This window comes from Cervus canadensis, chromosome 30 (assembly GCF_019320065.1).
Source record: "Cervus canadensis isolate Bull #8, Minnesota chromosome 30, ASM1932006v1, whole genome shotgun sequence".
NCBI lineage: Eukaryota > Metazoa > Chordata > Mammalia > Artiodactyla > Cervidae > Cervus > Cervus canadensis.
This window is the reverse complement of record NC_057415.1, coordinates 23,104,676-23,248,854: the sequence shown is the minus strand read 5'-3', so window position 1 is coordinate 23,248,854 and position 144,179 is coordinate 23,104,676. Positions and strand designations below refer to the sequence as shown.

General features: G+C 40.3%; 2 protein-coding genes across 2 annotated transcripts; both read right to left on the bottom strand.

Moving 5' to 3' along the window:
• Nucleotides 1-34,662: 34,662 nt before the first annotated feature.
• CAVIN4 (caveolae associated protein 4) lies at nucleotides 34,663-44,579 on the bottom strand. The gene is made up of 2 exons (XM_043453199.1): nucleotides 43,808-44,579; nucleotides 34,663-37,024 (listed from the first exon to the last, which is right to left on the bottom strand). The coding sequence occupies exons 1-2, from the start codon at nucleotides 44,213-44,215 to the stop codon at nucleotides 36,347-36,349; spliced, it is 1,086 nt and encodes a 361-aa protein (XP_043309134.1). The 5' UTR covers nucleotides 44,216-44,579; the 3' UTR covers nucleotides 34,663-36,346.
• A 151-nt stretch (nucleotides 44,580-44,730) lies between these two features.
• Nucleotides 44,731-137,635, bottom strand: TMEFF1 (transmembrane protein with EGF like and two follistatin like domains 1). Its single transcript, XM_043453198.1, has 10 exons — nucleotides 137,067-137,635; nucleotides 111,191-111,300; nucleotides 100,282-100,411; nucleotides 95,597-95,623; nucleotides 93,366-93,462; nucleotides 75,707-75,855; nucleotides 73,889-73,954; nucleotides 59,929-60,052; nucleotides 49,793-49,951; nucleotides 44,731-45,845 (listed from the first exon to the last, which is right to left on the bottom strand). Exons 1-10 carry the CDS (start codon nucleotides 137,257-137,259, stop codon nucleotides 45,761-45,763), a joined length of 1,140 nt encoding a protein of 379 aa, XP_043309133.1. The 5' UTR covers nucleotides 137,260-137,635; the 3' UTR covers nucleotides 44,731-45,760.
• Between the last annotated feature and the right edge of the window lie 6,544 nt (nucleotides 137,636-144,179).

Here is a 144,179-nt window from a genome sequence, read left to right as displayed (position 1 = left end):
GATAGGAGCTTGCCTCGTGGCTCAGACAGTAAAAAAATCTTCCTGCAATGCAGGAGACCCAGGTTTGATGCCTCCCAGGGGTCTGGAAGACCCCCTGGAGAAGGAAATGGCAACCCACTCTAGTATTCTTGCCTGGGAAATCCCATGGACAGAGGACCCTGACAGGGTACAGTCTATGGGTTTGCAAGAATCAGACACGACTCAGCAACTATACCACCACCACCATCTAGTACACAATCTTCATGAGAATGTTGAAATCAGGACTTTAACAGTATGGTATTTGAAAACGCCACTGCATCAATCTAGAGGACAAAGCTCTGTAAAATTTGTATTTTTCTGGATTTTATACATAAGATGAGTTCAAAAGATTTGTCAAGCTGAAAGCATGAGAAGCTAAGAGTAGTTTGGGGAATGAATGGTACTTTTAAGTCATTAAGTAGATAGATGATCAGTGCCAACAAACATCAAGGGTGCTTGTGCCCACTTACTAGCAGATGAAACCTCCTTGAAAGAAAAGATATTTTCAAAAACTCAGACTAAATGGGATAAAGTTCTTTTATCTGAACTAAATATGTTACTTGGCTTTGAAAATCTCATTTTAACTGCTTATATTACTGTTTGCCTTCAAACTTTGACCTGTGGTGTTGGAGAAGACTCTTAAGAGTCCCCAATTGGACTTCAAGGAGATCAAAACAGTCAATCCTAAAGGAAACCAACCCTGAATATTCATTGGAAGGACTGATGCTAAAGCTGAAGTTCCAATACTTTGACCACTTGATGCAAAGAGCCGACTCGTTAGAAAAGACCCTGATGCTGGGAAAGATTGAAGGCAGAAGAAGGAAACAACAGAGGATGAGACGGTTGGATGGCATCACTGATGCAATGCACATGAGTTTGAGCAAGCTCTGGGAGATGGTGAAAGACAGGGAAGCCTGCTGCAGTCCATGAGGTCGCAGAGTCGGGCACGACTCAGCAACTGAACAACATTACTGTTTACCACCTATAAAAATACGACCTAGAACAAGAGGAAAAAACTTGTATACATTCTTTCATAATAACCTGTGCTCTTGAGTATTATTGAAATAGGCATTATATAATTATTAAACTATCAGATTATTGCCCGAGGCTGATTAATTTCAGGAGGACAGCAGACAAGCCACAAATGAAGCCACGGCCATCTTCAGGAAGGCTGTTTAGGGATGTTGGGTTTCATGACTTTGACCTCGCCCCTCACCCCAGCTGGTGGCAAGGGAGACAAAGCTAGATAGAGAAAATAGCCCTACTGATAGCAGAAATAATGCCTTTACACATGAAGAAAAACCTATTATTAGGTCATGGCTGACATTTAACAGGTAATTCCCTGAAATGAGTTACCATTTCATACCCTGTAATTTGATGTGATTCTCCTCTTAATAGCACTCTGAACAGATGCACATTCCCCATTTACATTCAAAATCACAGTACATTCTCTTTCCACCAGCATGGCTCTTCCGAAGGACAAGTCATAACGATAATGCATGCAGTCAAGGGGAGCGTACCAGGGAACCACAAGGACCTCTGGCCTCGGCTGCTCATCCCACTGTCACTCTGCCCTCTCTACCTCCACGAGCCCATTTCACCTCCACGTCAGGGCTCCGCCTGCTCTCCTTCCCATTCTAGAGCTGCTATCACTGGAGGTTCCTCAGGGAAACTCTCCCGGGTCTTGCCACACAGGATGCTTTTTCCTAGGTCCTTCCCCTTCCTTCGGATGTGATCTCACAAAGGAAGCCCCAGACGTGTTTTTGAGGCCTTTCTCTTCATCACTCTGGGGAAGCAAGCAGGAGTTAGCCACAGAAACAGACAAGTTACAAACTGATAAGCCTCCTGAGGTCCCCTAGTCAGTGTCCTCTAGGTGGAACCATGCTGGGGACAGAGAAGACAAAGTGTATTTCCAGAAAGAAGAAACACACTACCATTTACTAGCTTATGGTATATCTTTACAAAGTTAAGACCCTAGCTGTCTTTAAAAAAAAGAGGATGTGAAGGTATGGGGAGGAAACTCATTATATATTTATATGAAGTGACCCTCAAAATATATTGTGAAAGCTAGAAGCAGAACAGGCATGTCTGATACACAAAAGGGAGAAATGTCTAGTTCAATGTATTTACTTGTAAATGTCTAAAATAGTGTAGACCAGACAACACAGATTGCCTTTCTGGAAGGGAACTAGGGGGCTACAGTACCGTTGGCAAGACTTCTCTTTTTAGTCCCTTTTAAGTCTTTTGAAGTTCTATTCTTTCCTCTCTGGGGAAAGAACTTACAAGATATGTTCTCACCACTCAATAGACAGACACCTGACAGATGGACAGATTGTGATGGTGAGAATCTGAAGAAATCATCCAATTCTCTGGCAGGAGGAAGGTGACCCTTCTCCCATCTCCCACTGTCATCCTGTCCTCACCTATCCATCCATTAAAGAATTATTGTGAAGGTCAAGTGCATTATTGAACTGTGAGAGAAATACAATAAACTCTGAATAGCTCATTCCCTTCTCTTACCCACTCCTTTACACAGAGCCTTCATCTTATTGAAGAAGGTTCTTAAGAGATGGTTAAGACTCCAGTGATTTTTAAAATTGATTTTTATTATAGTTCCTTTTCAATGCTGCATTAGTTTCGCTGTACAGTAAAGTGAATTAGCTATATGTATACCTATAGCCCTTCTTTTTTGGATTTCCTCCCCATTTAGGTCCCACAGAGCATTGAGTTTCCTGTGCTATACCATAGGTTCTCACAAGATACCTATTTTATACATAGTACTGTATATATGTCAATCACAATCTTCCAATTCATCTCATTCCCCCCTTCCCTCCACACATTCGTATGGACAAATGTGAAACAAATATATCCACACATTTGTTCTCTGTGTCTGTGTCTAAAGATGTGGTACATATATATATATGATGGACTATTATTCAGCTATAAACAGGAACAAAATTATGCTATTTGCAGAAACATGGTTGGACCTAGAGACTATCATACAGAGTGAAGTAAGTCAAAAAGAGAAAAACAAATATATATCACTTAAATGTGGAATCTAGAAAAATGATACAGATGAACTTATTTGCAAAGAAGAAATAGAGACACAGACCTATTGATTGTTAAATTGAGCTTTAAAACAGTTGTAAAAGACTTCGTGGAAGCATACCCTTTCTTCCCATGGCTTTTTACCTTTTTATGAGTACCACCAGCAATACTTAAGCACCTAAAGTTTAAACTTTCTCTAAGGATTCAGTTGAAAGCCTTGCAAGTCTTCTTTTAAAACATAAAAGACAACAATCTCTGCACACAATGTCCCCTTTCCATCCAATATTTTTTTAATAAAATAAGCATCCTCTATCAAAAATAATTTGATTCAAAGGAAAATCAATTGATCCTCAAATTCTGTTGCAGCTTTGAAAACATTCTTCCTGAGTAACCAAATAGCGATCTGCATCATGAGTCCTAATGTGAAAAAAATTAGAACGCAGTTCAGCCATAAAAAAAGTAGCAAGACCCTATAATATCTTATATTTCTGCCAAGGTGGAACTGAGAAAGAATAACAGACCCAATAAAGGTACCACATTAAATTTCGGTCATTTGTACGGTGGCTCACACTAGTTTACAACTATTTGCTCCCAACCCTGCAAGGCAATTACACATCTTTGTTGTTTGCCATGACACCTTCAAGAGAAGCATATCTTGCTTGGCCATGGACTTGACCAGCCAATGAATATCAGCAGAAATGCATTGTGCTCGTTCCAAGCAAGAGCTTCTTGAAGAAGGCTGTTCTTTCTTTTCCATCTCTAACTGAAGAACACCCTATCCTAGATGGGATGCCCCACTAGCCTGGACTCCAAGCCATCTGGAACAGAGTCTCCACCACAGCTGCAGCACCCTACAGCAAGAAGGGAAACCCACAGCCCATCCACAGAGGACATGCAATGAGACAATGCGAAAAAACCTTTGTTTTATTTACACTGAGACTTAGGGGTTGTTTCTTACCACAGGTTAGATGAATCAATGCAACAAACAAATCATAATGATCCCAAGAATGAGAACTAGATTTCTGTGTTCTAGGAAAAAAGGAAAAGAAACTAACATCGTTAGAATATATGCTCCAGACCAACTAGTTGTTCTAGGAGTTTTCATGATACTGTATACCAACTTGATGTCTGAAACAACCACTTGAGTCTCATCTACAAAATGAGAGACTAAGGTCCTATGACCTCTAAGCCAGTTTCCAAACCTGGCATTCTATATGAGTTCTTCACTGGAGGCTTCTCCAAAAATAAGATTCATTACATAACTTATAGTCACCATGTTTTCAGGAAAATGGATATCTGGCCTAGATAATGCCATGGTTTTTTTTTTACAATATGTCTGGTGCTTTAAATGAACCAAGAATTATTTCCGCAGAAGACTGCCTTTCAGTTTGCTAATATTTAAACATTTTATTTCAGAGAAGAAGCCTACTTTTAAGTCCTATTTTTACCTACTTAACATTAACTACCAAAAATCTTGGAATTCTTCCATTTTTAAGAGAAATCTTTAATTAAAAATTTAGCTTCCTCTTACACTGTCATGAATTTCATTTAAGATACCTATAAATGTACCAATATTAATGTGAGTCAACTAATAATTTGGCTTTTTAAAAAGTTATATGTGATAATAGAGATATCATCAAAAGATTTCAAATCATCACAGTCTATTAAAGATCAATGCCATCACCATTAATGACAGATAGGTATTGTTCTGGGAAGGGAAATACATCTGGAGTCTGATAGATGGATTTTAAATAAAGAAGAGTGGAAACTAATCTATCCAGGTTGAAAGAAAGATTTTAAAGGCAGGCAAAGTCAAATGAATATTCTAAAGCAAAATTCTCCTGTGTGTCCTCTGATTTGAAAAGAAAAATACCTGTAGAAAGATAACATTATACATTTTTTGGTGATGTTAATCTTTACCATTTTATTTGACATCTTAACTATATACCTAATGGACAGAACAATAAATCTATAAATTGCAAATCTTTATAATTCCAGGCAAAGAATGATAACATGTTAGAGCAGAATTAGAAATGTGGTATTAGAAAAATTATACAGAGGTTATTTTTAATAAAGTATTTCATTAAAATTCAATGCTATGCAGTTCTAATGAGATGGATGAAACTGGAGCCCATTATACAGAATGAAGTAAGCCAGAAAGATAAAGAGCAATACAGTATACTAACACATATATATGGAATTTAAAAAGATGGTAACGACAACCCTATATGCAAAACAGAAAAAGAGACACAGATGTACAGAACAGACTTTGGGACTCTGTGGGAGAAGGCGAGGGTGGGATGTTCTGAGAGAATAGCATTGAAACAAGTATACTATCAAGGGTGAAACAGATCACCAGCCCAGGTTGGATGCATGAGACAAGTGCTCAGGCCTGGTGCACTGGGAAGACCGAGAGGGGTGGGGTGGGGAGGGAGGCAGGAGGGGGGATCGGGATGGGGAACACATGTAAATCCGTGGCTGATTCATGTCAATGTATGGCAAAAACCACTACAATACTGTAAAGTAATTAGCCTCCAACTAATAAAAATAAATGAAAAAAAAAATTTTTTTTTTAAACTCAAAAAAAAAAAAAACAAATAAAATAAAATTGAATACCCAAACAAAAAAAATAAATAAAATTCAATGCTATGGACAATTGCTTAACATGCACACTTTATCTGCATATAAAATAACAGAGCGAAAAATAAAAAAGGTAAGTTGAATGAGGGAATTATATGTGATATTTTGGTTTATATATATTTTATTATTGCTAAAATAATATTTTTAAACAATTACAAATAAATGCTGCTACTAGTATTTATTATATATACTAATTTTAATGTCCCATGGAAAATTTCAGCAAAGAAGTGAAAATCAGAAAATAAAATGAAAGTCTAGGGCTGAAAAACAAAACAATGTAAATTGACAAGAGATGAACTTAACAGGAGATTACATAAAACAGAAACAAGAGACAATCAGCAGGGTAAAACATCAGAAGAAAACATAGCTGAAGCATGGAGAATCAAAAGGAAAAAATACAGAAATGAACATAAAAGACACAAGGGATATGGTGAAAGTTCCAACAATAAGAGAGGAGAATAAAGCAAAAACAATATTTGACAAAATAGGACTGCCAAAAATTTTCCCCCAAATGGCCAAAACACCAAGAAATACTACAAACTCCAAGAAAAATAATTATAAATAAAACCACCCCTAAACGCATTATGATCAAGCTGCTAAAAAACAAAGACCAAACTGCTGAAAAACAAAGACAAAAAGAAGACCTTCAAAGAGATATATTACCTTTGAAAGGATAACACAAACCACTGGCTGATTTCTCAATAGGAAAAAAAAAAAAAAAGCAAGGAGACAATGGAATGATACCTTAAAATACTAAAAGAAAATACCTCCCAACACACAATTCTATGTCCATCAAAAATATCCTTCAAAGTTTAAGGCAAAATACACTTAACACAAAAACTGAGAAGATTTTGATCAGCACAAATACCCTCGCGGAAAGACAATTCAAGCAAAAGGAAAAAAAAATCTCAGAAAGAAACACCAAGTTACAGAAAAGAATGTAGAACAATGAAAAGGGTAAATATGTCAGTTATTCTAAGTAAAATCAACTACAAAATAATTAATGTCACAGGGAATCTAACATAACACAAAAACAAAAAAAAATATTAAGAAGGTAATTGCTAAACTGACGCATGTGTACTTTGGAATATTATGTAGTATTTTATAAGGTTGAAACATATAAATCTATTTTTTAATAAAAGAAGCATGTGAGAAATGATGTATACTGAATAACACAGTTTATATAATTAAATACCAAAAAAGCAGCCAAGAAAGGAAGAAAAAAGAACATCAACTAGTAGGACAAATAAGCATTAAGATTGTAAGTTTAAATCCAAATCTATCAATAATACATTGAACATGAATAGATTATAAGAAAAGGTGTCAGACTATCAGATTTTTAAAAAGCAACTTAATCCCGAAGAAAAGGAGGCTGAAAGTAAAAGGACAGTAAAAACTATATATGCTATACAAACACTAACCAATAAATAAGTGGTGTGCCTTGACTACTGTAAGGCAAACCCCACCTCCATTAAGACTAAGAAAAATGGCATAAAACAGGAGTTAAAAAGGACATTAACTAAAGCATCTACTGACATTAAAACATAAGTTGATATTATCAACTTTATGCCAATAAATTTGAAATGATAAATAATTCCTACAAAAAAAAACATAACTTAGCAAAAGCATCAGAAACTCTGCATTGTCCTATATCCATTAGAGAAACTGAATATAGCCTGATTTTTTTTCATATAGCAATATATTATATAAACAATTCCTCATGCCATTCCCTTATGTCACTTGTTCCATTATAGAGGACATTAATTATAGCAATTTATTAAGATTGGGGTTTCATTTACACTTTATTAATTCTTACCCATGTGACCTTTAATAAATAACTATAACCTTTTTATGCCATAATTTAAAACAAAAATACCGACCCCAGCAGTGGGATACTTCATTGACTTAGTACAGTGCTGTGGATCTTGGAAATGTTGCTAGGTTTATCAATGAGTATGTCTGATGACTGCATGGCAGCCTATTTTCCAAAAATCCTTATTTATCTACTTTTATACATATTCCTATTTTCTTCAGGATAAAATCCTGAAAATGAAATTGATGGACAAAAAGAGATTCATGATGCATAGGGCCCACTGTCCAGAAAACCTGAATCAGCTTAATTTCCAAAAAACAGTATAAAAATGCTCATTTCCCCACACTCTCATCCACCTGGATATTTTCCTTTTATAGTTTTGCCAGTTTGGCAGGACAAAGTAGCAGATCAGTATTATATTTATTTTGCATTTTATTTACTATTCTTGCCTGGAAAATCCCATGGACTGAGGATCCTGGTAGGCTACAGTCCATGGGGTCGCAAAGAGTTGGAAACGACTGAGTGACTTCACTGACTGATGCATATCGCACACTTATTAGATCTATTGGCACCTGTAATTGTCCTTTCATAAACTGCCTTTTCCTATCTTTCACCAGAGCAGAAGAAAGGGAGGAAAACCAGCAAATCACAAAGTCCTGGTGGTCCAGAGCACCAAGCAAAAATTATACATATTCACTGGCAGAAGCTGTACATAGCTGAATGACATTGCCCCATTATCCAATAGTGTTTTAACATACCAGATGTAAACTGTAATGCTTAGGTCTCAGGAAATTAGACAATTCAATGCCAGGCTGTGGACAGACACCAGCTGCAGTGGGGTCTTTACAATCTCAAGCAAAAAATATGTCACCACGGCAAACTCCCCTGGGGTCTGTTTTACTGAAACCAGAAATTACTTCCATGATTAACAGAGTATGTAGCACTGTTTATATTGAAACACTGACAGTTTAGAAATTGTTGACATTTCCAAAAGAGCCATCTGATAAGAGACTTTTAAATTCTTCTGAGAGGCAGGCCATGGCTTCTTGTCAAATTAAGCTCCTGTTAGATGCCTAGAGAAATTGGGCATGGGGAAGCCCAGAACAAGGCCTATAGGAATACGATATTTCATGAACGGACACTGAGGCACTGACTGAACCAAGGTGTTTCCTAAGTTTTAGACTGTACCTTTCCGGGCGAAAGCTGTGTGTAAAATCGATGCAATATATGAGAAATATAGACATCCCTAATTTTGCTTAATCATGCTTATCAATGTGTGTCAAAAAAGATCAAATGATACCCCATCCAATGAGATACAGTATAATGGGCGATGAGAGCTTGGAAAAGCAAAGTAACAAAAGATGGGCAAAATGGGTAACGTTAAGAGGGAGGCTGACTAGCCTCTATTTTGGCACATGGGACCCTGTTCCTGTCAAAGCATAACTATAAGAATGAAAAGCATGGTTTTTTTTCTCAATTGCCACAGACACAGAGGATTTCTTGATATCAGCACTTCCCAAACTGACTTCTCTTAGAATCTTTACAACCCAAGAGACATTTAACATAGGGAAACACAATTAGGAATATATTTGTAATTATGCTTATTGATATGCGTAAATACACTGCCAAGTCATGTGATACTATGTGTAAGATAGTAACAATTGTGTTATGACATGTTTTATATATTTACATATGAAATATAAATATATGTAAAATGCATTTATGTAGTATATCTTTTGTTATTATATATATATATTTGATCTTCATTATTCTAGGATTTCATAATTGCAATTTTGTCTGTTTGCCAAAATTTATCTGTAACCCCAAAGTCAGTCCTTGTAGCACACTTGCGGTCTCATTCACTGACATTTGAAAAGCAGGGAAAATTTTGTGTTCCCCAATGCCCTCTTTTTCAGCTGAAGTGGAACAAGGCAACATTCCACCTTCTTGTTTCAGCTCTCCTACTTTAACAAGTGTCCTTTTCATGGTTTATTTAGCGCCACATTTCTCACATTCGTATGCTTTTGGTTGGTGGTTTTATACGAGCCCCAAGTATACTGCTGAAGTGCTGTCTAGTGTTCTAGGTGCAAAAAGGCTCCGATGTACCTGAGGGGAAAAATACGTGTGTTACAAGGCTTCATTCAGGCATGAGTTATAATGCTGCTAGCTATGAACTCAGTATTAATAAATCAACAGTGATATTAAAGAAAGTATCTTTAAATAGAAACACACATAAAACGAGGTTGTATATAGACCAGTTGACAAAAGTGCTGTGACCAAAGGCTTTCAGGAACCCAACCCTGTACTTCTTCCCTTAGGAACAATTAGGCAGTATTCACTAATTCAGTGTTTGAAGAAATCTTATAGGAGATACAAGAATAAGTGATATACATAAATGAGTCAAAGAAACTTGAGGAACTTTCATTTTTTTAAGCTAGAGAAACAAGCCTGAATAAGAATCATCTCTGGCGACTTTTATTTATTTATTCAACCCATGAATGAATATTTATTCAATCAGCCATTTATTTACTCAGTCAATGAGTGTATATGGAGTTCTTCTATGTGCTGTGTATAATGTGGTATACAAATAAAAACATTGTGCTGACTTTCTGGAAGTTTGTATTCTAGAAGAGAAGGGCCACCATTCACATCTGTTGTATAACACACAACCCGACTAGGGAATACAGATGTAACCAACAGTCACATTCATGAATGAATGGCCACAAACTTGGATCACTAAGAACATGGTTCTCTTACAGAAAAGACACGCAACTTAGATGAAAGGTGATGGAGACAATATTCCACTTAGAAAACAGGCTTGGGCAAAGATTGTTAACAAGAAGGATCACGACATTCTGTAGAAATGGCAAGAACACTGTGCCTGAAGCAAAAAAAAGAAAAGAAAAATGGCCCAAATAAAGCTAGAGAGACAGGGCGGTAAGCCATCCAAGACCTTAGAAGCCAAGCTAAAAAATGTTGGTTCATTCTGACTGCAATGGGAAACCACTAATGAGAAGTGATTATTTACCTTATAAAGATCACTTTGGCTGCAGTGCAGAGATGGCCGAGGATGGTCAAACTCAGTGTGGAAGAACAGTTAAATCATCATAACCTTCCTGAACTGTCTTTTCCAGCATAATAATAGCCTAACAAATATATAACTATCAGTGTACAGACTGGCCATTACACACAGGAAAAAAAAAAAAATGATGAGACAATCAGCATGGCCACAATCAAGAGTTTTAAATCTCTTATTCTGAAAATTATAAACCATGGAAATAGTGTGACTTCCTTGCTTTTCAATATATGTCTGAATAGCCTTTGATGAATACATAATCCTTTTTACTATGACTTCCCTTATTCTTCAGAAGGTATATTTATATACCATTCAAATGTATACTTCATTCTATTTGTCATTATTCCTCCATTTTCACAGTCTGCTTAAGTTGCCTTTTGAATGTATACTGTAAGTATTCTTATGAGTACAAAGACTTCCCTCCTCAGTGGATCTCAAAACGATTTCTGTAAAGGATGGAGGTGGCAGAGATCACAAGTTAAAGGTAACTTGGAAAATTCATGACTTAAGACGTACATCTCCTGACTGTGGCTGCTCCCCTCCCTTCTTCTTGTATGCAGACTTTTAATGAAATGGTAAAAGCTGTATTTCAAAATAGGAAGTGAGGAAGAAGAGGGGAAGGAGGAGGAGGAGAAGCTAGAACAGAAGAAGGAAGAAGAGGAGTCTCCCACCCATGTGGGTCTGTCTGGTCCTCATTTGATCAATGATTATAAATAGACATTATAAAGATAAGCAAGGAAATTTGAATAAGGACTGTTATTAGATGATAATGGGAACATTTTGTTAGATATGATATGCCATGGTGGTAAGTAAATATATATATTTATATATTAATATATATATACACACATATATATGTAAATATATACTACATAAATATATAATATATATGTAAATATATATTTACATACCACAATATCTATATATACACGTGTGTATGTGCATAGTCACTCAGTTGTATCTGACTCTTTGCTACCTAAAAGTCCTTATCGATTACAGATGTATACTGAAACAATTATGGGTAAAATGTCATCGTGTCTAGGATTTGCTTTAAAATACTACAGAAGGACTTCCCTGGTGGTCCAGTGGTTAAAAATCTGCCTGCCAATGCAGAGGACACAGGTTCAATCCCTGGTCCAGGAAGATCCCACATGCCCTGCAACTACTGAGCTGCAGCTACTGAAGCCCGTGGGCCTAGAGCCCAGCCTCCACAACAAGGGAAGCCGCCACAATGAGAAGCCCGTGGCCGCAACAAAGAGTCGTCCCTGCCCTCTGCAGCTAGAGAAAGGCTGAGTGCAGCGACAAAGACCCAGCGCAGACATAAATAAATGAATAGATTACTCCCGAAAAGGGATAAAGTCAATGAAATGTGACTAACAAAAGATAAATCATTACTGAGGCTGGGTGATGGGATGTAGGGATTCATTATACTTTTCCTTAACTTTGACATATTCTTAAAAATTGAGACAAAGGAGCCATAAGCTAAATTATAGTGGGCTGAGGAGTGACGAGGAAACTTGTCACGAGTACCTTGTGTTTTCTCTACTTCAAAGTCTTCAGCACATTTTCATTAAATATGAAGTCTTGTCTTAACTGGGATTCAGGAAATTGAGAGAATAGATTGTGTTCACAGTAAGGAGGGGGTATTAGGCAGCCTCACTTCTCAGGAGACACTGGTCCAGAACGATAGTGGGTAACCAACTATATAGAACACACACAGGATGCTCTAAGGATGCCCAGACTTCCTGTCCACCTCTGATGCAGGGCAGTTATGGAAGCTGATCATAGATCATCTCCCAAGCAGGTAACAAGAGAAAATATTGGAGTGGGTAGCCTTTCCCTTCTCCAGAAGATCTTCCCAACCCAGGGATTGAACCCACGTCTCCTGTATTGCAGGCAGATTCCTTACCATCTGAGCCTCCAGGGAAGCCTCAACAAGAGGGAAGGACCACAAAAAGGCAAATGAAAGGCATCCAAAATGTTTGCTACATCTCCATTTTACTCTGAACCAGCACTGAGCCAGGTAAATAACATGTTAGGAGGGCAGAGCTGCTGTGGGAAATAAACGATTAGGGAACCATCGATCATGCAGGGAGCTGCAAAGCTCCTAGTGTGACAGCCAACGACCACCGACCAGGGACAGTTATCCTCCTTTTTCATGGCCAATAAGGCTTTCTCAAGTTCAAATGCCACCCTAGTCAGTTTCACCTTCATAGCACTTTCCCTCTGTTCATAACCCAATAGGGAACTGAGCATGGCCGTGAAATAAAGGTAACATTTTCATTTCTTCTTTAGTGTTATTTCCTCTGAGGATATTTCTAAACTATGCAATTATTAAATATTACTTGTTTAATGTGTGGGGAAGCACACAGGATTTTTTAGGAGGTTATACCAACATATAGAATAAATTATGGAAAATATATGCAGTACTGTCAAAACAGAATAGCCCTATGAGCTACATTCTTTAAATCCTCTCCTTCCTTGATTTCCCCTATGGTCACACACTGGGCCTTGTCATCTCTTGAAACAATGGCCATTGATTTCAACCGTAAGGCCCTAGTCTTCTGACCTCATCAGATCCCCCAGTCCTTGGGCCCCTCCCCCTCTTCCCAGTTCCTCAGCCCACTCCCAGCTTCCTGCTTGCCCTATGCAATCACATTCCAAGAACTACTGTTTCCATACTTCTTCCAACTCCTCACATTTCTCTGACTAAATTCTAGCTCTGGACACATTCAACCATCCACCTTCCCTCTGCCTGGACCTGAGCTTCTGAACAAAGCTGAGAAAAACCCAAGGATTCTCTGGAGTTTGCTGAAACAGGTTCCCACTCTCTTCACACCTGCAGGTTCCTCTTAACCTCCTCACTCCCTGCAGATCATCTCGTCGTCAATCACACAGAGAAAGACTATGATGTGGGAACTCCCTCAACTTTCTTTCCCTCCTATTGTGATTAGGAGGATTCTCTCCTGTCTAAACATGATAGCTCCCACCTGTATCTGGATCCCACTTCCCCCTACCCATCATCTTAGGGCCTCCTAGGTGGTAATTCACCGCCCACCCTCACCTTCCATCTCTCCCTCCCCTGCTCACTCCTTCAGGGGTGAACATGTCCAAGCTTAGGCCACCTGATGTGAAGAACTGACTCATTGGAAAAGACCCTGATGCTGGGAAAGATTGAAGGCAGGAGGTGAAGGGGACACCAGAGGATGAGAAGGTTGGGTGGCATCACCGACTCGATAGACATGGATTTCAGCAAGCTCCGGGAGTTGGTGATGGACAGGGAAGCCTGGTGTGCTGCAGTCCATGGGGTTGCAAAGAATCAGACATGACTGAGCAACTGAACTGAAGGCTTCTTCTACCATCAAAAAAAAAAAAAAAAAGTCATCCTCTATCTCCACTTCAGCTCTATCCATCCCATTCTCTATTCTCCCCTTCAAAGAGCTCTCCCGAGAGGTGCAAACATTAACTATTTCTGTCCATCATGACCCACTCATTCCAATCTGGATTCTCCTCCTACCAGTCCCCTGAAATGGCTGTCATGAAGGTCAACAATAATCACCATGTCACTAAATCCAGCTGAAAGGAAGACTCCAGGACATCTTTAGAATAAGTTGAAACTGATCACTTTGTCATGATTGCTAAGGCAAAACTGTAAAATATAGAAAATATATAAACTAAAACTACGGCAAAAATCTAGCAAAAACGAGTCTGCAATCACATTTATAGAGATCAACAAAAATTCAGTAAAGTTTTAAAAACAGATTAAATTCCATAACACAAAAAGCTAGCCAAAGCAAGCCACAGGGGAGAATTGTACTTATTTTCCTCTTTTTCTTAACAATTTTCACATGACAAAAATAATGGATGCTTATTTAATAAGTAAAACAAAACAAAGGTACAAGGAAAACAAACATCCATACCTAGTATTCCACCCCATCCACTGATCCATAATGAAATAATCATCAAGGGAATATTCTTTCATGTTCTTTTCCTAGTCATAAAAACACAGGCAAACAAACAAACACATACGCTCGGGTTTGGCTTGATTAGTAGTTGTTTGGGTAATATGTTGGTATTTTGTTTTGGTGTATATAAAAAATTACAAACAAAATTAAGGAGAAATTGCTTATCATAAACTCCTTATCCCCATGCATGTAGACTCCTACACTAGCAACACTCCCACCAAGATGGTATTACTACTTCTATTACAAATGATGAACCTACATTGATATATCATTATCACCCAGAGTCCAAAGAGTACACTACAGTTTTAATAGTATTATATATTCTATAGGTTTGACAAGTGCATAATAACATCTATTCACCATTGTTGTACAGAATAGTTTTACTACCTTAAAACCCTCTGTGTGGAATCTTTCCAGACAAGAGATCGAACCAGTGTCCCCTGCATTGGCAGGCAGATTCTTATCCACTGTACCACCAGGGAAGTCCTGGACATAACTTTTCAATTCATTTGAGTAAATACAAAGGAGAACTCCTAGGTGTATGTCTGGAGACAATTCTAATTTGAAAAGATATCCGTACCCCAATTGTAATATCTTACTGGTTCTTTCATTAACTAATGAGTTAAATAAAATCTTGATACAACTTCATCTTATATTTGCAAATCTTATATTTGCATTATCATTCTACTTTTTCTAGTTTCTATAAATGTGAGTACAGACTAATTTTTGTTAGATTTTGGTCATAGTTTTAGTTTCTATATTTTCTATATTTTACGGTTTTTCCCTAGCGGTCAGGACACGGTGATCAGTTTCAACTTCCTCTAGAAATGTCCTGGAGTCTTCACTTCAGCTGGATTTTGTGACACGGTGATCACTGGTGACCTTTATGACAGCCATTTCAGGAGACTGGTAGGAGGAGAATCCAGATTGGAATGAGTGGGTCAGGATAGACAGAAATAGTTAAGAGTCCTTCAACACTACAACTACAGTGTTTAAAAAAAAAAACAAAATTGTTGCTGTCAAAATGTTTATGCCCACTTTTTTAAAACACAACACAAAGATATTCTTACACACCCAAGGATAAAACATATATATAAAATATAGAAGACACATATCTTCATTATTAAAAGTGCCTGAAGAAATCAGTGTAGTGATGCATAAATCAACACTAAGAACTCTAGAATGGCAAACAAGTGAAATTTAACACTGAAATATCTTAAATAAAAAGAAATATGACTTATTAAATCATATTTAAGCAAATACAACTTATTAAATTAACTATTAAATATAAATTTCTGGATCTGTAGAAAATATATTTTACTGTTTAAAGGTATCAAAACTAATTAATGTGATTCCGATTCAGCATTGTCAGAATAATTACAAACTCGTAAATAACCCACACCAATCATGCCAATATTTCTTGAATGAAAAGTAAATAGCTACACACCTTTGGTTGGTACCATGAGAAATGAAGTAATTAATATAACTGTGACTTACTATTCCCGCTAGCGGAAAGCATACTAAGCATTACATCATGTATGCCCATATTTGCACTTAGAAAAAATGGAGCACACTTAAATCGGTAACTCTTGAAATGAATTAATACATGTATTTTCAAATTATATGGGTACAACTATAAGTAACCTCAAGACATTTCTTCCCAGAATGTTAGCGTCTTGGAAAGAAAGACAAGTCTTTCCCCAAAAAGGTCAAATCACTCCTCTTTACGAAATGTCAGCTAAATGCTAACCAGATATCAAGGCTTCTAAAAAGTTTACATGCCTCTAGACCAAATGTCTCTCGACTTTCTTAAAGGCCCAGATAGTATACTTTTGGCTTTGCAGACCACATGGTCTGCGTCACAGTACTCAAAGTTGAACAAAATACTGACAATACATCAACAAATGGGTATGGCTGGGTTCCAAGCACATTTATTTACCAAAACCGGCCGAGAACCAGACTCGATGCTAGGGCCACAGTTTGCCGACCACTTGCTCTGGACCTTCCCTCTAGAACTCAGTCAGTGCAAACAAAGCCTGAGGGAAGGGGCATAAATGCTCCCACCTCGCCCACTCCCACGTCCCTATTTCCCCAGATTTGTCCCCTAGAACTGTTCTCTAAATAGCAAAGCAGCCTCGCAAACAAGTAGACAGGAATCTGTCTTGCCTGTTAGAATCTCCCAGTCAGTGAAGAAGTGAAGGTGCAAGGGATATTTCCAGAGAAATCTTCTGTAATGTGTGACTCAACCTCAATTCAAAGACATCCTCTTCGGGCTCAGAGAAAAGCCTTTTACCCTGAAATACGGCTTTCTCAAAGGAAATCAGAGTCTTAGCCTGCCCTCTAGTGGCAAATTGCAGTATTGCCAACGGGGAAGCATGGGACCAAGATGAGGGCAACAAGATAGTTTTTGTTTTAATTTTGCATTCACTTTACTTTGTATGTAACTTTTAATTATTTATTTCTGGCTGCGTTGGGTCTTTGCGGCTGCGCAGGCTTTTCTCTAGTTGCGGTGAGCAGGGGCTACACTCTCGCTGCGGTTGAGCAGGCTTCTCAGCGCGCTGGCTACTCTCGTTGCAGAGCAGACTCTCTGGTGAGCGGGCTTCAGTAGTGGCGGCTCCCAGGCTGGAGAGCACAGACTCAATCATTGTTGCTTATGGGCTTAGTTTGGCTTCCCCGATGGCTCAGACGATAAAGATCCACCTGCCAAGGCAGGAGATCAGGGTTCGATTCCTGGGTCAGGAAGATCCTCTGGAGACGGGAATGGCAACCCACTCCAGTATTCTTGCCTGGAGAATTCCATGAACAGAGGAGCCTAGCAGGCTACAGTCCATGGGGTCACAAAGGGTCGGACACGACTAAGGGACTAACACACACACACACAGGATTAGTTGCTCCACTAGTGGGATCCTCCCAGATCAGGGATTGAGTCCATGTCGCCTGCATTAGCAGCAGATTCTTTACCACTGAGCCGCCAGGGAAGCCCACAACAAGGTACTGAATATAGTTTCCTTTAGCTCAGTTTCTGGAAAACAATTTTTTAAAGAATATATGTATATACATATAGCTGAATCATTGACGTGCTGTAGACTGGAAACTAACACAACATTGTAAATCAACTACAGTCAAGTGATAGCTTTTCCAGCAGTCATATAAGGATGTGAGAATCGGACCATAGAGAAGGCTGAGCACCAAAGAATTGATGCTTTTAAATTGTGGTGCTGGAGAGGACTCTTGAGAGTCCGTTGGACAGCAAGGAGATCAAACCAGTCAATCCTATAGGAAATCAACCCTGAATATTCATTGAAAGGACTGATGTTGAAGCTGAAGCTCCAATACTCTGGCCACCTGATGCAAAGAGCCTACTTATTGGGAAAGACCCTGATGCTGGGAAAGAATGAAAGCAAAAGGAGAAGGGGGCGGCTGAGGATGAGATGGTTAGACAGCCTCACCAACTCAATGGACATGAATTTTGGGCAAACTCTGGGAGATGGTGGAGGACAGAGGAGCCTGGTGTGCTGCAGTCCATGGGTCACAAAGAGTCGGATACGACTTAGTGACTGAACAACAACAAATACGACAAAAAAGACAAGGGGAACAAGGCGACATGCCTGCTTCAGAAGAGCCACTCTACAACACGTGCCAGACACGTGGCTTTACAAGGAGCCAAAAATCCTTTTCCTCAAGGAGCTTACAATCTGTAAGAAAGGAGATAGGCATTATTTTTTTAAATTGCACAAACATACATAAAGACCTTGTTGGATAAGGAACTTCTGTGGCTCCCTGGATGATAGAGAAGCTGCAGGACTGGAAACAGCTGACCTCCCTCTCTAGGGTGCCAGGGGAAGCCAAGGGCAGGAACTCTTTGAACTATGAAATCACCCACAGAGGGCACCGCTCAAAGGGAGGAGTTTCTGGCTGCTGCGTGCCCCTGGTGACAGTACACTCCAGGGGCCGGGCTCAGGATCCCGGGGCTGGAGAAGCCGGGCACACAGCAGGAGCCTGCAGAAAGCCGGGCATCCCTAAGAGGCAGGAAAACACTCTCCTCCTCCAGTGGCTTTCTAGTGCCCTCTACTGGCAAAGTTCAGCATTGTGCCAGCTGGCAAAGGAAAAATACAGGGCCCAGCAGAGCCGGCAACTTACAATAGATTTGAAGCTGAGAGGTCATAAATTGATAACCAGTACACTCTGGTCTCCGTATGGTGACCCTTCTAGAAGAAGAGCAAGCAGACAGGTTAGGAGGTACTTAAGAAGAGAAGATCAGAGAGAATAATATATAAAAAGAAGAAAAAATGATAACCTATATGGTGCTAGACAAAATACACTTGCAAGTCCCTAATGGGCTTCGGGAAAGACGCCAAATATCATGGCTTATGTCCCTGTGCCACTAGACTTCCAGAAGAGCTGTCTCAGAGAGCATGGCTAAGAGAGCGAGGAGGGTGAGCTGTCAGGGGCCCCAGGACAAGGGGCTGGCGGCACCAGCAGAACCGAGGCAATTCTTAGTGTACAAAAAACACAGGTGTCCTACTGCTCCCCAGAGACAGACTCACCAGGTTTAACACATCAGGTCCAATCAAAGCTGCACTCAATCCACGCAACTACTACCCCAGGGGGGCGTGCAAAAGCAGACCTTCGAGTCTCAAAAGTTACTACAGAAAAGCCAGTATAACCTGTGACAAACCATCACTCCCCATTTAAAAAAACTTTTTTAGAACATTTATGTGGCCACGCTGGGTCTTGGTTGCGGCACACAGAATATTTGATCTTTAGGGCAGCTATAGCACACAGGATCCTTAGTCGCAGCATGGGAACCCTCGGTTGCAACATATGGGGTCTAGTTCTCTGACCAGGAATCAAACCCTGGCCTCCTGCACTGGGAGTGTGGAGTCTTAGCCACTGACCACCAGGGAAAAAAGCTTTTAAATGAGTGGTCTTTTTTTCCTTTAACAGTCAGCAAGCCTGGCTTTCTGGTCCTTCACACGCATCTTCAATTTACCCCCTGTGTCAAGATCATCAGCAGGGGCAAGGTCCCCCTACTGATGAGGGAGGTAAAGTGCCAGCTTGTCTGTTAGTGTTTCCAAAACATTAACACTCCAAGTAGGAGAACTTGAGCACCAACTGAGAAGCCAAGGTGGAAGTAAATTTGTCAACAACAAAAATTTACCAAACACGAAAATAAGCAACAGTGTATAATGGCACCCTCTGGGCAATGAGGCTGAGGATGGGCAGTGGGGCAATGATTTTTAAATAAACCCTTCTATGTGGTCTGAGATATATATATTATATATTATTGTATATATTTTATATAAATATATTTTTATATATTTACATATTATGCATAAATGTGTTTATATAATTTATATAAATATAAAATATATATAAATTATATATTTATGTATATTATATTTTTAAAATTTTTTTCATTTATTTTTATTAGCTGGAGGCTAATTACTTTACAATATTGTAGTGGTTTTTGTCATACATTGACATGAATCAGCCATGGATTTACATGTATTCCCCATCCTGATCCCCCCTCCCACCTCCCTCCCTATCCCATCCCTCTGGGTCTTCCCAGTGCACCAGGCCCGAGCACTTGTCTCATGCATCCAGCCTGGGCTGGTGATCTGTTTCACCCTAGATAATATACATGTCTCGATGCTGTTCTCTCGAAACATCCCACCCTTGCCTTCTCCCACAGAGTCCAAAATTCTGTTCTGTACATCTGTGTCTCTTTTTCTGTTTTGCATATAGGGTTATCGTTACCATCTTTCTAAATTCCATATATATGCGTTAGTATGCTGTATTGGTCTTTATCTTTCTGGCTTATCCAGGCCTGAAAGGAAAACAGAGAGAAGCTTTCAAATGGATAAGAGAAAGTTGTTAGATCATTATGACACTGGACTGGAATTTTAATTACTCAAAAAAGATTACCCTTGAGTCTGAAGGTGTCCCACGGACTTCTTACCTGAGAGTGGCTAGAGAAGTTATAGGATACGCCTGAGATAGTAAGTGGGAAAGAACAGCCTCCTCTCCTGGCATCCCTCTGATTCCAACCCTCTCAATACAAGGGCACCCAGAGGGAGAGGGCGTCGGAGAGCTGTCTGCTCCGCAGAACTAGGATTTGGACAAGTCTGCATCTAAGGGTGGCCTTGGTTCCCAAGATAGAGTTGAGCAAGCTCTTTTACTCCCCAAAAGTTTTGGTTGCTTCTTGCAGGTCGATTTTGATAATGTTGCATACAAAATTCTTCTTGTTTTGGAGGTGTCAATCAATATATTGAAATATTTGGAAGCATGAATTAGTCATGAAACAAGACCATCCTGGAGGATTTGCAAAGAACTTGGCTAAAAAGTCTTGAACCTATCATTGTGCCCATAAAGATCCAAAAGGGTACGAGTAAAGTTTGGAAGGGGTCTGGATGGAGGATTTCTTTAGAGAGCCCTGCTGATCCTCTAAGCAGATGCCTACATCTCTGACTTCCAGCTTAAGGGAACCTCCACAAGACCACCCAAAGAGCTTACAGATTGGGATTCCCAATGAACTGCTGTCTGACTCCCACCCGACCCGGGAAATCTGGAGAACAGTGCTGTGTTCCACAGGCGACTGGTTCTTTTCCTTACAACCTTTCAGAGGTCCCTCCTGCAACACCTTTCCTCCAGCAAACCCCTGACTACACACAGCTCTCAGCTTCCGCATCTAACGCTGTGGTGTTTATGTCCTCTGCTGAGGTCTCCTCACCTCTGAGCAAGGCCCTAAAAGAGAGTCCTTTTCCAAGGGACCACCACGCCCCTCCCTACCACAGACCCACTTGGGACAGAGAAAGCTCACTCATTATTGCCCTCTCTTATTATAACTTGTTCATAATCTAATCTGACCCAGAGGGGGAAAAAAAAAGCTGCACTTGCCCCACCCGCAAAGCTTTGAATTAACAGCTTGGTCACCAGACATTAATTACAAGGAGAGAATACTGGTCCTTCGACTGCAAAGGCTCCAAACCACACACACAATATAGAGTTCTGGTTTGCATAAGTGGGGCTGTAAAATATTCCACCATATTACACAACTATATTTCAATTAACAAATTCCCTATTGGTAGATGGTTAGACTGCTACCGACTTATTTTAATAACACAATACTGGGAAAACAAACTGCGGAGTCACGTGCGGCACGAGTCAGGCGCAGAGCCGGGATTCTAACTCACGGGAGAGAAACGCCCTCGTCCAGCAGCCCTCGTCGTCCCATCTGCAGCGCACACGCTTTACCCAGCCGGTGCTTTTTCATGTCCCTCTTTCCAGGTCCCGTAGGCTCCTTCGAGAAGGTCAGGGGTGGCTTCTGGAACAGTTCAGCCCTGGAGGGTACACCCCCCTACAACCCGCCCGGCAGAGCTTGCTTTCACCTGCCTACCGGGAGACGGGGCGGGGCCCCGGGGGCAGGGAACCTATCAGAACCGAGGCCCCGCCCTCTTCACATCACCTGCCCAGCACAGGTGGGGTGGTAGCCTACTCAGAGACTTGTGAGGGCTAAAAAAAGTACTGAAACTTCCTGATGCTTAAAGAGCATAAACAAGTTGAAGCTCTTGTTACTGCCTCCACGTCTGCTCACTTTCCTTCCGGCGTCAATAGTAGTGTGGTTCCACCCCTCCCAAGATTCCTCTTGTGCACTCAATCGTCTTTCCCCTTCTCAAGAACTTCTACCAGTTGTCACTCATGTGGCCTTCCCTTTATACTTTTCTAACTGGACCTTCTCCTTCAGCCCGTCTACCCATCATTTATACATAAATATCCTGTTGTCTTAGCTCCTCACTATTATATCCACCTTTCCTTTGTCACTCCTGTCTATTGAAAACCAAAAAGTCACCATATTCGTCTCTTCTTCATCCCTCCAACCCCACCTACTTCACAGGAATCTGGTTTCTTCTACCCACTCCACTGAAACCGTCCCCAGCAGGGTCTTCCGTGGCAGGTGTGATTAAATCCAATGGCCGTTTCCAGGCTGTGATCCTTGCAGCACCTGGTACACTGGCCTCTGTTCGCTGTAAACCCCTCTGCCCTCTGCTAGCCATACCACTCACACCCATGACAGGTTTTCCCACCTCTCTGATCCCTCTTGAACTGCCAGGAAGGGTTTGTCTTCCTCACCCTCTGCTGGTTCCCGGCTCACTCTAGTCCTCTGTACCTTTCACTTTCCACAACTTTCCATGGGTGAGCTCTTCCACATCACTGTTTTGTTGTGCCAATGACCCCCAAGTCCATACCTCTAGTCCAGACCTTTCTTCTGGGCTTCACGCTCTTGGCTGTCCCAAGGGAACTTCAGACTTACCACCTCCAAAGTTTATCTTTTCCAGAAAACCTGCTTCAACTTTTACACATTTTTTTCTTGTCTTCTTCTGTCACCGGATGGCATCACGTGCTGCCTCAAGCCAGGTATCCGGGCAATGCCTTAGATTCCTCCCACTCCTCCACACCTAGTTTTGAGTCGGGTTCCCTAGGAAACAGGCTCTAAGACTTCTGTGCAAGTGGTCTGGGGGTACGTGGGTACCTGAATAAACAGCACCTGTGAGGGCTGAGGGAGGAAGGATGGGGTGAGGGAATTAGTTCACGGTGGCCTGATGAGCCCTCGACCTGAAATGGCCCTTCAAAACTGTCCCACACGTAGGCAAGGGGCAGCCCCATACCTCCCAGTTAACCAGTCACTGGATATGGTGGACGGCTCTCAGGAGAGGGTGTGACCTTAGGTGAGGTGGCTCTCTTTGCTGAGGGTAATTCCTGTGGAGGGACTAGGCTGAGTGCCATCAGCCATTAAAACTCCCAGCCTCTGGAGGAGCAGGTGTCTAAATCTAAAGAGAGAACCCAGGCATCACACCACAGGACCCATTACATATCTCACGCTTATTAGTCACCGTTTTACCTATTTCTGCATTTTAATTTTCAAATCAGATCCCACCTCCCTCACACGACTCTTTACTATTCAAAAAAGTATTTGAGAGTCTGAACACATCAGGCCCTATGGCGAGGACAAAGTGATGGGGAAAGGAGACACCACTCCAGCTTTCAAGATGCTTACAATCTAGTTGGGAAGTAAATAATCATACATCAGTTCAGTTCAGTCACTCAGTCGTGTCTGACTCTTTGCGACCCCATGGACTGTAGCACGCCAGGCTCCCCTATCCATCACCAACTCCCAGAGCTTACTCAAACTCATGTCCATTGAATTGGTGATGCCATCCAAGCATCTGTCACCCCCTTCTCTCCATCCAACCATCTGTCATCCCCTTCTCCTGCCTTCAATCTTTCCCAGCATCAGGGTCTTTTCAAGTGAGTCAGGTGGCCAAAGTACTGGAGTTTCAGCTTCAGCATCAGTCCTTCCCATGAATATTCAGGACTGATTTCCTTTAGGACGGACTGGTTGCATCTCCTTGCAGTCCAAGGGACTCTCAAGAGTCTTCTCCAACACCACAGTTCAAAAGCATCAATTCTTCTGCGCTCAGCTTTCTTTATCGTCCAACTCTAACATCCATACATGACTACTGGAAAAACCATAGCTTTGACTAGATGGACCTTTGTTGGCAAAGTAATGTCCCTGCTTTTTAATATGCATATATATACTTTAAAACTGTAAGTGTTCTAAAGAAAAGCTAAAAGTACAGAATGCTATGAGATCTTATAACAAGGGAGGCTTGCCCAGCCTGGGAGTGGGGTGGAGGCAGGGAAAGCTTCCCTGAAGAAGTGTCATTTGAGCCAGCATCTGAAAGATGAATGGGCATTACCAGGTTTGTGCTTGGTTGTCGGTACAGGTTGGGTGGGAGGTATGAGGACCAGTATGGAAACTGCCTATGCAAAGGTCCTCAGATAGGTGGAACAAGATGTTGGAGGACCCGAAAGAAGACCAGCGTATCTCAGCATGTCTAGAATTCAGAAACTGAGGGGGAAGAGCAGCAAAAGATGACCTGAAGTGGCAGGAAGGAGCCAGGTTCTACAGAGCCAAGTGGGTCGTTTTCCTTAAAAGTAATGAAAGCCACTGAACAATTATAATCTTTATGTAATATAAATGGTATACCTTAGTCAGGCAGCATATTCAACTATCCCCAACCAATGCAGATAAAATGCATCATATAGATAAAGTAGTTAAAACCTAAATTCTGCTAATCTTAAGTGCTGAAGGCAAAAAAGAAAAAGTTTGTTAATGCAGATACTATCATTACAATAGCCTACTTCTTTACTTCTAATGGCTACTTGTGGTTCCTCTGAAAAATAACACCTAGCTGTTACTGACTGCTTACTAAATACCAATGTTAAGTGCTCTGCATAAATTACCTCACTTAATAAAACACTTTCACAAAGTGGGACAATTTAGAGAGTCAGATACAGAGAATGCAGCACACCCAAGTTCTCACAGTCAGGATGTAAATGGCAGAGCAGGACATGAAGCCAGATGTCCAATTACAAAGCTAAAGCTCTTGACTGCTCCACTAAACACCCCACTGAAGCTTTGGGAAACACCTAACTGCACCTGACTTTGAGTATTTTCCCCACTGCCCTCACCTTCCTCCCACCATGCCTGCTCATGAGCTCAGACCCCTTTTGTAAACGAGGGTTAACTGGACTCCAGGTCAGGTTTGGAACACAAACACTCTTAGATACCACACAACAAACCACAGGTTACCTTCTGAGGGCCACTCCTAGAACCAGAGCACTTTTTCCTAGCGATCCCACCGGATCCTCATTTATTCTCCCTTCACCAGCCCATGACTTTGCTGCCACAATCTTCTGGCAGGTAAATCTACCAGTTTTAACAAATACTTGCTAGAGGAATGCAAGCTTACCAGAATATGAGCACTTGAAAAACGAAGCAAATCTATTACAATCTCCTCTAAAATTTTATGATTGTTTATCATCCTGTTTGTGATTTTTATGTTAAAGCTTGCCCTCTATTTCTAATCAAAAGTGGTTATGTTCCAATTTGCAGGTTTATAAACACTTGTGAGGACTTCCCTGGTGGCTCAGACGGTAAAGTGTCTGTCTACAATGCGGGAGACCAGGTTCGATCCCTGGATTGGGAAGATCCCCTGGAGAAGGAAATGGCAATCCACTCCAGTACTGCCTAGAAAATCCCATGGACAGGGGAGCCTGGTAGGCTACAGTCCATGGGGCTGCAAAGAGTCGGACACGACTGACAGTAAAAAGAAAAAAGACTAAACACTAGTGAAAATATCCACTAGATGTCAGCCTTGAGCTACAACAGGTTTCCTGGGATGCGGCCAAGGACTATTGAGACAGCATGAAAGTGTTGGAAGAATGAAGATTTTTCATTGCAGTCTGAACTAAGGAACTTTAGCTAGCTTTTTGTATGAACACAGTGGTTTGATTTTTCAATGAGTATAAACAGATCAATAAATTACATCATGTCACATGCTCAACAAATTCCAACATGCGCCCCCTTGTTCAAAGTAAAAACGAAAACTCCTTACCACAGCCTATAAACAGTCTTCCATCCTTAGCCACTTTAGCCATACTGTCCCCTGAACACACCTGAAACTCTTTCCCCAGAAATTCTTGCATTAGACTCAGGACCCTGACTGTGGCCACCTTCTCGGAGAGGCCTTCCTGGCCACCCTTTGACCCAGCACCCACCTGGCACCACCCTACCCTCTTACTCTGAACAATTTTTTCTGTAAACTTTTTCCCTGCCTAACATATTATATGTACTTACTGTTAAGTCTCTCTGGAATGTTAGTTTAGCTCTCTTTGAAAGCAGCACCTTTTTGTCTTGTTCACTGCTTTTTCCCCGGGGAAAAGGTACCGGGCTTATAAGAGCTGCTCAATAAATATTAAAGACCTTAGTTCAAAGATATTCAGAAGAGATGTCATACTTCAAAGATTTGCTTGTTTTCATTCAATAATTACTTAGTAAACACATGATACAAAGAAGGCACTGAATTAAGGAGGTGTAATATAAGACGACATTATCTTATTGTTGAGAACTACAGTCTCTTGCCCTTAAAACTCATAAAATCCCAGTAAGAATGCATGCACAGTATTTTAAGAAGCTTTATGAAAAGAACAGTATGAATATGACAATGATGGCTGCACACTGTTAAAAACTATGGAATAACAAACGTATGATGCATGCATTCATCTCTAAGCACTTCATTTACTACTCTGCCTCCAAAGAGAAGACTGACTGTTCAATTCTTAAACCTACTGAACATGTTTCTGCATAGCAGGAGCCTTTCCTTGTGGAAATCCCCTGCATTCCAAATGCATTTATTTTGCTTTGTCCTCAAATGGCAATGGAGACCACCCAGTTACCCTTATTCCTCAACTTGCACTATTTCAAGGTGTTCTGGCTTTGATCTTTAATTTACAGCTGAGAGTTGGTTTTTTGCCCAGAAGACTCATGACTAATTTCGTGATATCCATGTCCATTCTCCCCATTCCTATATCATATACCCCTGGGGTGGGAGGGGGGATGCAATGATCATTGCCTTTTCTGTACAAAATTTTGAGTCAAGAAAATAACCCGCAACAAGCATATGGGGCCCCCATCAAACCATAGGAGTAAATTCAGGCTCCTTTGGTATCTAACCAATTACTCTCTTTCCAGCTCCTTTTCCCTCACAGATGCTGTTACTCTGGAAAGGAAAGATAAAAGAGAAAGAGAGATTTAAGCAGATTATCACTGGAAGATGATGATTTAAGAATATAGGAGAGTAACTTGTAAATCTTAAGTCATTTAACTCTCCAACACAGGTCTGCCTGTAATGTTGCTGAATTTTTTATGTGAGAAAGATGTATGAGCTTCAGGCAGAAACCATTTGGGTGCAGTCTCCCTGTGCATCTACAACCTATGGTCTGATTGAATGTTTTCTTTCTTCTTAAAGAAAATTTAGTTCTATTTCTTAACAACTGACAAGCGTATGAATGTTTCCCTCTGAAATCTCCTCCATTGCTTTGAACTACAACCAAGCACATTCCATGCCTAATTCTGCTTATTTCTTCTCCTTATAGGAACTTTCCAAATAAATGTACTAATATAATTGAAAGGTACTAATATAATTAAAGTGAAAAACTCATTTCAATAGATTTTATTTTACCCTGTAACATACCTACATAACCAGTTTGAGAATTTAAAGTTTATTCAGATAAAAGATGTAAAGAGACCTTGATAATTTGTATTAGCCCATGAGATTATAAGGATAACTTGGCTGCTTTACAATATTCTGTTGTAGGCAAACTATAGCCATTAAGTAATACCTTAACAGACGAACCGCAAGAAACTGAACCAAACCCTCGTACTGCAGTCCTCATTACAGTTCTAAACTTAAGCTAAGAACGATGTTTACTATCCCTCTTATCTTAAAGTGAATTGTATTTCAGAGAGGTTTGGGAACCACTCTTTGAAAAGAGAATTCTTGCCCCTACAAAGATATTTAACTTATATGCAGAGTACATCATGAGAAACGCTGGGCTGGAGGAAGCACAAGCTGGAATCAAGATTGCCAGGAGAAATATCAATAACCTCAGATATGCAGATGACACCACCCTTACGGCAGAAAGTGAAGAAGAACTAAAGAGCCTCTTGATGAAAGTAAAAGAAGACAGTGAAAAACTTGGCTTAAAACTCAACATTATTAAAAAATAAGATCATGGCATCCGGTCCCATCACTTCATGGCAAATAGGTGGGGAAACAGTGGCTAATTTTATTTTTTTGGGCTCCAAAATCACTGCAGATGGTGACTGCAGCCATAAAATTAAAAGACGCTTGCTCCTTGGAAGAAAAGTCATGACCAACCTAGATAGCATATTAAAAAGCAGAGACATTACTTTGCCAACAAAGGTCCATCTAGTCAAAGCTTTGGTTTTTCCAGTGGTCATGTATGGATGTGAGTGTTGGGACTATAAAGAAAGCTGAGCACTGATAAACTTTTGAACTGTGGTGTTGGAGAAGACTCTTGAGAGTCCCTTGGACTGCAAGGAAATCCAACCAGTCCACCCTAAAGGAAATCAGTCCTGAATATTCATTGGAACGACTGATGCTGAAGCTGAAACGCGGATACTTTGGCCACCTGATGTGAAGAACTGACTCATCTGAAAAGACCCTGATGCTGGGAAAGATTGAAGGCGAGAGAAGGTAACGACAGGATGAGATGGCTGGATGGCATCACCGACTCAATGGACCTGAGTTTGAGTAAACCCCAGGAGTTGGTGATGGACAGGGAGGCCTGGTATGCTGCAGTCCATGGGGTCGCAAAGAGACACGACTGAGTGAGTGAACTGAACTGACAAAGATATTAGTAATAATAGAGTGATCAGGAGAAACTTTTTCTTGAAATGAGAACACACGAAGAACTGTTTAGAAGAATGGCTTAACTTACATGTTAGGTAATTTCTGCACCCCTCCCTTTCTTCAATGATCTTTATCCACTGTTTCTTTCAAAGTCAAACTGCCAGAGTTTTCTCATGAAAACCCACAATTTCATTTACCTGTGCTTCATCTAAGTGTGTTTCTCCAGCCCTCTCCTCTGGGCTGGGATCTGTAATCTCCTGCTTGCCTGGCCTCCATGTGGTCTTTACTGAGCATCAGCCCTTCAATTCAATGAGTCCAACATATGCCTTGGAAGCAGTAGCCACCTCCCCTGGGCTAGGTTTAACTCTGCACATTGGGCCTCAACAGCACAAACCAGGCTACAGCTTCAAAGTGGACCCTTTGTGCTGGTGTGGTGGGTTTTCTGGGCCAGAAGTCTCTCTGCCTCCCATCTCCTAGCAACCTGCCCACCCGGTGACTCAGGGTGGGGACCAAAGGCTCCCCAACCCTGCTCCCCTTGGCTGAGTACGTGAGGCTGGCCTGTGGACTTCACTGCCAGCTGATACAACGGACCCTGCTTCTGCACACAAGCCCTGCTCTCCTTACTGCCACAGAGTATGCAGGTCCTCAGGGGACACAGAAGGATCTCTCTCCTGTCTCAGGTCTAAGCCACACTCTCCAACAGAGTTTACCAGATGCTCTACATTCGGGGGATGTATTGGCATCCACCCACCCAGCAACATGGTGACACCTTGCTCCATTTTGCTGGTGATCCTCATATGAACTTTTCCATCAGTCAGAACCTTGGAAGAGAAGAAAAATGGGTTGCATCAAAGCCCATCTTGAATCCCTAATACATTTGTGATGCCATGACTCAGATCAAATGTGTCAGAAGACACCAAGGGATGAGATATGAAACCAAAGCACGCATGGTGAGATGGAGGCTCTTACTGCAAACCATGGCAGCCGAGTAGCTACATGAACCCAAGCAACTGGCCTTGACCAAGGTACCAGGTCCTAGCAGCTTTTACTTAACAATACCAAGCACAGCTTTAGCTAGCATTCTTGGGTGCCAAACAACAACTGAAACTGGAAAAAAGAGAAACAAACCAAAAACCACCATTCTAAGATCAAGGGTAGCTTTTCTTTGGACCACACAATGAGCAGGCAAAAATCTGGCCCTGATCAAAGATACTGATGACAGAGAAGCTCTGACAATGGCCTCAGATCTGAAAGGCAACGTTGCTTCCCAAAGACTTTACAGTCCTGGTGGAGAGGGCAAGCACTTGAAAGAATGACAAAAGGATCATTCCAAATCAGGCCTTCTTCAAGCATGGGTGAGAGACACAATGGCTAGGCCAGGCAGACCTCCGGGGTGGGAGCTTCTGGATTATACACACGGCTCCTCTTTCTCAGGCTATGCCAGGGACGAGCAACAAAGGCGATCAGAGCAGAGAGTACCAGGGGCATCAGGAGAGTGCCTATCTCAGAGCTCCCCAGATGGAATCAGTATTTCCCACCTCAGCAAACAGCGGGACCACTCACCCAAGTCAAAAACCTGGCTATAATTTGCTCCCCATCACAACCCACATCTAAGTGTTATCCCTTTCAGAGCTCTGTTAATGCTTGAGGGCAGATGCTACTCTCACCTGGAAAAATGCAAGGGTCCCAGTAACTGGCCTCTCTGCCCCTGGTGTGTTAACAGAATATCCTTCCACAAGCATCAGTCATGGCACTACCACGGCTTAAAATCTCAATGGCTTTCTATGGCCTCTGACATAAAACCCAAAACACCTTCATACCACCTCTCTAGCAGCATCTTGCCTTGAATTCTGTTATTGAGCTCAATCTCGACTGGCCTTCAAATGCTAAGTGATGCACCATTTTCTCCAGCTTTCCCTGACATGCCCTCCCCAGTTTGTGAGCTTCCTCTATGCTCCCACCATCCTTTCTTAAAGCTGAGGCTCCAATCACACTCTGCAATGATGCTGGATTCCATGTCTATCTTCTTCACCAGGAAAAAGCTCTTGAGGTACAGGGAGTCCATCTCTGGATTCATGATACCAAATGACTGCAGCCATGAAATTTTTTAAAAGATGCTTGTTCCTTGGGAAAAAAAAGCTATGACAAACCTCGACAGTGTATGAAAAAGCAGAGACATCACTTAGCCAACAAAAGTTCATATAGTCAAAGCTATGGTTTTTCCAGTAGTCATGTACAGATGAAGAAGTAGGACCATAAAGAAGGCTGAGCACTGGAGAATTGATGCTTTCAAACTGTGGTGTTAGAGAGGAGTCTTAAAGAGTCCCTTGGACAGCAAGGAGACCAAACCAGTCAATCCTAAAGGAAATCAACCCTGAATATTCATTGAAGCTGAAGTTCCAACACTTTGGCCACCTGATGTGAAGACCCGACTCACTGGAAAAGACCTTCATGCTGGAAAAGACTGAAGGCAGGAGGAGAAGGGGATGACAGAGGATGAGATGGCTGGATGGCATCACTGACTCAATGGATATGCTGCTGCTGCTAAGTCGCTTCAGTCATGTCCGACCCTGTGTGACCCCATGGACAGCAGCCCACCAGGCTCCTCCGTCCCTGGGATTCTCCAGGCAAGAATACTGGAGTGGGTTGCCATTTCCCTCTCCAATGCATGCATGCATGCTAAGTCACTTCAGTCGTGTCTGACTCTGTGCGATCCCATAGACAGCAGCCCACCAGGATCCCCTGTCCATAGGATTCTCCAGGCAAGAATAGTGGAGTGGGTTGCCATTTCCTTCTCCGCAATGGACATGAGTCTGAGCAAACTCAGGGAAATGGTGAAAGATAGGGGAGACTGGTGTGCTGCAGTCCTTGGGGTCGCAAAGAATTGGACACAACTTAGCAACTGAACAATAATGATGGCTAGAACTTAGGAGGCTCCAGACAGGAAATATGCTGTGGACCCAAAGAAGAGCAGAATAGAGCTCCTGCCCCTGAGAAGTACTGTCTAGTCCGGGAGACAGTCACACAAATGAACTAAAACACAGTGATAAGTTGTATGACAGACATATCATCAAAATTCTATATCGACAGCTTCCAACTCTATAGTTTCATCGTTTTATACACAGCCCTAGTCACATTGCTCCAGTACTCTTGCCTGGAAAATCCCACGGATGGAGGAGCCTGGTAGGCTGTGGTCCATGGGGTCGCCAGGAGTTGGACACGACTGAGCGACTTCACTTTCACTTTTCACTTGCATGCATTGGAGAAGGAAATGGCAACCCACTCGTGTTCTTGCCTGGAGAATCTCAGGGATGGGGAAGCCTGGTGGGCTGATGTCTATGGGGTCACACAGAGTCGGACACGACTAAAGTGACTTAGCAGTAGCAGTAGCAGTCACGTTGCTAAATTTTTGTTTGACAGTCTCCTAGAAAACAGTGAGGCTGAGATAAGGGCTGAGAAAGAGGAGGGGCAGGGGAGCAGAGGGGCTAAGGACCGCCCGCGTTCTGTTCACCTTTGAATCCTCTGTGCCTCACACAGAATCTGGCAGATCAAAGGTGCTATGTATATTGGATATATGGAGTAAATAATCATGCCCTTCCTAAGGGGTGGGATGTAACCATGGAAAGCTAAAAGTAGGACATGGATGGACATTATTGCTGAACTTGAAACTCATCTCCCAGGCCGAAAGGGAAATGAACAGCATGAGCAAAAGCATCAAGTGGCAGGGCAGTCTGGGAGAGCCCTTGACAAGCAGTTAATTTGGGGAAGATGCCCAAAGTAAATTCAAAGCCTGAGAATATTCTGCCACTCTTCTGTCCTCTCGGGGATCCTTGGCCATCCTAAGAGACGCACCCGAAAAGCTAGTTAGCCTCCATCTCCTATTGACCCATGAAATTCACTGAAGGACTCGGACTTGCTAAGGACAGCTGTAAATCCTCAGAAATCACACTCAGAAGTGATCACAAGAATGATACACAAAACTCACTCGGGCTTCTTCATTTTCCTCCACTACAGACCAGATTAACCAGCATGCCCCCAATTCCAACAGAACTCAAGAGGAGACCACAGTGGTCATTCCCCCTGGTCTTGACTCAGATAGGCCAGAGCAATTATCTGGGGATTGGGACTTATAATATTTTTAGTAGGGTTCAATAAAAGCTGTAGAAAACATGTCTCATAAGAAAAACAGCCCTAGTAATTTCATGCAAGGGGAATTACAAAGTTCACAGTGATTCTGTGAAATATTTTACATAACAAGGCCTGCTCTTCAGCTAAATCGCAATGAATTTCGGACTGCTCTGAACCAAACCCTTTTAAGTACATGGAAGGCAAAGAATAAAGTCAAAATGAAAATACTGCAGTTTAGTTTGTATTTTAAATTTATGAAAACTTGCTCAAGGGAGCTTACACACACCACAAACACATGCTCAGCAGGCTGAATTATCATGCTTCTCTTACCACTTTTTCTCACTGGGCCTTTTCTACTAAACTCTAAGCTAGACCCAGGCCATGCAGACCCTGAGACAAAAGCCTCTGGATCCATTTCATGCAGAAGACAGAGCTGCACTCCCCTCCTCTCTCCTGTCTGTTCTGTAGAAGAGCCTGAGAGAGGGCTCCAGGCCCCGAGTGTCTATGGATGATGCACTGTTCTCCCCCACGGAAAGAAAAGGGGATACATCCTGCCAATGATTTTCTTTCAATAAACGGTTTAAAATCTAACGAAAATTTCAAAAACACAGAAGAGGACAATAAGCACAAAATCTGGTCTGTGCTGTCTGAAACTTTAAGAAGAGAAAATATTGACTACACTATTCCTTGCATTAAATGAAGATATATGATTTTGCAGTCTATATAATAAACAGACACTCTTTGTGTCAAAAGAACAGGGTAATAGAAAAAATAATGAACATGGAATTGAGGAATGCTCTAAACATGGGAGGACATGTTGAAAGACAGAAGGGACACAGAGGGGAAAATCCTAGTACCAAACAAGCACTGTAAAGTAGGATGAACCAGACTGCCCTGGTGGTCCAGTGGTTAGGAATCTGCCCGCTGATGCAGGGGACATGGGTTCGATTCCTGGTTCTGGGAAGATCACACATGCCATGGAGCAAGCCTGTGCGCCCCAACATGAGCCCACGTGCCTAAAGCCGGTGCTCTGCAGCAGGAGAAGCCACCACAAGAAGACTCACACCCCAACTAGAGAGTGGTAGCCCCCACTTGCCACAACTAGAGAAAGCCCGTCGATCAAGGAAGACCTAGCACAGCCTAAAATAAACTTTAAAAGTTACAGTGAACCTCTGGGAACATGGAAATTGTTCCAAGTCCACCATGATGAAGAGTTGACCAGGTTAAATGTCTTCTACATCAAAATTTCAGATGTCCCTATGTGGGAAACATTCCATTAACATGTACAGCCTGGTTCTATGAGTCACTAAGCAAAAGGACTTGGCAAAAATTACTTGACAGTGGTATCTGCAAAAAACAAAAAAAAAGTTAGTTCAGTTGATATTTACTCTGCATACTGTACTGATGTGCTCAGTCACAGCCAACTCTTTGCGACCCCATGGACTGCAGCCCACCAGGCTCCTCTGTCCATGGAATTTTCCAGGCATGAATAGGAGTGGGTTGCCATTTCCTTCTCCATTACTCTGCATAGTGCCAGAAAAAACATAGCCTATAACTTCTTTACATTCTGCTTAACCTAGAAACATATCTATTGTAAGCAGGGTTACTATATCAAATTCACGCCATATTGTTTGCTTTCATTATCAGCAAAAATATTTACAAATAGGACAATGACATCAAACTTTGTATTAGTATCTTTTTTAATTCAAATTTATTATGGCTTTAAGGAAATATTTGATTAGGCATCCAAGCTTTTGCTAAACCATAACATTTTAAAAATTATTCCTTTTGAGGTATTATTCAAAGCTGTATACACTTTATAAAAACATAATGAGATGAACAATTCATGATTTTATGTATTCATGCACAGTGAAGAGGAAATGATACCGAATCAAACTCCCAAACCCAAATGGCTGGGTAACTCAGTTAAATATTTTAAAGCTGATTTGTGTGTGTGCGTGTACAATTTTTAGTTACTACCAGAGCATCTAAAACTGATCTGAAAGCTGTTGTCCAAAACTCTTCAAATTCCTCAAATTCCATTTATTCTCTTTCTCAAATCAAAAGACTTAAACATACATAATTGAAGAACCAGTATGACCATTTTTCTCTTTAACAATAACATCTACTTCTGGATCAGTCAGATTTACAGCTAACTGACAGGTAGAATCTGGCTTCCTCCCAAAGCAGCCGTGATGAACTCCCTGAACACTGTTTTAGACAGGCGGGCCCTTGAGGTGTTCACTCCAGAAATCAGAAACATATGAGGTCATTTGCAAGCACTGCACAAGGACTGACTTTAGAGAGGCCTCTTGAAGCTACAGCCACAGTTGCAGAGTTCATGATGCTCAAACATGCTGCTCTAGTCCAGCAGAGATCTGTGCAGAAGATAATCAGAGAAGAATTTTCCAGGAAATGTTTTAAGACCCAACTCAAACCCAAGGTCTGAATTTAGTCTCTGATGAAAAAGATGTCTCCCAAACCTTTATTTTTCATTCCTGATTCTGTGAAAAGGAAAACCAACTTTAGTGTCTGTCCCACCTAGGTCCTCACTGCTTGGAGTTCAGGGCTTTTTCAGAAGATGTAATGACTTCCATTCTGTTTCTGAGGAACCAGTGGGGTTTCTTTTCTCTGGAAATGGTTCTGGCTCCCCCCAGAATGTGTAACATTTCATTAATCTTCACAGCAGTCTTCTGGGGTGGGCAGGACAGGTGAACTCTCTTCATTTCACTGACCAGACAATTAGCAGATGACTTGCCAAGTGGCTCGCTATAAGCAAGGCTCTGATGCCAGAAACGAGTGATCGAGTCCAGGACTTCAATGTTTTTATGCAAAGGCACCAAAAAGGGGTGTGACCGCTAACTTACTAACAGATCTCTTGATTTGAACAGATAGATAAAATCCATACATGAGTTATTCCCCTTGTATTAATCTAGACCAAAATCAAGAGTTGACTTGCAAATAAATCATGGCCACAAGTTTGCCCTTCATTTGTTGTAGACTAGCAAACACCTAATTGGCCCTCACTAGGAAACTATTTTTTTTGATGGGCAAGAGAAAGGAACTTAAAAATCCACAGCTGCCATGAGAGTGATCTAAGAGAGAAAGCTGATAGAATCAAATAAGCCCTGGGGGAGGAGAGATTTTAAAAAAAGTTCTCCAGGGGAGGGGAAAAAAAAAAGAATTCCCCAGGAAGTTACAAGGAAATGTATATTAATAACTTACTATCTTGAAGATTTTAAACCTAAGAAATGAAGCAAGCATATCATTGATGTTTTCCTACATGGCATATACATGTAAGTGACTATACTAATTAAACTAAGATTGTGTGATTAAGGAGACTTACGATTATAATATACTGAATTCCTCTTTATAATTACTGCTTTAAATCTAGCAAAAGAGATTCATCATCCTCTACCTTCACCTGGGGTTTAAAAGTAACTTTTAGAGGCTCGGGGGTCGAGATCTCCCCGCCTTCTTGGGGAGGATGCGTGGCACTGGCCTCCTCAGGGTCTGTTTCACTGAGCGCCTCGGGGTAGAGCTCACCGATGCGGCCCGGAGCCTCGCCCCTGGCAGTGATGTCCACCCCCATCTCCCTGACCTCTTCTGGACCCTCAGCCACCGCGCTGTCTTTGGTTTTCCGAAGGCCACGCATCTTAAAAGCTTCCCTTGAGGGAGCAGCATTGGAAATAGATTTCTTAAACCTCTCCCCCGACTGCCTCAGTCTCTCCCCCGACTGCCTCAGTCTCTCCCCCGATTGCCTCAGCCGCTCTCTCCTCTCTGGGGTCACTATTCTAGTCCTAATTCTGTTTACTTTCTTGTCAAAATTCTGCCGTGTCTTCTGCATGTTTTCTTTGGAAAAGGCCTTTTTGATGTTATCAATGCGCTCCTTGCCTGACTTTCTAAGCCTGGCAGACCTGCTCTCTTCAACAAAATATTCTTCATCCGAAGACAGATCAACTGGGGTATCGAAGACTTCGTCCTCCTCCCCTGGACTCTCAATCAAGCTTCTGTCTTTCACGACAGACAGGGAAGTCGGACACTGAACCTCCTCCTGAAGGAGAGAGAAAGCAAGCTTGTTAGTCATGGGTTCTTGGACCTTCCGGTCACACCTTTTCAATCTCCTCCACGGGTTGTTTATCCTCCACCCGCTCCTTAAATGCTGGTGTTTCTCAAGGTTTCTTTTTCTTCATCTCCCAAGCTCACCCTGAGCAACGTTATGCACTGCTCTACCTTCAAATCCAATGGCAAGCAGACTCACAAATCTTCCCTTCACCTCTCCCCTTCCCCTAAGATGAAGACTCATTTCCAACTGGCAGGCAGACTTCTTCACCTAGATGTAACGCAGGCACCTCTAACTTAACTTATCCAAAAATCAAGGCCTAACCATCACCCTTTCCTGGATCTCTCAGCACTAATACCTCCAGGTGTCATCCAGACAGAAACCTCAGAATCACTGTCCCAAATATTCCCTGCTCTCATCCAACATCCAACTGGTCACCAAGCGCTGTCGGTAACACTGCTTAACAACTAATAATTCCTCTGTTCCCTCCTCCTTCCTCCTTGCCTCTACCAGTGTCTTAATTCAAGCTCTGTAATCTCAGGCCTGAATTTATGAAATAGCTTCACCACCATATCACCTAAGTATTTCCTGTGAAATGTTCCTAAAACATAATCTGATCACATCCTTCCTCTACTTTAAAATATTTGGGAGCTCATCAATACTCAAAGGACAAAGAGTTCAAATTCTTTAGTATAATTAGACGGCTCTTAGGTTTGAACTACACCTGCTTTCCCAGCCCTCCAGTCCAGCCACACAAACACTCTGAGCGCCTTCAACACATGCTCTTCTCATCCCTCCACAGCTTCGTATACATGGTTTTTGCTACCTTAATTAAATACCTTTAAATGCTCTTTTCAACTTTGTAAATAAAATCTTTCTTTGAGTCAAACATGCCCAACCTCCCCAAGAGACCAATTCTGTCTCCAATTTATACCCAAACGACACAAAAGTACTTCTTGTTGTTGTTCACTCAATAAGTCGTGTCCGACTCTTTGTGACCCCATGGAATACAGCACGCCAGGCTTCCCTGTACTTCAAGTTTGCTCAGGTTCATATGCATTAAGTCGGTGATGCCATCCAACCATCTTCTACTTAACAATATTTTTCACAATCTGAATTGAACTGGAGCTCTACTCATTTATGTATGTCTCCCTGGGGCCTTCACTAAATAATAGGTTCCATGAAAGCCAAGGTGTATCTTATTTATGATTTATGCCCAGCATCCATCAGAGTGCCTTGCACATAGTAGGTATGCTCAACAAATGACTATTGGAACAAAGAAACACACGCCTTCATTCAACAAATTGTTACTAAGCACCCACAATGTACCAGTCAATATTCTAGGCACGGAGAACCTCCTGTGAGTAAAACAGTAAAAGAAACTATATTCTCAGAAAGAGAAATAAACAAGTTATCTATATATATGTTCGATGGTATAAATGTTAAGATGAAAAATAAAATGGGGAGTGGGGATACACTGGGGAAGATGCTCAGAAAGGTCTAAGAAGGTAACATCCAAGCCTAGACCTAAAGGTGAAGCATATCCCAGGGAGGAAAAGAGAAAGCAAAAGAGGCATCGTGACCGAAGCAGAATGGTCAAGGGTCAACAGAAGGAGAGAGGGTAAGAGAGAGAGCAAGAGGGCCAGCGCACCGAAGGCTCTGTAGCCAAGAATGCTTGTGGCTCTTATTCCGAGTGTGATAGGAAGCCTTCTGAAATGTTCTGCAGAAAACAGTGACATGATTTGACTCATGCTGTGAAAGGGTTACCCTGTTGAAATGAGGCAGTCGAGGGTAATGAGAAGCAGGGAGAGCAGGCAGAGACCACTGAGATCAATCAGGTGAGAGACAGTCAGGGTGTTGGCAGAGGTGGTGGTGAGAAGCGGTCTGATTCCAGATCCACTGTGAAGGTAGGAGTCAATGGGATCTACTGCTAGACTGAGATGTGGAGACGTCAAGGGTGATGATTCTCAAGTCCAGGGCCTGAGCAAATGAAGGACAGATTTGCATTTCACTAAGATTGGGAAGACAGTGGGAGGCAGAGACTGGAGGGAAAGGAGACTGACTAAGATGCTGAACATGCCGACTTTGATGCCCACTATATATCCATGCAGAGATGATGAGTAGGCAGTTGAATATATAAGTCTGGAATTCAGGAGAGGTCTGGACTCGAGATTTATATCTCTAGGAGTCATTAACATAAAGATGAAACTAAAAATCATGACCAGTTGAAAGAGACCACCAAGAGATTGAGTGAGTGAGTCTACACTCCATTACTCAAAACCCCTTGGAACCAACATACCTTTTAAAAATCAGAATATTTCAGATTTGGGAAAATAATATATAATATTCCCAGTGAGATCTTGGGAAGAAAAAAAATACGAACATTCACTCCAGGGTGGCAAAAAGAGTACGAATAGCCCCATGCTACCTGAGGTTGGGTTTTGCCTTCAAATTAGTTCAGGTCAAGTTAGGTCTTGCTGCCAAATAAGTTGCAAAAAATTTATTTTTAGAAATTCTTGAATTTTGGTGTTATAGACAGATAAATGGATTTTGGACCTAAAGATAAGAAGGAAGAGATGAGAAAGAATCAAAATGGAAAAATATCAGCCAGTGAGGCAGGAGGAAACCCAAGAGAGGAGGACACCCCAAGAAGCCCAGGGGAAAGAAGTATTAAGAAGAAAGGGAGGACCACAAATGTGCAAAAGAGAAGAAGAGAGGGAGGGAACAACTATGTCAATGTGTCAAAGGGTAAGGATGAGAACTGGATTGAAGTGGCAGACACTAGTAATCTTGAGAAGGAGCCCAAAAACACAGATGCTAAAGGACCTCAATTCACTATTTACAGGCTGCTTTTAAAACTAAACCAGAAAAGCTTTAAAGATCATGAGATTTCTAACTGAACCCATGAATTTTTTTAAAAGAAACTATGCTCCCAGGCTTCCCTGGGGGTCCAGTGGTTAAGAATTCGCCTTGTAATGCAGGGGACACATTGGTTCAACCTCTGGTCCACAACTAAGTCCATGCATCACAACTACTCAGCCCACGCTCTAAAGCCCACAAGTTGCAAATGCCGAGCCGGAGCCCACGTGACAACTACTGATGCCCATACACACCAGAGCCTGTGCTCCGCAACAAGAAAAGCCACTTTGTAGCATAGTACAGCTACACATTAGTCCCCGCCACTGGCCACAACTAAAAAAAGCCCTGTGTAGCAAGGAAGACCTAACACAGAGAAAAAAATGAATAAATAAATCTAAAATAAAACAAACAAAAAAATGTAACCTTACTTTGAGATCCAGATTAAATCTGTTCAACCAAAAAAATTTACTATGTAAGAAATATATTCATATACATTCCAAAATCTATCAGCCTGATAGTGACGAAGGTTTCCCTGGAACTTTATTTCTTTGGATACTTACTTAAAATTTAATTATTTGGCTATAGGATTGGACAGTCTAGGAGCTTAAAAAAAAAAAAGTCAGGGTGGGTATCTGATAGCTCTCTGATGAATCAGTTAGAAGCTGAAACTTTATTCCTCTCCTTTCCTGACCACCTGCTACCGGGAGCCGCTTCAGCAGCGCTGCGTGTGTGGGTGAGACTGAGGAGGTATTAGGAACAGAGCTGAAGAATCATTACTGTTTGGTGAGAAAAACCTTCACAATCCTACTGTAAAGAAATCAGACCTGGCTCAACTCAGGAATCACAAACCCTTCTTCAACTGCACAACAAACTCTACAAAATCAGGCTTAAAAACAAAACAGAGGTGAAGTCAGAGAAAGCACCTGTCCACTGAATCTATTTGTTGTAACACCCATGCATCGGAGATACCATGAGTTAGCGGTGAATACACTATAATAATAATTGAAAACAATTAGGGTTGAATTATAGTTGATTTCTAAGTATAATTATTATGCATCTTTTCATGTAAAATTCTAGGTAAGAAGATGATTTTTGTAACAAAACAAGTACTATGAATCGGAGTATAGTAGCCGTGATTATGAAAGTAATATAGCTAGAAGAATTCTGAATATTTACAAGTCCGGAACTTATCATTAGGGAAAGGCCTAATACCTCATTTGGGAAGCAAAGGCATGTGGTTAGTAAGCAAAATTGTTAGAAGGTATGATAATCCTCCTTCCTGGCTTTCATGGTGACAAGGTCACCAAGGTGAAAGCATGTTCAAAAAGAAATCATAATTGTATAATACAGAACAGATACTTTTTTTCAAAGCCAATGTCCAGGATTAGGTAAAAGCTCCACTGTACACAACTGTGGGAGATAAAGTACCAATAAAGTCTGCCACCGAAAGATATATCCAGCGAAATCTTTTTAAGGAAAAACCCAAATGGAAAGGTAAGCATGTTACAGCTAAATTACTCAGCTTCAAGTTAATTTTAGTAGAAGGCACAGTCTCAATAAAGACATGTGTGTGTGTGTATATATATACACATGTATTATGTATATATATACATATATTAACTATGAGAATAAATTTTAAGAATTTTGGGAATTCTCTGGTGGTCTAGTGGTTAAGATTTGGCTCTTTCACTGCCGTGGCACAGAGAACTGAGATCCCACAAGCAGAGCAGCCAAAAAAAATTATAAGAATTTTAACTGCTACGAAGAACCATATGAATGCTGTATGTGTGTTCGAACATCTAAGAATCCCCAAATCCATTGGTAGTTGCCTGTATCTTTTCTTCACAAGCACTTCCAATTACATGAGATAGCCACTGCTTATTGATAAAGGGCTGCTTACTCTGCACAACTTAATTTCACAGACTCTTTGTAGCATTATGCCTCTTAGTCGCTTTTTCATACCATCTTTTATTCATTCTAGTAACTGCTAGGGCCCAAAGAAAAGAAAAAAATAGCAAGTTTCAGGGAATAAACAGGTAAATATAGAAACAACTTTTTAAAAAAAGAATTGTATGTCAGCAGACACACAAGAGACAATCAGGACTTTTCAGAAACTCGTTTCATTAAGCCCCTGTAAACCTTGACTGTTACTGGGTCTACTCTTCACACAAAGGTTCTCAGGAGAAATGCTGGACACCAAGAATGTTTCCTGGCATGCCCCATGCAAGTGGAGCGTGAGATACACCCATGACTGTTAATGCCCTTGGAATAGTGAATTCAAGAATGAAGACTATATTCTCGTACTAAATCTAGACCCATCACATACACTGCTAAAGGCTTCTGACAGTAAGATGACAGGTGTGCGCGTGTGTGTGTGTTCCCAAAAAAAGTCTGGAGAAGAACTTTCAGGGACTTGGGGGGTGGGGAGGTGGGAAGAAATGGCAAAGCCCTTCAGATGGCATAGTCCAACCTACCTACCTCTGAAATCAGCAACCTTCTCTTCTCATTCTTTCTCCTAAATAACCAACAGGCTCTTCACAACAAATCCAAAATACCACTTACCATGCCAGTGTAACCTTATCAGTCAACAGTGGGCTACAGAGAACTGACTAAAGTGTAAAGAATCTCCTGGGGCATTAATGGCCCACATCCCTGGTATCTTACAAATACCCGCCCACATAATCCAACTGTGTTCCTATTTCAATTTGTTTTTATTCTTCTAGGCTTTTCCCCTATGCCTATGGGCATCCATCCATTTAAAAAATACAGCACGGTAACACTACATTCACCAGTGAACATCCCTGCACATTCCTGATTTTACGCATCCAGCGAGTTCTTTGACGTGAAATTTTGAGGCCAAAAGGTTTGTGAATTTTTAAGGTTCCTAACACATACTACCAAAACCACCCTCCAGAAATGTACCAATTAATATTCTACTAGCAGAAAATGAAAGTGCTTGTTATTTCCTATTCTTAAACTCAAAATATGTCTCAGTAACTATAAATACTTAAATAAGTGAAAGTGGAATTTTCCTCATTTATTTGGTCTTCTGTGAACTGACTAATGATGACTTTCCAATTTTTCTACCATGAGAGTTCAAGCATTTCCCTTTTGATTTGTAAGAGTTTTAAAACATATAATAGGTTTTAGGCATTTGCCATGGATGCATTCCTATCTCAAAAAACATGAGGGTTAAGTGCAGGGTAAGACAGGAACTTATAAGCTCAATACACAATGTCACATGGAAACTACCATATAAAATCAGCTAAGAGACATTAGAATCAAATACAAGGAATTACTTATGTGACTCCTATGCTTGTACAACTATAAGAAAAAAAAGAACTGTCTGATTGTTCATTAAGAAATACTGTTTTGCTTATAACTGTGACTTACACATTATATACAAAAAATTCAATAGACAAATTAATTTCTGCAAAGTTTACATTTTACTGTTTAGGGCTTTCCAGGCTCTCCAGAGCAAGGGGAAGAACCACATTGAGGGGCTACAGGTCCTCAGTTTCTTTTTTTTTCCCATACAACTAAGAGGTGTTTTAAACTGGAGGCTTCTTAGCTATCTTCTAGTTCTAACTTTCTCAAAGGCTATGAGAGGGCACCATGCTAATATGGCTAATATCCCCAAAGCGGATTACCAATATTAAGTTTCAAAGGCAAGAAATAGACTCAGCTATGATCCACAGTTCATATTACATGGAATGGCTGAGAAGCTCAAAACACTGACAAGATAGTACACCAGTTAACAGAGAAATGGCTTTATCCTGAGATCCCTGCTGATACAGAACTCCACCACACACAGGTATACAACAGTAACCATGTGACACTGGAAACTCGGATAAGATATGCTAGCCATTAAAGGATGCAAAAGATTGCAGTCATCGAGTTAAACACACAGCTTACCTGGAATATGACCACACGGAATTTGTTCTTCTTCATTATTTCTTCTTGCTTAGCTTCAACTTTTTTAACGTGAGTTTGTTGCTTCTCCACCCGGGCCTTCACGTCTTTAATGTGAGCACTGACCTTTCGGGTTTTCTCAAACAACTTGTTAATGACATAGCCCGTGTTGCTGTGAGACTGTGAAAACTTGAGCAGGTCAATCTGGACGGACTTGATGGCATTCTCCATCACCCTGTGTCTCTCCTCTATCCTCTTCTGGCTGGCCTGCACGCTGTCCACAATGGCAGCAACTTTGTCCAGCACGGTCACAATGGTGAGAGCGGCATCTTGGTCTTCATCTTCCGTCACATTCGACAGGCGATTCTGGTGGATTTTATCAGCATTTGAAGCCGACCCATTATGCTCCATTTTAATTATTTCTCAGTGAAAGATGTCTTACCACAATCAATTCTGGCACCGAGAGCAAAAAGTTAGCTTGATAACAGGCAACAGGGTTGCTTAAAGGGTTGGAAGCCCCACCCCTGGAGGCTGGTCAAGTATTTGTAACTACAAATACCCATACATGACTGTTCTGCAATATGAACCCTCCCAAAGCATTGGGTGCTGTTCCAAACATGCTTACTGACTGACTAAAGGGCTCAAATAAGACTGTGTGGGTAGAAGAGGGAAGCTTCTTAAAAAGAAAAGTTCCCTAAAGCCACCATGTTACTGATATTAAGCCTAGAAGCCAAATAACTAAATAAAGCAAACTTTAAGTGATGGGTGAAGCCTTTTGCCTTTAGACAATTTCAAGCATTATTTATAAAAAGCAAATGGGAATTCTGAACAAAAATCTGTTTTTTCCATTAATCTCACATATTAAATGTACTGATATGTCAACATCAAAGAATGCAATAAATAAACACACCAAAACAGAGGCCATATAGTGAAAACATTATATTATAACATGCTTTTCCAAACCAAATATTAAAATTAATATTTTGAACATATTCTTAAATTCTACATGCATACTTCTGAATACCTAAACTACATGTTAAACAGCTGAACACATTCTATTCACACTTCAGATCTTTAAACATCAACAATCTATTAGTATAGCTATTACTACAGAACAAATTTGGATAGAGGTCTGAGATGATTTTTAAGCTCACACAAAGAGCACCAATTGTTAACAATCATTTTTGCATTTTATTCACAAACACTGATACCATTGGTTTATTTATGTTAAAACAAATACTCTCTTTAAAAATGAATGTGTATTAAAGTAGTTTAAATGATAGAGTAGGCTTTATTCCAATCTGTTTGTTGAACAGACTATTTTCACAACATCTAAGTCTACTTTTCAGTGATCCATTTCATCATTGCTACCATATACTTTTAAAAATTAATTCAGAATTATTTTTTCAAAGAGAGAAATGATCAAATTCCAGTCCATACATCTTATAAATATTTTACATCTAACACACACAACTTTATAGTTCATGCGATAGGCAGTGTCTAAAAAATCAGTTAATAAATCTCAAAAACATTGAAATGTCTAAACACAGTGTCTTCTAGATTTTTTTTTTGTAAGAAAAGTAATCTGTAAACATCTTTACCTTTAGTTCATGCTTGGTCATTTGCTGTGGTCATTGTGGAAGAAGTGGGTATGACTTTGTAACCATTTGTGAAGTGGTCCATCTTTGCAAAAATATTACATTCCATGGGTAAAGAACAAGTCTTAGAATTACCATGTGGTACAAATTTGTGAAATCAATTTCTGTATTTAAAAACATAAAACAAAGACTACTAAACAGTCCAAAACTGTTGTAGCTGAATATTCTAAATACGAGCCAACAGTACTACACTAAAAATGTCCAAAAATAAGGCCTCTGAAATAAATATTTCCATTCTTTAAAAAAAGACATAATAAATGTACATCACATGGTCAGTGTACATATAAAAGTCACCAGTTCAAACCATTCTGGATGACGTATCTGAAGTAAAATGACCTAGGTTTTGCTTCTGTCGTCGTCCTCTATTATTTTTAGGGCATTTTCTGTTAAGAAAAAAGGAAAATGTCATTTTGTTTAGGATACTTCAAATGTTTCCAGGTTAATACACATTCCACACATAAAGCCATATTGCATATGACCACATGAAAGGGAAACAGACGCTACTTGACGACAGACCATCGTGTCAGACTGCCGTCCTTCCTACCAAGCTGGGAGGCGACAGGATTAGACACGCCACGCAGGTATGAACACAAACGAAACTCACTCCCAGGGTCTCCCACTGCATGTGCATCCCCAAGAGGAATTGCCACCCTTCTTCTGGCCTGGCAATCACCAAACCACAGTGACTGGTAACATGTAAACGTGTGATAGTAGAAAGGATCCTTGCTTATGTATTTTCTCTGAGCACAACACCACCCTCAAAATGACAAGGACAGCTTAGGTGAAGGGGAAATCAGGGAGAAATGTGCTTATTAACCTCAAATCAGAAAATACAGGAAATGCCTAGTTATTTTAGATGGTAACTCAGAAGAAGTCATTCAACACCCTGTTGGGACAAACCACAAAAGCCAGGACAGAACCGGGGGTAAGAGCCACTTCTGAGCCTGCTCGTACGGTTCTGGGCATGTTTCTCTGCGGTGCTTTAAAGCCTGTCATGCCATGTGCCTGCCCACTGGAATGTAAACGTGACCAGCTCTCACTGTGGACAAAGTGCTACATACTACACAACGCGGAATAAAGGAGGCTGGATGAGCTCCAGTAATTCTGAGTTTAGGCTCTGCTAGAAACTAGCTGTGCAACCCCCCTTTTTCTATAAGCAAAATATTAAGAGTTGGACTAACCTCTAAAATCTCCTCCAGCAAGAACTTTATAATCTAATGGTAAGAAAGTCTTGAGACAATGAGAACTTCTACCCTAAAGTTCCAGGTTTTTACCCATTTTCCAAGAGCACGACTTTGTCTTGATTTAAAGGCCTTGATGGTAACACTTCCAGTTTACATACTGTTTTTCACAAACTTTACCTTACTTATCCTCATAAAAACACTTGGAGGTGCACAGGGCTGGAATCAACTCCATTTGTCACATGGGAAGACTGACTGGGAGGGATGGCAATCTTCAATTGTCACAAACTCACCGTGAAACTAGACAAGTTCCTGAGACCAGGGTTTTTTTTTCATCTACACAATAAGGGGGTTTGGCCAAAGTGATATTCAACATGAAAGAAGATGCCAAGCATAAGAGAAGAACATTTCACTCCTGCAGTCTTCACAAATGTGCCAGTGGGAACATCCCTTTAAAGGAAGATTCCTCACATGTAACAGTCACCACAGGATAAGTGAACAGCTGTCGCAATGGACTGTGTGGGAGAGGCACTCCTTAAAAATGCAGTGCAGGTCAGCCCACGTGCATAATTATAATATCCTCAAGCCAAGGGAGCAAGACATTCTAGGGGTGAAAATGCCATAATAAAAAGGCCTCAGGAAGAGATCTATGATAAATTCAATGAGATGACCCTTCAGACATAGAGACAGAGGGTAGTGAGGACACTGTAACAGTTAAAAATAAATATAAGGCAACGCCTATGTGTCTGTGAAGGCAGCAGATGGACTTGGGATATAAACTGCTGCTGCTGCTAAGTCACTTCAGTCGTGTCCAACTCTGTGCAACCCCATAGACGGTAGCCCACTAGGCTCCCCCGTCCCTGGGATTCTCCAGGCAAGAAACTGGAGTGGGTTGCCATTTCCTTCTCCAATGCATAAAAATGAAAGATGAAAGTGAAATCGCTCAGTCGTGTCCGATTCTTAGCAACCCCATGGACTGCAGCCTACCAAGCTCCTCCGTCCATGGGATTTTCCAGGCAAGAGTACTGGAGTGACGGGATATAAACTAGAGATTACTAACTTGAATTCTCTGATAGCTTAGTTGGTAAAGAATCTGCCTGCAAGGCAGGAGACCAGGTCTAACCCCTGGGTCAGGAAGATTCCCTGGAGAAGGAAATGCCGCACTCCAGTATTCTTGCCTGGAGAATCCCATGGACAGAGGAGCCTGCTGGGCTACAGTCCATGGGGTCACAAGAAACAGACACGACTTAGCGACTAAACCACAACCACCACTAATTTGAAAACTACCTGCAAGGTAATTTTAATTTAGTAGCTGAGGATTATGGCACAGTGAAAATTGAGGCAAAGAGCTGGACAAAAGGCTGGATAGGATTTATAAAAGGGCTTAACCATCTCTCTGCTCTTGGGTGAAGTTTTCCCAACCTAGGGCACCAATTTCCTCACTTCTCTAGAAGGAAGGGGTTGAATACAAAGTAACTTCTTGCTGACTCTAAGGTCCTTCAATCTTTAAGGAACTAAAAATCACTGGGCCTCAAAATCTTCCCTTGCCGTTAACTTATTACCTTATTTCTTTCATTCACCTTCCAAATGATCTTTTATTCCACTCCTGCTTTACTCTAATAACATCCTAAATGGTCTTCCAAAACCTCACATTTTCTCTCCAATAAATTTTTCAGATGACACACAGAACTAACGCTCTGGGAAAATGATTCACACCAAGTCCCGCCCCTGTTGCAAAACCCTGAACTGCTACAAAATCAAGTCTGAATAGCACTCCCACAGGAGGATCATACTTAGCAAATGTATTTCCCAAGATGACTTAACATGGACCCCCCTCCTCTTGGTGGTTCAGCGGCAAGAGGAATGGTTTAGCAATCAGGCAGCACTGAATCCAAATCCAGACCCTTTCACTTACTAGCTGGAGGACCACAGGCAAACTGCTTCACCTCCGAGCCCATGTTAAATAGCCACAGGCAGCCCTGCTGTTACATGATGGGTCTATTTTTTCTATATTCTCTTTCTGCTGTCATTATTTTTTATAACGTTATGTCCCTACTTTAATCTACTGCCCAATTTCATATTCAGTAGTCTTGCCTAAGGGCAGATCATCTGTTCTATAGAATAAAGTCCACTGGCTTTTAGCACTGGTAATTTATGAAAAATATGTTACTGAGAAAAGAGTTTTTCATCATTTCTAGATTCATCATTTTAGCTCCAGATGGCTAAGACCACAGAAGGTCTGGCTTCTCCCCAGACTTCAGATAGAAGAGCCATAAATCCATTATGGCCTGCCAATATCTGCACTTGATATAGTCCAACCCTCAGCCCAGAATAATGCAGAAATGTATAGAGATGTTGTTTATGGGAGTCTGAACCAAACTGAAAGGAGGTAGGAAGAGGTAAGTGAGAAGAAAAGACCTGAGACTCAGAAGCATAAAGATGAACAAGATGAAAACTTAATCTTGTTTGAGTTCTCCAAGGTCCAGTTCAGTTCTGACTTACATATTTCCACTCAGCCTGGAAAACACCTCTTTTTAGGCCAACTGCACTCCAATTATGCCCTCTACTTTGCAGTTCAGTTATGATAAACTCCCAATGGTTTTAGTTAAGAGTATTTTAAAGTTTACTACTTATGACTGTATTCCAGAAAACGAAGTAATGCTAAGACAACATATTAAAAAAAGCAGTTTTCTTTAACTTCTGATTTCTTCCCTTCTTGTATTTACTGTGGATAAAGTATATTCTTAGGGCACAAGACCCAATCAGTTCTGCCGGACCTAGAAAGTTCCTGCCTGGCTCTTCAATGCATGTGCAGACCATCCTGCTACCATCACTGTCCCTGAAGGCAATGCTTAAAGCGGACACACAGTTCTAAGATCTCAAAATTCCTTTATGCCACTAAATACCCTCAGGCTCCCCCTGCCTGAGCCTAGATCTGCCTGTAACCCTGGGAATGAGTTCTTGACCAAATTCTAAAGCGGCATGACGGGGAGAGGTCAGACCTACATGGATACCTTAGAGAACTAATTCTAGGATTTCTTCCTAATATACTGATAGATGCCAAGTCCCCATTATTTTGAGCGCTTCAGGATTCTTCAGTAGCCCCCCACCTCTAATTGAAAGCTGGTATTTTGTAGGCCATTACCTACCTGGTTATGCACATGACAATTGCCACTATAATGGCAATCTGTACAGCTCCAATAATTGCTGCAATAAGTACATGAGTGAGCTTTTGCCTACTTGGCACTACATAGAGAATACTAAAGTCTGTCTTTTCACAGTGCTGTCCAGTGTAACCAGATTCACATCTGAAAAGGGGGAAAAAGAAAAAAAGGACTCCTATGAGATTTATAAATTTCAGTAATTCCAGGTTTTAAAATGAAAACACACAGAAGAAACAGCAAATCAGGCACTCTCCCACCATCTGAAAACACACTGTCATTATTGTATTTCCTTATACTCTTTTGGATACAACTATTTTACAAAGTGCTTCTTATCATTATATCACTTTAATTTAAAAGCTGCTAAGTAGTCTTTCTCACTGCCATTTAAAAATGGATTCACAATATCCCAATCAGCGACTAAAATACAGCAAACTCACCTATTCCTTGCTCTTAGACATATCAGTTATTTTCCATTTTTCGGAATTATGAGTTAGGTGTGGTGGATATTATGATGACTGTGCATTCTACATTTAGTGTTACCCCTTAGGCTAGATACTTGAAGTGGATTATTGAATAAATAGTTTTATAGACATTTACAGTTCTCTGAACATAACACCAAATTATATTCAGGACACTTCTCAGTGTACATAATATAATCATTTAAAGCACAAGGGGAGAGATGAAAATAAGTTATTAATGACAGAAACAGGGCTAAGCAGTCAAGTAAGTATAAATCTTAGAAATTATCTGAATTCCAATTAAGAGTAAATAAAAAGGCAACAACATCAGCTGATGATAATTTGACAGGGAGAAACATTTACTTAACAGAAAACTCACATTTTTTAGTTGACACAAGGACAGAAGTAAAATGTGTAAATTCGCCAGCCTTTGGTTACAAATGATTAATAAAACATTAGAAGTCTAAGGATAGAGTACTTATTAATGTCCCACATTTCATTACAGAGAAATAATTTTTAATAAAAAGACACATAGCAAGGGGCTTCCCTGGTGGCTCAGACAGTGGAAAAAAAAAAAGAATCCGCCTGCTATGCAGGAAACCCAGGTTCAATCCCTGGGTTGGGAAGTTCCCCTGGAGAAGGAACGGCAACCCACTCCAGTATTCTTGCCTGGAGAATCCCATGGACAGAGGAGCCTGGTGGGCTATAGTCCACAGGACTGCAAACAGTCGGATCTGACTAAGCAACTAACACACACATACACATAACAAGATAGAAATCTGAAAGCACAGAAACAGAGGAAGCCAGAGGGATGTGAGTCCACAAATCCTACCCTTGGGGGTCCCAGACACCTGCCAGAGGTTTTCATACTGGTTCTAAGCTTCCTAGCAGACAAAAAATAGCAGTTTGGTAGATACATAGATCATAAACATAACTGAGAGCCCAGAAATACACCTTTACATCTACGGTTAACTGATATTTGGAAAGGGAGCTAAGATAACTTGATGGGAGAAGAACAACAGTCTTTTCAACAAATGGTGCTGGGACAACTGGATATCCACACACAAAAGGATAAGAGTTGGACCTCTTCCTCATAGCATACACAAAAACTAACTCAAATGGATCACAGATCTAAATGCAAGAACTAAAACTATAAAACTCTTGGGCGGGGAGAAAAGTAAATATTCATGACCTTAGATGAGGTGTGATTTCTTCATACACCATCAGAAGCACAAACAATAACAAAGTTAAACTGGGCTAAATCAAAATTAAATCTTTTGTACATAAGGACACTATCAAGAAAGAAAGTAAAAAGATAACCCACAGGAGAAAATTTCTGCAAAGTATGTATCTGATAAGAGATTTGTATCTAAAATATATAAAAAACTATCACAACTCATTAACAAAAAGAGAGAAAAAGTACAAAATAGACAAAAGATCTGAACAGACATTTCTCCAAAAAGATATATAAATGACAAATAAGCACTAATATCTTTAGTTGTCATGGAAATGCAAATCAAAACCACAATAAAATGAAATGTCTAGCATACCCTAGGAATCAGAAAGTCAGAAAATGACAAGTGTTGGCAAGGATTCTGTAGGGAACATAAAAATGACGCAGCCACTTTTAAAAACACTCTGGCAGTTCCTCAAAAAGTTAAATACCGAGTTAGCATTTGGCTGAGCAACTCCGAGGCATTTAACCAGTGGAAATGAAAACACATGTCCACACAAAAACTTGCGAACAATTATTCAAGGGAGCATGATCCATAATAGCCTAAAGTGGAAACAATCTAATTATTTTTCAACTGGTAAGTGGATTAAAAAATGTGGTATTACCCATCTAATGAAATACTGTTCAGCCACAAAAAGGAACAAAATATTGATACACGCCACAACATGAATAAATCGTTTAACAGTATGCTAAGTCAAAGACAGACACAGAAGACCACATACTGTATGAATATAATCTACCGAAATGAAATGTCCAGAATAGATAAATCTACAGAGACAAGGAGTATTAGTGGCTGTCTAAGGCTCAGGAAGATGGGGAGATTTGGGAGTAAAAGGTATAGTTTCCTCAGGGTGATGAAATGTAAAACTGACTGTAGTTGACTGCACAACTCCATGAATATACTAAAAACCACTGAATAAAGGAAAGAAGTGGGACAGGAGATGAGAGGTGAGGGGAAAAGGAAAAGAGATAAAATCACTGATATAAAATACAATCTCCACAAAACGAAATCAAGCCAGTTGCTCAAAAGAATAACAGTAACTGGACAAACACATGTACCAGGATGAGACCAGAGTATTTCTTCACACCATACACAAAAATAAACTAAAATGGACCAAACCTAAATGTAAGACTTGAAAACCATGAAATACCTAGAAGTGAACACAGGTAGAACATGCTTTGACATAAATAATACCAATATTTTTTTTTGATCTGTCTCCCAAGGCAAAAAATTAAAGCAGAACTAAACAAATGGGATCTAATTAAACTTAAAATCTTTTGCACAGCAAAGGAAACCATGGACCAAACAAAAAGACAACCTACTGAAGGAAGAAAATATTTGCAAATGATATTACCAATAAGCAGTTAATATCCAAAATATATAAACAGCTCATATAACTCAATATCAAAAAAACCACCCAAACAAAAAATAGGCAGAAGACCTGAATAGACATTTCTTTTTCAAAGAATACATACAGAGATGGCTAATGAAAAGATGCTCAACATTTTACTAAGATATCTCCTCATAGCTGTCAGAATAGTTATCATCAAAAAGTTCACAAATCACAAATGCTGGCAAGAATGTGGACAAAAGGGAACCCTTGTATACTACTACTGTTGGAATGTAAACTGGTGTAGTCGCTATGGAAACCAGTAAGATTCCTCAAAAAACTGAAAACAGATCTACCAAATGACCCAGAAATTCCACTCCTGGGCATATAGAAAAAACAAAAACACAAACTTGAAAAGATACATACATCCCAATGTTCAGGGCAGCATCATTTACAATAGCTGAGTTACGGAAGAAACCCAAGTGTCCACTAACAGACAAATGGATAAACACACATATACACAATGGAATATTCCTCAGCAATAAAAAATAATGAAATTCTGCCATCTGCAGCAACATAGATGGACCTAGAGAATATTACGCTTAGCAAAATGTCAGACAAATATTGTATACTACCACTTTTTTGTGAAATCTAAAAATCAAAACAAAGAATGTATATAGCAAAAAAGAAACAAATTCACAGACATAGGAAACAAATAGTGGTTACCAGTGGGGAGACAGACGGGAAGAAGAGCGAGATAGGGGTACAGGATTAAGAGAGACCAGCTACTATATATAAAATAGACACACAACAAGTATACTGTACAGAGAATTATAGCCATTATTTTGTAACAACTTTTAGTGGAGTATAATCTATAAAAATACTGAATCACTATGTTGTGTACTTGAAACTAATATTGTAAATCAACTATATTTCATTTTAAAAAAACAAATCAGTTGCTATTTTTATTAAATTTAAGGGAACTTTATCTCATAAGTCCTCATATGAAGAGGGTACTTTCCGGGAATTTCCTTGCAGTCCAGTAGTTAAGACTCGGGGCTTTCGCTGGCCTGAGTTCAACCCCTGGTCAGGAAACTAAGAACTCCACAAGTGACACAGCCTGGCCCCCCATCCCCAGAAAGGGTACTTTCTCATCCAGACAGCATCATCCTCAACAATACAGCTACAATAAATTCAACAATATAATGAAGTCTCATAGGATTTTTTAAAAGAATATACTTCATGGCAGGCTAACAGCCCAAAGTCAAAGCTCAGTGAAATAAAAATAGTTCCACAGGGAGCTATAACAATGTCCTAGATACGCAGTTGACTATTAAGCTTAATTCAAAAATTAAAGATCAGAGTATCAAAAAGAATGTATAGACCATGTTTCACTCATGCAGTTCCCCCTGGACATCATTCCTGCACCTGACTGTTGGGTTATACTCTCCAAATACCTGGAGTATTAAATTCCAGGTTAGCACCACTTCCTCTGCGGCTGATTGAAGGCACATCCAGGCATCTGGTTCTCTCTTGCCTGTTCTTTCATGTCCACACCCTCCATGGTAGTAATCTCATCATGCCCACAGCCTCATGGGCTGACTCATTCACTCATACATTTAACCTACTTACTGAGCACATGTGCCAAGTACTGAGGTGGGCATTTGGGATACATCAGGGAACAAAGATCCCTGGCCTGTTTATCCTCTAGTAGGGGAGGGGGTGTCAATAAACACGATAAGCAAATTAAATGGTTATGTTAGAAGGCAGAATTAAAAGAGAACAAAGAGAAAGAATTAAGGGGTATTATGAGTGCCAGATATGGGCCAGGAAGGGAGCCCTGCAACTTTAAGGAAGATGGTCAAGGCAAGCTTCAGGAAGAGACAAGTGAGTAAAGATGTGAAGGGGGCCAGGGAGTCTGCTGTGTGGACAAGCGTGAGGAGAGCATAACAGGCAAAAGAAGAACCAGTGCAAAGGCCCTGAGCTGTGTGCATGAGTGCACGGTGTGTCCAAGCAAGTGTGGCTGGAACAGGCCAGCCAAAGGGAAGGAGAGGACTGACACAGAGACGTGAAGGGGCCCGCCTGCCAAGGGCTCCTCACTCAGGAGACGGCGGAGCCGCCGGAAGGGCATCAGCGAAGGAAAGACAAGAGCTGACTTTAATTTTAAAGTCTCCCCTGGCTGCTGTGCTGAATATGGACTAGTTAGGATACAATCAGGAAGGCTAATGCATAATGCCGGAGGGGAAAATGGTGCCTGGACTAGGAGTAGCAGTGACGATGCGAAGTAACCAAATGCTGGATCTATTCTGAAACGGAGCTAACAGGACACCTGAAATGACTAAATGTGGAGTATGATAGAGGGACAAGTCAAAGGCATCTCAGAGGTGTTTTGTCTAAACAAAGAAAAGATGGCGTCAGCATCAACTGAGATGGAGAAGGTAGAGGCAGAACAGGTTTAGGAGAGGGAGGGCAGATCCGGAGATCAGCTTAGGTTCTATTGAGCTTAAGGTGTCAGATGCTCGTGTGAAAAAGGGCAGTGGGGGAGAGTCCCAAGTTGAGAGAGTGGCCTGGGGGTCATCAGCATACATCATGCAAAGCCCTGATGCTGGCCAGAGTCACTGAGGAAGAGGACCAGGGCTGGACCCTGGCAGCACGCCAACATTGAGAGACTGGGAAGCAAAAGAGGAGCCAGGCAAGAGGGCTGAAAGAGAAGCAAGCAGCCAATGAGGAAGGAGAAAACGAGGAGAGCGTAATCCCTTAACCAAGTGAAGAAGGTCTGTCATGCAGGAGGTTGGATGCCACTGATCATTCAAAAAGTCATTTGAGACTGAGGAACTGACTGATGAATTTAGCAACAAGAACAGGCTCAGTGAAGCGCTGGGGAGCAAAAGCTCACTGGGGTGAATTCATGAGATAGGAAGTAAGAAACTGCAGACAGACTACAGACTTCCAGTTCTTCTACAAAGGAAAGGACAGAAATGGGACCGTAGCTGGGAGACGTGACAATGAGAAATGCCTTTCAAGATAAAAGAAATAAAAAGTAACTTATAAATGTATAAAAATATATGAATAAAACAATATATGGTAAGAAGAAAAATGGGGAGCACTGCTGGCAGTGATAGTAAAAAGCCTGTGAATGTTCTCCTCATACTCCTTCAGTTTTCTCACTGAACTTGAAAACAAGATCATTAACTGAGAGTGAGGATGAGAGGAGGCGCTGACAGTCTGAAGAGAGGGTGGATGGTAAAAGCAGTCATTTTATCTAGGAGAGGAGGATGAAGGACCGCAGCTATAGAGTGACTGCCGGCAGCATGCAGGGCCCACTGAGTATAAAGGTGCAGAAGACCAGTTAAAGCCTGATGGGTGTAGGTACGCAGCAGGCGGGAGGCTGGAACGAACCAGGATTATAGTTGTGTCAAGTGCATGTATGATGAAGCAAGGGAGGGACTACAAGGATTGACCACAGAATTCAGCTGAGGAAGGAGGCAATGAGGATGTGTACTGAAAAGGTGAGAGATTAATCAACTGGAGGCCCAGTGGGTGGAAGGACTGCTGTAGGAATTAGATGGGATACGTTAAAGACCTCTGCCAACAAAGGCCCATATAGTCAAAGCTATGGTTTCTTCCAGCAGTCATGTACGGATGAGAGTTGGACCATAAAGAAGGCTGAGCGCCAAAGAATTGATGCTTCTGAACTCTGGTGTTGGGGAAGACTCTTGAGATTCCCTTGGACTGCAAGGAGATCAAACCAGTCAGTCCTTAAGGAAATCAATCCTGAATGTTCATTGGAGGGACTGATGCTGAAGCTGATGCTCCAATATGTTGGCCACCTGATGAGAAGAGTTGACTCACTAGAAAAGACCCTGATGCTGGGAAAGACTGAAGGCAGGAGGAGAAGGGGATGACAGAGGATGAGACAGTTGGATGGCATCACCAACTCAATGGACACGAGAGTTTGAGCAAGCTCTGGGAGATGGTGAAGGACAGGGAAGCCTGGCGTGCTACAGTCCATGGGGTTGCAAAGAGTCGGACACGACTAAGCGACTGAACAACAACGCTTGATGGAATGATTCCCAAACACATCTTCAAAGTGCACCTGTCTCATGAATTCCAAAACCACAGATACCCAGGAGCCTACTAGATAAATGGATGCCCCACAGACACTTGAGATCAAGCATTATTAAGCTCAGTACATCACGACCCCCCAACCTCCATTCCCCTCCCCCTATTTCCTTTCCCTCCTCAATTCTGTATCAGCTAGAAACCCAGCAGACTCTCTTGACTCTTCCTTCCCATGACCCTCCACCAATTCCCACATGCCCATCCTCATACCCAACCAGTCACCAAAACCTCTGGAGTCACCACCTATTTTCTCTCTACAACTCAGTCCTCATCTCAGTCCCCCTGTGAGACCTTTACCTGGTCCAGGCTCTCGCTCCTCACTAATAGGCTCCTAACCTTCAGGCTTCTAATCTGTTTTTCACCTAGCTACCTGGATGGCTTTCAGATCTGCCCGTATCTTTCTCATTTAATTCCTTAAATGGTTTCTGTCTTTAAAATAAAGGACATGGGAATTCCCTGGAGGTCCAGTGGTTAGGACTCTGTGCCTCCTGTATGGGCCTGGGTTCCATCTCTGGTTGGGGAACTAAGATCTCACAAGCCATGCAGTGTGGCCAAATTAATTAATTAATTAATTAAAGGACAATCTCCTGGTATGGCACAAATGTCCCCATAAGGCCTGCCCCTCCTCCCACTTAAGGTTGAAGAGCTTTCTTGAAGTGTCAAATCATCTCATGTATATCTATGTATGATAGCATTTTTCATACAGTATTACATTTAAATTATTATTTATCAGTTGCTGCCACCAGACTGTAAGATTTTTTGAAGGTTGGATCTCTGTCATATTTGAACTTGAGACCCCAGGGCCATGTAGGATTTGGTACAAAGTAGGCAGAGTCAGACACAGAGTAGTGACTGAACAACAACAAATGCAATAAATAAACAAAGTAATGGTGATATAATGCTAAAAGATTTTAACCTAATAACAGGACTGTGGCTAAAGGGTGTTCATCCCTGCCTGTTTATTGCTACTAAACAAATACACCGACCAGGAGAAATCCATGTGATGCCAAGGCCTGGTTCTTGTGGACACTGTAGATGCTTAGACAGAAGACAAAGATCAACTGCTTTTTGGAGTTACAATATGCAGAAAAGAGATTCTGTAGCATTTAAGAAACACCTCTGGTCTAAAGAAGAGGAAAAAGCTGGCCACCATCACATGTCATTCAAAAAATATTCACTGTGTAGCTACTGGGAGAGGCCCTATGCCAGGCACTGGGGAGACAATGGTTAGCAAAACAGAGTCCCTAACCTAACAGTGCGTGTAGCCCAATAGTATCAATATTGTCAATTTCAATATCCATTGCTATTTATTAAATACACATTGTGCAACAAGCACTGTGGTAAGTACTTTGCATATATTAACAACACTAGGAAATAAGAACCATTATCATTTTTTTCAATTGGAGGATAACTGCTTTACAATGTTGTGTTGGCCTCTGCCATACGTCAACATGCATCAGCCACAGGTATCCATATGTCCCCTCCCTCCTGAACCCCTCTACCCCTCCTCCCGTCTCCCTTTCCATCCCACCCCTCTAGGCTGTCACAGAGCACTGGGTTGGGCTCCCTGTGTCGCCCAGCAAACTTCCCCTTGCTATCTATTTCACACATGGTAATGTATATGTTTCCATGCTATTCTCTCAATGCATCCCATCCTCACCTTCCCCCACTGTGTCCACAGGTCTGTTTTCTATGTCCGCCTCTCCATTGCTGCCCTGCAAATAGGTTCATGAGGCTTGGACACCAATCTCTCTTATCCCTCCCTTTTAGGTATCTTAAAAGACACCCCACGCTCAGAGGACAACATGATCTGAACATCTATTGAGGTATGTATGTCACTATGAGACAAGCATAAGGAATCCACTATATGATTTTTTGTTCTCCCTTGCATGGCTGTATTATTATTTTTTTTTTTTTAATGTACAGGCAAAGGGGTAGGGTGGGGGGTAAGGCTGGTATTAGCTCCTTCAAAGAAAAGGAAATCATTCAAATAGAAGGAAGCTAAAGCTTAACAAAGAACTCTTAATGACCATTAAAACAGTTCACAGTGTTTTGTTTTATTTTTTAAGTAGGAGGAGAATGAGAGGGAACGGGGTTGGGGAGAAGTCAGGGGAATGGAGTTAAAGAAACAGAGAAACCAGGAAACGTGATGTCACAAGCTTTCTTTTTCTTCTTGAGAGAAAGATTCACTGGTCAAACTGCAGGGGGCAGGAGTGAGCAATCGCCCTGTGTTTGCAAACACTCCCCTGACAACTAGACCAACCTGAGCTGGAAGACAAGCTCCCAGAAGCAGCAGCAAGAAGTGTTATCAGTACAGACACGGAATAGCAAAAGCACCAAGGCCACGAGGGTGAAGGAAATGAAGGAAGGAAATTTATCAGCCAGGAGGCTGGACAAGAACCGAGGTCTCATTACGCCACAAACACAGGGTATCAGGAAATCCGAGATCTAGTTTTGTCTCAGCTCTATTTACATAGCCTCTCTGGAATCACACAGTTGAAGTTGAATCACAACCTTTCTGTCTCCACCCCTCACATTACACCTGATTCTAGTCCCCATCCCCTTATTTTGAGAAATGTATTATAAACTTCATTTGAAACTTGACCATGAAGTTTATTTTAAGAACGTTCTCAGTTCTTAACACACTCTCTAGTCCGTCAAACCACTGTGACAGACTGCCTAAAAATCAAAATAATGTTGGTCTATGGTATAGTTCTACATTAAAAAATACATAGCATAATATTAAACAGGTTAAGCCTATCTCAAAACCCTAATAAACATCTGTGGGGTTTTTTTGCATATTACTTGCCAGCTTTTTCCAAATGATGGTGCTAATGTATTTTTTTTTTAACTCAACTGCAAATAAATACTACCTTTTAGTGATATTTTTAGTCCACATTTCATTGCCTGCTACAGAGCAGTGACCAAAGATGGAAAAAAGGTCTCACCTCTGATCTGGAGGTACTCTTGACTTACCTACAAGAAGCCTTCTGAGTAGAATAAATGAATTCACATTTTCCATGGATGCAGTAACCATTGAGGTTTTCAGGGCAAGGCATGTGGTTTCCAATATAAACATCTTCCCTTTGATCACTAGCATCTTAAAAGAACATAAACCAGGTCAATAAATAATGAAAAGCAAATTGAAAAACATGGACTTTTCAAAGGTTCTAAGATAACAAATAAATTCACCCCTTGCTGGGTAATTTGGGAAGGAAATTTATCAGACAGGAGGCTGGACAAGAACCAAGGTCTCATTATGCCACAAACACAGCAGTAGACTGTTTAGATTCAAAGCATTTAAAAATATTTGCAGGATGTGACCACTGTGAGCGACTGCTGTGTAAAAACAATCAGAAAAAAAAAAAAAAACTCAACACCTTTGCTATAAAAATAAATATTACTTCCAGAAGAAATCTCACCTCCATGACAGAGAGGTGGGGTATGTAGCACTGGCTTTTGGGGAACTGACTTACTCTAGCCATTCACCTTGAGGCTATGAAATTGAGGCCAAAGGACACTGGTAAGGCAGAGAACAAGTGTGAGATTCTGAAATTTTAGGGTGAAAGGTTTACTTTGGCATGAAAACTATCAAGCATATTGATTTTTTCCCAAGTGAAAATAGTTTCTGTTCTTTTTAAATTGCTTTTCTTAGTATATGTTTCTGTAAAAAAAAAAAAAATTCAAATGATACAGAGGACAAATAAAAAAGAAATTTAAAACCACCCCAAATCTCTCTATCCAAAGAGAACCATTGTAAACATGTTAATGAGTATGTGTTTGGACTTAGGTATACTGACTTGAACTGAACTGGGTTGGACTGAAGAAAACAGAAGGGTGGTAAGTAATTCCACTACCAAAAACGGAAGAGTCAGGAAGCAAAGTCAGAAAAGGGCAGGAAAGAAGAAGGCATGGGGATCTAGTCTTCAAAAGCAACGATATTCTTTCATTAATTCATTCTCTAACCCTATGTCTCTTTTTCCCATATACTTGTCGTTTAGTTGCTAAGTCGTGTTAGACTCTTTGTGACCCCACGAACTGCAGCATGCCAGGCTTCCCTGTCCTTTATTAACTCCATACACTTACATATGCACATACTCATTTACATATTCGCACAAGCTAGGATGAATTTTTTTTTTACTTTTTTTATGGCATTTACCTAATACATTAGTCCTCAGCTCTACGAAAACAGAGTTCCCCAATGTTTACAGGCCTGTCCATGTATAGGAAAAACTCCCAAGCTTCCTGCCATTTTATAAAATTCCAGCTTACAGATTCTGTGTATTATTCTGTGAATTACAGAGTCTTACTAATAATAATCTCATGTGACCTTGAGCATACCACCCTCTCTAAGCCTGAGTTCTCACAACTGTATTATGTGAGATAATTAATGCATGTACAGGCCACTAAACCCACCAGCTCTCTATGTAACACATTATGCACCAGCCAAGACTTATCTCCCCCAAATATACACAAAGTGTTAATATAATCTGAATAATTATTAATAGAAACAAACTAAGAAGGAATGCAATAAAAGACTGTGTATATATAGATACCAATAAGGAAGGGAGAACTGGGAACAGGTGTACCAAGTGTGAAAAAACTGAGAACTGAAAATGCAGGTTTTTCTGGAGATAAAAATTTACACATGAAAGGAGAATCTTTTTGACTATTAATCTTAATGATTATTAAGTTCAAAGATAGTGTAACTACAGCCAAGAGGGTATGTCATCCTTAACAAGACCAAATTCATGCCACTTTACCTCAAATTTTATGTATTTACAATGTGCAAATTTATGCACAGAAAGAGAATTAAACTAAGGAGAAATCCAACAGAGAAGATCTCAATTTTAAGGGTATCTCTGCTATTTTGTGTAACCTTAAATCAAATAATTTCTTCTAAGAGAGCTGAATGAGATCAGCAAAGTCTATCAGTAGTATAATAGAGTGGTCTTCCCTGGTGGTCCAGTGTTAAGAATCCACTTGCCAATGCATATGTTCAATCCCTGGTTCAGGAATATTCCACATGCTGAGGTGAGCACCACAACTACTGATGCCTATGCACCCCAGAGCCAGTGCTCCAAAACAAGAGAGGCCACTGCAGTGAGAAGCCAGCTCACCATAACTAGAGAAAGCCCGTGAGGGGAAATGAAGACCAGCGTAGCCAAAAATAAATAAATAATTTTTTTTAATAAACCAAACAAAATGCTGATGATAAAAAAGATGTATAACACAGGACATAATCTTTTATTTTCTAGTAGTCATATTTTCAAAAAGTAAATAAGATAATTTTAATCATATATTTTATTTAACCTAATATATCAAATAAATAGCATTTAAACATATATTCAGATAAATTATGATAGTTTATATTCCTTTTTCTTAAATAGATCTACAAAATCTGGAGAGCACTTCACACAGGACACCTCAATTCCAACTGGTCACATTCCAAATACTCAACAGTCACATGTGGCTAGTAGCCACCATGCTAGATAGCAGAGAATAGGTGGCTTACTCATTTATCATTTATTCATCACCTTCCATATGCCAGGGGCTCTGCTAGGTGCTGGGATAAAAAAACAGCTAAGATATATCCTGTCCTCAAAGGGCTTACAGGGGCTCCTCCAGCTCCCAAACCATAATGACGCTATAGCAAAGAAATCAAGCCTTCTTCTGAGCTGCTACAATCCTGAGCACCCACTTCTGTGCTATAATACTCACAACAATGTCATAACTATTTAGGTATTTAAATTGGTCTCTGTCACGAGACCATGAACTCCCTGAGGATCTAGATGCCTGTATTGTCCATTTCTGTATAATTCCTGACACTTAGAACATAGTAATGTTCTTGCTATGGTTTCAAACCAAGAGTAGTATTCGACCTTTGCAATCAAGCCATGAGGTGACTTGAGGAATGCGACTGTCTCCCATAGTGCTTATCATCCTGCAACTTCTCAAAACATGATATTTTCAGGTTGTGACATACCATGAAATATATAATAATGGGACTATAAAGACTGAGGTTAGGTACCAACCAATAGAAATAAAGTTGCATAAAGTATATAACAAACAGACCACACTGGTCCACAAAACCTCTGGTAATGTACTAACCTACCATAAGAAAGTCCTAAAAACAGCAAAATAATGCAGAGCTGAAAGTGATCAGAGAATTTAGATGCATGATAGCAATAAGAAAATTAGGAATGGGTTATAAGAAATGAATAAAGAGTACAACACCAATAGCATTCACTGAATGATTAATGAAAGAATGTGGTATCAACCTCTAGACAAAGCAAAGCCACATAAAAGTGGACGTGTCTATTAAGACTTTGAAATCTCTGTCACAGAGTCCAAATTCAGCATTTTGCTCAATGCCAACACTATTCATTCCATTACACTTACATACTATTTCTGTGCACATCCATATGCTCAGCTAAGCTACAGAGGGGGAAGGGAAAAGTGGTCACAGACCCTGCCCTCAAGAAGTTTATCATCAACATACACACACAAAAAGCTGAACAACACAAGAGAAGAGGTCCCACATGATAGCATACAATAAAACACCAAAAGAAAGTTTTATAATACTAGGTGCTATGGAAGTTCACGTTCAAATGAGAACTTCACTTTAGGCAGAATAACCCAGGGAAGGACTCATAGAGAAGGTAGCACTCAAGTTAGGTCTCAAAGCATGGACAGATTCAGATAGTCGAACGCTGGAAACCAAAAAACAGGTATAAGACACCTGTTCTCACTCTCAAGAACAAGAGGTAAGTGGACCTAGCAATAACTGTACACTCAGACTGTGCAAGGGTTTAAGTCAAAGTTGGAAAAATAAGTTGAAGTCAGAGCATGGAAAAATTTAAACCTCAGGTGAGAAACATTTTCTTAATCATACGGACAAGGAGGACCCAGTTGGAAAGCAACAGAAGCAAAGCCATGTTTTACATAAGAAGTTAACTGAGAGTGGTTACCTAGGGCTACGGCTGATGGTCAGGGGGGAATGGGGAGTGACACAGATGTGAGGTTTATTTTCAGGGTAATGAAAATGACCTAAAACTAGACTATGATGTGATGCTAGTACAATCCTGCAAATATACTAAAAGAAAAAAAAAAACCACTGAATTACATTATTTAAACAGGTGAACTTAATAGTATGTAAATTATCTCAAAAAGTTATTGAAATTAATTAGAAGACAAAAGGAAGATAGGATGACCAATTAAGAGGTTACTACACAATCCAAACTGTGGCACTGGTTAAGTCTGAGCTCAGCAGTAGGAACAGATAATAGAAACACAGAAAGAAAAAAAAAAATACAGTGTCAACATGCTTTAGAAAGTAAATGAAACCAGAAACTCAGATGTGTAAGGATCTTTGGAGGTCACTGGTCTAACGAAGGAATTTCTTTAGTTACAACCCCATGATCCTGTTTCTACTTAAACACATTCAGAGATAAGGAACTCAATATAGTATCAGTTCAGTTCAGTCACTCAGTCGTGTCCGACTCTTTGCAGCCCCATAGAATGGAGCACGTCAGGCATCCCTGTCCATTACCAACTCCCGGAGTTTACTCAAACTCATGTCCATTGAGTCAGTGATGCCATCCAACCATCTCATCCTCTGTCTTCCCCTTCTCCTCCCACCTTCAATCTTTCCCAGCATCAGGGTATTTTCAAATGAGTCAACTCTTCGCATCAGGTGGCCAAAGGATTGGAGTTTCAGCTTCAGCATCGGTCCTTCCAGTGAATATTCAGGACTGATTTCCTTTAGGATAGACTGGTTGGATCTCCTTGCAGTCCAAGGGACTCTCAAGAGCCTTTCCAAAACCACAGTTCAAAAGCATCAATTCTTCGGCATTCAGCTTTCTATATAGTGCAACTCTCACATCCATACATAACTACTGGAAAAGCCACAGCTTTGACTAGACGGATCTCTGTTGGCAAAGTAACATCTCTGCTTTTTAATATGCTATCTAGATTGAGCAAAACTTCTCTTCCAAGGAGCAAGCGTCTTTTAATTTCATGGCTGCAGTCACCATCTGGAATGATTGTGGAGCCCAAAAAAATAAAGTCTGACACTGTTTCCATTGTTTCCCCATCTATTTGCCATGAAGTGATGGGACCAGACGCCATGATCTTAGTTTTCTGAATGTTGAGTTTTAAGCCAACTTTTCCACTTTCCTCTTTCACTTTCATCAAGAGGCTCTTTAGTTCCTCTTCACTTTCTGCCATAAGGGTGGTGTCATCTGCATATCTGCGGTTACTGATGTTTCTCCCAGCAATCTTGAATCCAGCTTGTGCTTCATCCAGCCCAGCGTTTCTCGTGATGTAGTCTGCATATAAGTTAAATAAGCAGGGTGACAGTATACAGCCTTGACGTACTCCTTTTCCTATATGGAACCAGTCTGTTGTTCCATGTCCGGTTCTAACTGTTGCTTCCTGACATGGGTACAGATTTCTCAAGAGGCAGGTCAGGTGGTCTGGTATTCCCATCTCTTTCAGAATTTTCCACAGTTTGTTGTGACCCACACAGTCACAGGCTTTGGCATAGTCAATAAAGCAGAAATAGATGTTTTACTGGAACTCCCTTGCTTTTTCGATGACCCAGCAGATGTTGGCAATTTGATCTCTGGTTCCTCTGCCTTTTCTAAAACCAGCTTGAACATCTGCAAATTCACGGTTCATGTACTGTTGAAGCCTGGCTTGGAAAATTTTGAGGATTACCTCACTAGCGTGTAAGATGAGTGCGATTGTGCAGGAGTTTGAGCATTCTTTGGCCTTGCCTTTCTTTGGGATTGGAATGAAAACGGACCTTTTCTAGTCCTGTGGCCACTGCTGAGTTTTCCAAATTTGCTGGCATATTGAGTTCAGCACTTTCACAGCATCATCTTTCAAGATCTGAAATAGCTCAACTGGAATTCCATCACCTCCACTAGCTTTGTTCGTAGTGATGCTTCCTAAGGCCCACTTAACTTCACGTTCCAGGATGTCTTGTTCTAGGTGAGTGAACACACCATCGTGGTTATCATGAAGATCTTTTTTGTATAGTTCTTCTGTGTATTCTTGCCACTTCTTCTTAGTATCTTCTGCTTCTGTTAGGTCCATACGATTTCTGTCCTTTATTGTGCCCATCGTGGCATGAAATGTTCCCTTGGTATCTCTAATTTTCTTGAAGAGATCTCTAGTTTTTCCCATTCTATTGTTTCCTCTATTTCTTTGCACTGATGGCTGAGGCAGGCTTTCTTATCTCTCCTTGCTATTCTTTATATTCTTCAATATAATATAGTTAATTCCAATATTATCAAGTTTTCTTTATGTTGAATGAAATCTCTCTTTCATTATCTTTGTGTGGATTTCCCCATGTCTGTTCACCACCTCCCTCACTGCCCACTGATTTTTTTCTTAATGTCAAACTTCCCTAGTTTTACCATTTATATAGTTTGCCAACAACCAACCCACTAACATTTAAGTGTTTAATAGAACAGAACTGTCCTCTTTGCTAAAAAGATGGCTCAATACAGAATTGTGTAAAACAATTTTACTTCAAAAAGAATCAACAAAATGTCGATAAACACATGAAAATATGTTCAACATCATTAATGATTGCATCATGCATCCGTACTCAGTCGTGTTGGACTCTTTGCAACTCCATGGACTGTAGCCTGCCAGGACCCTCTGTCTATGGGATTTTGCAGGCAAGAATACTGGAGTGGGTTGCCATTTCCTACTGCAGGGGATCTTCCCAACCCAGGGATCTAACCCACCTCTCTTGCGTCTCCTGCATTGGTAGGCAGATTCTTTACCACTGTGCCACCTGGGCAGCCATTCATCACTCAGGAAATACAAATCAAAACAAGATAGCACCTTACACCCAAAAGGATGACTACTATCTCCACACCAGAAAATAACAAGTATTGGCAATGGTAAGAAGAAGTGGTAACCTTTGGGCATGGCTGGTGAGAATGTGCAACAGTATGGCCACTAGGCAAAACTGTATGGAGCTTCCTCAGAAAATTAAAAGTAGATATACCATACGATCCATCTGGGTATATACTCCTCCCAAAAATGGAAAGCAAGGTCTCCCAGAGACAGCTATATACCTTTACTCCCGGCAGCACTACTCACAACAGCTAAAACATGGAAGCGACCCAAATGTCCATTAATGCATAAACAAAATGGACGAGTTGTAGGGAATAGTCTACACACTAGGAAACATTCAGCCTTAAAAAGGAAGGAAACTAATTCCAACATATGCTATGACACAAACAAACCTTGAGGACATTATGTTAACTGAAGCCAGTGACAAAAAGACAAATACTGTATAATTTCTACTTGTATGAGTTATGTAGAAGAGTCAAAATTATAGCAACTATCAGCAGAATGGTGGTTATAAGGGCAGAGGGGAGGGGGAAATGAAGAGTTATTGCTTAATGGCTATAGCTCCAGTTTCACAGGATGAAAAGATTTCGAGAGATGGATGCTGTGATGGTGGCACAACATCAAGAATTTATCAAATACCACCAGACCCGTACACTTAAAAAATGGTTAAGATAGCACGTGGTGTTGTTATATATATTTCACAACTTCAAAAACTAAAAGAAAAGCTCTTTATGAGCCTAATGACAGGAGGCTCAGAAGAGAGAATGTAGTAAACTGAGTTCAAATTGAGATCTCCAGTCCTCCAAAAGGTATTTATTAAGCACCTATCATGTCCCAGGCAAGACAGTAGTTCCTGGAAGTTCAGGCAAAGGCAATACAGCTAAATGTAGGTATAAAGACCCACAGGTAGCTGAATATATGAAACTAGTTCTTAGAGAAAGAGTAAAGCTAGAGTGTAAGTGTTCACCAAGGTGGTAGCTGAGAGTAGATTAAATATTATGAAGAAAATTGAAGACAGCATGCAAGAGAACAGAATTCTGGAATAGTTGTCATGAAGAAGAAAGAGCACCAGGACTTAGGGTCAGGAAGTCTGAATTCTGGTCGCTGCTCTGCCATTCCACATGAGCCACAAACTCCCACAGTTTCAGCTTCTTCATCTGCAAAACGATGGTAACATGATTGTGATAAGGATTAAATATCTGACAGCAACTGGCACACAGTAGCATACTTGATTAAAAATTGTTGAAAGGATGAACAGCCTACCGTCACTCATGAGCCACATTAAACATAGTGGGCAGGCAGACTTAGCAATGGTAAGAACATTTAGCACAGCCAGGCTCCTAACAATGCAATTAGGAAAAAGCACCATAATAACATCGATAAAGAATTTACTGACAGCATTTAACGCTCAAAGTAATCCTAGGCAGTAGGTATTACTGCCCCTGCTTCACAGATGTGATCACTGAGGCTCAGAGAAATCAGGCCACACTGTCTTTTAGCATGGAGCAAGTCTGACTTCAGAGCACAAGCTCTTAACCATCACATGACTTCACCAAGCTACCCTGGGAAGTGGGTGGGGAACAGACAAAAGTGGAATGTTCAAGCACTTGCTCTCCAGGCCACGTAAATTAGATAACTTCAAAAAGGAAAGATTAAAAGGCTTTACAGATATAATGAAGCACAGTTTCGGAAACCAGAGCAGAGATATAGCTTTGCACAGCAAGAACTGGGCACCGTCCTGTACAAACAATGCCCTCAGGCAAGTGGTGACAGGCTCCATGAATAACAGCTGCAACTGCGAGTCTCTGAACAATGTGTGCGTGTGTGTGCACGCGCACACACACCATATAAAAAGCTCAGACACCCAGCAGTGCCTTCCACCCTACAGAGGCATTCAGAAACCAATTTGCCACCAGCGGCAGTGTTTTCAAATACAAAGGAGAGTATGGTTCTAAGTGATGATGTGGTAAGATTCCAGATGGCTTATCTGCAAAGCCAAGTTTCACTGACTCTGTCTTGGTCCATCCATGTTCCACCCAAATAAAGCACCAGGAATCGCTGCTAACAACCAGGACATGCACCTAGAAGGGGCTACTGAGGCCACAACAACATCAATACTGCATCAGTAACTCGAGGGCTCTTTATTTTCACAGAGCCAATATACTGAATCCAAAAATTCAATATACTCTTTCCTGTTTCCCCTATACCCCTTCACTCCAAGCTTCATCACTAACACATCCTTCTTTAACCCAAGTCTCCTCAGACCCCAAAAGAGAATCATTTACCTAGGCAGAAACTCCCGCCTACTCCCCAACACCCCCTACCCTCTCTCAAGTCTAGGGAGTAGATATGACCGACCCTAACCCGGCTTCTTTCCTTCCTAGTCTTTCCACTCTGCCCAGTGAAACACCTTTTCTAATGCATGTAAACTCATCCACCTCTTCAGCGGCTCCCTTAGGAAGCACTCCCTTCGTCTCCCTGATGGAACAAAATCACATTGCTCCTACACCCTTCCCTCCTCCCTCCCCTGCTGTGCTCACCACCTGTCACCTCTAGATCGGCATCCCACTCGCATCCCGCAACGACCTCCCTCCCGCAGGGTTCTCTGCCACCCACCTACACCTCCTCACCATCTTCACTGTGATTCTCCTCCACACTCCGCAGCATAGGCTCTCCCCCTCCTCCAGTGACTGCGGCAACTGGCTCAGGCTTACCTTTTGATACGGCAAATTTATCAAGACCATTTTTAAAAGGGCATATCAAATGAGCTGTATTAAAATATATAAACATTAATCACCAAATAATGGAACCAACAATATTGATATCGTGGTGTCTCTGGTATCCTGGATCAGCAGGAGGAGAGACCGAGAGGATGAAATTGAAGGTGGGGTGACGGTTGGGGTGAGGTGATGCTCAGGAATGGAGTGAGAATGTGTTGGCAATTAAAAGGTGTTACGGCGGATTTCAGGCTGTATGAAAATATCCTTGGATAAAAATGGCCACATTAAAATGTCATTTGCCACAAAGGAACTTTCTGGGTAGATGGAAATGTTACAAAGACTGTGATAAGGTATAGTACAGACGGGGTCTATCCATTTGTCAAAACTGACAGCTAACATTTGTGCATTTCCATGTATATAAATTACAGTTCAAAAAATCTGTAAAATAAGAATAATGATAATCCACTGGGTAGAGGTATACAGACAGAACAAGGATGACAGAACGCTGCTCACAGTTGAGTGGTTGAGTATGTAAGGGTTCATTATACTATCCTGTTCGTTCATGTTTGAAATTTTCTGCAATCAAGTTTTTAAAATGTCACATACCCAGCTCCCACACACCTCATGTGTGTGTGTGTGTTTGCATGCACGCACACATGCACACGCACACGCTTAGTCATTCAGTCATGTCTGACTCTTTGCGACCCCATGGACTGCAGCCCGCCAGGCTCCCCTGTCCATGAAGATTCTCCAGGCAAGAATATTAGAGTGGGTTGCCATGCCCTCCTCCGAGGGATCTTGCTAACCCAGGGGATCAAACCCAGGTCTCCCGCATTGCAGGCGGATTCTATACCATCTGAGTCACCAGGTAAGCCAAAGACTGGAGTAGGTAGCCTATCCCTTCTCCAGGGGATCTTCCCGATCCAGGAACTGAACTGGCATCTCCTGCATTGCAGGTGAACTCTTTACCAAAAAAGCTACCAGGGAAGCCCATACAACTCATGCTCAGCCACTATATCCTTTATGACTTCAACATCTACAACAAAGCTTCTAACACTGCAATTTCAATATTTACCACAGGTTTTCCAAGAGCCCAAGAAAAGCACTAACTCACCACCATACTGGACATTCAAATGCTCCATCTTGAAAGCACATTTTTCCAAGAGTTCGACTTTACATTTCTGACATCTTCAAATTCAAGGCTTGTCCTCTAATTTCTTTATGCAGCATTTTAAACTAGCAGTCAGTCTTTCTATTTCAACTTCTGTGCCACTGTACTCTTTGTGATGCTTTTCCTCTGGATCTTTTTTCCTACTTCATCCTAGCCTCCTCTCCTTTATAAATAAGAGTGCTATCCAACAGAACTTTCTGTAGCTCTTGATATGTTCTATATCTGTGCTGGCCAATATGGTAACCATGGGTCACATGGGACTACCAAAGATTTAAAATATGGCTAGTATGACTGAGAAACAAAAACCTTCAATTTTATTTCATTTTAATCAATTTAAATTTAAATAGCCACATGTGGCCAGTGGCTACTGTACTAGACAATGCAGTTCTATAATCTCTCTCACTCATTCTCATGACTTCAGTTACCACCTAGATATCCAAGGACTAACTCGTAAATTTATGCTAAAAACAAAGTCGCCTGGGTGAGTTCCACAAGCAACTCAAACCCCAAAGTAAAATTAATCATCTCTACCATCAACTCCTTTCTTACTTACCCCAAACACCTTTCCCCTCCCAATATTCTTAGAACAATAAACAGAATCCATCATCTAAGTCATTCTAGTTTTAACTCTTTTATCTTCCATATCTTAAGTAAGAATCTATTCCTTTTGAGCCTAATTAACTGATCTCTCTGTCTCTAGCCCAAAGTGCATAATAAGCACAAGTCCTGCCTGGTATAATGCATTCAGCTGGTTAATACTGTAGACTTTCCTTTTCAAATATATTATGATTTCCCCAATGCCTACAAGTGAAGTTTCAATGCCCTAGGATAACAGAGCATTCAAGATTGTACACGTGGGAATTCTCTGGCAGTCCAGTGGTGAAGACTCAGACAAAAAAAAAGGACTGTACACAATCTGGCCCCAAGCTACCTTTCCACACTTGCCTTCCATTTCTGCCTTTTAAACCCCTTCTCTCCAGCCAAAAAGGAATCCTCATCGTTCTCCAATACATTCTATCACAAAGTTTGCATTCACCCTTCTACTGATGCTCTTCTATCCTCCTTAAATATCCTTTGACCTCTGTTCAAATCCTAACCACCCTTCAAGGTTCAGCTCAAATAAGACCTCTTCTATGTGTTTCTTAGATCTTCACCATTCTCCCCACTGTCCTGCATGCATGCTCAGTCATGTCCGATTCTTTGCTACTCCATGGACTGCAGCCTGTCAGGCTCCTCTGTCCATGGAATTTTCCAGGCAAGAATACTGGAGTGAGTTGCTATTTCCTACTCAAGGGGATCTTATTGACCCAGGGATCAAACCTGCACGTCCACCTGCATCACCATTCCCCACCAAATAGTAATTTTTAGTTATAGTAATTTTTTTCCATTTATTTTTATTAGTTGGAGGCTAATTACTTTACAAAATAATAGTAATTTTTATAGTAATTTTTTTCTGAGTTCTCATCCTAACTTTTTCAGAGCACTACATTTATGACAATAACCAACTTTTACTCTGTTAGAAGTAGGTTATGTTAATTTCTTATTGTGTCACAAGCTCTTTAAAGATGGATGTCATGTACTACATATCTTTCTGTCCACCAACAGTTTCTAGTAAAATAACCAGCATAAAATAGGCACTTAATAAATTACATCTACTGATTATGATAAATTCATTTGCATTATAGACAAATTCTTACGTGTAAAGAATGTTCAGTATCTCAAAAATGGCTTAGGCACTAAATTATCCCTGTAAAATTATCAAAGACAGACAAGTATTTTGGGTATACACAATTCCCCAAATTGCCTTGAGCAGGAGCTTCTACCTACTGAAAAAGAACTTTCCTATTCTGGTCATGTACTATCAGTCTAAAGAATAAAACTAACACTGATCTATTATACCTCCTATGGGAATACAAAGAGTTCCTATTTTAAACACAGCACTTTGTATCAACATAGGAAACTGATATTTCAGGGGCTCATGGGATATAACTGATTCAGGTTTAACATGATTCAAGTGACAGAAATAACAAATTATTCAATGATAATAACAGCTACCACTTCGTACACACTTATGAGAATGTCAGATACTATTCACAGCCCTTGACATGCATTATCTCACTTAACCTTTATGACACTCTATGAGATACGGCCTGTTCTTCTCATTTTATGTAGTTTTTAGAAAGTAGGCCTAAAAGGTAGATCACACATCTTTTTAAAAAACTGCCCACTAGTATAACCAAACAAATGGCGCAGAAGATACATGTGTGTAAAAACAAATATACAGAAACCCTGGTCTAGGATCCTAAGATCAAGACCTGCTTCGGTTCACTAGCCTCAGTGAGCCTCAATGTTCTCACTGGTCCTTACCCTTCAGAGTAGTTGCAACAACCAAATGAAATAATGAATATGAAAATGAGCAAGGAAAGTGCACTGGACTTGCAGCCAAGGGAGCTAGAATCCAATCTCTGATCTGACCTCAAAATAAAGGACTTTGTACAAATAAATCCTACAGTTTCTTTGAGCTATATGCATTTTTCTGACAGGCATGGAGCCCCTATGTAAGTGCCAGACATTCTGCTAAGTGTTAGGAATCTCAAAGTGAACATGGCAGAACTCACAGTCCAGAGAGGGATGCAGATGAATAGAACAGACAAATTATACTTAGAGCAGGTTAAGGGCTTGGTCATCAGAGTATGTAAGAGAGGCAGCCAATCTAGGTTTAAGAGTTAAGGGATAGTTCCCAAAAGGAAATAACTTCTAAGGTGGCTGAAAGGATGACTCCTAGGCAAAGAAGAATTCCAGGCAAAGGGAACTAGGTTCAAAGACCCATGCACAGAGGTTAAGTGTTAACAGTAGATTCTAGAGAGGTAAAGAGGATTTTAAAAGCAAAGGTGAGAGATCTTTCTATATAATTTCTTATAAATGCATGTGAATCTACAATTCTCACAATAAAAATTTCAATTATAAAAACACAGACATGACAGTACTCTGTAAACTGAGAAGCACCTTAACTATTTCAGTCAATATTACTACTAAAATTCAACTGCATAATGTATATTGCTACAGAGCAAAGCTGGAAAGGCCATTATAATGGAAATAGAACTACTAAGGACAGTGAGAAACCATATTTCAACAGTTGGCCAAAATTTAGGAAATTGTGATTCAGTACCTTTCACATCTGGTCGATACTGTAGTCCATCATCTTTCTTTCCCAACAAACTAGTGTCATCTGTATCTGTAAGAGAAAATGATTTGAAAATTAAGATATATATGATGTTTAAGTCATACCATGAAACCCCTGAATATTCCAAATACTCCAGGTCCTGTCCAACTCTCTGTCCACTTTTCCTGCTCCACCACTCTCTTGATCTATCTCAGGCCTCAGATATAAATGTGTTCTGCACGATGAAAGTCTAACTTCACTGAAACTTCAGCTAAAACATCATCTCCTTAAAAAGTCTTCCCTGTGAAACCAAAACCTCATAGACCCTGAATAGAAAGGATTAGCCCGTTCTCCAAGGGACAATGGTTTCAAGATTTACCTTCTCCCACCACTGTTTCCTTGGAAATAAATCAGATTAATATAAATGCGGGATATCAACTGTGTTATCAGACAAAATTTATTATAAAAATGACGCCTTACTGGTAAATTATATCAGGACAGGAGGACTACATGAACCATAAACACCTGCTCGGAAACATAAGCTTCAGTTTCCCAGTGCACAGTGGGGAAAGGTACAGTCAGGTATAAATGGGGACCAAGATAAACAACTCCACAGGATTCTAAAAGCATGAATTTCAATTAACAAAATCCTCAAGCTTGACCAACTCTCCTGAATTTGAAATTCCAGGTAGTACCATTCAACCATATACCAGTTCCTCAGAAAAGATATTCTTTCTCAGGAATACTCTTTAACCTATGCTAGAAATGCCACCCCACAAAAGAAAAGCAAACCACACTATTTCTTCCACCTATAAGGGGTCTCTGTCAGTAAACAGTTTCCTCTGCCATGCACACACCTGAGTCTCACCTAGATATCCTCTGAATAGTTTCTTGGGCATTCTTCAGTAGCTTAGACCACAGACATCGCAATCAGTTGTTCAGTATTTCACAAATAGCTTGTTATCAGTTTAAGGCAGCAAACTCTGGCTTGTAACTTTTTCCCCTTAGCTATGTTTTCCCTAAGCTCATGAAAACATAGCCCTTTAATAAATGCAAAAAGGGGGAGGGGAAGTGGTCAGAACAGAGGGCAGTTAGACCTAGTGGCAGCAAAGATGCATAATCCTAGGCCATCAGCAAGTGTCTGGCCCTTGTTTGCTATTGGGAAATCACACATTATGCTAGCCTATATGTGGCTTACTAGGACAAAAGATTGAAAACCTCTGCCTCTAGTGACCAGGTATTTCTAGTAGGAACAGAAGACCAAAACTCATTCTTAGTTGATATCCTGGCTCCTAAACTACGGCAAAAAGCAAGAAAGGGAAAAGAATTTCAAACCGAAAATAATCCTTTTTCCTTACATTCTATAACTTCACGCCAAAATCTCTAACAGTATAAAATATGTAGGGGCAAAAGCTGCAGAGAAAACATGAAAACAAAGTCAACTATTATGCTCTAGAAAAAAAGATGAAAACATGGTAATATCTATAGTTTTACTATAATTAAAATAAACTCGTTTCTAAACAACTATAATCATTACAAATTTGAGACAATTTTTAAGAACTATAAATATAGCTACAAGTTCATCTTAGGATCAGCTTAGTAACAAAATAAACAATGAAGAAGCATTGTTTTGTGTCTTGAGACAGTGAAAACAAATTTTTAAAAAGCTAAGTTAGTAACAGAACAAAGAAGTTCTAAAATATATAGTAATAAAAAATAAAGCATCAGAGATTTTTCATTTTACAAATTCAGAACACTACCAAAATATACAAATAAGACTGCAGACATGTGATCTTAAAGACAGGTCTCTAGAATGAATTATACCTGTGCAATGACCAAGATGCCTTATATCAATTTGTTCTTGTTTTATACAAGACGCTTCTCGAACAAAACAGGGATTGTTATAGGAACTCCCATCAGAAGCACACACAGGATTAAAACTGTATCCACTGCAATCTATATTACACACACACCTGTTGGAAAAAACAAAAATTATTTATATTTTACAACAAAAGTATTTCACAATGCCGCAACAGCAAAACTGAGCAATTTTTTTTAACTTTTTAACATTTTTATTGAAGTATTAGTTGATTTACAAGATTATATTGGTTTCAGGTGTACAATGCTTCAATACTTTCATTACACTTCATTTCAAGCTATTATTTGGCTGTATTTTCTGTGCTGTACAACATATCCTTGCAGCTTATTTATCTTATATAGTAGTTTGTAAGCAATTCTCTTGTTTTTGCTTTCTGTAACAGAAGTCAATACATTATTTTAAGTCACTGATAAAAGTTTAATAAGCAAAGTGAATGCTCAGCCAACAATTTCTTTCAGGTGAGAATCGAGAGATCAGCTCAGTTCAGTCGCTCAGTCGTGTCTGACTCTTTGCGACCCCACAGACCGCAGCACGCCAGGCCTCCCTGTCCATCACCAACTCCCGGAGTCCACCTAAACCCATGTCCATTGAGTCGGTGATGCCATCCAACTGTCTCATCCTCTGTCATCCCCTTCTCCTCCTGCCCTCAATCCAGAGATAATTTCATCCATTATTACTAATGCAATCACTTCTTTAGAATTTTCATATCTAGTGATAATAATCAAGAAATGTCAACAGTATTAGCTAAAAAGCAACACGGGAGAGCAGAAAGCACAGAGAATTATGAGTCAAAAGTCATGAATCTAAATCTTAGACCAACAAATAACCAGATCTGTGTCCACATCCTCCCGCTAAGTCTCAGTTTACTGATCCATAAAACAGAAGTAATAATAATATACCTAACCATATGACCCAGCAATCCCACTCTGGGTATACACACCGAGGAAACCAGATCTGAAAGAGACACGTGCACCCCAATGTTCATCACAGCACTGTTTATAATAGCCAGGACATGGAAGCAACCTAGATGCCCATCAACAGACGAATGGATAAGGAAGCTGTGGTATATATACACCATGGAATATTACTCAGCCATTAAAAAGAATTCATTTGAATCAGTTCTAATGAGATGGATGAAACTGGAGCCCATTATACAGAGTGAAGTAAGCCAGAAAGATAAAACCATACAGTATACTAACACATATATATGGAATTTAGAAAGATGGTAACGATAATCCTATATGCAAAACAGAAAAAGAGACACAGATGTATAGAACAGACTTTGGGACTCTGTGGGAGAAGGCGAGGGTGGGATGTTTCGAGAGAACAGCATCGAAACATGAATATTATCAAGGGTGAAACAGATAACCAGCCCAGGCTGGATGCATGAGACAAGTGCTCGGGGCTGGTGCACTGGGAAGACCCAGAGGGATCGGGTGGAGAGGGAGGTGGGAGGGGGGATCGGGATGGGGAAGACATGTAAATCCATGGCTGATTCATGTCAATGTATGGCAAAAACCACTACAATATTGTAAAGTAAATAGCCTCCAACTAATAAAAATAAATGGAAATATAATATATATATATATATACACCTAACCTTACCAAATAATGGGGAAGATTAAAAAAATAGATATAAAACATGTAAAATAGAAGTCCTTCAAAAGTGTTTCTGACTTACACATCCACCTGTATAACTGAGTGTTCATTGAACACTCACTGCCTTCTAGAGAAGGCCAAGAAAGTACAAGGCATGGTCACTCCTCTCAAGGACAGAAAAATCTAACTGGGAATATAAAACTGAAAACCATAGAGAGACTCTGTTTTCCACCAATATGGTGGACTCGGAACCTGTACTAATCCTTCTAATGAAAATAACAAATATTTTAAAACATTCTCAAATATGCCTGTAAGATGTCAAGAAACAAGGAATATTCAAGACAAAAGTTAAATGAAGACAAGAATAGAAAAAGATGAATTAAGTTCGCCAAAGGGGATTTTCACCTTGAAGGTATTTGCCAAACTAGGTAAATTCAATTATCAAGTTTTTGACTTTGCAGGCCTCTGAGGAAAGAAGACAAAGAATACTGACCTACCTAAGGTGGAGAGTCTGAAGACCCTGGAAAAAAGGCATGAGGGCAGAGGAGAAATGAGTTGCCATATTCCAAGGGGACTGTTTAAAGGGGGAAAAAAATCTTCCCCTGAGCCACAGTACTGAAGAGAGGGTAAAAAAACATCTCCCTGAGAACTACAAGCCAGTCCTCACATGAGTAATTACAACTTAAAATACTACTTGGATGTTCTGAAAAAAATCAAGCCCAGAATTTAAGAGTCAATGACTGGAATGGGCCCTAAGCAACTAACAAAAGTAAAAGCAATCCTCTCTGGAGAAACCCAACTTTATTATCTTAGACCTCAAACATTTTCCAAGATACAGTTCTGAGAAAAACAAACAGATCACACACATGTTCACTCACTCCCACACCCACAACAGACAAGAAAATAAAACACCATGAGCAGAGCAAGCTGATGTGGAAATGAACCAAAAAAAGCTTCTAATAAATAAAGAATGTATTATTAGAAATAAAAAACTCACTGGGCAGATTTAAAAGGAGATTAGATAAACTAAAGGTGAATCCATGAACTGGAAGACAGGTCAGGAGAAAACGCCCAGACCACAGCAGAGTTGAAAAGACAGAACATATTAAAAAAAAAAAGATTAAGAGACATGGAAGACAGTCACAAGATCTAGTAAAAATCTGATTGGAGTTTCAGATGAGTTAAAAGAATAAGGCAGGGATAATATTCTCAGTTTCTCACACTTTCTAAAACTAAAGAAATATACTAATCTAAATATCCAAGAAGCCTAATAAATTCTAAACAGGATTATTAAAAAATAATCTAGATAGTGAAATATCACTGTAGAATTTCTGTAACAAAGCAACAAAATAATATTTTAAAAAGCAGCCAAAAAGAAAAGATTACCTTCAAAGAATCAAGAAGAGAGACAGGTGTCTTCAAAAGTAGTACTGAAGCCAAATTGTTTACTTATAGCCAAAAGACAGTGAAATAATACCTGCAATGTGCTGAGATAAAATAGAGTTTATATAAAAAGAACTATCTTTCATGATTAAATGTAAAATAAAAGTAATCTGGAAGAAGTAAAAATTTAGAGAGTTTGTCACCTGTTGACTGTCAGTAAAGCAATTATAAAAGCAGTAGAAAAATGATCCTACAAGAAAGACCTGATATGAAAACAGAAATGAAGAACAAAAGTATAAATACAAAAGCAATATTAACAAAATACTGACAATATAAAAACAATGACATCAAAGCTCTGTGCTGCTAATTTTTAAAAAAACAGTAAATTAGAATATTAATGATAGCATACAAATTGGAAGGGACTGAGATTACAGTGTTTTAAGAAGAACAGAAATATTGATGAACTTTAGACTGTGATAAATTGAATATACATGTTAAACTTATATGCAAAATATATATAAAAATTAACTTGAAAAAAGATATAGGACTTGGAAGCATATAAGAATATATGTAAAAAAGTGTTCAAACTGTTCAATAATCAAGAAAATGTAAATGAAAACCACGAGACACCATCACATTCACTAAACAGCAAAAATTAAGAGAATAATACAAAATGTTGACAAGGATGAGAAGCAAAGGGAATTCTCACCTTCTGCTGGAGGGAGAACTTACTGGTACAACCACTTTGGAAAACAAGCATTACCAGGAAAGCTAGACTTGCACATGTCCAATAATCCCACTACTGAGTGAGACTCTCGAAAGTCTCTTACACATGTGTACCAGACGACATGCATAAGAATGGTTACAGAGCATTATTCATGAGAACAGAAGACTGCAAACAATCCAAATGTCCATTAACATTAAAATGGACGATAAAAGGATGTGGAACAGTCAAGCAACTGAATTCAATGAAGCAGCTATGAGCATCAACACAAACAAACCTCAGAAACATAATTCTGAGCAAAAGAAGGTACACATAGTATGATTCCACTTATGCAAAATTCAAAATCAAACAAAAGCCAAATAATACTGGGTTGATCAAAAAGTTCATTCACGTTTTTCCGTAACATCTCACAGAAACTTTTTGGCCAATCCAATTTATCGTTAGGAGGGTTATCATGTGATAGAACTATAAAGGAAAAAAAAGGAATCCTTTTCACAAAATGCAGCTGAGCAGGCAGAACAAAGAAACATACAATGGGGGAGGATCATGGGAAGCAGTTCTAAAGTACTGACAGTACCCTGTATCTCCTGGTTTGGGATGTAGGAATCACAATTTATTTCATTTTTGTATGTTAAACTAAATGTGTAAGTTTTCATAAGCTTTTCAATATATGCTCTGTTTCATAATTTAAAAATTAAAAAAAAAAACTTTGAATATTTACTAACAAGTCAAAAATGGCTCTTACAATTTTTAAAGGGATGGGGTACAAAGAATATGTGACAGAGACAGTATGTGGCCCTCAAAATATAAAATATTTACCATCTAGTCCTTTACAGAAAAACACTGCCAACTCCAGGTTTAAGGAATAAAAGTAGGCAAAATTGGGATGGCAATTAAACAGAAATAGTGGCCAACAAAACAAATAATAGAGAAAAGGCTCAGCAACAAAGGCAGGATACCATACCAATCAAGTGAGGAGAAACAAGGGCCTCAGCCGAGGCTCGTGCCAGTCACTAAGCTGTGTCTGACCCTTCGCAGCCCCGTGGACCACAGTCCGTCCAGGATCCTCTGTCCACGGGATTTCCCAGGCAAGAACACTGGAGTGGGCTGCCGTTTCCTTCTCCAGGGGATCTTCCCGACCCAGGGCTCACACTCACACCTCTGCGCTGCAAGCGGGTTCTTTACCACACAGCCACCAGGGAGCCAGCCCATCAGGAACCGGCCTGATCACACGCGGGAAAGGTCCGCTCCACAGTGGATACTAACACCGCATGTAAGACAAGAGCTGTGAGCACAACCACCGCTACTGCTTGCAACAGCACGTGGAAATGAAGTGCCCATCTTAAGGAATGTCCGCTCAGTGAAACCATGAGCAGGGGAGAACAGCATTAGCCCCAAGAGGCCACTAACTATTGATTAGAGTGGTCCCTGGGGTCTGCAGGCTGGCAGCGGCAGCAGAGGGCGGGACGAAGCCCAGGAGTGCACTAACATGGAAAGAAATTGCTTCAGCAAACATGCCAAATTCAAGACACTTAACAACCATTCATTCTGCACCTACTGTGCCGGGATAGTCATATTTGCCTCTTTAATCAGGACAGCAAATTATGAACAGGGAAGTTGAATATGAAAGAAGTTGAAAAGCCTAAGATCACAAACCTAACGAGTGACTGAGAGGGTGTTCTCCCCACTCATCACAGCTGTCACATAAAACAGACATCTCAGCAAGCAAAGCGACAGATGAAAGGAGGTAAGGAGTTATTTTTCACATTTATATCATGAAAAATCTTTTCACTAAATCGGCCCTGCTTTTCTCTAAAACTCACCAGGGACACTCCTGCCTCAGGGCTTCCCCTCTTCCTGAAACACTTTTCCCTCAAACAACCACTTAGTTTAATTCCTCACCATTTTCAAGTTTTGTCTCAGATCTTGAAGGAACAGTAGAAAGTTAAATTACTAAACATCCATTTAAGAAATTAGAAAAAGAGCAATGAATAAACCCAGTGAAAACAAAAAAAAGAAGGGGAACATATGGAGGACATGGATATTAATATTAGATTTATAGATACATCTCAGCAGAAATAGAAAACAAAATTACAACAGAGAAGATCAATAAAGCTAAAAGGTGGTCCTCTGAAAAGACCTTCAGGGAATTCCTTGGTGGTCCAGAGGTTAGAATTCCATGCCTTCACTGTTGAGGGCCTGAGTTCAATCTCTGACCCCACAAGCTATGTGGTTTGACAAAAAAACAAAGACAAAAAGAAGAAAAAAGAAAGAATCAACAATTAACTTTCAAATCAACAAGGCAGGATGAGAAAAAGAAAAAAAAAAGTAAACTAAAAAAGACTACAGATTGTGATTTAAAAGATAATAAAATTTTATTGTGAACAACTTTATGTCGGCAAATTTGAAAACTTAAGTGAAATGAATAACAAAAAATTAACTATTAAAATTTGATGAAACAAGAAACAGAAGCTGAATGGTACTACATTCATTGAAGAAACAAAATCAGTTTTAAAAATATCCATCCAAGACAGTATCAGATCCAGGTGATTTTTTAAAAAAGAATTCATGAACACGTTCATTCCAGTCATTCAATAAGCAGATAATTCTATTCTTACACAAAATCATCCAAAGACCAGAACGAACATTCTCTAATTCATTTTATAAGGCCATATAACGGCAAAAAATAAAAGATTAAAACTCGCTGAATAAAAACGAATAAAAGAAAATCTCATCCTTACAGCAGACAGAATCCCAATAATAAACAGGCACAAAAAGGTATTACAGTCATAAAACAAAAACAGAATGCTATAAATTTTCTTTCAAAGGAGCACCATAAAAAGTATACGAGAAATGATAAACTCAAAAAAGGACTGGAAAATAAAAGTTCAAGAAATCTCTCAGAAAGAACAGCAAAAAAAAAATTTTAATAGAAACTAAGAGAGACAAGAAAATTAAAGGACTAGTCCAGAATGCCCAACATCCAAATGACAGAACTACCAAAATTAGAAAAGAGAGGAAAGGAAGTCATCAAGGAACTAATTGAAGAAAATTTCTCAAATCGGAAGTCAGCAAGTTTCTGGGAACTGTGAAATTTCATTATACCGAGGACCAAAAGGAGGTTCTACATGCTTCGAGAGAGAGAAAACAAACAGTATACAAAGGACCAGAAATCAGAGTGGCTTCAGACTTCAACTGGAAGCCAAAAGACAATATAGCCATGCTTTCACAATTCTGAGGGAACATTCTCTCACACTTAGAAGTATGCACTCACCAAGCTACAAGTCAGGTATTAGGTGTGGGATAAATACACCTTAAACATAAGGTCTCAGATTTCGCTGTGGTACAGTGGATAAGAATCCGCCTGCCAATGGAGGGGACATAGGCTGATTCCTGGTCCGGGAAGAGCCTACCTGCCGCAGAGTAACTAAGCCAGTACCCTGTAGACTACTGAGCCTGCATGTGCAGCTACCGGAGCCTGTGCTCCGCAAGAGAAGCTACCGCGGTGAGAAGCCCACGCACCGCGAGCAGAGCAGACCACGCTCACCACCACAGCTAGAGAAAGTCTGTGCAGAGCAACAAAGCCCCAGTGCAACCAAAAGCGAATAAAACAAATTATCAAAAATAAAAAATAAGGTCCCACCTTGTACCCTTTCTCAAGAAGCTACTGGAAGATATACTAAAATGGGAGAAGGTTAAAAAAAAAAAAGAAAACAACAATATGCTATGGAGGAGAGAGGTAAAGGAATTTCTAGGATGATGCGTAGAGTTTAACAAAAAACGTTCTTTAGTCTGCAGAGCTCCTAAAGCCCTTCTAACTTTGAGAGACAACAGGCTTTTGTGGGCTAATGAGATACTCCGCTCCTTCCTTAATTCTAAGTCATTTTAGCAAACTATGGAACCTTAAAGGAGGTCTTAGGAACCTCCAGATTAGTAGTATCCTGGGCAGAAGTACAAGGAACCTACCTCATTTGCAGCTGGTGTCCTAAAGTGGGGGGCAATTTGCAGGTCTAAGACCTGGGGGGTCTGTGCTGACTCCAAGTAAAGAATAAGAGAACTGAACTGTAGGACACTCAGCTAGGGCAGGAAAACTGGAGAACTGACTGTGGTGGGAAAAGACACAGCACTGGAGGGAGATTGCGAGATGACAGCTATATGAAGAGGGCAACCAGTTCGCACTGAAACCGTTTCCCTCTGTGGACAGTCATACTGCTGGCTGCCATTACCAGGATGCCTACTGCCCTCTTTTCAGCCAGAGGACAGATTGCCCAGTAAGCCTGGCTCAGATTCTTATCTGTACTTGCCGTGATGAAGTTCCTGCAACGGCCTGAATCAAGCGAGCACGCCCATTTAACTGACATAGTCCTGTGAACTGTAGGTCAGCTACAGTGAGACTGGAAGTACAAAATATTGAGCAGTCCATTCTCAGATGACACTTCTGCCAATCATCCGTACTTGGTGACACTAGAATCCTGCCAGACATCTCAACTACGACTCCTACAACATTCCTGATAACTTACTCAGGGTCTGGCCCACCGACTGCCCCAGAAGGGAATCTTATCAACAAGGAAGCCAAAAGCCAGACTCTAACAGATTCTGTTCAACGTGTCTTTTTCTGTAAGCATTCATCTAACAATGAGTGCCAGCTAGGTCGATGCCCCGTACTATGAATTTGGCAATACTCTATCTTGTACCCTAGGTTTTAGGTACTTACCTGAAGTATTCTCTAAACTACAAGTTTCTATTTTAAACACATCTGTATGCAAAATGTACTTTTCACCAAAAAAAAAAAAAAGTCTTAAAGAGTAGAGCAGTATGTTTCATTATAGGGGACTGGAATGCAAAAGTAGGAAGTCAAGAAACATCTGGAGTAACAGGCAAATTTGGCCTTGGAGTACAGAATGAAGCAGGGCAAAGGCTAATAGAGTTTTGCAAGAGAACACACTGATCATACCAAACACCCTCTTCCAACAATACAAGAAAAGACTCTACACATGGACATCACCAGATGGTCAACAATGAAATCAGATCGATTATATTCTTTGCAGCCAAAGACGGAGAAGCTCTACACAGTCAGCACAACAAGACCGGGAGCTGACTGGGGCTCAGATCATGAATTCCTTATTGCCAAATTCAGACATATATCGAAGAAAGTAGGGAAAACCACTAGACCATTCAGGTATGACCTAAATCAAATCCCTTACGATTATACAGTAGAACTGAGAAATAGATTTAAGGGATTAGATCCGATAGACTGAGTGTCTGATGAACAATGGGTGGAGGTTTGTGACACTGTACAGGAGACAGGGAACAAGACCATCCCCAAGAAAAAGAAATGCAAAAAAGCAAAATGGTTGTCTGAGGAGGCCTTACAAATAGCTGTGAAAAGAAGAGAAGCGGAAAAACAAAGGAGAAAAGGAAAGATATACCCATTTGAATGCAGAGTTCCAAAGAATAGCCAGGAGAGATAAGAAAGCCTTCATCAAAGGAAAACAATAGAATGGGAAAGACTAGAGATGTCCTCAAGAAAATTAGAGGTACGAAGGGAACATTTCATGCAAAGATGGGTTCAATAAAGGACAGAAATGGTATGGACCTAACAGAAGCAGAAGATATTAAGAAGAGGTGGCAAGAATGCACAGAAGAACTATACAAAAAAGATCTTCATGACCCAGATAATCACAATGGTGTGATCACTTTCCTAGAGCCAGACATCCTGGAATGTGAAGTCAACTGGGCCTTAGGAAGCATTACTACGAACAAAACAACTGGAGGTGATGGAATTCCAGTTGAGCTATTTCAAATCCTAAAAGATGATGCTGTGAAAGTGCTGCACTCAATATGCCAGCAAATTTGGAAAACTCAGCAGTGGCCGCAGGACTGGAAAAGATCAGTTCTCATTCTAATCCCAAAGGCAATGCCAAAGAATGTTCAAACTACTGCATAACTGCACTCATCTCACACGCTAGTAAAGTAATGCACAAAATTCTCCAAGCCAGGCTTCAACAGTACGTGAACTGTGAACTTCCAGAAGTTCAAGCTGGTTTTAGAAAAGGCAGAGGAACCAGAGATCAAATTGCCAACATCTGCTGGATCATTGAGAAAGCAAGAGAGTTCCAGAAAAACATCTATTTCTGCTTTATTGACTATGCCAAAGCCTGTGACTGTGTGGATCATAACAAACTGTGGAAAATTCTGAAAGAGATGGGAATACCAGACCAGCTGACCTGCCTTTTGAGAAACCTATATGCAGGTCAGGAAGCAACAGTTAGAACTGGACATGGAACAACAGACTGGTTCCAAATAGGAAAAGGAGTATGTCAAGGCTGTATACTGTCACCCTGCTTATTTAACTTATATGCAGAGTACATCATGAGGAACACTGGGCTGGAAGATGCACAAGCTGGAATCAAGATTGCCGGGAGAAATATCAATAACTTCAGATATGCAGATGACACCACACTTATGGCAGAAAGTGAAGAGGAACTAAAGAACCTCTTGATGAAAGTGAAAGAGGAGAGTGAAAAAGTTGGCTTAAAGCTCAACGTTCAGAAAACTAAGATCATGGCATCTGGTCCCATCACTTCATGGCAAATAGATGGAGAGACAGTGGAAACAGTGGCAGACTTTATTTTGGGGGTCTCCAAAATCACTCCAGATGGTGACTGCAGCCATGAAATTAAAAGACACTTGCTCCTTGGAAGAAAAGTTATGACCAACCTAGACTGCATTATTAAAAAGCAGAGATATTACTTTGCCAACAATGGTCCATCTAGTCAAACCTTTAGTTTTTCTAGTAGCCATGTATGGATGTGAGAGTTGGACTATAAAGAAAGATGAGCACCAAAGAACTGATGTTTTTGAACTGTGGTGTTAGAGAAGACTCTTGAGAGTCCCTTGGACTGCAAGGAGATCCAACCAGTGTATCCCAAAGGAAATCAGTCCTGAATATTCATTGGAAGGACAGATGCTAAAGTTGAAACTCCAATTCTTTGGCCACCTGATGCGAAGAACTGACTGACTCATTTGAAAAGACCCTGATGCTGGGAAAGATTGAAGGCGGGAGGAGAAGGGGATGACAGAGGATAAGACAGTAGGATGGCATCACCGACTCAACGGACATGAGTCTGAGTGAACTCCAGGAGTTGGTGATGGACAGGGAGGCCTGGCGTGCTGCGGTCCATGGGGTCGCAAAGAGTCGGACAAGACTGAGTGGCTGAACTAAACTGAAGATCAGTATGTGTAGTGGGCTGCCTTTACTTTATAAAAAGGAAAGAACGAATACGTGTGCATACTTGTTTGTACATGGGAAAAATACCTCTGGAGGATTAAGAAACAGATCACAGTGACTGCGGCTATTGAAGACAACTGGGGAGCTGAGGACTGGGGTGGAAAACAGAACTTACCTGCAAAGCCTTTTAAAGCTTCTGAATTTCTAACACTGAATTTCAAAGGCATGAATGCAGACATACATACATAAATAAATGAATACATTCAATGACTTCTCTGATTTAGTTTGAGGATTTTGGCAAATCACAACTCTGAGTCTTTAATAATAGGGATAATACCTCAAACGCTGGTGACAGAATCAAATAAGCTTTTGTAAAAAGGGCCCTTTGAAATCATCAAATACTATGTACATCTGAAAGATATTATTGAAAAATATCTATCCTGTCTCTTTCTTCCTACTTACTGTACATATAAAGTGTCATTCCTCTGAGATATGGTTAAGTTTTATGATCACTGGCATTTTAAACTAAATCACGTGAAGTTATGTAGATTTCACAAACACCTAACAAAGCCTGCAACAAATTCACCTGCTCCAAGTTCCTCACAATATTACTAGTCCTTCTCACACATGTTAAACCATTACTATGACCCCTTGTGCAGCTCCAAGTGAATAAGAAAGCCCTGTGTGAACTGCCAGGAGTTCAACAAGACCTACAGAGGGAACCTAAGATACCCAACCTCATGGCAAGTTCACCCATTGTAGAAACCAGCAAGACCAAGTCCCTGTCCTCAGGAAACCCACAATCTGTCAGCAGCCCCAACAATGTGAGGGCTGTGTGGAGGTTGTCTGAACACAAGCGTTAGTCATCTATCTCACAGGGACTGCATAAAGAGCAAAGCATGCTGCTAGGAAGAGGGGCTGAAGTCGTGCTTATATCCAAGCTGAAAGGAAGAGTAGGCATTAAACAAACAGACATACAGGGGTGGGACTCTAGGCAGAGAGAACAACAGAGGCAAATTATCAAAGAGCAACAGAGCGTTCAGAAAACTGCAGGAGGCCACGGAGAATACTGTGTTCTACATTTTAACATCTAACCTCTCAAAAGAAACCATTACTGGCAGCTGTACAGAAATACAGGAAGATATTTCTGGATAAAGGAGCCTGTCATTGCTAACATCTGGGTTATACTCAGTACAGAATAATGTTTAATAGTGTTTATTTCCCATTATCAGAGGAAAACAGACAACATACAGTTTTTTTTCCATTATAGTCTAAGGGGCCATGGTAGAAATTTATTAAACCTAAATAGCTTAAAAAGTCTACTATTCTAAATATCCATAGTTAGGCCATGTTAAATGACAAAAATTACTGTCATCTCTGATTAGGAGGAAATCAGAGGTGAGGAGAAGATAATAGTAGGAAAATACTTCTTTGGTTGTTTTTTAAAAAAAAAAAAAAAAACCCCAACTATGTGCAGTTTCCAGAAAGGAGGACATGATAGAGAACAGAGATACAGAGCATCATTCTTTCTCTTTAAATGAGGGGAAAGATGCCACTGCACATTCTGAGGGAGACACGCATCAGCTCCTGACAGTCGCCAACAACTCTCCAAACAGAAAACGGTGGTGTAACGACAAAGACGTCCATCAGGTGAATTACTGACTCCTGCTTCTCGAACTGTCGGTCACACTGCACACCTACCTGACTCTTTCTCTGAGCAACTCTGGGCACTTATGTCCCTCGGGGGAGAAGGGAAACACCATCTCCAAAGTGACTGACATCAAAAATGCAGAAGAGCAGGGACAATTTCCACAAAGCACGTGGCAGACAAAGTTCAAAGGAATAACTGCAGGGTTCTTAGAGCTTGCCTGTATTGATGTCATGCCAGATGATTCTACAAACTCCTCAAATCGTTCACGGCAGGGACTTAAGTCAGGTATATAAAAGGTCTACCTGGCTGAAGGAGTTCTATGATTATTTGGTCCCACTGTACAGACAAACAGTTGAGAACTATCTTAGAGCAATAAGCTCAGCCTTGGACAGATGAGAGATATTGGGTTGGTTTTTTTTTTTTTAAGAGATACTGTTTAGATGAAGAGGGAGTGCAGTTGCTAAGAATATGGAGAAATATAATTTTCTGTAAAGCAGGTACTGTTCCCAAGTTTTAAGACTAAGAAAATCTAGCCACTATATTTCAAAAGTCACAATGGAATACTGAAACCTCTCCATGTGGGCATCAAATTTCTTGGAACCTCAACTATCTAGCTCTAGGTATAAATTCAAAGGGCAAGCATCAGTGAAGACAGACATCACAAACCCACGCAAAAGCCCCCAGGGCCATTAGAGAGTCACACTGTGCTTCAGGAAGAAAGAAAAAAGCCTCTCACAAGCAAAACTAATTTCAATTATAATTAAAATAGCCACTGAGCAGGTAAGAGAGAAAACAATCATACAATATATGAAGTTCATGCACTTCACTGAGAACCTATTAACTCTGATTTTACATTTAGAATTTATTCCTACATTAGATACAGTTCCTGTAAGCACATGGTTTCCTATTTTGGGGAAGCAGAGAAGCAATTAATAAGTTGGAGTCATCTACAGTCAGAATCACTGACTAGGCATACTGACAGCACCCAGAGGCAAGGGAACAACCTGACGTGGGAGAAGAAAAATAATTTTTATAAACAGATGTAGAGCCCCAAACACAAGGCAGAACGGACCCTTAAGTAGGGGTGGGACAACTAGCATTAAGAACATCAGGGGCCTCTGAAAACACCATGGTGTTACACACGTGCATACACAACATGATAGACAAATCCCTTGTCATGAGACCTGGGTTCTGGTTCTGTTCTTAATCACAAGCTACTCAGCCTCTTCTGAGCTCACCTCCGCCTGTAAAATCAGAGTAATAAATCCTCACCTTACCAACCAGACATACTGCCATAAAGAGCTGAACAAAATAATTTAGGTAACAATGTTTGGAAACTGTAACACACTATACAATATATGACTTTAAGAATATGTTAGAATATGTTCTGTATAGTCTGTTTAAGAAGACAATCTATTTAAATCAATTTCCATTTAAATGGATAAATAAAATGCCAGCACCTCTCCTAATAACAGAAAATTAACTTACATGGTATCATTTATCCCCTCCCACAAATGGTCAAGTTTCTTTCCCTATTAGCAAAGAAAAAAAGAGCTTTTAAAGCAAGAGAAAGGTTTTAGCATCTGATAAAGAATACATATATATGTATAACTGACTCACTTTGCTATACACCTGAAACTAACACAACACTGTAAATCAACCATACTTCAATAGAAAAAGAAAGTTTAAAAATAAGAATAAATTAGCCAAGTAAAGGGGAAAAAAAGGATTAGCTGCCCTCTGGAAACCAGATAGATTATATTGATATATAGCATTTCATCTGACAGGAAAGACATTTCAAAATGACAGAAGATAAAAAATACTTGTTCTATTTATTTTAAAAATAATTTTTTAATTTATTTTTTATTTTTGGCTGTGCTGGATCTTCACTGCTGCGTGGGCCTTTCTCCAATTGCGGAGAGCAGGGGCAGCTCTCCAGCTGTGGGGCGCAGGCTTCTCTTGCTGCAGAGCAAGGGCTCGGGGGCTTCAGGGGTTTTGGCTCCCAGGCTCTAGAGTACAGGCTCAATAGTTGGGGTGAATGGGCTTAGTTTCTCCCAAGCATGTGGGATCTTCCCAGATCAGGGATCGAACACATGTCTTCTGCATTGGCAGGCAGACTCCTTACCACTGAATCACCAAGGAAGCCCCCAAAATATTTTTTAAATGAATACCCATAACTAAAAATGTAACATGAAATAAAATATCTATTATAGTTATATTATAGAGCAATATTTTTTAAACTGTAAGTCATAATCACTGTAGGAAATATTAGAGAACATTATTTTTAGCAAAAGTTAAGTATTATAGGATTTTGTTTTACTTAATATCTGTTATTACTATGTATATATGCACTTGCTTTCTAGGTAAAGGCACAAATTACTTCCTTAATGTTCTTCTATTATTGCATCAATTTCCTGGCCTGGTCTTGGCTGCCTGTCCCAATCTATCCAAGGGCTCCCGAGGAGGCTCCTCAGCCTGCCTGCTCCTTTTATTGGTAAGCCCTTCCCTTGTCTACACTCCCTTTCTTTTGCTTAGATCATGTACCTGCAAGGATAGCAGTTACAAGTTCTCAAGTAGACACACACAAAATGAATTTAGTGTGTTTCTATACAACAGACATGCTCTGACTGAGGAGAAACTACACATCATATCAAGAGAAGGTGTACATAGAATGATGTGCATTTTGTACCAATGTCATACTTAAGGCTACCTCTGAGATGTCACAGAATCTGTTCTACTTCCAAGCAAAATTGAAAGAGCATCCCTCTCTTTCAATTAAGGGATGAAAAATGATAGCAAAGAAATGTGTAAAAGAGGACTGAAGAGAGGTACTGTCAACGGAGTAACAAAAGATCAGCAGACCAAGTCGATCAATCACTGACAGCTATTCTGACTCTGAACACGATTTCAGAACAGTACTGAAGAAAAACACAGAAAAGCACTAAATACGTACAAAAAGACACACACGCGTACACATATATACACGCAGGTGTTTCATCATACCATTAGTACAAAAAGAGAGAAAAAGAATATAGCATCTATTACCTGTCCTCTCTGCAAGTCCACATTGCTATCATTTCTCTCATGTTCTACAGGCCAAAATCTACTTTGGGAAACATCTTCTCACAAATCAATCCACTCTGATTAAAACAGATGGACATGTCAACACGCGACTCGGATGCACAAACAGAGCAAACACAGGGTTTGCTGAGCTGTTCAACTTTTTATTGAACTTGTCTTTTGCCAATTCTCACCTACTTTGAAATACATATCAAGTAAATTATCAGACATTTAATTTTACCAAGTGCCAGACAAATAGCTGATTCTGTATCAAAATTCTGTATCAAACACAGGGACCCTGATTTGTAAAAGTCACTCCAGGCACAAATGCTAATTAAACCATATTACCATTGATCAGTAAAAGGCTCAAATATGCATTTAAGGACTGAATAAAACATAGAAATGCACAGTGAAAATACATATGAGTAAGAAAGAAAGTGCAAATCTCTATAAAATAAGTGTTTCAAACTACGCACTAAGGGGAAATTGAGGAAGTGAAGAGGACCCATTTGTGCTACATAAGGCCCTAAAGACAGCATTCAAGTTTTTAGAATCAACTGTGCAAAAAGCAAGCACCACAGGGAAATGAAGGAAGGCTGAGCCTGGGGATAAATAAACAGGAACCTGATGAACAAACATGACTGTGTTGATGAGGTCTATATCATTACTACTCTGCACCCTTTTCAGAGGGAGTGCACAGGAAATTGGATGGACGATACTGTTTAGCAACAAAACCCACCTTGGTGAAAGCTGAACATGAGTGAGAAAACAAAACAAAACGTCAGTCTGTCCAGCTGAGTTTTCCAGAAATAATTTTTACTTATTATATTTACTTACTATCTTTAAAATTTTGAAAGTTTTAGATTTTCTTAATGCATTGAAATACATTTAAAGTTTGTGTATGCTGGGCATACACACCAAGGAAACCAGAATTGAAAGAGACACATGTACCCCAAAGTTCATTGCTGCACTGTTTATAATAGCCAAGACATGGAAGCAACCTAGATGTCTATCAGCAGAGGAATGGATAAGGAAGCTGTGGTACATATACACCATGGAGTACTACTCAGCCATTAAAAAGAATGCATTTGAACCAGTTCTAATGAGGTGGATGAAACTGGAGCCTATTATACAGAGTGAAGTAAGCCAGAAAGAAAAACACCAATACAGTACACTAATGCATATATATGAAATTTAAAAAGATGGTAAAGATAACCCTGTATGCGAGACAGCAAAAGAGACATGGATGTACAGAACAGTCTTTTGGACTCTGTGGGAGAGGGCGAGGGTGGGATGATTTGGGAGAATAGCATTGAAACATGTATATTATCATATGTGAAACGGATCACCAGTCCAGGTTCGATGCATGAGACAGGGTGCTCGGGGCTGGTGCACTGGGATGACCCAGAGGGCTGGGATGGGAGGGAGGCAGGAGGGGGGTTCAGGATGGAGAACACATGTACACCCATGGCTGATTCATGTCAGTGTATGGCAAAACGAATACAATATTGTAAAGTAATTAGCCTCCAATTAAAATAAATAAATTTATATTTTAAAAAAGTTTGTGTATAAAAATGCAAGAAAAACTGTTTACCATGATTCTAGTTGAAAATATAAAAGTAAGGTAATTCAAATAAGAGTAATTCTGATGAATAAAATTAGCACTTGGTATAAAATTTATCAGTTTTATAACAGTATAAAACTATCAGTGAAGAAAGGGAGTGGTAAAATGAAAAAAAAAAATTTACAAATGGATTTCCATTCTAAAACACTTAAACTGACTTAAACAGTTATAGTATCATATCAACCTAAAAGTCAATAGATTAACATTAAACAAAAAATAAAGAAGGCACACACAATATACACCAAAGCAGGTTAAAAGATAGCTTTCTATAAGATAATAATGCTGACAATTAACCTCCAAATAAGTTTATCCCTTTCCCTCAGTCAACTCACCCAACATTTTCCGCATCTTCATCACACTCAGCTTTATATTTGCAGGGTCCACACTTGGAGTGTTTTCTGTGAACTTCTGCCCCTGATCCTTCCTCTTCTGTTTAAAAAGAAAAATTAAATTTTCAACCAAAAGCTGGGATCCTTTCCAGACCTGCTTCATGTTTTCAGCAGCCATTATCCTATTTCTGGGGAAAATGTATGCAAGGCTCTTGAAAACAATCAATTCCAAAAAGCTACTGATGCTTGAGTCCAAAAATGCTGTCAATACAGAGTATAACATATACTGTGGAAAAAAACAAGTATTGGGGCCAGAAAAATAATCCCTTAGCCTAAGTACCATGGAACAGTAAGCCAGGTCTCACTAATTCTTAAAAAGAATTACCATAACATGAAATAAGAGAGGGGAAATAAACATGAGCAATAAATTCAGTCCGTGATTACCCTACTGAAACAGTCTGTGCAGTCCTATTAGCAGTAAGTGATTCAACAAATAAGTTATTCAACACAGCAGAGTCTAACCACTACCTTGTCCTCACATCAGTTTCACACCTGCCTTAAAAACTGTCTCCAAATTTTAAAAAGGAAAGGAGTCTATTTACAAAGTACTTACCCTTTTTTACTTTGCCACCTAGCCCTGCCAATAATACCAAGAATGCTGAAGTATATGGGTCTCCTATGATCCAGCACAAGATGAGTGCATACCACCAGCCCCCAAATCAGCTCATATTTCAGTTAGGGAACCTCGTATCTGTGGGCCTCAGCTACAGTGGATCTGATCATGGTAATCTCAAACTGGGCAGGGAGATGAGTTCTGAAGCCAATTTAGGGATAATGGTTTACTCAGAGGATGTCCCAGTCTGGTTTGGAACAGAGAAGGTGTTAGAAGGAAAGCACACAGACCTAAGTGCCTGTTTGGTACTATTCCTACACTTGCCATTTTGGATATCTACCTACACTTTACCCAAACTCTCATGCATACTCCCAAACAATTCCAGGGAGCATAATCTTAAATTCACACAGCCACTATGAGCTCACTAGAATTTGTGTATTAATCTGAGCAAACCACTTAGCCTAACTCATACTCCCTAAAAAAAAAAAAAAAATTACCAACAACCAACATTCTCAGGGCAAGACATCCAATACTTGTACCATAAAAGCAAATATGTAGACCAACTTCCATTTCTTTCATATAGTAACAATGAGTTTCGTAACTGAGTATCTGACCACAGGGGATAGACTATATGGTCCTTTAAAGTCCTTTCCAGTTCTAAGATCTAGAATTAATGAGCTCATCCTTCACACATGATCACGAAGTTTCTGTTTGAACATGTCCATTTAAATTCTACTGTTAGACAGCTTCTAATCTTTTTTTTTTTTTTTAAAGCTAAAACCATCATCCTTGAATGTCTTCCTCAGGACAGTTCTACTCTCTTAGGTGACCTTTAAACTCCCTTCCAACTCTACAATTTGAGGGTTCTATGAAACATAGGAAGATGGAGCAAGGTTTCAGACTGTGCTAGAAGGATCATAACTGTGATTTTTATTTGCATACATGTGAATTTTACCAGAGATATTTTTTCTTTTAGTGCATCCACAGAGCACCTGAAACATTATTTTGCATTCAGTGGATACTCATTAAGAATTACAGTCTCATTAGACTATGAAATAGTTTAGTCATTCTCAATTCTAATAATTCATCATTTCTCGGGTTTGTGGCTGAGATCAAGCATAGTATCTGTTCTAAATCAATGCTAATAATTCAGAGTAAACTCTGTTATATGCTACTACCAAATACTAGGTTTTTTTAATTTTGTGCCTTGAAAATTCCTTATGAGCAAAAATGTGTAAGCAAAGGACAGAAGAGAGTCACAAATACTCTGATCCGAGCTAAAATCACCTGGGGATGATCTTACGGAGAGGGCCCTTTGGTGTAACTTCAATCATTTCCCCTTTGTCTGACAACAAATCTAAAATGAAAAATAAATGCAGGGGAAAAAAGGGGGAACTGAAGGGTTGGGATGATGGCTGAGGGGTACAGGGTTTCTTTCTGGGGCAACGAAAATGTTCTAAAGTTGGCTGTGGTGATTAATGTACAACTCTGTGAATACACTAAAAGCCACTGAATTATACACTTTCGATGGGCAAATTGTATGGTATGTGAATTTTACCTCAGTAAAGCCATTTTTAAAACGCAAAAGAAGAAAGGCATTTTAAGCGTATTTGAAACTTACCTCCTTCTCCAGATCCAGAGCCATTATCTAAGAAGAAAAATAAAGAATGAGTATGAACACGTTTCCCAGAATCTCATCTTACCAAATAGTAAAATTTCTTATCAAAAATCAAACTGTGATATCCATTCTCAGATAGTCCCTTTTCTCATTTTTTTAGAAATCCAACAATTTATTCTTATATACTTATTTTGTACCTTTCTCCAAATAAAAATTCCTTGGATACATAATCTATACCTCATAATCTTTGTAGCCCATTCAGAAAATACCCAGGTGCTTTGTACAAAGTGAAAATCAATAAATGTTATAAAGTAAATGGCTAAATAAAAATAATTATAATGAACTCACTTAAAAGGTATTAGAAATGTTTAATTTTGCTAAAGCTTTCAAGGAATAATAAATAAACTGCTTTTAATAAAAAGAAAGGAAAAGCTTTGGGTCTTGCTCCAAAAATCTTAATTAAATCTGTGGATAAAGGCCAAAAGATATGAATAAACCTAAGGTTTAGAAGGAAAGAACCTCAAGGTTGAGGTTTTCTTAATACTGATGAAATTAACTTCCTCCAGGAAACCTTACCAAAAGGAAATCTCACCAAGGTGTTAGTGAAAAACTTGTTACTAATCAAATTAAAGAACCTCCCTCAAAGTTACCAGCAAGAAACCAGTGTAAAATGTAATTAATTTAAAATATGTATTTTATAATCCTGAAAGAACCAACATATGGCACAGAGCATGTTGAAAAGAGGGCAAGACTGTAGCATCATCAGCCTGGAGCCGAGATGGCAAGTGGTGAACTTGACACTCTATCCAGCACTTTCTAGGGAGAATTTACCAGAAAATGCATTCCAGTCTGTCAGATAGCTCTCGAGAACAGGGGACATCCTTCACAATATCACTCCCATCCCCCCTCACCCTCAATCTCACAAAGACAATAATCAAAGTCCAAATCATGGTAGAAACAAGAGGGACTGGAAAAAATACACATTTTAGATATCACCCACTTCAACACTATTTCTGCTTTATTGACTATGCCAAAGCCTTTGACTGTGTGGATCACAATAAACTGTGGAAAATTCTGAAAGAGATGGGAATACCAGGCCACCTGACCTGCCTCTTGAGAAATCTGTTCGCAGGTCAAGAAGCAAGAGTTAGAACTGGACATGGAACAACAGACTGGTTCCATATAGGAAAAGGAGTACATCAAGGCTGTATATTGTTACCCTGTTTATTTAACTTATAAGCAGAGTACATCACGAGAAACGCTGGGCTGGAGGAAGCACAAGCTGGAATCAAGATTTCGGGGAGAAATATCAATAACCTCAGATAGCAAATGACATCACCCATATGGCAGAAAGTGAAGAAGAACTAAAGAGCCTCTTGATGAAAGTGAAAGAGGAGAGTGAAAAAGTTGGCTTAAAACTCAACATTCAGAAAACTAAGATCATGGTATCTGGTCCCATCACTTCATGGCAAATAGATGGGGAAACAGTGGAAACAGTGGCTGACTATTTTGAGGGGCTCCAAGATCACTACAGATGGTGATTGCAGCCATAAAATTAAAAGACGCTTACTCCTTGGAAGGAAAGTTATGACCAACCTAGACAGCATATTAAAAAGCAGAGACATTCCTTTGTCAACAAAGGTCCATCTAGTCAAGGCTATGGCTTTTCCAAGTAGTCATGTATGGATGTGTGAGTTGGACTGTAAAGAAGGCTGAGTGCCAAAGAATTGATGCTTTTGAACTGTGGTGTTGGAGAAGACTCTTGAGAGTCTTGGACTGCAAGGAGATCCAACCAGTCCATCCTAAGAGAGATCAGTCCTGAGTGTTCATTGGAAGGACTGATGTTAAAGCTGAAACTCCAATACTTTAGCCACCTGATGCAAAGAGCTGACTCATTTGAAAAGACCCTGATGCTGGGAAAGATTGAGGGCAGGAGGAGAAGGGGACAACAGAGGATGAGATGGCTGGATGGCATCACCGACTCAATGGACATGAGTTTGGGTAAACTCCAGGAGTTGGTGATGGACAGGGAGGCCTGGCGTGCTGCGGTCCATGGGGTCGCAAAGAGTTGGACACTACTGAGTAACAGAACTGAACTTGAACACTTCATGGGATTTTATACAAAGTCTTACAGTGTATTCACAGACCGATCAACCATGAAAAATATCTTCTCTAAGCAGAGGAAAAGAAAGGATGAAAGAGCAGGAAAAAAGACAAGAAGGGAACTTGACTTATTTTTACCAAATTTTTCTCAGGAAAACTCTTTTTCCCTTCTATTCCATATACATTGACTAGGTACATATTATGTGTTAGACAACATAGTAAAAGGAATAGGTACAAACTGATAAATAAGACACACCCAGTGCAGGAGATACTCACTACTAACCTTTTTTTCAACCAATGTCCAATTTTAATAAATATAATATCTCACCGCCTTCCATTAGGGTCATTTAAAATTTTGAAATAAATATATTTTGACTACTCTGATAATGAGGTTGAGCTCTTTCTGTAGATTAGATTTTCACTAGACACATGCCTTCCCCCACTCCAACCCTGGAATTATGACATCCTCCCTGGGCAAGACATACTACTTTCCTGTTCAGAAACAGGATCTGGCTAAAGGATAAACACATTTATCTGTGTTGGATAAATGAAATGAAGTATGATATGTACACAGACATATGCACAAAGCATGAAGAAATCCTGCCAGGAGATGCCAAAGAAAGATTTCAGAGGGGAGAAAAGACTTAAGCTCAATATTAAAGCATTAAAAAAAAAGAAGTTCTCAAATAAGCAAAGGAGAATGTTATTTCTAGCACAGCAAACAGGACCTACACCAGACTAGATAACAGAACACAAACCCCACCCAGCAGATAACAGGATCAATGTAGCACCTTATAGCTCAGCTCATTCGACCCTCACTTAACCGCAGGAGACGATAACCATCTAACCATGTAGGTATGTAACTGGACCTCAGAGCAGCTAAGTGATTTGTGCAAGGTCATTCAGCAAACCAGAGCTGGAGTTAATTTAAGTTAGACTTTTTAAGCCTAGCGCAGCGCTCTTTCCAGCCTAACACTCTGCCTCCCCATGTTTAACATTCACTGTTTATCAAGGCAGTTGGAATCTTAAACTCCTCATAAATGATGCATAATTAATTTGGGATTATAAAGAACTCCATATTCCTTTTTAGTTTCTAAATCAAAGCTGTGAAATATAATGTACCTAGAAAAGTATGTGAGAACCATATCAAATGACAGTCTACTGGCTTAAGGGAACCTAATTATTTAGTGTATGGAAAAGAATTTGGCCTTTCCCAAAGAGAGATCTGACCTTGGCCTGCAGCTTCTAGAAGGCAACTAACTGATGTTTAGGAAGGAGGCTGACCACATCAGATCTTAGGGTGGGGCTGGCCACGCTCAGTGTTCTTAGGGTGGGGGCTGGCTCACACCAGAAAGACCAACCACACAGTTCAGAGCGGAGGCTTTGAGTAACGTGGTGTTAGTGGACCAAGTTTGAGATCAACCACATGGACAATCCATCAGTCATGCTTATGTAATGGAGCCCCAATAAAAACTCTGAACACAGGCACTGTAGTATACAGGAAAAAAAAGGAAATGGGGTAATCATATAAAGAACAGCCTCCACATTTACTGCTAACCTTCATACAATAATTCTCTTATAATATCTCACCAGCATCCCTGCTCCCACATACGAACACAAGTAAGAAACCAAGGCATTACTGTTGGTTTCTTACAGTAATGCCCTCCAAAATTGACCACTACCAATTTAGGAAGACATAAAGAAGGCTGAGCATTGAAGAATTCATGCTTTTGAATTGTGATGCTGTAGAAGACTCTTGAGAATCCCTTGACAGAAAGGAGATCTAACCAGTCAATCCTAAAGGAAATCAACCCTAAATATTTATAGGAAGGACTGATGCTGAAGCTGAAGCTCCAATACTTTGGCCACCTGATGCGAAGAGATGACTTGTGAGAAAAGACCCTGATGCTGGAAAGATTGAAGACAGGAGGAGAAGGGGACGATAGAGGATGAAATGGTTAGATAGCACTACTGACTCAATTAACATGAATTTCAGCAAACTCCGGGAGACAGTGAAGCACAGGGAAGCCTGGCATGCAGCAAGTTCTTGGTGTCACAAAGAGTCAGACACAACTTAGTAACAACAACAACAAATAATTTGGTAAGGAAAAGAGGAGTAAATACAAAAACTGGGAGGAGGTTGGTAACAAAGGCTGACAAACAGAAAAGATACAAAGAGAAGAGCTTGGACAAACACTTCCTGGGATGCCACTAATGAGTTTCTACCATATTCCCCACTCCACCTCCCACCAAAATAAAAATTAACAAAACAGATCTCACAGCATTTACCCTCCCAAATCTTATTCTGCCTAATGTTCAAACTATAAGGCAAAATTGATAAGCAAAGTCTCCACCAAAAATAGTATTAAACATTAAAAACATCCTGAGAAGTAACACAGAAGAATAAGAGAGATCACCTGGGGTTAAAAAGCAACATGAAATGGGGGCAAAAAGAAGCCCTGCCCACTTCCCACATTATCATCCCGATCCACACAGCAGTCTTGGGAATAAACCTCTGACTGGAAACTTCATCTTAGTATGGCAGAACCATTTCTAACATTTCTTCAGAAGAGTATCACACATACCAGAGTAGCATGGGCCTCTTGCTACTACTGTTATCTCTTTCTGATGCTTACAAGCAGCCCTTCTGAGAAAGCATTCATTTTGGTACGTGTCCCCATTTGATCCACAGACAGGAATGTAATTCGTATGGCACTGCAAAAGAAACAAAAATAAATTCTCAGAACGAGGCATGAATACTAACAGTTCATTTCATATTCATGAATGCAATGCCATAGTATTGTAACACACTTCTACTACAGAAGTTTGTTCTTTTATTTGGTTTTTAAAAAGAAGAGCTGGGCTACTTTCTCATACCTTTTTTCACATTTATAATGAAAATATTTTAACTATCAACTACCCATAAAAATGAGAATGAAAATCTCTATCCTATCTACATCATTTGCTAGCGATCCAAGGAGATAGTATAAGAGGAGATTCTTCCCAATGTTTGGAATAAGCACTAATGATGTAAACTATCAAAATTCACTTATTCAACACCTCTAGTATAAAAGGTTTCAAGGTAAATGCTATGGAAGACACATGAGCTCTGTTCTCTGAAACTTTACAGTCTTATTAGAGAGCCAAATAAATATGAAATGTATGTATGTGTGTGTATATATATGATCGTGTACCAAATCAAAAGTACAGATAAGTATAATATCTAACACCTATTACTGTAAGATATAAGGTATTTAAGAAAGCCTCCACAGAGAAAGTGAAATGTGAAATGGACCTTGAAGAATTAGTAGATGAAAAGAAAAAAAATGATACAGGTTTGAGAAATGACACTGAATTAGTATGTTTAAAAAACTTTAAAACTTCTATATTTCAAAAATATAAAGGATTAACGTTTTAAAATCTGGGAGATAATAGTATAACATGATACAAGTTATCATCACTGAAACAGAGCACCAATTAATACAAAATGGACAAAAGACAAATTTACAGAAAGATAACAAATGGTCAATTAGTATATTAAAAATGCTGACCTTTACTAACAATCAGAGTTGCACACAAAAATAAGATGCTACTTTAACCTTATAAAACTGGCTATTAGACAAACAAAAAACTCAATTTAGTCGCAAACCAATAGCCCTGCTATAATTTAAACTGGCTCAATCTTTTAAGAATACAATTTAACAACACATTTTAAGAGTTCTAAAAAAGCAATGAGGCTTTTGATCTAGAATTACACATTTACGGATCTATCTGAAGGAAACTACAATAGATGAAAATTTATTACAGTCATTTCAAATAGAAATGTATTCATATCAAAAACATACAAGAAAAAATCTAAGTATCCAATAAGGTAATGTTTATTTTAAAGCATGCTATATATGTTCAAAGAGTCATTGAGCATTGCCCTTTATAAGAATACTGTGTGACATAAAAAGATGATGTTAGGTGAAAAGCAGGTGATAATACCAAGTATGTAACTTCTGAGAATTTTGTGCCATTTTTAAATGCAGTATCTAGTCCACAAAACTGAATGCAAATTTCTTAAATAATATGATAATATAAAATAAAAATGTAGCAAGAAGATAAATTATATATATATATATCTGAATTATTTAGAAAAATAAATATTCAGAGAGTAAATCCTGGAAGAAAATATCAATAAATTTTTCACATTACTTGTCACCATATTTTTTATTTCCAAGTTTATGATTTTCTGTTTTTCTCCATTTTTCTGCCATGAGCAAGGCTTACTTTCATCATCCATTTACTTTTTAAAAAGTGGTCAACTTACTTAATGAACCATAAATTTGGCATGCTACCTCAGGTAAAGCACTGGTAGAAACAACTTTTAATAAAATATTTTACAACCAAGTTGACTTGCTATACACTATCACCAGACTCCTACATGAACTTCAGTTGAAACTCAAATTTTACTTTAGGATGCCTTCCTATATTCCTCCAATTCTTCCAAGGATCACATTCCTTTATTCTCCTCCCCTAACATGTACACAATAAAGCTTACATGATGTCTGCAGGAGTCAATGTTACTCTGTAATTATACAAGGTATATTTAGCAACAACACAACAGAAAAGACCATAAGCTCCAAGATGTCAAATACAAGTCTATGGATTTTTCAAGCCAACTAACTCTTCACTCAGCATTGCTTAACAACTTTCTAACACAGTGCTCACAAAGGTGCTCATGCTCCCTAGCGGTGGGTGCCCCATGGAGGCATTTTTGGTTGCCACCATGACAAACGAAAGTGAAAGAGGAGAGTGAAAAAGTTGGCTTAAAACTCAACATTCAGAAAGGTAAGATCATGGCATCCGGTCCCATCGGTTCATGGCAAATAGATGGGGAAACAATGGAAACTGTGAGAGACTTTATTTTGGGGGGCTCCAAAATCACTCCAGATGGTGACTGCAGCCATGAAATTAAGACACTTGCTCCTTGGAAGAAAAGTTATGACCAACCTAGACTGCATTATTAAAAAGCAGAGACATTACTTTGCCAACAATGGTCCATCTAGTCAAAGCTTTGGTTTTTCCAGTGGTCATGTAAGGATGTGAGAGTTGGACTATAAAGAAAGCTGAGCGCCAAAGAATTCATGCTTTTGAACTGAGGTGTTGGAGAGGACTCTTGAGAGTCCCTTGGACTGCAAGGAGATCCAACCAGTCCATCCTAAAGGAAATCAGTCCTGAATATTCATTGGAAGGACTGATGCTGAAGCTGAAACTCCAATACTCTGGCCACCTGATGCGAAGAACTGACTCACTGGAAAAGACCCTGATGCTGGGAAAGATTGAAGGCAGGAGGAGAAGGGGACAACAGAGGATGAGATGGCTGAATGGCATCACCGACTCGATGGACATGAGTTTGAGTAAACTCCGGGAGTTGGTGATAGACAGGGAGGCCTGGCGTGCTGGGACTCATGGGGTCGCAAAGAATTGGACACGACTGAGCGACTGAACTGAACTGATGACAAGAGGTCATTACTGTCATTTAGCAGATGGATTCTAAGAGTGCTCAAAGTACCACAAAGGAAAGGGCAGTTCCATACAACATACACACCAGAAAATTTCTTTTTTTTATACACCATACAATCTCTGAATGCATCTCCAGCCATTCACATAGGAACTATGGTAATATCATGAACAAATCAGGCTGCTCTAGCTTCTCCTAGTAGTTTTTAATTCTAGCCCTCACCATATTTCTGCTTTTTGTTTTCAAGCACTACTGGTATGAAAGTGCTGCTGATGATCTTTTTAAAAACCCAAATATTCATTTAAGTAGATATCAGCAATGGACTCCTACATTGTGTTCTGGTATAATCATGTCCCAGCATTTACATTTTGAAATACTTATTTTATTATAAATTCCTTTTATTTCTCCTTTACATTTCAATTACACATTATATTGATTTCTTTAATTACGTGTTTATGTAAGCTACATTATCTACAAATTTCATTTTAGAAAAGAAATGGAATACAAATTATTGGTTATAAAAAAGGGTTATTATCAAATAATTTCACAATTTGTATGGAAATACAAAAAACCTCGAATAGCCAAAGTAATCTTGAGAAAGAAGAATGGAACTGGAGGAATCAACCTGCCTGACTTCAGACTCTACTACAAAGCCACAGTCATCAAGACAGTATGGCACTGGCACAAAGACAGAAATATAGATCAATGGAACAGAATAGAAAGCCCAGAGATAAATCCACGAACCTATGGACACCTTATCTTTGACAAAGGAGGCAAGGATATACAATGGAAAAAAGACAACCTCTTTAACAAGTGGTGCTGGGAAAACTGGTCAACCACTTGTAAAAGAATGAAACTAGAACACTTTCTAACACCATACACAAAAATAAACTCAAAATGGATTAAAGATCTAAATGTAAGACCAGAAACTATAAAACTCCTAGAGGAGAACATAGGCAAAACACTCTCCGACATAAATCACAGCAAGATCCTCTATGACCCACCTCCCAGAATATTGGAAATAAAAGCAAAACTAAACAAATGGGACCTAATGAAACTTAAAAGCTTTTGCACTACAAAGGAAACTATAAGTAAGGTGAAAAGACAGCCCTCAGATTGGGAGAAAATAATAGCAAATGAAGAAACAGACAAAGGATTAATCTCAAAAATATACAAGCAACTCCTGAAGCTCAATTCCAGAAAAATAAATGACCCAATCAAAAAATGGGCCAAAGAACTAAACAGACATTTCTCCAAAGAAGACATACAGATGGCTAACAAACACATGAAAAGATGCTCAACATCACTCATTATCAGAGAAATGCAAATCAAAACCACAATGAGGTACCATTACATGCCAGTCAGGATGGCTGCTATCCAAAAGTCTACAAGCAATAAATGCTGGAGAGGGTGTGGAGAAAAGGGAACCCTCTTACACTGTTGGTGGGAATGCAAACTAGTACAGCCGCTATGGAAAACAGTGTGGAGATTTCTTAAAAAACTGGAAATAGAACTGCCATATGACCCAGCAATCCCACTTCTGGGCATACACACTGAGGAAACCAGATCTGAAAGAGACACATGCACCCCAATGTTCATCGCAGCACTGTTTATAATAGCCAGGACATGGAAGCAACCTAGATGCCCATCAGCAGATGAATGGATAAGGAAGCTGTGGTACATATATACCATGGAATATTACTCAGCCGTTAAAAAGAATTCATTTGAATCAGTTCTAATGAGATGGATGAAACTGGAGCCCATTATACAGAGTGAAGTAAGCCAGAAAGATAAAGAACATTACAGCATACTAACACATATATATGGAATTTAGAAAGGTGATAACGATAACCCTATATGCAAAACAGAAAAAGAGACACAGAAATACAGAACAGACTTTTGAACTTTGTGGGAGAATGTGAGGGTGGGATATTTCAAAAGAACAGCATGTATACTATCTATAGTGAAACAGATCACCAGCCCAGGTGGGATGCATGAGACAAGTGCTCCGGCCTGGTGCACTGGGAAGACCCAGAGGAATCGGGTGGAGAGGGAGGTGGGAGTGGGGATCGGGATTGGGAATACATGTAAATCCATGGCTGATTCAAAGAATAAAAAAAAAAAAAAGGGTTATTATATCTGATAGGGCTGAGAATCTATATGGTAATAGCTAACATTTAACGAAGAGTTTCTATCTAGTAAATATTGGCTGCAACTTTAAATGTCCTAAACTAACTTAAATATAACAGTCCTGCAAAGCACATGTGGAGAAGGAATTGGCAACCCACTCCAGTACTCAGCGCTTAGAGCCAGAGCTCTGAAGTCAGATGCTAAGTTCAAATCTTGGGTCAACCATTCATGTGACTCAGATTAGCACCAATGCCATTTTTTTCCCCTATCTGTAAAATGGTAATTATAATAGTATTTACCTAACAAAACTGTTATGAGGATTAAATAAGAGAAATCCATCTTTAACATTTATATCTGGCCCTAGTAAATTTTCAACAAACATTTGCTGGTTCTGCTATAGACATTATCATTTCTGAGTTTTAAGTAATTGTCTAGGGTCACAGCTAATTCCTAATTTCTAACCACTACACGCTCCAGTTTTTCAGCAGGATCTCACTATATGTCACTTGGTGGTAGTGAGCAGGGAGCTTGAAACAGACAGGCGATGTCCTTGAAATGCAACCTAACAAGCACATACCAAGGAGTGAGCACGATGGGAAAAGCAAACCTACAGTTCCTTGGTCAGTCAGTTTCCAGGAGTTGCTTTTAGGAGCTTCTTATTACGCTATAGAAAAATTAAATGATTTGGGCAATTTTAACAACATGCATCTTCTGACTCGGGCATGACTCTAACTGAAGGTGTGCCTCCTCTTTACTGTCACTCTTGCTGGGGGAAAGAACTCTCCCCCATACCTACTCTTTACCTGGAAGAGTGATTTGAAGCAGTTTACAAAGATGCAGCAGTGTACAACTCTGCAGCCACATCCATTCAAGCATTTATTATGTACCTACTGTGTGTCAAGAACTGTGCTGAATACAATAATATTAACAAGGCTGTGATGGTGAATTTTAAGTATCAACTTGACTGGGCTTCAGGGTGCCTAGATTAAATATTATTTCTGGATGTATCTGTCGAGAGTATTTCTCGATGACATTGGCATTTAAATTGGTGAACCGATAAACACCCTCTCCAATGTGGGTGGGATCATCCAACCCACTGAGGGCCTGAATAGAAAAAGGCAAATGAAGGGAGAATGAGCTCCTGACCTTGGTTGAGCGGGGACCTTGGTTTTCTCCTGGTTCTCAGGCCTATGGACTCAGACTGAGACTTACATATCAGTTCTCTGACGCTCCAGCCTTCAGATCCACATTGGAACCACATTACTAGCCTTTTTGGGCCCCCAACCTGCGGACTGCACATCATGGGACTTCGTGTCCATAACTGAGTGAGCCCATTCCTGGTAATTTCTTTCTCTCTTCTCTCTAAATATACCTTGTTGGCTGTTTCTCAGGAGAATCCTGACTAATACAAAAGTCTAATAAGAGGACAGAGTACTTAGCTAGAGCAAATACTATGAAACTCAGGAAAAAAAATATCAGCCTGAGAACTTCAGTCAGAAGAACAAAGGGGAAGAAAGAAAACAGGAAAAGCCACGGGCATTCCTCTTTACATATTACCCAGGTTTCAAAGAAAAGATGCAATACTGATCATTTTTCTTTGTTCAAAATTAATAAAAGCAATCTTGTTTATGTATGTGGCAAGATGTAATAGCTCCTATTAACAGGCTAAACAAAACAATTTCACAATTTAAAATCCTATTATCTGTTAAAATGTGTTTCAATTATGCCCCCCGAAAGCTTGACACTGAAAGCTTGATGAATCATAAGCAAGGTTGTTAAATGAATTGAAAGATAGTGCTAAAACATCCACAGAAGAGTGTTTAATGGGCACATGAGGTCATTGTTCTTAAACCAGCAAGAACGGAAGTCTAAGTTGAAGAGACTTAAAAGCTTATAAAGAAGGCAGAGGAGTCAAAGAAAGTTTCGCTCAGCAGCAGGATCAAGTAACGCTGTAAACCCTTAGGCAGTTTGCTCCTGCAAATTAAGTAATTTGTCTTTAAACATCTTTATATCCCCAGCACCTACCACAAAGTAAGCTCTGGGTAAATGTCTACTGATCTAAACCCCTAACTTTTCTTTTTCTTTCTTGCTTTGCCACAAGGTAAGAATACAAGGGATTCAGACAGATCATGAAAAGGTTCTCTAGCTGTTCAAGTACGTTAAAAAGGTCAAAAGGCTTTATAACCTTAGAGTTGCAAGGGAAGACTTTGAGAATGAAAAGCAGAATCATGAAGACAAAGATAAATATAAAATGAAAATGTAGAACTTTATATAAAAAACATAAAATGAAAATAACACTAGGATAACGTCTTTAAAATATACAGAGATTTCTTTATAATCCATATAAACTAAAAAGTAACCATCTCTAAGGTACTTTAGTTTATATGGATTACATATATCCCAGGTGGCTCTAGCGGTAAAGAACCCGCCTGCCAATGCAGGAGACACAAGAGATGTGGGTTTGAGCCCTGGGTTGGGAAGATCCCCTGGAGGAGGGCATGGCATCTCACTCCAGTATTCTTGCCTGGAGAATCCCATAGACAGAGGAGCCTGGTGCGATACAGTCCATAGGGTCGCAAAGAGTCAGAAAAGACTGAAGTCACTTAGCTTGCATGCATAAGTGACTTAGTACTTAAAAGAAATTAAAACACTGATGTATTAGTAAAATACATAATATTTTTAAAAGGAAATGTAAGAATTAACAGGATGTTGCCTCTGAGAAGAGCAACTGGTAGTCTGGAGTGGAAGGAAGACATTTTTTCCTTATATAATGTTCAAGTTGTTTACTATGGCAAATACCACACTTTAAAAAAATGTATCAGAATGATACCTACATCATAGGTTTTCATAAGAGCTTAAGTTATGTTAACTTTTATATATAAATATATATAAAATATTTAGAAGTTAATGGATATAAAATGCTCAGCACAGTAAGCAGTATTATAAGAACAACACAAACAGTGTATTACATTTTATTAATACAGTATACACACATATCTTTACAGATCAACACAGGGAAAAAGAAAATACTCCCCGAAATACAAAGAATATGAAATATTAATTCACAAAAAATGGTAAATAAATCTATGGCACATTTCCAATTTCTCCAGTAATCAAATGCAAAAAGTTTCTTTGCCTTTCAGATTTATATAATTTAAAAGGACTGACAAAATTCACTACCAAGAGGCTGAAAGGAAACAAGCAGCCTGGTAACACCACTCTTGGTGAGAATGCTAATCTGTACACGAACATTCCATTGGCCCGACAACTCCACATCAAGGACTTTAACCTAAGGAAATAAAGAACAGTTGGAAGAGGGGAATAGCCCCCGTTTTCCCCACTCAGGATGGCTAAAATACCCACAAAAAAACCTGCCATCTTTGTTGCATGAAGACCCAGAGGAGAGAATTCAGAGCAACCAAAGCCGCTGGAAAGTGAGAGAGAAAGTCCCAGAAAGGAGAGAGAGAGCGGGGAGCCCCAGATTCCGAGGCTGACTTCTGAACCAAGCACTCATGGGGCACACTCCAAGTGGACCAGCTAAGACTGAAATAAACGATACTTGTGTTGCTCCCCAAACAGGAAGGACAAAGTCTGCTGTTTTTCAGTCAATTCAACTGTTTCAAAAACGACAATACTCAGAGGAACGTAATTCAAACACGAGAAAACATATCATTCACAATGTGTAGGATACAGTCAGAATAAATAGGAAAAAAAAAGAAAACACAATCCACTCTCAAATGAAAAGGAAATCAATAGAAACGATCCCTGAGATGTCCCAGATGTTGAAACTGGCAATGATTCTTAAAGCATCAATATCTATGCTCAAGGAAAATAAGCTTGTAAGGAATGAAAAGACAAGAAATCTCAAACAGAAACTATAAATTCTAAAAATAAAGTATCTCAAAGTAAAGACTCACTGAATGGCAGAATGGTGATGACAGAAAAAAAGATCAGTGAACCTTGATGTAGGTAAGTAAAATTTACCTAACATGAAGAAGAAGAAGAAGTAAAAGCACATGAGGACTTGGTACATACCATGTACATCAACACCTTCTTTTAAGCAAAGAAGCCCACCTTAGTTACTGTCCTTCTTAAGAAGGTTTAGGGAGCAAGAAGGCAAGCAGACATAACACTGCCTATTTTTTTAATTTAATTTTTATTTTATATTATAGTTGATTTACAATGCTGTGTTAAATCAGGTGTACAACAAAGTGATTCAGTTATATATGCATATATCCATTCCTTTTAAGATTCTTTTCCCATGTAAGTTATTACAGAATACTGAGTAGGGTTCCCTGTCCCATACAGTGGGTCCATGTTGATTATTTATGTTATAAACAGTAGTTACACTGGCCTGACTACTGTTACATGAGGAACCATGGAGGGATGGGCACAAGGTTAGCTAAGCCACTTCAAAGGTGGCTATTGTCAATAAACAGTGGACTGTAAAGTCCCTTTTGACCAAGGGGAACATTTTTGGCTCATCATCAGCATACTCCCAACCCCTTCCTCCTTTACTTAAACTTTCTACTTCTTTTAATGAAAATAATCTTGATAGTTAACAGTTTTCAAAAAGGCTTCATATTCAAGGTCTCTTTCTGATTCTGATTCTCATTACAATATCCTAAGAAAGGGTGGGAAATATGCTATCTACTTTCAGATGGATCAAAAACAATTATGCCTGAAGCTTTATAGGACTTCTAGAAATACTGACTATCCTATGCTTTTATTCCTAATCTGTTCCCTTTCTTTCCTTTAAAATCCAAAATGGTAGGTACAATTAGAATAAGATCATGAATTTAAAAATTTCTAGTTCCTTTTTTGTCTCATCAGAAATTCTGAATAAGGGACCACTCTGTGAACAATGGTCCCTGGTCGGGGGAACTAAGATCCCGCAAGCTGTGCAACACAATCAAAAGAAAAAAAAAATGTAGCACATTTCACTCCCATTCTTTTTGCTTTTTTAGACTACAAACTCACAACTAAAACAGCATCTGAAAAACAGAGGTATTTGCACTCTTCGTTTGAGATTCCCCCTTTCTAGTCCATCTGTAACTTGGATCTAACCTGAGGCAGTCATGTTCTTTGGCCTAAAAAAGATGGGACAGCAGCAAATAAGGGAAAAATAAGGGAAATAAGCAAATAAGGGAAAGAGAAACACCAGAAAGAGAAGGAAAGGGGAAAAAAAGACCAACATTTTAAATAAGTGACTCTACTGCAATCTGAGAGTTCCTTGGACTGCAAGGAGATCCAACCAGTCCATCCTAAGAGAGATAAGTCCTGAGTGTTCATTGGAAGGACTGATGCTGAAGCTGAAACTCGAATACTTTGGCCACCTGATTCGAAGAGCTGACTCACTGGAAAAGACCCTAATGCTGGGAAAGATTGAGGGCAGGAGGAGAAGGGGATGACAGAGGATAAGATGGCTGGATGGCATCACCGACTCAATGGACATGGGTTTGGGTAAACTCTGGGAGTTGGCAATGGACAGGGAGGCCTGCCGTGCTGTGATTCATGGGGTCGCAAAGAGTCAGACACGACTGAGTAACTGAACTGAACTGAACTGCAATCTGTACGTTTCAGTGACAATTATACCTTACATTTGAATAAAACCTTTTTAATATTTTTTTTCAAGGCATTTTCACATCCTATGAGAGCCAGTCTGTCCTTATAATTCAAGAAAAGAATGGAAGGTACAAACAGTAGTGTTTCATTTGACAAGAAAGAATCAGTGGGCTGTGAACCCAAATTTCTTGTAGGGTTCAAGGTGTTTTAATAAGTTTTTTAATTTAAAAAAATGTAGAATTACAAAATATGACAAATGTTAAAAGTCTTGAAAAGAGGTTTGATTTCCTTACCTGAAACTGACATGCACATTTCAAACCATCTCCATCTTCTTTACAGACTCCTCCATATTTACATGATGATTCATCACAAACTCTTAGATCAGATTCCCTCACATTTAATTCTGTAAAAGAGGAAAAATTGTTTCATATACATATGTGTGTGTCCTTTTTATCGAAATGTGCATATATAAATGAGAGAAAAAAAATCCTTATACCTTATGGACAAGTATAAGTCACAACATACAAAAATTAAGTTCTACAGGACACAAACTGTTCGAGATTCCCCAAAGAAAGCTGTGCATGGTAATGTGCCTAAAATCACATAAAGCAAAGCAAAATAAAGCTCAAAATTTCAGGATTTCACATAATTCTCAAAAGGGAAATCCACAGAATTTTTTTATTTTGCCTGCCAAGAGCTTAAGACAGTCCTTTTACTATTATTATCTTAATAATTTAGATTATTTTTCTAGTGACTGAGTTACTTTTAAGGGCAGCCAATAAGAATAACTGAAAAAAAAAAATCTTGACTTTTTTGATACCCAGAATAAGTTTTGGATGATCATTAATCACTCTAGACAGATAAACAGTTTCAATTACAAAAGTGATAAAAGTAAGCTTGAATTTCACACAATAGATATATACAGTATTTCACACCATAGGTATATATGGGGCATTTACATGAAAAGAAAGAGGTTCAAAATCTTCATAGATTTAAGATATTTAAATGATTGATGTAATTTTACTACCACAGGAAGCAGAGCCTATCAACAATACTAGTATTCTGCAGTCATTCTGTGCTTGTTCCAAGACTGTCAGTCTTATTCTGGAACGATCAAAATAATCTCTCTAGGAAACCTAATAAATTGCTTCCAGGTTAGAGAAAAGCTGCCAATCACATGAAACTGGGTGAAAACCACTACAAAGCCAATTTTCATATCCTCCCTACTGGGAATGAGAGCTACAACAACAAATACACTTACATAAACAATTAACAAATGGTTGTTTAAAAACTCATCCCAGGGCCTCCCTGACGGCTCAGTGGTGAAGAATCCGCCTGCCAATGCAGGAGACACAGGTTCGATCCCTGATCCAGGAAGATCCCACGTGCGGCAGAGCAAGTGAGCCCGTGTGCCACAACTACTGAGCCTGCGCGTTCCAGAGCCCGGGAACCACAACAGTCTGTGCGCTGCAGCTGCTGAAGCTTGCACCCCCTAGAGCCTGCGCTCCCCAACAGGAGAAGCCACGCAGTGAGATGCCTACATACCACACCTAGACAGTAGCCCCAGTTCACGACCACTCGAGAAAAGTCCACACAGCAACGAAGATCCAACAAAGCCAAAAATAAACATTATTTAAAAAAAAAAAAAAGAAAAAAAAGACAACTCATCCCAGTGAGGAGGTGAATTCATGAGTCCGGAAGCAGAGAAGCCCAAGTTAGCTCCCGACTCTGTGGCTCAATAGCTGAGATGCTCTGGGAAGAGCACAAGACCGCCCGCAGCTCTAGATGGAGATGAGGTCTTGGCAAGCATCTCTCCGCGAGCATTTCTCCCGCAGTCCCTCACCCCTGGCTGTTTTCTACTTCTAGATTTCAAAGCAGGCCTCAGTGGACTGACCTGAGGAAGTCCTATTTCTCTATCTAGTGCCACGTGTCCTGGCTGACCATCACTGCCGCTCTCTGCCCCCACCGTCCTCAGTGCTCCTTAATATGTCTCTGCCATTTGTCTCAGGCCTCCCACTCCCAGCTGACCCTCTGAGGAACTGACAGTCTCGTACCTAAACACCCAAGGAGTGGACAGTCGGGGTACTTACTGGAGTAACCACCCTGAACTAAGCATTGCACTAATGTAAGCATGTCTATGTAACTATAGGTTACAAAAATTTTTTTTTTCTTTTCTTTAAATGGATTTCGGGTGGTGCACAGAATTGGATTGCTCTAAAGTTCAAGCATATGTGTAAAAAAAATTTTTTTAGAAGATGAGCAGAAACAAAAACTACAGGAAACTAATGCAGTTGTTTTGTCCCTCTCAATGTTTCACATAGTATTCAAGGCAGAGGTGACCATCCTTCGATTCCTTTCATCGGCTCTGGAGGCTTTATGTTCTTGGTTTTCCTCACCTTCCAGTTTTCACTCATTCTTCCCTGTCCCCCCTTAAACACTCACACTAGCTCCTGAGGCTCAATACTAATTGGAGGGGGGGGGGGGTGTTTTTTTCTGTCTACCTATATTCCTGCAGGGAACTCGCACAAGATCTCCAGGTTCCAGTTACTGTCTTATGTACACATTAGAACCCAAGGAACATAACTAAATATTCATAAAGAACTGCTCTAGAAAAGAAGATAAGAAAGCATGACATCTCTGCTCAACCACAGGCTTAATCAATTTTAGGGACCATAGAAATAAAAAGAATTGCATGATTTGAGAAATAAATTTTAGTGTATTTCTCTTACTTTTCTTTGTGGCTTTAAAGTTCACACTGGGTTCCAATGAAATCAGACATATCAAATGATAAATAAATTTTTATTTTGTCCATGGGTCAGGATCATGCTTTAAGACTTGCTATCTTGGCTTCAGATTCTTTTGAGTTGTAGTATTTCACCTGTTGTATTTTAAAAGCACAATGGAACTGCCATCAAGAGCCTAAACCCTCCCTGCCACAAGGATTTTCACACGCATCTGTTTGCATGACGGACCAAAGAACACCTTGGGAGAATAATCATTCATACTAAGGTGAAGCTTCCCTGGTAGCTCAGTTGGTAAAGAATCTACCTACAGTGCAGGAGACCTGGGTTCGATTCCTGGGTGGGGAAGATCCCCTGCAGAAGGAAATGGCAACCCACTCCAGTATTCTTGCCAATGGAGAACTGTCAATGGAGAATCCCATTGACAGAGCAGCCTGGCAGGCTACAGTCCATGGGGTCACAAAAGTCGGACACAACTTAGCAACTAAACTACAAGGTAAAACAGAAAAGCTCAGCCTGATAAACAATGTCTTGGTTGGACAGGAGAAGTCCAGGCAAAGTCTTAAATAATTGGGTGCTACATCATAGTTTGATAAAAATTAGTTTATCAAGAGTATCATGACTTTCCAGTGCCCCAACTCCTCACAAATTTGAGAACTACTACCTTAATGCAAGATCAGTACAGAAGGAATTCTGAACTGGGGTCATCTTCTAAATGTTATTTCAAGTATTCTGTTCAGTACCAGGCATCAGGAGGGCACTCTATTACCTATCAACGATAACGATACCACACCTGCCTTTCTGAGCCCCAAGTGGGAATTCAGCAGAAAGGATGAGTCATTTCTAAGGCCAAAAATCAGTTCTCCAAACAGAAATATTTTACATATAGAATCACTCAGAAGAGTGGATTTCAAAGAGAAATATTTAATTCTAGTTGCAAATGTGCCCATCATATAATTCTCTAAATGTAAAACTTGTCTCGATTTTCGTCAACATTCCAAGGCTAGGCAACAATATACCATAAAGGGAAGAAATCCTACTTACTATGAACGTGAACTGCCAGAACCCCCAACTTTTGGCACCACTAACTAGGTTCAGGCTGCAGTTCAAAATGAGATCTATTAGCATTCCAGAATGATGCGACTTTCCTACCACCATTCCAATTAAACAGAAGGTAACTGGGGGATCTTATGAGTTAGCTAGTAATTACGGGAGCCAAAAAGTGAATTAACTTTGCAAGACGTTATGACAGAATTGAGGGTTTCTCCATCTCAGCACTACTGACATTTTGGGTTAGATAGTTCTTTGTTGCAGGGGGTTACCCTGTTCACTGCAGGATGCTCAGCAACATCCCTGACGTCCACCCACTAGAAGCCAGTAGGACCAGCTGTAACAACCAAAAATGTCTCAACACTACAAAACATCTCCTAGGGAACAAATTCACCACCAGGCGAGATCCACTGTAAAAGATGAAATAAAAGGCTTCATGTTTAATTCTCCAACACAATCATTATAAAGAAAATGAGTCAAACAGCAGCAATCTGCAAAATCTCTGCACACTACTACAGTTATTTTTCACTGCAACAGGAGGCTCAGAGTGGGTGTCCTCCTTTAAAAATGTCTTAACCTCTCAGCAGCCTGGCTTCTTTCCCCTTTCATATCAAAATTCCATCAAGGGTCAAAAATCACTCTATTCTAAAGATCCCATACCTTTCTTCTTAAGTCATCCAGCTCTTTTCTTGACCTCTCTACTGGAGCTGACACACCTGGCCTCCCCCAGTCCAACCTGGTAATCTTAATTATTCCTCCAACTAACTCTCTGACCCCTTCTCAGTCACTCCTTTTTCCTTCTCCTACTGCTCAATCCACGTCACTCTTAGAATTTATCCCCAACTTAATCAACACTCCAGATTAACCAAACTGTGCTTTTGTCTGTAAAACATGCCAACCAATGCCCATGGCTCAGTGAATCCTCAAGGCTACGAGGTCACTCTCTAGAACATTCATGAGTACTTGAGCTCCAACCAGGAGAGTTGCTCTTATGCTTCAAGAGTCAGTTATGTATGTTATCCAGTCTGTGTATACCAACTGTATTCATTACTGTAATTATGTGGTTTTAACTCTTCATAAGAAAGAAAATAAATTTTCTATGAAAACAAAATTAGATGCTACAGAAAGACTTAGGACAGGTTCCTTTTTAAAAACAGCTGTTGCCTTAGGTGGAGGCAAGATAAAAATCTAGGTTTTTGTATCTGCAAGTCTTTAAATTCCTTTTTAAAGACATTAAAACTGGAATGTGTACTCAATGCATTATGAATGTGGTTTATTAAAGAAACGGGAAACTCCAGTTATTCTCAAAGAAAAACTCTGGGCTCTCTTTCAAAATATTTTTTAATATATATTTTTAAGTTAAAATGCTACATACATTTACAAATCATTTTGTGACTCCTCACTTTAAAAACTTTCTTGATTAATCAACTACCAGAATCTTACGGCACTCAGACAAGAGGGCTCCTACTATGTATAAAAATATTCTGTCCTCAGCCATCCCAGTGTAATACCTCATCTTACTTCTTCTCTCAGCACTCTCTTCCACTCCCACGACTCAAGTCTTCAGAGTTGGTTTTCCCCAACCTTATTAAAGCCATCTCATCTGCTTTTGCCAGTGCTATTTCCAGTCTTCAGAGCACTGCTGAGCAAAGTCCTATAAATTAATACTTAAATAGGATTTAATGATAAGTATTCTTTAAGTACTTTACAACATGTGGAAATATTCAGTTTATCTCTAGGTGATTCCTTATTGAATGTCTTTCAGGACATGTTCAAACTTTGTACCATGTTCTTAAGAAAATTTCAGTGGGTTTATTCTCATTGCCTAAATGCTAATAGTATTTAGGAAAACCTACACCCCAATCCAACCTGACATGACCCCTGCTGGATGGTTTCACTCCCAAAAGATGCCCTGTTTGTTCACGACACTGTCCAACTGCCTACATGACAGTTCCACAATCTCCACGCTGAAAACAGTGGAAATATTAAGAATATTTAAACGTTTAAAATATTCCACATCAGAAAATAGTGTGACACAGCCATGGAATATTACACAGCTATCTAAAAGGTTGTGTATATTACATAACAATATGGAAATATGCTGATGAATGTTAAGTAAGGTAGAAGACAAAGCTATCCATACACCAATATAACGTATAAAAAAAATATATAGGAAAATCCAACTGTGTTTGCACCAGTGGAATATGGATTTTTTTTTCTCTTTTCAAGTTTTTATACCAGTTATATTTAAAGAGGTGGGGCTTCTCTGGTGGCTCATCTAAAAAAGAATCTGCCTGCCAATGCAGGAGATGCAAGAGATGTAGATTCAATCCCTGGGTCAGGAGGATTCCCTGGAAAAGGAAATGGCAACCCGCTCCAGTATTCTTGCCTGGAAAGTTCCATGCACAAAGGAGCCTGGCTGGCTACAGTCCATGCGGTCGCAAAGAGCTGGACACAATTAAGCACGGGAGAAAAGAGTCAATGTGATTTCAAACAACCCCAGACAGTTTGCCACACAATGGACAAAGCATGATTTTGAGGGCCAATACAGGCCAGGTTCACAGGCTAGTTCTTCACATTTTAGAGTAACATCACCTTCCCTAGATGTTATAATGATTAGATGAGATAATGCATTAAAAAGCAACAGTGCCTAGAACAAGAAGGTATACAACAAAGATTCACTTCCTTTCCTTTCCCAGACCAACCTTAGAGATACCTGTAATGACACAAGTCATTACTGAAACAACAGATCTATCTAGTAAATGTTGACTTCAGTCTCAGCAAGTGAGATGAACTAGTAATTAAATTCTCCTCAACTTGTTTACTAAATTAACGATATTACATTAGTTATCTTCTGCTATAAACATATTGGGGGGAAAAAAACTGCTCAATATTTCATGATATAAAACCAAAAGCAGTTTACATTAATATTAAACAGCATTCACAGAAGAGATAACTAAAAGATCTCTATGCTATATACCTGCGCAAGGATGACACGCAAATTCGTGAAGCGTTCCATATTTTTAAAAAAAAAAAAGAAAAAAAAAAAAAAGATCTCTATGCTATATAAAACGAAAGAAATTCACATGTGCCACACAATTTATCTGACTCCGATGTTTTTCATCCCATTCTGCACACAACTGCCAAACCACCCTTTGTTAAACGCCATTCTGATCATGTCAGTCCTCCAATCAAACACCTACAGTCATTCCCTGCTGCCTATTTCAGTTCTAAAGGCCTGTATGTCAGGATGCTTCAGGCAAGGTGAAGGAGAGGACAACCTATTCCAGGATAAGAAAGAAATACCTAGATCTCAAGCTGGGTATTAATGGTACCCAGGGTCTTTCTAGCCCTACCAAAGATCTCAAATTTGGACACTCTCTCCCTTACTCCTGTTTTTGACTAGCTTGGCAAACCTGGGTGCTTCCCTCTCACAGATCCACAAACTGAAGCCTCCATACAGCTGCCAGGGGACAAGGACAGAGGAGTATTGGGGCTGTTAACAGGTATGGAAATTCTTTTGGGAGCGATGGAAACACTTTGCAATTATATTGTAAGTAGTAGTGATGGTTGCATAACACACTAAATATATTAAAAACCACTGAGTTGTATACTTTAAAATGCTGACCTTTATGCTATGTGGATTATAGCTCAATAAAGAATAAAAAACTTCAAAAATCAGATAAAATAATCATGTCACCTAAATTTTTAAAAAGATGAACAAGCAATATAATTTGCTGTTTAACAGGCAGACCCTGGAATCAGACCTCCTAGATCAGCATCTTACCTCTGTCACTTATCAGGTACATAACACCTTAGTAATTTACCACTCTGAGCCTCCATTCCCTCATCTGCAAAATGGGGACAATAACAGCACCCAAATCATAAAGCTGATGGAGGATTAAATAAAGACGGGAAAAGCACTCAGCAGTGCATGACACATCGGAAGTGCTATGTTAAGTGTTTGCTGGTTTTTTTATTAACACCAGGCTCTGGTGAAGATGGGGGAAATGAGCATTCAAACCAGCTTTAAGAGTATAAACTGGCAGAACCTCTCATAGGAAAATGTAGCAATATATATGGAAATTTAAACTGTCTATATGTCTTAACCCCACAACTCTATTATTAGGAAATTATGATAGGGACAGAAGACAAAACATACTAAAGTGTACCTGCAAGACTGATAACGTCAGCTTTTTTATATAATAGCAAAGTGGAAAACAACCTAAGTGTCCACCTGTTGGGAATTAATTACATAAATTATTGATGAAATACTATGCAGTCATGAAAGTATGTGACAGAAATACATATACTGATATGGAAGGACTGAGATCCATTGTGTAGTGCAAAAAGAAGGTTATAAAACTATATAATTAATAGTAGAATTACATGTAAACTTGTTCTGTATTTTCCATATAGTACTGTATTTTCCATATAGTAAAACCATATAGTTATAATGTAATTTATATTTTGCAATGCATACATGTTTATGTAAGTATTTTTAACTTTTGAAAGTATATTCAGTATATTTCCTACATCAAAAATTTTGAAATATCAACAAATAAATCTAAACACAAGAAAACACCCTTCTATTTCTATTTCCTTTTGTTGTTGTTGTTACTCCGCATAGCTTCTGGGATTTTAGTTTCACTATGAGAGATCAAACCTGGGCCCAAAGCAGTAAAAGCACTGAGTCTTAACTACTGGACCACCAGGTAATTCCCATTTCTAGTTCTATTTCTAACCACTATTCCTTAGTGTCTGCAATACCAAATGGAATGGGAGGTAGCCAGAACCCAGATGTCACCCACAAAGACAAAAACCTACAAAAGAACCTGCAAGTTATCACTGAAGAGCCTGATGTTAACTATTTTAAAAGGACTTCACAAACTCTGGACATTATTATTAACAGAAAGAGTTCCAGATGTGGAGTTTTTAACTATTCGATTAAGTAACTACACGAAATTGGCCAGGCACTAAATCTGAGAAACCCCAGTTCCCTAGAGTAAAAATGGGTATAATAATCCCTCGCAGGATAAAAAAGATTAAAAGACATCTTTACAAAAGACCACTGGAAACTATCAAGGATACTTTTCCCCATTGGGGAAAACCATCGAAACCAAAACTTTGACACAACCCCAACCTTAAACCCCATTTTATAAAACAGTGAATAATCTTTTTTAAAAAACTAAGTTTAATTAAATGGTAATTAGGAAGCACTTGCTTCCCTCATAGCTCAGTTGGTCAAGAATCCACCTGCAATGCAGGAGACCCCGGATCAATTCCTGGGTCAGGAAGATCCGCTGAAGAAGGGATAAGCTACCCACTCCTGTATTCTCGGGCTTTCCTTGTGGCTCAGCTGGTAAAGAATCCGCCTGCTACGTGGGAGGCCTGGGTTCGACCCCTGGGTTGTGAAGATCCCCTGGAGAAGGGAAACACTACCCACTCCAGTATTCAGGCCTGGAGAATTCCATGGACTGTATAGTCCATGGGGTCGCAAAGAGTCAGACACGACTGAGTGACTTTCACTAACTCAGGAAGCACTTATGGTCTGAACTTGAAGGAAACAATAGTAAATATAATCGCACAGCCTAAGAAACATCTCAAACCACTTTAGAGAGAAAAAAAATCTATGAAAAAAAATAATAAAGACTGAGCTGACATGTGAACAATAGAGAAGCTAAATATACAACAAGGCCATGAACAACAGAACTGAAACAGAAATATCATCAGTTTAGATTCACTTGTAAAATAATATTATACAAAAGCTGACAAAAAAATAAGCTGAATTTAAAATTCCAAAAGATCTGATCTGTGAACAGTAGTGGCTCCCGGTTAAACAGAATATGCCAAAGCAAACATTAACATCAAGAAAAAAGTTCAGGGGATTCCCTGGTGGTCCAGTGGCTAAGACTGCACTCCCAATACAGGGGGCCAGAGTTCGATCCCTGGTCAGGGAACTAGACCCCACATGCCACAACTAAGAGCCTATGCAGCCAAATAAAAATAAATATTTTTTTAAAAAAAAGAAAAAAGTTCAAACTTTTTTGGCATAAATGAAATAATTTCAGCACAAACATTAACAAGATACATTAAGAGGAGAATGACAATCATCACAGATGTCTCTGTACTTTTTATCATATTCCTCAAATTTCTTCCATCAAACAAATACTACTTTTATAATAAAGAAAAAAAGGTGTGGGGTTTTTTCCTTTTCCTTTTTTTAATCATGGAAAAGACTCAGAGAATATTTGCACAAAAAAAATGGGAGGAATGGAGTCATGGTTGAGAACGTAATACCTGCCAAAGTTTCTGAAGGCAGAAGAATATGTTAAGAACTTTAGAACCTGAAATGACTTATCAAAAAATGATGAAACTACTGAGCCATGAAAAATACATGACACTTGTAAAAAAGGAATAGATTCAAAGAGTACCAAAAGATTAACAGTAAATCATCTAATAAAGTAAAAGCAAATAGTGGGAGAGTTTTAAGAATTAAACATAGAATTTCACTGTGTGCAAGAAGAGTAGTATGCCAACCGCTAAATGTTTCAGTTCTCCCATGAGAGAAGCTAATAACGGAACTAATAGTAGGAATAATGAAAACAGTTCTGTTAAAACAATGTTTCTAACAATGCAAGAAAAAGGGGAGGGAGAGCAGGGGAAGGTAAATGGGTTGGTGTTATCTCCCAAACCTGCTTTTATAAAAACTGAAATTTACATGCTACTAAAGAAAGTCTAGAGATCTCTTCAAGAAAATTAGAGATACCAAGGGAACATTTCATGCAAAGATGGGCTCAATAAAGGACACAAATGGTATGGACCTAACGGAAGCAGAAGATATTAAGAAGAGCTGGCAAGAATACACATAACTATACAAAAAGATCTTCACGACCCAGATAATCACAATGGTGTGATCACTCACCTAAAGCCACATATCCTGGAATGTGAAGTCAAGTGGGCCTCAGGAAGCATGACTATGAACAAAACTAGTGTAGGTGATGGAATTCCAGTTGAGCATTTCAAATCCTAAAAGATGATGCTGTGAAAGTGCTGAACTCAATATGTCAGCAAATTTGGAAAACTCAGCAGTAGCCACAGGACTGGAAAAGGTCAGTTTTCATTCCAATCCCAAAGAAAGGCAATGCCAAAGAATGTTCAAACAACTGCACAGCTGCACTCATCTCACATGCTAGTAAAGTAATGCTCAAAATTCTCAAAGCCAGGCTTCAATAGTACATGAACTGTGAACTTCCAGATGTTCACGCTGGTTTTAGAAAAGGCAGAGGAACCAGAGATCAAATTGCCAGCATCCCTTGGATCATCACTAAAGTAAGAGAGTTCCAGAAAAATATATACTTCTGCTTTATTGACTATGCCAAAGCCTTTGACTGTGTGGATTACAACAAACGCTGGAAAATTCTGAAAGAGATGGGAATACCAGACCACCTGACCCGCCTCCTGGGAAATCTGTATGCAGATCAAGAAGCAACAGTTAGAACTGGACATGGAACAAAAGACTGGTTCCAAATAGGGAAAGGAGTATGTCAAGGCTGTATACTGTCACGCTGCTTATTTAACTTCTATGCAGACTACATCATGAGAAACGCTGGGCTGGATAAAGCACACGCTGGAATCAAGATTGCTGGGAGAAATATCAATAACCTCAGATATGCAGATGATACCACCCTTATGGCAGAAAGCAAAGAACTAAAGAGCCTCTTGATGAAAGTGAAAAAGGAGAGTGAAAAAGTTGGCTTAAAACTCAACATTCAGAAAACTAAGATCATGGCATCTGGTCCCATCACTTCATGACAAATAGATGGGGAAACAGTGGAAACAGTGGCAGACTTTATTTTGGGGGGCGGGGGGGGGCTCCAAAATCACCACAGATGGTGACTGCAGCCATGAAATTAAAAGACACTTACTCCTTGGAAGAAAAGTTATGACCAACCTAGACAGCATATTAAAAAGCAGAGACGCTACTTTGCCATCAAAGGTCTGTCTAGTCAAAGCTATGGTTTTTCCAGTAGTCATGTATGGATGTGAGAGTTGGACTATAAAGAAATCTGAATGCCAAAGAATTGATGCTTTTGAACTGTGGTGTTGGAGAAGACTCTTGAGAGTCCCTTGGACTGCAAGGAGATCCAGCCAGTCCATCCTGAAGGTAATAAGTCCTGAATATTTTTTGGAAGGACTGAGGCTGAAGCTGAAACTCCAATACTTTGGCCACCTGATGCAAAGCACTGACTCATTTGAAAAGACCCTGATGCTGGGAAAGATTGAAGGCAGGAGGAGAAGGGGACGACAGAGGACGAGATGGTTGGATGGCATCACCGACTCAAGGGACATGAGTTTGAGTAAACTCCAGGAGTTGGCAGTGGACATGGAGGCCTGGCATGCTGCAGTCCATGGGGTCACAAAGAGTCGGACACAACTGAGCAACTGAACTAAACTGAAGGAAATCACATGCATAAGGAAATGAGGGATAATATATATGAACTTAAAAAATGGTTGGTTATAATAAAGACAATGACAAGTGTTGGTCAGAATGTGGAGAAATTGGAATCCTCAGACATTGCTGCTGAAAATGTAAAATGATGCAGCACTTTGGAAAACAGCTTGGCAGTTCCTCAAAATATTAAGCATAGACTTACCATGTGACCCAGTAATTCTATTAATGCTCCTAGGTATATACCCAAGAAAATTGAAAACATCTGTCCACAGGAAAGCTTGTACATGAATGTTTATAGCAGCATTATTCGTAATAGCTAGAAAGTGGAAACAAGTCAAATGTCCATCAGCTGATGAATGGATAAACAAAACATGGTATTATCCATACAATGGAATAGTATTTGGTCATAAAAATCAATGACATTCTGATCCATGCCACAACATGGATGAATCTTGAAAACAGTATGCTAAGTGAAAGAAGCCAATCACAAAACACCACATATTGTATGATTCCACTTATGTGCAATGTCCAAAACTGTTAAATCTACAGCAAAAGACAGATTAGTGGGCTTCCTGGTGGCTCAGACGGTAAAGGGTCTGTCTACAATGTGAGAGACCTGGGTTTGATCCCTGGGTCGGGAAGATCCTCTGGAAAAGGAAATGGCAACCCATTCCAGTACTCTTGCCTGGAAAATCCCATGGATGGAGGAGCCTGGTAATCTACACTCCATGGGGTCGCAAAGAGTGGACACGACTGAGCAACTAAACTAAACTTAGGGCTGTGGGAGAGGCGTTTGAGGAGTGATTGGTAAAGAACATGAGGTTTCTTTGGAAAGGACAAAAATGTTCCAAAATTGACCATGGTGACGGCTGCACAACTTTGCAGCTATACTAAAAACAACCGGATTTTACATCTTAGAAGATAATCACAATACTAGAGGGCATCGCAAATATCGTAATTACTTCACTTAATGTAAATGGGCTATGAAAGCAGAATGGTCTATATCTACACTGTGAAATGAATCCCAACACTTAAAAGACAAACACAAATCCAAAACCGAATAGGCAATATTATGAGTTCAGGAGATTCTTTAAATCTACCTTACACAAAAATAAAAATTACGACAAAAAAAATTAAACAAAAGCTATTCAATGTATAAGTCCCAAATAGCATAACAAAAATATACAAAAATGATACAAAAATAAACTTTTATTATAATTGGAGGCTTCAATGTTTCATTCAAAATAGATGACAACATAAAGTATTAAAATAAAACTGATATAAAGCATAAATTAAACCATTTCCTTTGGTAGGGGCCAACTTGGCAGAGTCAGGTTCAGAAAAGAAAGATTTAGATAGCCACAGATAAAATATCAGGCTTCCCTTGTGGCTCAGATGGTAAAGAATCCGCTTGCAATGAGGGCAACCTGGGTTCGATCCCTGGGTTGAGAAGATCCCCTGGAGGAGGGCATGATAACCCACTTCAGTATTCTTGTCTGGAGAACCCCCTTGGACAGAGGAGCCTGGCGGGCTACAGTCCATGGGGTTGCAAAGAGTCGGACATGACTGAGTGGCTAGGCACGGCACACACAGTGCAGATAAAATACAGATACAAAGGTAAGTAGATAGAAATATACACATATAGACGGATTTATATATAGAAAGAGACGGTGATACACCTAATGTGGTGAAACCTTAATTGGAATATCTGGGTATACTACTACAATTTACTTCTAAGTTTGAAATTCAGAAAATGTTTTAAACTTTAACCAAAATTAACAGCTACATAACAGGGGACTAAGAAGCTAAGGAAATAACACTTTCTTTTCTGAAGTATAAGTATCATTCACAAAACGTGTTCTCACACTAGAATGCAGAGACACACCTAATTTCTAGTTTGGCTGGTTGGTTGTTTTGGCCTTGCTGTGCTGCTTGCGAGACCCTGCTCTCAGACCTTGCTCTCAGGGACTGACGCCATGCTCTCAGCACCGAAAGCATGGACTCCTAACACTGGACCACCAGGGAATTCCCCACCTAGTTCTTACCTGGAAACCTAAAATTACAGATCACATTCCTAGGCTACAATGCAAAACCACAAAACAATCTATCAGTAACATCTAAATTCCTAAACTATACAACAAGGATGAGAGGACGTTTATCATAAAAGCCTGTGGTCTTAAGGAAATAGAAACAAAGTTTTGTTTCTTCCTCAAGAATTTAGAAGAGGAAAAAAAGGGAAAGCTAAAAAAGAGGAAGTGCTAAAACTAAGATATAAAATTGATAAAGGAAAACTAAATACGATAAAAATATCATTAGAGAACACTTCAAGGAAATTGGTAAACAGTCAGAGATGACAGTAGGGTAGCTTTCAAATAGAAGAGGTAGGAGGTGGATTCAAGGCAAGATTTAAGAAGGGAAAGGAAAGAATAAAGCAGAAGTTGCAAGGAGTTACGGGCAGGAGAGGGGATCAGATTGGAAAGGCCGGAAACTGCAGAAAAAAGGATTTACATTCAACTTGGTGGTTGTGAGCAACAGCAATGAAGGAAGGATTACACACTAACTTGACACTCCTCCAAACAGGTTCTCCACCCCATATCAAGAGCATCACAATTCATCCTGCCTCCTATAGGAGGTGATCTAGAAGCTAACGGAGAAAAAGATCAGTGAAAATGGCTGGGTCGGGCCTAACAAGCTGAAGAGCTGATGCCCCATTAGACAACTCTGGAGAATTTTTGCCACGTGGAAAGAGCCTAATGTTATCAATACCTCCAAGTTCAAAAAGTGAAAGTGAAAGCTGCTCAGTTGTGTCAGGACTCTTTGTGACCCCATGGACTATACAGTCCATGAACTCTCCAGGCCAGAATACTGGAGTAGGTAGTCTTTCCCTTCTCCAGGGGATCTTCCCAACCCAGGGATTGAACCCAGGTCTCCTGCATTGCACACAGATTCTTTACCAGTTGAGCCACAAAGGAAGCCCAAGAATACTGGAGAGGGTAGCCTATCCCTTCTCCAGCGGAGCTTCCTGACGCAGGAATCGAACCAGGATCTCCTGCATTCCAGGTTGATTCTTTACCAACTGAGCCACTAGGGAAGCCCTGATAAGTTTAGAAAAAGCAGACCAAAATCCAGATTTTTAAGTGACACCTCAAGATCTTCAATGGTTAACAACCAATGCAATTTCTAAAAATAAAGAGCAGCCAAACAAATCCTCTGAGTTCTCCCCATTTCCACTGTCATCTTTCACCACGCCCCCTGACTCTTCTCCTCTTTCAATTCCAGACTTTGTTTTCTAAAACCACAATGTCACTCAAATCCTTTAAAAGCTTTCCTTTCTCTTCAGAGCAAGTGTCAAACCTTCAGTTCAGCCTTGAAGGCCTTCCTCTAATACAGTGGCAACTGTGTCAGACTCATCTCCTGCCTTCATCCCCACAGCCCAGTATCCCCAAATAGTCCCCTCACTTCCCCATATTCGTAGCTGGATTCCAGTGCCATTCCAAAGGCCTAGCGAACACTCTTTCCAACTCTCCTCAGGTTCTACGTTCATTCAGTCATTTACTCCACAAATAAATATAGGATGGGCACCTAATTTTGTGTCAGACATAGTTCGAGGCACAGGTGATGCAGTGGTGAACCAAAAAAAAAACACAAAAATCCCTGCCCTCATGGATCTACACAGAGTCGTCAGAGACTAACATGTATAATAGGTCACAGGCTTCCCTCATGGCTCAGACAGTAAAGAATCTGCCTGCAATGCAGGAGACCTGGGTTCTATCCCTGGGTTGGGAAGATCCCCTAGAGAAGGGAATGGCTACACAAGCCAGTATTCTTGCCTGGAGAATTCCATGAAGAGAGGAGCCTAGTGGGCTACAATCCACGGGGGTCACACAAAGAGTGGGACACAACGGAGCGATTGACACAATTTTTCATATTAGGTCTCAGAGAAAAAGGTGCTTAGGAGACAGGAAAAAAAGCACAAAGGAGGATTCAGGTATGAGAAGGCAAAGAAGGGGTGGGAGGTAGAAAAGGTTGCAATTTTAAGGCATCATTTTGAAAGTGAGGTTGAAGATGAGAAGGCACTAAGGGATAAATAACTGGGACAAGAAGGTTCCAAGCAAAAGGAATGTCAACAACAAAGGCCTCAGGCAAAAGTGTAGCTGGTGTTTCAGGCTGACATTCTACTCTGCCCGTAAAGCCCAGTTCAAGAGCCACTTATTCGGGAAAACAGGAATTATTTTTTGATTCCCAGAAATAGGAATTATTCATTCCCTTAATACTGTATCAATATCTTCCTTAGGGCACACCTCATATAGTGGAAACCTTCACTGATCAATTAACCATAAAAGTCAGGTAGACCAAGGAATCATTTTTTAAATGGCATATACATATACAACCATTTTAAACTTCAAACGTATAAATAGACATTCATTTCCCCATATATCATAGCATCAAGACCTTTTCTTTGAGTATGGGTTTGCCAAATGCAACTCCCCACTTCCTTGGAAAAACCACAATCATAATCCATTATCTACAATGTCCATTCTCCTCCCTTTCACAGCAGAACAAGACTTAAAAAACATCTGCAAAGTTTTCTAGGAGTAGAATCCTCCCAGGTTTTTAAGGCTTCCCCAATCTGTTTTGGTTGAACTGACCACAATTTAATTCACTGAAAGGCAATTCTTTCAGCTTCATGTCTTTATCAAGTCTTTCCAAAGCAATTCATAAAAACAGCTGCTTTTTGCATTCACATTTCATCTATTTGAATATTTATTAATATTTATTTGTCTGTTTTGTTCACTGCTGTATCGTCTGTGCCTATTAATTGAGTAATATTTATTATACCACTGGTATAAATAAACTTGACAACAAATACAACTGATTCTTGGTAAGCAGAGAAATCAAACGATACACAGACAAACCAGAGCAAAATGACCACTGGAGCATCTGTATGCTGTATGATTTGGATAATATGGTTCACTAAGGGAATGTTTAATACAGAAGGTTAAAATCAAGCCCAACAAAGGATCTGAAGAGACATCCCTCCAAACAAAATACCTAAATGGCCGTTAAGCACATAAAAATGTGCTCGATGTCATTAGGGAAACACAAATCAAAACCTCACTGATCCACAACTTCAACTAGGACTCCAACTAGAACAACTATAATCAAAAAGATAGTAACAAGTGTTGGAGAGGATGTGGAGAAATTGGAACCCTTGTATATTGTTGACGAAAATCTACCAATGGTTGCAGCTGCTTTGGGAAACAGTTTGCAAGTTTCTCAAAACGTTAAACGAGAATTGAAAACACAGGTCCACAAAAAAACACTTGCATATGTATGTTCACAGCAGCATTATTCATAACAGCCAAAATGTGGAAACAGCCCACTGTCCATTAGCTAACGGAAAGGCAAAAAGGTGCCACATATATCCATACTACGGAGTATTACTCAGCCATAAAAAGGAATAAAGTTCTGATACATGGATGACTCCTGAAAAAATCATGCTAAGTGAAAGAAGTCTATCACAAAAGGCCACATACTATATGATTCCCTTTATATGCAATGTTCAAAACAGGCAGATCCATAAGGTCAGAAAGATTAGTAGTTGTTAAGGACTGGGGGAGGGCAGGTGAAGAAGAATATGAAATCACTGTTAATAAGTACAGGATTTGGGGGGAATGAAATGTTCTGGAATTAGATAGTGGTGATGGTTGTATGACTTTGTAACTATACTTAAAATCACGTTAACTGTACACCTTTAAAAAACTCCATTGCTGTCAGTGTTCAATAAATGCTTATTATTGAGGGAGTAGGGGAAAGGGGGAGAAAGCCCAGATGTACTAAACATTTCCTGCATATATTTTTAAGAGGTTAACCAACGACTTCTGTTGGAATATAAGGCCTGTGAAGGCAGGGATGACCTCTAATCTATTTCCTTTAATATCTAGTATATTAGATCATACTAAGCAGGTACTCAATCAAGGTTCAACACTCACATATTACATACCAGGGATTTAGAAGTGTCCTGATCAAAATAATATACCAATTACAAAAAAACTCACTTTTTACTCCCCAAAATCCTGAATTGCCACTAACAAGGCACTTAGTTCCTATTTGTTTATTTTTGCTTTTATTTCCATTACTCTAGGAGATGGATCCAAAAAAACACTGCTGCAATTTACGTCAAAGAGTGTTCTGCTGATGTTTTCCTCTGTAAGTATCAAAGTATCTGCTCTTACATTTAGGTCTTTAATCCATTTTTAATTTGTATATGGTCATTAGAGAATGTTCTAATTTCATTCTTTTATTTATTTTTTTGCAGCACTGCAGATCATCTTGCAGGATCTTAGTTCCCTGACTAGGGATCAAACCCAGGACCTGGCAGTTAAAGCGCCAAGTCCTAACCACCGGACAAACCAGGACATTCCCTCTAGTTTCATTCTTTTCTATGTAGCTGTCCCGTTTCCCCAGCACCACTTACTGAAGATGACTGTCTCTTCTCCACTGCATATTCTCGCCTCCTTTGTCCTAGATTATTTGACCGTAAGTGTGTGGGTTTATTTCGGGGCTTTCTATCCTATTCCATGTATCTCTATGTCCGTTTTTGCACCAGCAGCATACAGTTTTGATTACTGTAGCTTTGTAATACAGTCTAAAGTCAGGGAGCTGGTTTTCTCCACCCCCCGCAGTTTCTCAACATTGTTTTGGCTATTGGGGGTTTTTTATGTTTCCATACAGATTTTTTTAAACACCTATTTATTTATGTGTTTATTTATTTATTTATTTTTGGCTGCGCTGGGTTGTCCTTATAACCTCCAGGCTCTTCACCGCTGTGCTCAGGCTTGCTCTAGTTGGGGCGAGCACAAGCTACTCACAGCAGTGGCTTCTCCTGTTGTGGAGCACAGGGTCTAAGGTGCAAGGGGCTCAGCTGCCCCGAGGGACCTGGGATTTCAGTTCCCAGACCAGGGATTAAACATGTGTCCCATGCATTGGCAAGCAGATTCCCAACCACTGGACCACGAGGGAAGTCCTTCCATACAGACTTTTTAAATTTTTGTTCCATTTTTGTGAAAAATACCATTGGTAATTTGACAGCAGATTGCCTTGGGTAGTATGGTCATTTTAACAACATTGATTCTTCCAATCCAAGAACACTATCTTTCCCTCTGTTTGTGCCATGTTCAATTTCTTTCATTAGCATCTTAGAGTTTTGGAATACAGGTCTTTTGTCTCCTTAGGTAGATTTATTCCTAGGTATTTTTATTATTTTTGATGTGATGGTAAATGGGACTGTTTCCTTAATTTCTCAATGAGAAACTTCTCTTAATATGAAGTTTATATCATCCATTTATATCATTCTTAACCACACCACAATCCAGAGAATCCACTTCTAATTTCTGTGACATTTTAAAAACCTACTTCAAATTCTCCACCTTACATCTCTCACCAATGCAGCTTGCTGATCTCTTTAAACGTTTTTCTTTCTCTTTAACCCCATTCCCTAAAATAGCAATGTCTCACATGTTTAGCCTCATTTGTTCTTCTCTAACACCCTAGAGCCAAAAAGGACTGCTATCATTATCTTCACATTACAAATAAAAAAAAAGCAGCATGGCTAAGGTCACCTGGTCTCCTGGGCTCAAGGTTAATTTTTCTTCACATAAATCATGTATTTCCAAACATTTTTCTCTTTGCATGAACATGAAACCTCTCTGGTAAGGTAGATTTTTTTAAAATAATAAGTACAGGGCTTCCCTGGTGGCTCAGTGGTAAAGAATCTGCCTGCTAACACAGGAAACACAGGTTCAATTCCTGATCCGGGAAGATCCCACACGCTGTGGAGCAAGTAAGCCCGCGCGCCACAACTATTGAATCGGTGCTAGAGCCAGGAAGCTGCAACTACTGAACCCACAAGCTGCAACTACTGAAGCCTGCACACCTCAGCGCCTGTGCTCTGCAACAAGAGAAGTCAGCACAGTAAGAGGCCACAACCAGTGAGTAGCCACAGCTCACCGCAACGAGAGAAAAGCCCGCGCAGCAAGCAAGACCCAGTGCGGCCAAAAATAAAAATAAGTAAAAATTATCAAAAATAGCAAGCACAAACAAGATAACAATCAATAAGTATAAAGTCTAGAATGAGTAGAAAGCTTAGACAAGAGAACAACTTTAAAAAAAAAAGGGGGGGGGGTTGTTCTGAACAAGAAGAGATAAACAAAGGGCTCATTGCTTAGGAAAGATGTAACATCAAGAGGTGACAGGGACATGCAGACCCTTTCACTTTCTTCGTGCTTCAGTAATCTTCACCAAAGAACATGACCTTCAAAAACTGGGAAGGCAGACCCTGATAAAACGGAGCTAACATCTAAGGGAAGCGGCAAGGAAAGCAGACAGTAATGGAATAGAGAGCTAGTTCAAAGGAATCTGCTTCTGATCCAAACAAATCACATTCCATAATGCTGAAAAAAAACTTTTAAGATCTGACTACTGATTATCTAAGCTATCTTGACAAGATGCCAGAAGACCAGAAAGGAAAGAATGCATTCTCAGTTTTCAAAAAAGAAAAACCAAACTCAGAAAAAACATCCATAGGTAAAGCTGCCACATATCCACTGAAAAGCTCTAGAATGGGTCAATAAGTTTTTTAACACAATGAAAAGAAAAAGCCACCATGGTCTCTCAATTAAGGCAGACTACAGGACATTTGCTTTTTGATATGACTACTAAAAATGGAAAAGGGATGGTACAGATATATATATACTGATTCTAACAAGACAATCTGACAGAATCTTTTAATGATACACTGGTGAACAAATTGGGAAAATGTTGAACAGCAGAAGCTCAAAAATCTGTTATATACAACCAGGAAGATACATAGCTGGTTGAACATCCGGCTGATTAATGTATCAATATCTACCAATTTGGAAAGAAGTCTACAGTAAAATATCACAGAATTCGATACTTTTCCATGATCTAAGCAACTATTATTAATTTAATGAAGCCGCAGACTTTCTCCTTACATTTACAAGGGCCACAGGACTGTGAGTGAGCCAAGTCACATAGCCTGACAGAATCAGTTTTCAGAAAGGTCAGAATAGGTTGAAACAATGGTCAAAAACCCAAAATGAAAATTAACAGGCAGTCAAGGCCAGTATTTAGATTTTAAAACTCAAACATGTAAAGAAGTAAACCAGTTTATGTGGGAAATGCCTAGGTAATAAAAGCTACTAAAAAAAAAAATCAATGCACAATCTCACACTGCATTAATAGATGCATACATCATGAGAAATGCTGCACTGGATGAAGCACAAGCTGGAATCAAGATTGCTGGGAGAAATATCGATAACCTCAGATATGCAGGTGACACCACCCTTATGGCAGAAAGCAAAGAAGAACCAAAGAGCCTCTTGATGAAAGTGGAAAAGGAGAGTTAAAAGGTTGGCTTAAAGCTCAATATTCAGAAAACTAAGATCATGGCATGTGGTTCCATCACTTCATGGCAAATAGATGGGGAAACAGTGGAAACAGTTCAGTTCAGTCGCTCAGTCATGTCCAACTCTTTGCAATCCCATGGACTGCAGCATGAGAGCCTCCCTGTCCATCACCAACTCCGGGAGTTTACTCAAACTCATGTCCCTTGAGTAAGTGATGCCATACAACCATCTCATCCTCTGTTGTCCCATTCTCCTCCCACCTTCAATCTTTGTCAGCATCAGGGTCTTTTCAAATGAGCCCCTTCTTCACATCAGGTGGCCAAAATATTGGAGTTGCAGCTTCAGCATCAGGCCTTCCAATGAAATTCAGGATAGATCTCCTTTAGGATGGACTGGTTGGATCTCCTTGCTGTCCGAGGCACTCTCAAGAGTCTTCTCCAACACCACAGTTCAAAAGCATCAATCCTTCAGCACTCAGCTTTCTTTATAGTCCAACTCTCACATCATACATAACTACTGGAAAAACCATAGCTTTGACTGGACGGACCTTTGTTGGCAAAGTAATGTCTCTGCTTTTTAGCATGCTGTCTAGGTTGGTCATAACTTTTCTTCTAAGGAACAAGCATCTTTTAGTTTCATGGCTGCAGTCACCATCTGTGGTGATTTTTGGGGCCCCCCCAAAAATAAAGTCTGCCACTGTTTCCACTGCTTCCCCATCTATTTCCCATGAAGTGATGGGACCGGATCCCATGATCTTAGTTTTCTGAATGTTGAGCTTTAAACCAACATTTTCACTTTCCTCTTTCACTTTCATCAAGAGGCTCTTTAGTTCCTCTTCACTTTCTGCCATAAGGGTGGTGTCATCTGCATATCTGAGGTTATTGACATTTCTCCCAGCAATCTTGATTCCAACTTGTGCTTCAACCAGCCCAGCGTTTCTCATGATGTAGTCTGCGTAGAAGTTAAATAAGCAGGGCGACAATATACAGCCTTGACGTATTCCTTTCCCCATTTGGAACCAGTCTTTTGTTCCATGTCCAGTTCTAACTGTTGCTTCTTGATCTGCAACACACATTTCTCAGGAGGTGGGTCAGGTGGTCTGGTATTCACATCTCTTTAAGAATTTTCCAGTTTGTTGTAATCCACACAGTCAAAGGCTTTGGCATAGTGAATAAAGCAGATGTAGATGTTTTTCTGGAACTCTCTTGCTTTTTCGATGATCCAACGGATATCAGCAATTTGATCTCTGATTCCTCTGCCTTTTCTAAATCCAGCTTGAACATCTGGAAGTTCACAGTTCACATACTATTGAAGCCTGGCTTGAAAAATTTTGAGCATTACTTTGCTAGTATGTGAGATGAGTGCAATTGTGCGGTAGTTTGACTGGAAACAGTGACAGACTTTATTTTCGGGGGTTCCAAAAACACTGCAGATGGTGACTGAAGCCATGAAATTAAAAAATGCTTGCTCCTTGGAAGAAAAGCTATGATCAACCTAGAGAGCATATTAAAAAGCAGAGACATTACTTTGCCAACAAAGGTCCATCTAGTCAAAGCTCTGGTTTTTTCAGTAGTCACATGTGGATGTGAGAATTGGACTATAAAGAAAGCCGAGCGTCAAAGAACTGTTGCTTTAGAATTGTGGTGTTGGGGAAAACTCTTAAGAGTCCCTTAGACTGCAAAGAGATCCAACCAGCCCACAATCATCAGTCCTGAATATTGGAAGGACTGATGCTGAGGCTGCAACTCCAACACTTTGGCCACCTCATGCGAAGAGTTGACATCAGGAAAAGACCCTGATGCTGGCAAAGACTGAAGACTGGAGGAGAAGGGGACAACAGAGGATGAGATGGTTGTATGGCATCACCAACTCAATGGACATGAGTTTGAGTAAACTCTGGGAGTTAGTGATGGACAGGGATGTCTGGCGTGCTGCAGTCCAAAAATAGGGTTGCAAAGAGTCAAGACACGACTGAGTGACTGAACTGAACAGAATGTCCAAACTGGACTTCCCTAGTGGATCAGTGGTAAAAAAAAAAATCAGCCAGCCAATGAAGGAGACACGGGTTTGATCCCTGGGTCAGGAAGATCCCATAGAGAAGGAAATGGTAACCCACTCCAGTATTCCTGCCTGGGAGATCCCATGGACTGAGGAGCCTGGCAGGCTACAGTCCATGGGGTCACAAAAGAGTCAGACAAGACCTAGGAACCAAATGGCGGCAACAACAAATGTCCAAACTGCAGTGCTACAGCTCTCTAATTAATCAACTCTAAAAAATCCATTTTCCATGTGAATTACTCCCAGATCTTCATCCTAGGAACAATTACAACAAGAATCTACAAACACCATTTAGTTAAAACTCTTAGTTTTAGACCCAGAGTTATTCAAGTATATCTCAGCATTAGAAACATTTTCTTTAATAAGCTTAATTTATTTGTATACATATCAAAATATCAATATACCCTTGAAATAAGGCTCAGATATTATTAAATCCAAATCCCTTTAATAAAAGAGGAAATTAAGAAAATTAAGTAACTTGCTCCAAATGATATAGTTGCCTAGCAAGGGCCACAATCCCCAAATTGTTCCTTTTTTTCTACACCATCTGGGTTTTCAGCCCTCTGTGTCTTTTTTTTAAAACTTCTACTATCCACCAGAGTTAGCAAGCACACCCAAAAAACATCCATCAATACACACTTTATTGTGCTAAGGACAAATTAGCTCAGCAAGAACAAATAACCACAGCACATTATCCCATAAAATATTTTGACATGGTGTGATCACTTACAAGTTTGATAGGCAATATTTGTTACAAAAGGGCATGCTAACATACTAATGACTTTTATTCTTAACCATTAAAGTGTGATTATGTATTAAAGCATTATCCCATATTCCACTTAACATTAGAAAAATAAAGTAAAAGTTATTACACGGATGGAAAAGCTTTTAATGGACATGCTATTGTTTACTGTGCTCATAACCCCTCCCCCATCATAAAATATGCCATTATGAAAATTACTAAAAGATTTTAGACCTTCAAACCTAAACAGCAGGCCAAAGGTTTTCTTGATTTAGGGTAGTATAAACATCTGTGCTCCCTTGCTCCCCCACTCCCCCCAGAAACAATGCCCCTTCAAGAGCCCTTTGGGTACAAAGGTTGTCTGGCAGGCTAATCAAAGGATTCTCTGTGACCTGATGTCCATTCTCTCTTCAGCCCCACCCCCGACCTCCCTGCCTCTTCTCCCACCCTTGATTCAAAGAACACAAGTGGAAAATGAGAACTGATAGAAGGGCAAGTTAGCCAGGCTGTGGCTTATGATCTCCAGCATCTGCCAGGCCAGCTCCAGGAGGACCTAGGCACCCCTAAATGAGACCTGGAAGCCTCTCCTTGCTCCAGGGCTCCTCTGGGACCCGTCGTGAAAGGAAGAGGGAACTTTACTGCCAGGATCCCCTCCTCCCCAGTCTCGTCCATTACGGCCCCAGCAAGCTCTTTGTCTGCAACAGCTGTGGGGGGGCAGGCGGCCTTGGAGAGAGGGGAGAGGTCACTCCCTCGCTCCCGTAGCTGCCAATCTCCAAGCCCTCCTGCAAAACAGCCCAACGCACGCACGGGACCGTTCCCTCAGAACCGGTTCGCTCTTCACACACCTTAAGCCGGGGCACACCTTTCTACACAGAGGCACAGACCTAATTACCTCTTTCTGTTACCCACATCCTACACAGGATGATGATTCCCTAGCTAACCTCCCTCAATCCACACACACGGGGTTTACACCAGGACCCCCTTCCTTCCTCCTCAATGTATACCCCGGCACATCCCTGAGCCGCGGGCTTCACCCAGCACATCGCACGCAACAGAGGGTCACTTCCATGGCCCCACGGCTTGCCCGCTCATATCCACAGACCCGGGGTCACTCCGAGCCCGGAGCGCCCACCTCTCAACCCAAAAGACACACACACAGTTCACGCTCCATGGCCGATCTGCGACCTCTGGGCCAGCCGCTCCCCTTCCCCACAAGACCCCTCAGAGACCCCAGAGCCCCCCAAGAAGGAACCTCCCCAGCGCACGGTCACTCCCCTGGCCCCTCATCGTCACACAAGCAACAGAAAAGCCCTGCCTCGGGCCGCCCCTTCCCTCCCCTGAGCCTCCACAACACAAACATGCGCTCCCGCGTGCACACCCACGACCACACCGGGAGCCCCGGCCGGCTGCCTCCCACTTGCCGGCCCGGCCTCCTCCCCTCCGCACACGCCCGGCCGCCCGCGCCCAGCCACTTGGCACACACGGACGCACGCACGGCCACTCCCCGGCCCCACGCGGGTCCCCAAGCCCGCATCGCGCGCTCGCGCCCCGCCCGGAGCCCTCGCTCACGCTCGGCCCGGCTCCCGGGACCCCCCACGCCCCGGCCTGGCCGGGCCGCGTCGCGGGGACCAGGCGGGAGGAGGCGCGGGGGCGAAGGAAGGAGGGGCGGCAGAGGCGCGCTCCGGCCGATCCTACCTGAGCAGTTGATGCTCTTGCCTTTGCCGCCGGGACAGTCCCCGCCGCCGCCGCCGCCACCCGGGGGCTGGTTGGACGCGCGGCTCCCGGGCAGAGAGAAGGCGAAGAGCAGAAGCACCGACGTGTAGCAGCAGAAGGCGAGCGGGGGCGCGGCCGGCAGCCGGAGCGGCGCCTCAGCGGCCACGGCGCCCATGGCTGGCGCCCCTGGACGGCGGGAAGCGCAGGGAGCCGCAGGCCCGGGGCATCCAGCCGCGCGCCGGGAGCCCCGCCGCTGCCTCGGCGCCTCCTAGCAGCCGCGCCGCTGCGCCGGGGAGCGGCCCCTCAGCATCCCCGCTCCACCCGCAGCGCCCGCCAGGCCCGGGCCAGCCGCGCTCGGGACGGAGTCGGAGGGTCGGGGCGAGTGCGCGCGAGCGTGCGAGCCCGCGCGGGGAGACCGAAGCCGGGGCACGAGCGGGCGCGCGCGCGCGCGCGGCGGGCGGGGGTCGCGGGGCAGGGTCAGGCCCAGCCCCTCGCTCGACTCCTCGCCTTCCCTTTGTGTCCGCGGCCGTCGCCGCCGCGTCACAAAGACCCCGGCCCGCCCGGTGCGGGGCGCGTGACAGAGCCGCCGGCGGGAGGGGTGGCTGCGACCCCGCCCCGCGCACACCCCCAGCGCCCGCGCCCGCAGCTCCGCCCCCGCCCGCGGCCGGCGCCGCCTCCGGGGGAGCTATTGTTCCTGCGGCGGGGCGGGAGCCCTGGCGGGGGTTCGGGGGCGCGGCCGCCCTTCGGTCCAGCCACCCGGGGCCCGCGGGCGCCGAGCAGGCTCCGAAGGCGTTACCCTGACAGACGTTTTTGCCGCCCTTTTGTGAGCGTGTTTGAAGCGTTTCCTTGGCCCAGCAGTTTGGCCGGGAAAAGGGCAGGTGGGCTATTAGATAGCTATTTCCTAGGTGAAGAAACAGCCGCGGGAAGTGAAGGTGACTTGTCCAAGGTCACCTACGAGGAAGACGGGCAGGACCCCAGAATTAGAACTCACGTTCTGACTCCAGCTTTGTCGTTCTTAGAGATGGGGGTAAAGGGCTGAATTACCGGGATCCTCACCCTTACCCAATTCCCACAAACACCAACTGAATTTAAAATAGTTTTTAGAATTCTGTATTGCCCTCTCCCACTAAGAATAGCTAATATTTGGATAGAATTTTCATATGCACACGACCTGGACAAATTCCCTCCAGTTCTTTCTGACGGCCCTACAAAGGAGTTTTCACTCTCATCCCTCTTCTACAGAGGAGGAAGTTGAGAGCAAGAGAGGAAAAGTGATCCGACTCCCAACCCAGTGCTCTTCCTACCACACTGCGAAATGAGTGAGACCCAGCCACAGCAATAAAATGATGGACTGAACTGTTTGAAATTCCTCTACTTTTTTCATTCTGTTATGCTGCCTCTCACCTCAGAAGGAATTTATAAATCTCGTTGAAAAACTGATGAATTTGACTCATAAAATTTTTTAATGTGTGGAAAGCTGCCACGGGCAAAACCACACTAGGGATAATTTCTTCAATGTAAATAGGAGACAACACAATATAAATTAGGAATAAAAGGTTGATAGAGTAAAAAAAAATAAAAATGGGGCGCTAACGTTTTATTCACATTATTTAAATACAGACAATAAATATAAAAAAGATATTTAAACCCAGCAGTAGTAAAAGGCAGATTAAACCGACAAGCTTTCTTTTCCTGTTGATGACTAAAAGAGATAGAAGAAATGACAAAGTGAAAGCTGCTCAGTCGTGTCCAACTCTTTGCTACCCCATGGACTATACAGTCCATGGAATTCTCCAGGCCAGAATACTGGAGTGGATCGCCCTTCCCTTCTCTAGAGGATCTTCCCAACCCAGGGATTGAATTCTGGCCTCTGGAATTGCAGGCGGATTCTTTACCCATCTGGGCCACAGGGGAAGCCCAAAAGAAATGACAAAACCTTGCTTTATTAATTTATGTTTGAGGTGAGCAATTCAACTGTGTATCAGAAACCTTTAAAACATTTATCCTTTAATCTAGCAATTCCAAGAATTGGAATGTATCCTAAAGAAATAATTGGACAAGAGCACAAAATGTCTATATGAATATCCATCACAGCCTTTTTATAATAGTAAATATCATCTAAATGTCCATCTGTGGGAACTAAAGTATGGTACCTCTTTTTGCAATGGAGTATTATGCAGCTTTAGCAATGATGATTAGGTTAGTGTTTACTGAAATGGAAAAAAGGATACCAGTGAGTATGTGTAAGAAAATCTTATTTTTATGAAATAGACATGTGTGTGTACATAGCCATAGGAAAAAAGATCAGAAGAATATAGTGATATATTAGCAGTGGTTATCTCTAAAAAGTAAGCTTATCAGTAAGACCCCTGTCCTTTATACTTTTCTGTGTTTTTTGAGTTTTTTTCAATGAAAATTTTTGTTAAAACTTTAAAAAGCTATTTTCTTTTAAATTATATTTTCATCATGCTTTTTATATAAATTCACATTTGAAACATTTTACTAAGATTGCCTCAAACCTAAACTGGGCTGTGGCATGGCAGTTATTACAGCTGAAATTCAACTAGCTTCTGCATTAGGTGTGATCTCAGGTTCCTGACTGCCAAGCCACAGCTAAAGGCTCCTTCTCAGACCATTCCTTCAACAGCTTCTCCATTAAACATGACCTCCCCAGTGATTTTTTCCTGCCATGTGTTTTGGCTCTCCAAACGCCAGTCTTCTGCTTTTAATTTTCATTTGACTGCTAACCATAGTCCAGGAAGAAATACTACGAGGAGACAACCCTTAAATAAAACCAAAAACCCTATGGCCAGAAATCACAGATCATTTATTTCTGCATCTTTCTCCAAATCAGGTAAGAAAAATTTAACACAGATTTCTCAGAAGTTTTCAAGTTGAAAAGGACTGTACTTCAGAAACAGGAGTCCTCTGACTTCAATCATTCAGTCTCAGAGAGGAAAAAAGATCTTAAGAGGTACAAACTTCCATGTATAAAATAAATAAGCTACAAGGATATATTGAACAGCACAGGGAATACAGCCAACATTTTATAATAACTTTAAATGAAATATAATCTATAAAAATTCTGAATCTCTGTTATATACTTGAAACTAACACATAAATCAACTATACCCCAATAAATTTTTTAAGTTAAAAAAGTCTTAGTGGTCATCTAATAGAATCCCCATCACATGCTTTAACTTTGGTGATCTACTCAGACAGCAAAAGAGTGGGGAACTCACTACATAAAAACCACCCAGAGGAAACTTCCCTGGTGGTTCAGTGGTTAGAAACCCACTGAAGGTGGGGGGTGTGGGGAGGGTGCAGATTCAATCCCTGGTCTTGGAACTGGGATCCCATATGCTGCAGAGCAACTCAGCCTGCTTACTGCATGCCGCAACTAAGACCCAAAGCAGTCAAATATATATATATATATTTTTACATCACCCAGTAAGTTTTAAAAGAATATAGATTTCTGAATACGACTCCAGGAATTCTGGGGGAAGCTCAAGTATCCCTTATTTACTTTAAAGTCGTCTAAGTAATTCACATACACTGTCAGTTTGGAAACCCCTGGCCTATCAATCAGTGATTGCTCCATAACAACTACAAAATGGCAGCAACTCACCATAGTAAACACTCATTTCTCATAGGTCTGGGGGTTGACCATAAGCTTGGCTGGGCTCCAAACTGCAGGTTCAACTGGGCTTGGCTCCTGTGTGCAGGTTGAGTTCTGATCTTCTCCAGGCATATGCACTCTGGGGCCCCAGCTGAAGGGGCAGAACCTGAGGGAACCTGTTTTTATGGAGGTGGCAGAGGTACAAGGGGCATAACCAACTGTGCAAACACTTCACACCCCTCTTGTACATGTCTGCTATGATGCCACTGGCTAAAACAAGTCTCATAGCTGAGCCCAGAGACAAAGAGGTAGAGAAGTCTGTTCTTCTTAGGGAGGTAAGAAGGAGTTACTATGGAATAAACATTTTTTAACAAGGATCTGTCAGAGATTCTATACCTGAACACCATGGATTATGCTCTATCAGAATGTTTTCAGTTCCAAGTCACAGAAAACGGAACCCAAATTAAACAAAAAGAGACTTATTGACTCAGGTTTTTAGGGAAAAAAAGAAACAGAGGTAATGCCCTCTCCTTTTAGTTGATTTTTGTCCTCAATAAAACTTCATTCATGGAAAACATTGCATTCCTTCAAGAAATCTCATTGCATTCTTTCAAGCCTCTGGAAGCAAGAGATAGTCCTGCCTTGCTAGGGGATAAGGGGGTGATATATCTAAAAAATTAATCATTACAACTCGGTATGATAAACCCTAGATAGAAATATAGGGGGGTGGGGGAAAGAGGAATAAATGGCAAATCCTACTTCACACTCCCAACCCAGCCAAAATTCTGACTTTTCTAGACCCCCTGCTAGAGGGTCTAGCAGCATAATAAAGCCCCGATAAGCGGTAATGAGAACTCTGGGACTGACAAATTGGCCTTGGTAAGAAAGAATCATAGTACTTGAATTCAGTTCAAAAACGCTGGAAAGACTTATGGCGCAGCACCAATACAAGCCTGGGATTGACCTCTGACCCAGCTCGAGAAATTGGACACCACTTCCTGGACAGAGGAGTGTTTTTAAAAAATGAAAAGAGTAGGGAGTTCCCTAGTGGCCTAGTGGTTAGAATTTCGGGCTATCACCGCCGTGGACCAGGTTCAATCTCTGGTGGGGGAAATGAGAACCCACAAACTGCACAGTACAGTCAAAAACAAAACCAACAACAATGGAAGTCATTCATTCATTCAACAAATTTATACTGAAGGTCTACTCCTGGTCCCTGAAAACGTACAGTGATGAGTACAACTGATAAGGTCCCTCTCCTTATGAAGTTTACAATCAAATATTAATCAGTTATACAAATAAAAGTAAAATTGCAACAGTATTGACAGAGGCTATGGAAAGGAAAGTCAGAGGTTTCTCTGAAAGAATTGTACTCGTGCTTAGATCAGGAGGATGAGTTAACTAGGTGAAGAGGGGAATGTTTCAGGCAGAAGAAAAATCAGAACAAGGGCCTGTGAATTCATATGAATGCCAGCCAGCATAGTGGGGACAGAGAACAAGATGAACTGGTTGTAAACTTCAACAAATATTTACTGAGCACCTACTATAAATTACACACTGTTCTAGATGCTGAGAAACGGTAGTGAATGAAACAAAGTCGCTGCTTCTCATGGAACTTATAGTCTAGTGCAGAGACCTATATGATATAATATCATTGGTGGAAGAGAATAATTGTTGGATTGAGCCATAACAATAGTAACTATAATTCTCTGAAGACCTGCTACATCCCAGGTACTTCCAGGCACTTCCTATTACTTGTCACTAATTTTCCCATCTACCCTGTTGGTAGGTATTGGTTCCATTTTATAGATGAGGAAACTGAGGCTCGTGAGGTTAAGTAACCTACCTAAACCACAAAGCTAGGACATTGGAGTCACCTGGCCCCTCTGACTCCAAAGCCCCATCACATCACAAGCATGAGCAGGTGGAGAAGCATCATCACCTGATAAAAGTTGGCACAAAGATTGGCACCACTAATACTGCAGGGTGTACAAAGGTATGCACAGGCCATCCTGGGCCCCCTGCCAGGCATCAGGAGACTTTTGTTAGGGCTTCTTGTCATCATAAGCAGTGGTTATTGTGATTACATTGCTCATAATTACAACTCCAGTTGAAGGTACCATTCTTGTTACCCACACGGCCTTAATGGCCCTCAGTTCTGTAGATGGACAGAAGCCAAGGAGGCCGGGGTTACAGATATTTGAACCAAAAGTGCTGTGGGAATCCACAGATGTAGCGTCACTCTGCCTTGAGAACAGGCTTCACCACTGTAATTGTGTATATTTGAAAGGCGCCTCACCCAAACAGTCCCTCTGAGTGGGTAAAGAGACTGAGGAGCCACCTCTGGGTATGTCCTGAAGGTCTTCTTGTCATTCAGTTGCTCAGAATTGCTCTGAATACAGAATGCAGATTTTCTTCATCTTTCAGCAAATGGAAATTTTCAGCTGCAATTCAAACATTTCTCCAAAGGTTTAACTCATAAAAGGATTGTACCAAAAAAAATAGCTTCTCGGACAGTCACCCATAAATTGTAGTAAGAGTTATAGCATAGTAAGTAAGAGTATAAGCTCTGAAACCAAACCGCCTGGTTTTGCATCTTAACTCTGCCGCTTGGAAGCTTAATGACCTTGGGCAAGTTACTTCAATTTTCTGGGCCTCAGTTTCATAATCTGTAACACGGAAATAAATTTTTTAGTTACTTCATAGGCTTGTGGTAAGGATAAAATGGGTTTGCATAGATAATGTGCTTAGAACAATGTTTAGTACATTGTAAATATTTAATAAATAATTGGGTAGAGGTAGTAATGGCATAATAAGCAAATAAATGTTAGCTATTATCAGTGGCAGTAGCCATTAACTGCATTTACATTCTAGGCTAAGAGCTCCACATGTATTATCTAATGTAACACTCCCAAAATCCTAATGGGGAAGGTGCTTTTATTATTCTCATTCTGTAGATGAAAAAACTGAGGTTTGGAGAAATTATTTCCCCAAGGTCACACAGCTAGTGGACAGTAGGACTTGGGACTCAAACTGAGGTCTGTCTGACTCCAAAGCCTATGGTCACCCTTAAAGTTGGCAGTCTAAAGAGCTCATCTGATCTGGCTGGCTTCTACAGAGCCCTGCAAGAGGGCAGCCGGGTGACTGGCAGGGGCAGCCCAGCTACTAGAAGGGAAATTGTGATAATTAGCCATGTGGGTCAAAGGGAAGGGACAAGAGCCTGGAAACTTGAGAAGAGCATCCACTGGGCTTAAGACTCATGAAAGAGAAGTAAGGCAAAGAGTTAAGTACAGGGAGGAATTAGAGTGAGTCAAATGGAGCTAAATAATTCTCTTTTACCACTGTGTATGTTTAAGTATGTCAGCTTGATTCTGTATGTACACATATGTACTGAGCATATGCCATTTGCTATGTGTATATATGTAATGAGTGTATATCAGCTTGCCTCTGTATATATGCATAAGTGCCAAGCATAT

Excerpts from the sequence above, each read along its gene's own strand:
- TMEFF1 (XM_043453198.1), bottom strand. The coding sequence starts at position 137,259 with ATGGGCGCCGTGGCCGCTGAGGCGCCGCTCCGGCTGCCGGCCGCGCCC. Across the intron at positions 75,856-93,365 it reads GAAGATGCGGAAAATGTTGG|GTGTGTGTGTAATATAGATT; the intron begins GTGAGTTGACTG and ends TTTTTCCAACAG. Across the intron at positions 49,952-59,928 it reads ACTCAGAAGGCTTCTTGTAG|ATGTGAATCTGGTTACACTG; the intron begins GTAAGTCAAGAG and ends CCCCCTTTTCAG.
- CAVIN4 (XM_043453199.1), bottom strand. The coding sequence starts at position 44,215 with ATGGAGCATAATGGGTCGGCTTCAAATGCTGATAAAATCCACCAGAAT. Across the intron at positions 37,025-43,807 it reads TCCGTGTGGTCATATTCCAG|GAGGAGGTTCAGTGTCCGAC; the intron begins GTAAGCTGTGTG and ends TCTCTCCTTCAG.